Source organism: Somniosus microcephalus, unplaced genomic scaffold (assembly GCF_052327205.1).
Source record: "Somniosus microcephalus isolate GS21.2 unplaced genomic scaffold, FLI_Smic_1.0 scaffold71, whole genome shotgun sequence".
In the NCBI taxonomy this organism is placed as follows: domain Eukaryota; kingdom Metazoa; phylum Chordata; class Chondrichthyes; order Squaliformes; family Somniosidae; genus Somniosus; species Somniosus microcephalus.
The window spans coordinates 252,484-396,662 of NW_028225258.1; the positions used below are offsets into that span (position 1 = coordinate 252,484).

Consider the following 144,179-nt stretch of genomic DNA (forward strand, 5'->3'; position numbering starts at 1 on the left):
TACGTCCTCCTCACGAAGAGAAGCAAGCGTACATGCAACCTATATATCGGTGGTTCCCCGGGACCTTCTGCCGGTCCAACCCCGAAGGTAGTAAGCGACATCTACGAGTTTTACCTTATGATCCTTATAAATGCTCTACGAGATACAAACAAACAAAGAATACCACAAACTTTCGGTTAACTGTGAATTCTCACCTCTCGTCAAACCCCTTTCTTGTTCTTTTGATCAGTCGGTGCTCCGGTGTCACCCGTCTAGCGTCGCTAATTGATGGATGGTCAAAAATTTGACTACTCGCCCGAGATCACCTCTGGGTGCTCCGGCGCCCTCCGAGCTGATCCTGCCGACTACGTCAATTTGTTAGGGTCTAATTGGAGCCTGAGCGGGCCAAGTGATATACCAGGTCGACGCGGTACCCAACTTAGACTTATGTGAATAAACTCACACAACCAAATAGTTTGAGAGAAGTAAAAATGCACAGTTTAATGTACAGAGCGCTCTAGGAGAAGAACAGTAGACCCCGCGGTCTCAGCTGCCAGCTTCTCGGTTTTACAATAGTAGCCGAGCTTCTTTTATACAGTTTAAAAACAGGAAAGGTACCAGATCAGCAGTTATTACATTAATTCCTTGGCCAATCTGGTACTTTAGCATCCTTCAACTTTGGCCAATCCGATACCTTAGCAACCCTTAATCACATTCTGTCAAAAACAAGTTAATTATATTATTATACCGTTAGCTAGCTTCTTTCACAAACAACTTAATTATATTACTGTTAGCTAGCTTCTTTCATGTGACATGTTGGTATTTCGCAACCCTATTCTCACAGTGATACCTGTGTCCTGCCAGTTGCGTAACCCCGCCCTTAAACACCCTTTACCTCCCTTGTTCTTCCTAAACATAATTTTTCGCTCTTACACTTTTACCCCAACAGTTGACTAGCCGTTCCTGTCTTACATCTGTACAAGTGATATCACAAGTTGGTGCAAGCAGATCAAGTCAGCTGTCTGTTATGCCAGTCTCTGCAAAATGTCAATAAATGTCAAGTATTTCAGCAGGCACTACGGTGCCATTTTAAATTTTCCTCCAACAGACACGATGGGCCGAATCACCTCCTTCTGTGCTGTTAGATTCTATGATCAGTGTGAAGTCGCTGGTGTGTCAGCAGGTTGGATGACTGAGTGAATCCCTTCCCGCACACGGAGCAGGTGAACGGTCTCTCCCCAGTGTGAACTCGCTGATGTAACAGCAGGCGGGATGACTGAGTGAATCCCTTCCCACACACGGAGCAGGTGAACGGTCTCTCCCCAGTGTGAAGTCGCTGATGTACCAGCACGTAGGATGACCGAGTGAATCCCTTCCCACACACGGAGCAGGTGAACGGCCTCTCCCCAGTGTGTAGGTGTTGGTGTCTCTTGAGCTCCCGGGAGCTTTTAAAACTATTCCCACACTCAGAACATTTAAAGGGTCTCTCGTTAGTGTGAACTCGCTGGTGCCCCTTCAGCTCCCCGGAGCTTTTAAAGCTCTTCCCACAGTCAGAACATTTAAAGGGCCTCTCGTCAGTGTGAACTCGCTGATGTGTCAGCAGGTTGGGTAACTGAGTGAATCCCTTCCCACACACAGAGCAGGTGAACTGTCTCTCCCCAGTGTGAACTCGCTGGTGTACCCTCAGGTCCCTGGAGCTTTTAAAGCTCTTCCCACAGTCAGAACATTTAAAGGGCCTCTCGTCAGTGTGGACTCGCTGATGTGTCAGCAGGTTGGATAAATGCGTGAATCTCTTCCCACACACAGAGCAGGTGAATGGCGTCTCCCCAGTGTGACCTCGCTGATGTACCAGCAGGTTGGATGAATCAGTGAATCCCTTCCCACACACAGAGCAGCTGAACGGCCTCTCCCCAGTGTGTAGGTGTTGGTGTTTCTTGAGCTCCCTGGAGCTTTTAAAACTCTTCCCACAGTCAGAACATTTAAAGGGCCTCTCGTCAGTGTGAACTCCCTGGTGTCCCTTCAGCTCCCCGGAGCTTTTAAAGCTCTTCCCACAGTCAGAACATTTAAAGGGCCTCTCGTCAGTGTGAACTCGCTGATGATTCAGCAGGTTGGATGACTGAGTGAATCCCTTCCCACACACAGAGCAGGTGAACGGCCTCTCCCCAGTGTGAACTCGCTGATGTTCCAGCAGGTTGGATGACCGAGCAAATCCCTTCCCACACACGGAGCAGGTGAACGGCCTCTCCCCAGTGTGTAGGAACCAGTGTTTCTTCAGCTCCCGGGGGCTTTTAAAGCTCTTCCCACAGTCAGAACATTGAAATGGTCTCTCATCAGTGTGAACAAGCTGGTGTCCCTTCAGATACTGAGTGCTTTTAAAGCTCTTCCCACAGTCAGGACACTGAAATGGTCTCTCCCCAGTGTGAACTCCCTGGTGTGTTTGCAGGTGGGATGAACAAACAAATCCCTTTCCACACACGGAGCAGGTGAACAGACTGTCCCTGGTGTGACTGCGCCGTTGAACTTTCAATGCAGACGGGGAACTGAAGCCCTTCCCGCCGTCCCCACCTTTACCCGGTTTCTCCCCGGTGTGACGGTGCACGTGTCTCACCAGGTCAGGCGATCGGCTGAATCCGCGTCCACACACTGAACACGTGTGCGGTTTGTCTGCGTTGCGATCCCTGCTCTCTCCTTCCATGTGCAAAGGCCGATGATATTCAGGTCCTGATGAATCCAGCGACTCTGTCAGATCTTGACGTGATGTTCGGTCTGAGCTTCCCGCCTGTAACTGCTCCACTTCTATAACCCTGTAAATTGAGATCAGAAAAGGATCAGAGGCAAACTGTTGTTTAATTTTCCCCTTTCCGAACCTAGGGGCAGTGAAGCTGATTTTCAGGCCCCAGCTGCTGCACAGGTTGGTTGAAAGGATCAGCAGTAATGGCGGCTGTAATACCCACAAGCCTCCGCGCTCCAGAAAGCACTCTGTTGACTCTGAGTCCTGCGCATGTGCTCATGGCCCCCGCGTTCGCCCTCCTGCTCTACAATCGCCCGTCCCGATCGGTCCGCAACACGCATGCTCAGCACACAAAACCCCGCATGCGGAGCCGCAACATCTGGTACGCGTGAGCGGCTCAGGTGGGGGTGAGTCGGTGTTTCGCCTCAGCCACCAGGGAGGTGCGCATGTGCAGGACGACCCAACATTCTTCCCGTCAGCAATCACTCCCTCGTTTCTTTAACAAAAACAGAAAATGCTGGAAATACTCAGCAGGTCAGGCAGCATCTGTGGCGAGAGAAACAGAGTTAACGTATCAGGTCGATGACCATTTGTCAGAACTGCTTGCTCTTTAGTGTCAGCCAGTGGCTCAGTGGGCAGCACTCGCACCTCTGAGTCAGAAAGTTGTGGGTTCATAGTCCCACTCCAGAGACTTGAGCACAAAAATCCAGGCTGACACTCCAGTGCAGTGCTGAGGGAGTGCGGCACTGTCGGAGGTGCCGTCTTTCGGATGAGATGTTAAATTGAGGCCCTGTTTGCTCTCTCAGGTGGATGTAAAAGATCCCATGGCATTATTTCAGGAAAGAAAGACTTGCATTTATATAGTGCCACCAGATATCCTAAAGTGCTTTACAGCCAATGAAGTACTACAATGAAGTAGTCACTGTTGTAATGTGGGAAAGAGCAGGGGAATTATCCCCAGTGTCCGAGCCAATGTTTATCCCTCAATCAACATAAAAAAATGATAGATTATCTGGTCATTATCACATTGCTGTTTGTGGGAGCTTGCTGTGCGCTAATTGACTGCCGCATTTCCTACATTACAACAGTGACTACACTGCAAAAGTACTTCATTGGCTGTAAAGTACTTTGGGACGTCCGGTGGTGGTGAAAGGCGCTATATAAATGCAAGTCTTTCTTCCTTCACTGGTCTCAGCAGCGACCTCTTCTGGCGGTTGGTTGATTGACAGACGAGAGCCCGCGCATGCGCACAGGGAGCGGCGGTTTGGGCCGAGTCCGGCACAGCGACACCTCCCGGTCACCAAGGGTAATGACCGCGCATGCCCAGAGGAGACCAGCCCCCCTCCCCCCACTCGGAGCTGCGCCTGCGCACTCGGATTCTGCCGGACGGAGTCGGCGCGGGGCCATTCCAGGGAAAGGCCTTGGTGTCGGTTCCAGAGTCGCGATCGGTGACGCGAATTGAGTTTTCTCCGCTCCGATTGGGTGGAGAATGGCGCGGGGTGGATCGGGAGAGAATCGAGAGAAATAGAAAAACCTCAGAGTCCGCGAGGCCCCGGACCGAGCAGCGGCAGTTGGACGGTTCCCTGATCTCATCGGGGACACGTGACCCGGGCCCGCGACCTGATTGACGGGAGCTTTCGACCAATAGGGTGCGAGCGGGGCGGGGCTGGAGGAGCGAGCCGGCGGCGGGTCCTCCAACCAATCGGGGAGTCCGAGGGGCGGGACTAGCGCCGGCTGATTGTCTGATCCGCAGGGCAGCGAGTTTCTCCAGTCCCTTGTTCAGGGCCCGGGGTGGCTGTGGGCCTTTATACCCCGCATTGGACACAAGGCTCTTTGTCTCAGGCATATGGTGACGTCGCACTGAAACTTTCCTCCCTCCTTTACAAAGATGGCTGCCGGTAACCTGGGCCTGTATATGTTCCGATGTAGTCCTCCCACCACTGGGAGCGACAGTGATCCGTTCGTGCGACATAGCTGTACCGCGCAGGCGTAGTACCGCTCCCTTTCCTCTCTCTCTCTCTCTCTCGCGCAGGCGCAGTGCCGCTCCCTTGCTCCCTCCCGCGCAGGTGCAGTGCCGCTGCCCTGCCGTCCGGCGCAGGCGCAGTGCAGCTCCCTTTCTCCCTCTCCCGCGCAGGCGCAGTGCCGCTCCCCTGCCCTCCGGCGCAGGCGCAGTGCCGCTCCCTTTCTCCCTCCCGCGCAGGTGCAGTGCCGCTCCCCTGCCCTCCGGCGCAGGCGCAGTGCCGCTCCCCTGCCCTCCGGCGCAGGCGCAGTGCCGCTCCCCTGCCCTCCGGCGCAGGCGCAGTGCCGCTCCCCTGCCCTCCGGCGCAGGCGCAGTGCCGCTCCCCTGCCCTCCGGCGCAGGCGCAGTGCTGCTCCCCTGCCCTCCGGCGCAGGCGCAGTGCCGCTCCCCTGCACTCCGGCGCAGGCGCAGTGCCGCTTCCCTGCACTCCGGCGCAGGCGCAGTGCCGCTCCCCTGTACTCCTTCGCATGCGCAGTGCCGCTCCCCAGCACGCAGGCGTAGTGCCGCTCCCCTGCCCTCCGGCGCAGGCGCAGTGCCGCTCCCCTGCTGTGTGCCGGGCCGGGCGGCGCGGGTTGATCGGTGCGTGAGGGTCAGACACAGGCTGGTTGCCCGGGTTACAGGGCCCGTTCTGTGACTGAGGGAACTCGGCCCGACAGCGGCTACTCAGCCCCGAGTTTAGATCACAGTGAGGGAGGGTCATCGCTCCGGGAAGTAACTCCGCACAGAAAATGGCGCATTTCCGCCGAGAGCTGTGAGAATGGGGGAGTCTCAGGAGGCCGGAAATTGACTGTGAGCAAAATCTCCAAACTAAACACACAGCCCCGCAACTGGGGATCTGAGCAAAGGCACAAATTCAAACAAATACTCCGCCTTCACATTGGATTATTAGTAAGCAGATTAAAAGTCTACATTACATTAATTCACGCTTTCAATATTGTTCTTATTTTCTGCTTTGCCACAATTAGATCTCCCGGTGAATGATGGTGTGATTGACGAAGGTGCTCACCTCGAAGTAAACAGGGATTGTCGACTGAGGAACAACAGCCAGTTAACCAGCACAGGATTGTGAGCACCAACCGGAGAGAACCCTTCCGATTCAAAGAGCTTTCAGAGATTGACTGTGGAACAAGGTAAGAGAGAGTCCCATTGACTCAGATACACACTGGTCCTGGAGATGGACTGGGGGGAAAGGTCAGAGAAAGTCCCATTGACTCAGATACACACTGGTCCTGGAGATGGACTGGGGAGAAAGGTCAGAGAGAGTCCCATTGACTCAGATACACACTGGTCCTGGAGATGGACTGGGGAGAAAGGCCAGAGAGAGTCCCATTGACTCAGATACACACTGGTCCTGGAGATGGACTGGGGAGAAAGGTCAGAGAGAGTCCCATTGACTCAGATACACACTGGTCCTGGAGATGGACTGGGGAGAAAGGTCAGAGAGAGACCCATTGACTCAGATACACACTGGTCCTGGAGATGGACTGGGGAGAAAGGTCAGAGAGAATCCCATTGACTCAGATACACACTGGTCCTGGAGATGGACCGGGGAGAAAGGTCAGAGAGAGTCCCATTGACTCAGATACACACTGGTCCTGGAGATGGACTGGGGAGAAAGGTCAGAGAGAGTCCCATTGACTCAGATACACACTGGCCCTGGAGATAGACTGGGGAGAAAGGTCAGAGAGAGTCCCACTGACTCAGATACACACTGGTCCTGGAGATAGACTGGGGAGAAAGGTCAGAGAGAGTCCCATTGACTCAGATACACACTGGTCCTGGAGATGGACTGGGGAGAAAGGTCAGAGAGAGTCCCATTGACTCAGATACACACTGGTCCTGGAGATGGACTGGGGAGAAAGGTCAGAGAGAGTCCCATTGACTCAGATACACACTGGCCCTGGAGATAGACTGGGGAGAAAGGTCAGAGAGAGTCCCACTGACTCAGATACACACTGGTCCTGGAGATAGACTGGGGAGAAAGGTCAGAGAGAGTCCCATTGACTCAGATACACACTGGTCCTGGAGATGGACTGGGGAGAAAGGTCAGAGAGAGTCCCATTGACTCAGATACACACTGGTCCTGGAGATGGACTGGGGAGAAAGGTCAGAGAGTCCCATTGACTCAGATACACACTGGTCCTGGAGATGGACTGGGGAGAAAGGTCAGAGAGAGTCCCATTGACTCAGATACACACTGGTCCTGGAGATGGACTGGGGAGAAAGGTCAGAGAGTCCCATTGACTCAGATACACACTGGTCCTGGAGATGGACTGGGGAGAAAGGTCAGAGAGAGTCCCATTGACTCAGATACACACTGGTCCTGGAGATGGACTGGGGAGAAAGGTCAGAGAGAGTCCCATTGACTCAGATACACACTGGTCCTGGAGATGGACTGGGGAGAAAGGTCAGAGAGTCCCATTGACTGAGATACACACTGGTCCTGGAGATGGACTGGGGAGAAAGGTCAGAGAGTCCCATTGACTCAGATACACACTGGTCCTGGAGATGGACTGGGGAGAAAGGTCAGAGAGTCCCATTGACTCAGATACACACTGGTCCTGGAGATGGACTGGGGAGAAAGGTCAGAGAGAGTCCCATTGACTCAGATACACTCTGGTCCTGGAGATGGACTGGGGAGAAAGGTCAGAGAGAGTCCCATTGACTCAGATACACTCTGGTCCTGGAGATGGACTGGGGAGAAAGGTCAGAGAGAGTCCCATTGACTCAGATACACACTGGTCCTGGAGATGGACTGGGGAGAAAGGTCAGAGAGAGTCCCATTGACTCAGATACACACTGGTCCTGGAGATGGACTGGGGAGAAAGGTCAGAGAGTCCCATTGACTCAGATACACACTGGTCCTGGAGATAGACTGGGGAGAATGGTCAGAGAGAGTCCCACTGACTCGGATACACACTGGTCCTGGAGATGGACTGGGGAGAAAGGTCAGAGAGAGTCCTATTGACTCAGATACACACTGGTCCTGGAGATAGACTGGGGAGAAAGGTCAGAGAGAGTCCCATTGACTCAGATACACACTGGTCCTGGAGATGGACTGGGGAGAAAGGTCAGAGAGAGTCCCATTGACTCAGATACACACTGGTCCTGGAGATGGACTGGGGAGAAAGGTCAGAGAGAGTCCCATTGACTCAGATACACACTGGTCCTGGAGATGGACTGGGGAGAAAGGTCAGAGAGAGTCCCATTGACTCAGATACACACTGGTCCTGGAGATGGACTGGGGAGAAAGGTCAGAGAGGGTCCCATTGACTCAGAAAGACAGTGGTCCTGGAGATGGATTGGGGAGAAAGGTCAGAGAGTCGCATTGACTCAGATACACACTGGTCCTGGAGATGGACTGTGGAGAAAGGTCAGAGAGAGTGCCATTGACTCAGATACACACTGGTCCTGGACATGGACTGGGGAGAAAGGTCAGAGAGAGTCCCATTCACTCAGATACACACTGGTCCTGGAGATGGACTGGGGAGAAAGGTCAGAGAGAGTCCCATTGACTCAGATACACACTGGTCCTGGAGATGGACTGGGGAGGAAGGTCAGAGAGTATCATTGACTCAGATACACACTGACCTGGAGATGGACTGGGGAGAAAGGTCAGAGAGAGTGCCATTGACTCAGATACACACTGGTCCTGGACATGGACTGGGGAGAAAGGTCAGAGAGAGTCCCATTCACTCAGATACACACTGGTCCTGGAGATGGACTGGGGAGAAAGGTCAGAGAGAGTCCCATTGACTCAGATACACACTGGTCCTGGAGATGGACTGGGGAGGAAGGTCAGAGAGTATCATTGACTCAGATACACACTGGTCCTGGAGATGGACTGGGGAGAAAGGTCAGAGAGAGTGCCTTTGACTCAGATACACACTGGTCCTGGAGATGGACTGGGGAGAAAGTTCAGAGAGAGTCCCATTGACTTAGATACACACTAGTCCTGGAGATGGACCGGGGAGAAAGATCAGAGAGAATCCCATTGACTCAGATACACACTGGTGCTGGAGATGGACCGGGGAGAAAGGTCAGAGAGAGTCCCATTGACTCAGATACACACTGGTCCTGGAGATGGACTGGGGAGAAAGGTCAGAGAGTCCCAATGACTCAGATACACACTGGTCCTGGAGATGGACTGGGGAGAAAGGTCAGAGAGAGTCCCATTGACTCAGATACACACTGGTCCTGGAGATGGACTGGGGAGAAAGGTCAGAGAGAGTCCCAATGACTCAGATACACACTGGTCCTGGAGATGGACTGGGGAGAAAGGTCAGAGAGTCCCAATGACTCAGATACGCACTGGTCCTGGAGATGGACTGGGGAAAAAGATCAGAGAGAGTCCCATTGACTCAGATACACACTGGTCCTGGAGATGGACCGGGGAGAAAGGTCAGAGAGAGTCCCATTGACTCAGATACACACTGGTCCTGGAGATGGACTGGGGAGAAAGGTCAGAGAGTCCCATTGACTCAGATACACACTGGTCCTGGAGATGGACTGGGGAGAAAGGTCAGAGAGGGTCCCATTGACTCAGATACACACTGGTCCTGGAGATGGATTGGGGAGAAAGGTCAGAGAGTCCCATTGACTCAGATACACACTGGTCCTGGAGATGGACTGGGGAGAAAGGTCAGAGAGAGTCCCATTGACTCAGATACACACTGGTCCTGGAGATGGACCGGGGAGAAAGGTCAGAGAGAGTCCCATTGACTCAGATACACACTGGTCCTGGAGATGGACTGGGGAAAAAGATCAGAGAGAGTCCCATTGACTGATACACACTGGTCCTGGAGATGGACTGGGGAGAAAGGTCAGAGAGAGTCCCATTGACTCAGATACACACTGGTCCTGGAGATGGACTGGAGAGAAAGGCCAGAGAGAGTCCCATTGACTCAGATACACACTGGTCCTGGAGATGGACTGGGGAGAAAGGTCAGAGAGAGTCCCATTGACTCAGATACACACTGGTCCTGGAGATAGACTGGGGAGAAAGGTCAGAGAGGGTCCCAGTGACTCAGATACACACTGGTCCTGGAGATGGACTGGGGAGAAAGGTCAGAGAGGGTCCCATTGACTCAGATAGACACTGGTCCTGGAGATGGATTGGGGAGAAAGGTCAGAGAGTCGCATTGACTCAGATACACACTGGTCCTGGAGATGGACTGGAGAGAAAGGTGAGAGAGAGTCGCATTGACTCAGATACACACTGGTCCTGGAGATGGATTGGAGAGAAAGGTGAGAGAGTGTCCCATTGACTGAGATACACACTGGTCCTGGAGCTGGACTGGGGAGAAAGGTGAGAGAGTGTCCCATTGACTCAGATACACACTGGTCCTGGAGCTGGACTGGGGAGAAAGGTGAGAGAGTGTCCCATTGACTCAGATACACACTCATCCTGGAGATGGACTTGGGAGAAAGGTCAGAGAGAGTCCCATTGACTCAGATAAGAACATCAGAACATAAGAAATAGGAGCAGGAGTAGGCCAATTGGCCCCTCGAGCCTGCTCCGCCATTCAATTATATCATGGCTGATCTGATCCTAACCGCCAATCCACTATCACAGAACCATCTCCTGAATCTAACAGAATTAGACACACGAAATAGGAGTAGGATCAGGCTACACGGCCCCTGGGCCCGCTCCGCCACCCACAGGGCCATGACCGATCCGAACCTAGACTCATGTCCAAATTCCTGCCCGCTCCCCGAAACCCTTAATTCCCTTTACTTCGAGGAAACTGTCTATTTCTGTTTTAAATTTATGTAATGATGTAGCTTCTACATCTTTTTGGGGCAGCATATTCCATGGACCTACCATCCTCTGAGTGAAGTAGTTCCTCCTCATCTCAGTTTTGAAAGAGCAGCCCCTTATTCTAAGACTATGCCCCCTAGTTCTAGTTTCACCCATCATCGGGAACATCCTCCCCGCATCCACCCGATCCAACCCCTTCACAATCTTGGGACTGGGGAGAAAGCTCAGAGAGAGCCCCATTGACTCAGATACACACTGGTCCTGGAACTGGACTGGGGAGGAAGGTCAGAGAGAGTCCCATTGACCCAGATACACACTGGTCCTGGAAATGGACTAGGGAGAAAGGTCAGAGCGAGTCCCATTGACTCAGATACACACTGGTCCTGGAGATGGACCGGGGAGAAAGGTCAGAGAGAGTCCCATTTACTCAGATACACACTGGTCTTGGAGATGGACTGGGGAGAAAGGTCAGAGAGTCCCATTGACTCAGATACACACTGGTCCTGGAGATGGACTGGGGAGAAAGGTCAGAGAGTCCCATTGACTCAGATACACACTGGTCCTGGAGATAGACTGGGGAGAAAGGTCAGAGAGGCCCATTGACTCAGATACACACTGGTCCTGGAGATGGACTGGGGAGAAAGGTCAGAGAGTCCCATTGACTCAGATACACACTGGTCCTGGAGATGGACTGGGGAGAAAGGTCAGAGAGAGTCCCATTGACTCAGATACACACTGGTCCTGGAGATGGACTGGGGAGAAAGGTCAGAGAGAGTCCCATTGACTCAGATACACACTGGTCCTGGTGATGGACTGGGGAGAAAGGTCAGAGAGAGTCCCATTGACTCAGATACACACTGGTCCTGGAGATGGACTGGGGAGAAAGGTCAGAGAGAGTCCCATTGACTCAGATACACACTGGTCCTGGAGATGGACTGGGGAGAAAGGTCAGAGAGAGTCCCATTGACTCAGATACACACTGGTCCTGGAGATGGACTGGGGAGAAAGGTCAGAGAGAGTCCCATTGACTCAGATACATACTGGTCCTGGAGATAGACTGGGGAGAAAGGTCAGAGAGGGTCCCATTGACTCAGATACACACTGGTCTTGGAGATGGACTGGGGAGAAAGGTCAGAGAGAGTCCCATTGACTCAGATACACACTGGTCCTGGAGATGGACCGGGGAGAAAGGTCAGAGAGAGTCCCATTGACTCAGATACACACTGGTCCTGGAGATCGACTGGGAAGAAAGGTCAGAGAGAGTCCCATTGACTCAGATACACACTGGTCCTGGAGATGGACTGGGGAGAAAGGTCAGAGAGAGTCCCATTGACTCAGATACACACTGGTCCTGGAGATGGACCGGGGAGAAAGGTCAGAGAGAGTGCGATTGACTCAGATACACACTGGTCCTGGAGATGGACTGGGGAGAAAGGTCAGAGAGTCCCATTGACTCAGATACACACTGGTCCTGGAGATGGACTGGGGAGAAAGGTCAGAGAGAGTCCCATTGACTCAGATACACACTGGTCCTGGAGATGGACTGGGGAGAAAGGTCAGAGAGTCCCATTGACTCAGATACACACTGGTCTTGGAGATGGACTGGGGTAGAAAGGTCAGAGAGAGTCCCATTGACTCAGATACACACTGGTCCTGGAGATGGACTGGGGAGAAAGGTCAGAGAGTCCCATTGACTCAGATACACACTGGTCCTGGAGATGGACTGGGGAGAAAGGTCAGAGAGAGTCCCATTGACTCAGATACACACTGGTCCTGGAGATGGACTTGGGAGAAAGGTCAGAGAGAGTCCCATTGACTCAGATAAGAACATCAGAACATAAGAAATAGGAGCAGGAGTAGGCCAATTGGCCCCTCGAGCCTGCTCCGCCATTCAATTATATCATGGCTGATCTGATCCTAACCGCCAATCCACTATCACAGAACCATCTCCTGAATCTAACAGAATTAGACACACGAAATAGGAGTAGGATCAGGCTACACGGCCCCTGGGCCCGCTCCGCCACCCACAGGGCCATGACCGATCCGAACCTAGACTCATGTCCAAATTCCTGCCCGCTCCCCGTAACCCTTAATTCCCTTTACTTCGAGGAAACTGTCTATTTCTGTTTTAAATTTATGTAATGATGTAGCTTCTACATCTTTTTGGGGCAGCATATTCCATGGACCTACCATCCTCTGAGTGAAGTAGTTCCTCCTCATCTCAGTTTTGAAAGAGCAGCCCCTTATTCTAAGACTATGCCCCCTAGTTCTAGTTTCACCCATCATCGGGAACATCCTCCCCGCATCCACCCGATCCAACCCCTTCACAATCTTGGGACTGGGGAGAAAGCTCAGAGAGAGTCCCATTGACTCAGATACACACTGGTCCTGGAGCTGGACTGGGGAGGAAGGTCAGAGAGAGTCCCATTGACCCAGATACACACTGGTCCTGGAAATGGACTAGGGAGAAAGGTCAGAGCGAGTCCCATTGACTCAGATACACACTGGTCGTGGAGATAGACTGGGGAGAAAGGTCAGAGAGGGTCCCATTGACTCAGATACACAGTGGTCCTGGAGATGGACTGGGGAGAAAGGTCAGAGAGAGTCCCATTGACTCAGATACACACTGGTCCTGGAGATGGACTGGGGAGAAAGGTCAGAGAGAGTCCTATTGACTCAGATACACACTGGTCCTGGAGATAGACTGGGGAGAAAGGTCAGAGAGAGTCCCATTGACTCAGATACACACTGGTCCTGGAGATGGACTGGGGAGAAAGGTCAGAGAGAGTCCCATTGACTCAGATACACACTGGTCCTGGAGATGGACTGGGGAGAAAGGTCAGAGAGAGTCCCATTGACTCAGATACACACTGGTCCTGGAGATGGACTGGGGAGAAAGGTCAGAGAGAGTCCCATTGACTCAGATACACACTGGTCCTGGAGATGGACTGGGGAGAAAGGTCAGAGAGGGTCCCATTGACTCAGAAAGACAGTGGTCCTGGAGATGGATTGGGGAGAAAGGTCAGAGAGTCGCATTGACTCAGATACACACTGGTCCTGGAGATGGACTGTGGAGAAAGGTCAGAGAGAGTGCCATTGACTCAGATACACACTGGTCCTGGACATGGACTGGGGAGAAAGGTCAGAGAGAGTCCCATTCACTCAGATACACACTGGTCCTGGAGATGGACTGGGGAGAAAGGTCAGAGAGAGTCCCATTGACTCAGATACACACTGGTCCTGGAGATGGACTGGGGAGGAAGGTCAGAGAGTATCATTGACTCAGATACACACTGACCTGGAGATGGACTGGGGAGAAAGGTCAGAGAGTCCCATTGACTCAGATACCCACTGGTCCTGGAGATGGACTGGGGAGAAAGTTCAGAGAGAGTCCCATTGACTCAGATACACACTGACCTGGAGATGGACTGGGGAGAAAGGTCAGAGAGGGTCCCATTGACTCAGATACACACTGGTCCTGGAGATGGACTGGGGAGAAAGTTCAGAGAGAGTCCCATTGACTCAGATACACACTGGTCCTGGAGATGGACCGGGGAGAAAGGTCAGAGAGTCCCATTGACTCAGATACACACTGGTCCTGGAGATGGACTGGGGAGAAAGGTCAGAGAGTCTCATTGACTCCGATACACACTGGTCCTGGAGATGGACCGGGGAGAAAGGTCAGAGAGAGTCCCATTGACTCAGATACACACTGGTCCTGGAGATGGACTGGGGAGAAAGGTCAGAGAGGGTCCCATTGACTCAGATACACACTGGTCCTGGAGATGGACTGGGGAGAAAGGTCAGAGAGAGTCCCATTGACTCAGATACACACTGGTCCTGGAGATGGACTGTGGAGAAAGGTCAGAGAGAGTCCCATTGACTCAGATACACACTGGTCCTGGAGATGGACTGGGGAGAAAGGTCAGAGAGAGTCCCATTGACTCAGATACACACTGGTCCTGGAGATGGACTGGGGAGAAAGGTCAGAGAGAGTCCCATTGACTCAGATACACTCTGGTCCTGGAGATGGACTGGGGAGAAAGGTCAGAGAGAGTCCCATTGACTCAGATACACACTGGTGCTGGAGATAGACTGGGGAGAAAGGTCAGAGAGGGTCCCAGTGACTCAGATAAACACTGGTCCTGGAGATGGACTGGGGAGAAAGGTCAGAGAGAGTCCCATTGACTCAGATACACACTGGTCCTGGAGATGGACTGGGGAAAAAGATCAGAGAGAGTCCCATTGACTGATACACACTGGTCCTGGAGATGGACTGGGGAGAAAGGTCAGAGAGAGTCCCATTGACTCAGATACACACTGGTCCTGGAGATGGACTGGGGAGAAAGGTCAGAGAGAGTCCCATTGACTCAGATACGCACTGGTCCTGGAGATGGACCGGGGAGAAAGGTCAGAGAGAGTCCCATTGACTCAGATACACACTGGTGCTGGAGATAGACTGGGGAGAAAGGTCAGAGAGGGTCCCAGTGACTCAGATAAACACTGGTCCTGGAGATGGACTGGGGAGAAAGGTCAGAGAGAGTCCCATTGACTCAGATACACACTGGTCCTGGAGATGGACTGGGGAAAAAGATCAGAGAGAGTCCCATTGACTGATACACACTGGTCCTGGAGATGGACTGGGGAGAAAGGTCAGAGAGAGTCCCATTGACTCAGATACACACTGGTCCTGGAGATGGACTGGAGAGAAAGGCCAGAGAGAGTCCCATTGACTCAGATACACACTGGTCCTGGAGATGGACTGGGGAGAAAGGTCTGAGAGAGTCCCATTGACTCAGATACACACTCGTCCTGGACATGGACTGGGGAGAAAGGTCAGAGAGAGTCCCATTGACTCAGATACACACTGGTCCTGGAGATAGACTGGGGAGAAAGGTCAGAGAGGGTCCCAGTGACTCAGATAAACACTGGTCCTGGAGATGGACTGGGGAGAAAGGTCAGAGAGGGTCCCATTGACTCAGATAGACACTGGTCCTGGAGATGGATTGGGGAGAAAGGTCAGAGAGTCGCATTGACTCAGATACACACTGGTCCTGGAGATGGACTGGAGAGAAAGGTGAGAGAGAGTCGCATTGACTCAGATACACACTGGTCCTGGAGATGGATTGGAGAGAAAGGTGAGAGAGTGTCCCATTGACTGAGATACACACTGGTCCTGGAGCTGGACTGGGGAGAAAGGTGAGAGAGTGTCCCATTGACTCAGATACACACTGGTCCTGGAGCTGGACTGGGGAGAAAGGTGAGAGAGTGTCCCATTGACTCAGATACACACTCATCCTGGAGATGGACTTGGGAGAAAGGTCAGAGAGAGTCCCATTGACTCAGATAAGAACATCAGAACATAAGAAATAGGAGCAGGAGTAGGCCAATTGGCCCCTCGAGCCTGCTCCGCCATTCAATTATATCATGGCTGATCTGATCCTAACCGCCAATCCACTATCACAGAACCATCTCCTGAATCTAACAGAATTAGACACACGAAATAGGAGTAGGATCAGGCTACACGGCCCCTGGGCCCGCTCCGCCACCCACAGGGCCATGACCGATCCGAACCTAGACTCATGTCCAAATTCCTGCCCGCTCCCCGAAACCCTTAATTCCCTTTACTTCGAGGAAACTGTCTATTTCTGTTTTAAATTTATGTAATGATGTAGCTTCTACATCTTTTTGGGGCAGCATATTCCATGGACCTACCATCCTCTGAGTGAAGTAGTTCCTCCTCATCTCAGTTTTGAAAGAGCAGCCCCTTATTCTAAGACTATGCCCCCTAGTTCTAGTTTCACCCATCATCGGGAACATCCTCCCCGCATCCACCCGATCCAACCCCTTCACAATCTTGGGACTGGGGAGAAAGCTCAGAGAGAGTCCCATTGACTCAGATACACACTGGTCCTGGAACTGGACTGGGGAGGAAGGTCAGAGAGAGTCCCATTGACCCAGATACACACTGGTCCTGGAAATGGACTAGGGAGAAAGGTCAGAGCGAGTCCCATTGACTCAGATACACACTGGTCCTGGAGATGGACCGGGGAGAAAGGTCAGAGAGAGTCCCATTTACTCAGATACACACTGGTCTTGGAGATGGACTGGGGAGAAAGGTCAGAGAGTCCCATTGACTCAGATACACACTGGTCCTGGAGATGGACTGGGGAGAAAGGTCAGAGAGTCCCATTGACTCAGATACACACTGGTCCTGGAGATAGACTGGGGAGAAAGGTCAGAGAGGCCCATTGACTCAGATACACACTGGTCCTGGAGATGGACTGGGGAGAAAGGTCAGAGAGTCCCATTGACTCAGATACACACTGGTCCTGGAGATGGACTGGGGAGAAAGGTCAGAGAGAGTCCCATTGACTCAGATACACACTGGTCCTGGAGATGGACTGGGGAGAAAGGTCAGAGAGAGTCCCAATGACTCAGATACACACTGGTCCTGGAGATAGACTGGGGAGAAATGTCAGAGAGAGTCCCATTGACTCAGATACACACTGGTCCTGGTGATGGACTGGGGAGAAAGGTCAGAGAGAGTCCCATTGACTCAGATACACACTGGTCCTGGAGATGGACTGGGGAGAAAGGTCAGAGAGAGTCCCATTGACTCAGATACACACTGGTCCTGGTGATGGACTGGGGAGAAAGGTCAGAGAGAGTCCCATTGACTCAGATACACACTGGTCCTGGAGATGGACTGGGGAGAAAGGTCAGAGAGAGTCCCATTGACTCAGATACACACTGGTCCTGGAGATGGACCGGGGAGAAAGGTCAGAGAGTGTCCCATTGACTCAGATACACACTGGTCCTGGAGATGGACTGGGGAGAAAGGTCAGAGTGAGTCCCATTGACTCAGACACACACTGGTCCTGGAGATGGACCGGGGAGAAAGGTCAGAGAGTCCCATTGACTCAGATACACACTGGTCCTGGAGATGGACTGGGGAGAAAGGTCAGAGAGTCCCATTGACTCAGATACACACTGGTCTTGGAGATGGACTGGGGTAGAAAGGTCAGAGAGAGTCCCATTGACTCAGATACACACTGGTCCTGGAGATGGACTGGGGAGAAAGGTCAGAGAGTCCCATTGACTCAGATACACAGTGGTCCTGGAAATGGACTAGGGAGAAAGGTCAGAGCGAGTCCCATTGACTCAGATACACACTGGTCGTGGAGATAGACTGGGGAGAAAGGTCAGAGAGGGTCCCATTGACTCAGATACACAGTGGTCCTGGAGATGGACTGGGGAGAAAGGTCAGAGAGAGTCCCATTGACTCAGATACGCACTGGTCCTGGAGATGGACCGCGGAGAAAGGTCAGAGAGAGTCCCATTGACTCAGATACGCACTGGTCCTGGAGATGGACTGGAGAGAAAGGCCAGAGAGAGTCCCATTGACTCAGATACACACTGGTCCTGGAGATGGACTGGGGAGAAAGGTCAGAGAGAGTCCCATTGAGTCAGATACACACTGGTCCTGGAGATAGACTGGGGAGAAAGGCCAGAGAGAGTCCCATTGACTCAGATACACACCGGTCCTGGAGATGGACTGGGGAGAAAGGTCAGAGAGAGTCCCATTGACTCAGATACACACTGGTCCTGGAGATGGACTGGGGAGAAAGGTCAGAGAGAGTCCCATTGACTCAGATACACACTGGTCCTGGACATGGACTGGGGAGAAAGGTCAGAGAGAGTCCCATTGACTCAGATACACACTGGTCCTGGAGATAGACTGGGGAGAAAGGTCAGAGAGGGTCCCATTGACTCAGATACACACTGGTCCTGGAGATAGACTGGGGAGAAAGGTCAGAGAGGGTCCCATTGACTCAGATACACACTGGTCCTGGAGATGGACTGGGGAGAAAGGTCAGAGAGAGTCCCATTGACTCAGATACACACTGGTCCTGGTGATGGACTGGGGAGAAAGGTCAGAGAGTATCATTGACTCAGATACACACTGGTCTTGGAGATGGACTGGGGTAGAAAGGTCAGAGAGAGTCCCATTGACTCAGATACACACTGGTCCTGGAGATGGACGGGGGAGAAAGGTCAGAGAGAGTCCCATTGACTCAGATACACACTGGTCCTGGAGATGGACTGGGGAGAAAGGTCAGAGAGTATCATTGACTCAGATACACACTGGTCCTGGAGATGGACTGGGGAGAAAGGTCAGAGAGAGTCCCATTGACTCAGATACACACTGGTCCTGGTGATGGACTGGGGAGAAAGGTCAGAGAGTATCATTGACTCAGATACACACTGGTCCTGGAGATGGACTGGGGAGAAAGGTCAGAGAGAGTCCCATTGACTCAGATACACACTGGTCCTGGAGATGGACTGGGGTAGAAAGGTCAGAGAGAGTCCCATTGACTCAGATACACACTGGTCCTGGAGATGGACGGGGGAGAAAGGTCAGAGAGAGTCCCATTGACTCAGATACACACTGGTCCTGGAGATGGACTGGGGAGAAAGGTCAGAGAGTCCCATTGACTCAGATACACACTGGTCCTGGAGATGGACTGGGGAGAAAGGTCAGAGAGAGTCCCATTGACTCAGATACACACTGGTCCTGGAGATGGACTGGGGAGAAAGGTCAGAGAGAGTCCCATTGACTCAGATACACACTGGTCCTGGAGATAGACTGGGGAGAAAGGTCAGAGAGAGTCCCATTGACTCAGATACACACTGGTCCTGGAGATGGACTGGAGAGAAAGGTGAGAGAGTGCCCCATTGACTCAGATACACACTGGTCCTGGAGATGGACCGGGGAGAAAGGTCAGAGAGAGTCCCATTGACTCAGATACACACTGGTCCTGGAGATGGACTGGGGAGAAAGGTCAGAGAGAGTCCCAATGACTCAGATACACACTGGTCCTGGAGATGGACTGGGGAGAAAGGTCAGAGAGAGTCCCATTGACTCAGATACACACTGGTCCTGGACATGGACTGGGGAGAAAGGTCAGAGAGAATCCCATTGACTCAGATACACACTGGTCCTGGAGATAGACTGGGGAGAAAGGTCAGAGAGGGTCCCATTGACTCAGATACACACTGGTCGTGGAGATAGACTGGGGAGAAAGGTCAGAGAGGGTCCCATTGACTCAGATACACAGTGGTCCTGGAGATGGACTGGGGAGAAAGGTCAGAGAGAGTCCCATTGACTCAGATACGCACTGGTCCTGGAGATGGACCGCGGAGAAAGGTCAGAGAGAGTCCCATTGAGTCAGATACACACTGGTCCTGGAGATAGACTGGGGAGAAAGGCCAGAGAGAGTCCCATTGACTCAGATACACACCGGTCCTGGAGATGGACTGGGGAGAAAGGTCAGAGAGAGTCCCATTGACTCAGATACACACTGGTCCTGGAGATGGACTGGGGAGAAAGGTCAGAGAGAGTCCCATTGACTCAGATACACACTGGTCCTGGACATGGACTGGGGAGAAAGGTCAGAGAGAGTCCCATTGACTCAGATACACACTGGTCCTGGAGATAGACTGGGGAGAAAGGTCAGAGAGGGTCCCATTGACTCAGATACACACTGGTCCTGGAGATAGACTGGGGAGAAAGGTCAGAGAGGGTCCCATTGACTCAGATACACACTGGTCCTGGAGATGGACTGGGGAGAAAGATCAGACAGAGGCCCATTGACTGATACACACTGGTCCTGGAGATGGACTGGGGAGAAAGGTCAGAGAGAGTCCCATTGACTCAGATACACACTGGTCCTGGAGATGGACTGGGGAGAAAGGTCAGAGAGAGTCCCATTGACTCAGATACGCACTGGTCCTGGAGATGGACCGCGGAGAAAGGTCAGAGAGAGTCCCATTGACTCAGATACGCACTGGTCCTGGAGATGGACTGGAGAGAAAGGCCAGAGAGAGTCCCATTGACTCAGATACACACTGGTCCTGGAGATGGACTGGGGAGAAAGGTCAGAGAGAGTCCCATTGACTCAGATACACACTGGTCCTGGAGATGGACTGGGGAGAAAAGTCAGAGAGAGTCCCATTGACTCAGATACACACTGGTCCTGGAGATGGACTGGGGAGAAAAGTCAGAGAGAGTCCCATTGACTCAGATACACACTGGTCCTGGAGATGGACTGGGGAGAAAGGTCAGAGAGAGTCCCATTGACTCAGATACACACTGGTCCTGGAGATAGACTGGGGAGAAAGGTCAGAGAGGGTCCCAGTGACTCAGATACACACTGGTCCTGGAGATGGACTGGGGAGAAAGGTCAGAGAGGGTCCCATTGACTCAAATACACACTGGTCCTGGAGATGGACTGGGGAGATAGGTCAGAGAGAGTCCCATTGACTCACATACACACTGGTCCTGGAAATGGACTTGGGAGAAAGGTCAGAGAGAGTCCCATTCACTCAGATACACACTGGTCCTGGAGATGGACTGGGGAGAAAGGTCAGAGAGAGTCCCATTGACTCAGATACACACTGGTCCTGGAGATAGACTGGGGAGAAAGGTCAGAGAGGGTCCCATTGATTCAGATACACACTGGTCCTGGAGATGGACTGGGGAGAAAGGTCAGAGAGAGTCCCATTGACTCAGATACACACTGGTCCTGGAGATGGACTGGGGAGAAAGGTCAGAGAGGGTCCCATTGATTCAGATACACACTGGTCCTGGAGATGGACTGGGGAGAAAGGTCAGAGAGAGTCCCATTGACTCAGATACACACTGGTCCTGGAGATGGACTGGGGAGAAAGGTCAGAGAGAGTCCCATTGACTCAGATACACACTGGTCCTGGAGATGGACTGGGGAGAAAGGTCAGAGAGAGTCCCATTGACTCAGATACACACTGGTCCTGGAGATGGACTGGGGAGAAAGGTCAGAGAGGGTCCCATTGACTCAGAAAGACAGTGGTCCTGGAGATGGATTGGGGAGAAAGGTCAGAGAGTCGCATTGACTCAGATACACACTGGTCCTGGAGATGGACTGTGGAGAAAGGTGAGAGAGAGTGCCATTGACTCAGATACACACTGGTCCTGGACATGGACTGGGGAGAAAGGTCAGAGAGAGTCCCATTCACTCAGATACACTGGTCCTGGAGATGGACTGGGGAGAAAGGTCAGAGAGAGTCCCATTGACTCAGATACACACTGGTCCTGGAGATGGACTGGGGAGGAAGGTCAGAGAGTATCATTGACTCAGATACACACTGACCTGGAGATGGACTGGGGAGAAAGTTCAGAGAGAGTCCCATTGACTCAGATACACACTGGTCCTGGAGATGGACCGGGGAGAAAGGTCAGAGAGAGTCCCATTGACTCAGATACACACTGGTCCTGGAGATGGACTGGGGATAAAGATCAGAGAGAGTCCCATTGACTGATACACACTGGTCCTGGAGATGGACTGGGGAGAAAGGTCAGAGAGAGTCCCATTGACTCAGATACACACTGGTCCTGGAGATGGACTGGAGAGAAAGGCCAGAGAGAGTCCCATTGACTCAGATACACACTGGTCCTGGAGATGGACTGGGGAGAAAGGTCTGAGAGAGTCCCATTGACTCAGATACACACTCGTCCTGGACATGGACTGGGGAGAAAGGTCAGAGAGAGTCCCATTGACTCCGATACACACTGGTCCTGGAGATGGACTGGGGAGAAAGGTCAGAGAGGGTCCCAGTGACTCAGATACACACTGGTCCTGGAGATGGACTGGGGAGAAAGGTCAGAGAGGGTCCCATTGACTCAGATAGACACTGGTCCTGGAGATGGATTGGGGAGAAAGGTCAGAGAGTCGCATTGACTCAGATACACACTGGTCCTGGAGATGGACTGGGGAGAAAGGTCAGAGTGCCATTGACTCAGATACACACTGGTCCTGGACATGGACTGGGGAGAAAGGTCAGAGAGAGTCCCATTCACTCAGATACACACTGGTCCTGGAGATGGACTGGGGAGAAAGGTCAGAGAGTGCCTTTGACTCAGATAAACACTGGTCTTGGGGATGGACTGGGGAGAAAGGTCAGAGAGTCCCATTGACTCAGATACACACTGATCTGGAGATGGACTGGGGAGAAAGGTCAGAGAGAGTCCCATTGACTCAGATACGCACTGGTCCTGGAGATGGACTGGGGAGAAAGGTCAGAGAGAGTCCCATTGACTCAGATACACACTGGTCCTGGAGATGGACTGGGGAGAAAGGTCAGAGAGAATCCCATTGACTCAGATACACACTGGTGCTGGAGATGGAACGGGGAGAAACGTCAGAGAGAGTCCCATTGACTCAGATACACACTGGTCCTGGAGATCGACTGGGGAGAATGGTCAGAGAGAGTCCCATTGACTCAGATACACACTGGTCCTGGAGATCGACTGGGGAGAATGGTCAGAGAGAGTCCCATTGACTCAGATACACACTGGTCCTGGAGATCGACTGGGGAGAAAGGTCAGAGAGAGTCCCATTGACTCAGATACACACTGGTCCTGGAGATCGACTGGGGAGAATGGTCAGAGAGTCCCATTGACTCAGATACACACTGGTCCTGGAGATGGACCGGGGAGAAAGGTCAGAGAGTCCCATTGACTCAGATACACACTGATCCTGGAGATGGACTGGGGAGAAAGGTCAGAGAGAGTCCCATTGACTCAGATACACACTGGTCCTGGAGATGGACGGGGGAGAAAGGTCAGAGAGGGTCCCATTGACTCAGAAACACACTGGTCCTGGAGATGGACTGGGGAGAAAGGTCAGAGAGAGTCCCATTGACTCAGATACACACTGGTCCTGGAGATGGACTGGGGATAAAGATCAGAGAGAGTCCCATTGACTGATACACACTGGTCCTGGAGATGGACTGGGGAGAAAGGTCAGAGAGAGTCCCATTGACTCAGATACACACTGGTCCTGGAGATGGACTGGAGAGAAAGGCCAGAGAGAGTCCCATTGACTCAGATACACACTGGTCCTGGAGATGGACTGGGGAGAAAGGTCTGAGAGAGTCCCATTGATTCAGATACACACTCGTCCTGGACATGGACTGGGGAGAAAGGTCAGAGAGAGTCCCATTGACTCAGATACACACTGGTCCTGGAGATAGACTGGGGAGAAAGGTCAGAGAGGGTCCCAGTGACTCAGATACACACTGGTCCTGGAGATGGACTGGGGAGAAAGGTCAGAGAGGGTCCCATTGACTCAGATAGACACTGGTCCTGGAGATGGATTGGGGAGAAAGGTCAGAGAGTCGCATTGACTCAGATACACACTGGTCCTGGACATGGACTGGGGAGAAAGGTCAGAGAGAGTCCCATTCACTCAGATACACACTGGTCCTGGAGATGGACTGGGGAGAAAGGTCAGAGAGTGCCTTTGACTCAGATAAACACTGGTCTTGGGGATGGACTGGGGAGAAAGGTCAGAGAGTCCCATTGACTCAGATACACACTGACCTGGAGATGGACTGGGGAGAAAGGTCAGAGAGAGTCCCATTGACTCAGATACACACTGGTCCTGGAGATGGACTGGGGAGAAAGGTCAGAGAGAGTCCCATTGACTCAGATACACACTGGTCCTGGAGATGGACTGGGGAGAAAGGTCAGAGAGAGTCCCATTGACTCAGATACACTCTGGTCCTGGAGATGGACCGGGGAGAAAGGTCAGAGAGAATGCCATTGACTCAGATACACACTGGTGCTGGAGATGGAACGGGGAGAAACGTCAGAGAGAGTCCCATTGACTCAGATACACACTGGTCCTGGAGATCGACTGGGGAGAATGGTCAGAGAGAGTCCCATTGACTCAGATACACACTGGTCCTGGAGATCGACTGGGGAGAATGGTCAGAGAGAGTCCCATTGACTCAGATACACACTGGTCCTGGAGATCGACTGGGGAGAATGGTCAGAGAGAGTCCCATTGACTCAGATACACACTGGTCCTGGAGATGGACTGGGGAGAAAGGTCAGAGAGAGTCCCATTGACTCAGATACACACTGGTCCTGGAGATGGACCGGGGAGAAAGGTCAGAGAGTCCCATTGACTCAGATACACACTGATCCTGGAGATGGACTGGGGAGAAAGGTCAGAGAGAGTCCCATTGACTCAGATACACACTGGTCCTGGAGATGGACGGGGGAGAAAGGTCAGAGAGGGTCCCATTGACTCAGAAACACACTGGTCCTGGAGATGGACTGGGGAGAAAAGTCAGAGAGGGTCCCATTGACTCAGATACACACTGGTCCTGGAAATGGACCAGGGAGAAAGGTCAGAGAGAGTCCCATTCAATCAGATACACACTGGTCCTGGAGATGGACTGGGGAGAAAGGTCAGAGAGAGTCCCATTGACTCAGATACACACTGGTCCTGGAGATGGACTGGGGAGAAAGGTCAGAGAGGGTCCCATTGACTCAGATAGACACTGGTCCTGGAGATGGATTGGGGAGGAAGGTCAGAGTGTCGCATTGACTCAGATACACACTGGTCCTGGAGATGGACTGTGGAGAAAGGTCAGAGAGAGTCCCATTCACTCAGATACACACTGGCCCTGGAGATGGACTGGGGAGAAAGGTCAGAGAGTGCCTTTGACTCAGATAAACACTGGTCTTGGAGATGGACTGGGGAGAAAGCTCAGAGAGTCCCTTTGACTCAGATACACACTGGTCCTGGAGATGGACTGGGGAGAAAAGTCAGAGAGAGCCCCATTGACTCAGATACACACTGGTCCTGGAGATGGACTGGAGAGAAAGGTGAAAGAGGGCCCCATTGACTCAGATACACACTGGTCCTGGAGATGGACTGGGGAGAAAGGTCAGAGAGAGTCCCATTGACTCAGATACACACTGGTCCTGGAGATGGACTGGGGAGAAAGGTCAGAGAGAGTCCCATTGACTCAGATACACACTGGTCCTGGACATGGACTGGGGAGAAAGGTCAGAGAGAGTCCCATTGACTCAGATACACACTGGTCCTGGAGATAGACTGGGGAGAAAGGTCAGAGAGGGTACCATTGACTCAGATACACACTGGTCGTGGAGATAGACTTGGGAGAAAGGTCAGAGAGGGTCCCATTGACTAAGATACACACTGGTCCTGGAGATGGACTGGGGATAAAGATCAGACAGAGGCCCATTGACTGATACACACTGGTCCTGGAGATGGACTGGGGAGAAAGGTCAGAGAGAGTCCCATTGACTCAGATACACACTGGTCCTGGAGATGGACTGGAGAGAAAGGCCAGAGAGAGTCCCATTGACTCAGATAGACACTGGTCCTGGAGATGGATTGGGGAGAAAGGTCAGACAGTCGCATTGACTCAGATACACACTGGTCCTGGAGATGGACTGTGGAGAAAGGTCAGAGAGAGTGCCATTGACTCAGATACACACTGGTCCTGGAGATGGACTGGGGATAAAGATCAGACAGAGGCCCATTGACTCAGATACACACTGGTCCTGGAGATGGACTGGAGAGAAAGGTGAAAGAGTGCCCCATTGACTCAGATACACACTGGTCCTGGAGATGGACTGGGGAGAAAGGTCAGAGAGAATCCCATTGACTCAGATACACACTGGTCTTGGAGATGGACCGCGGAGAAAGGTCAGAGAGAGTCCCAATGACTCAGATACGCACTGGTCCTGGAGATGGACCGCGGAGAAAGGTCAGAGAGAGTCCCATTGACTCAGATACACACTGGTCCTGGAGATGGACTGGGGAGAAAGGTCAGAGAGAGTCCCATTGACTCAGATACACACTGGTCCTGGAGATGGACTGGGGAGAAAGGTCAGAGAGAGTCCCATTGACTCAGATACACACTGGTCCTGGACATGGACTGGGGAGAAAGGTCAGAGAGAGTCCCATTGACTCAGATACACACTGGTCCTGGAGATAGACTGGGGAGAAAGGTCAGAGAGGGTACCATTGACTCAGATACACACTGGTCCTGGAGATAGACTTGGGAGAAAGGTCAGAGAGGGTCCCATTGACTCAGATACACACTGATCCTGGAGATGGACTGGGGATAAAGATCAGACAGAGGCCCATTGACTGATACACACTGGTCCTGGAGATGGACTGGGGAGAAAGGTCAGAGAGAGTCCCATTGACTCAGATACACACTGGTCCTGGAGATGGACTGGGGAGAAAGGTCAGACAGAGTCCCATTGACTCAGATACGCACTGGTCCTGGAGATGGACCGCGGAGAAAGGTCAGAGAGAGTCCCATTGACTCAGATACACACTGGTCCTGGAGATGGACTGGGGAGAAAGGTCAGAGAGGGTCCCATTGACTCAGATACACAGTGGTCCTGGAGATAGACTGGGGAGAAAGGTCAGAGAGGGTCCCTTTGACTCAGATACACACTGGTCCTGGAGATGGACTGGGGATAAAGATCAGACAGAGGCCCATTGACTGATACACACTGGTCCTGGAGATGGCCTGGTGAGAAAGGTCTGAGAGAGTCCCATTGACTCAGATACACACTGGTCCTGGACATGGACTGGAGAGAAAGGCCAGAGAGAGTCCCATTGACTCAGATACACACTGGTCCTGGAGCTAGACTGGGGAGAAAGGTCAGAGAGGGTCCCAGTGACTCAGATACACACTGGTCCTGGAGATGGACTGGGGAGAAAGGTCAGAGAGGGTCCCATTGACTCAGATACACACTGGTCCTGGAGATGGATTGGGGAGAAAGGTCAGAGAGTCGCATTGACTCAGATACACACTGGTCCTGGAGATGGACTGTGGAGAAAGGTCAGAGAGAGTGCCATTGACTCAGATACACACTGGTCCTGGAGATGGACTGTGGAGAAAGGTCAGAGAGAGTGCCATTCACTCAGATACACACTGGTCCTGGCGATGGACTGGGGAGAAAGGTCAGAGAGTGCCTTTGACTCAGATAAACACTGGTCTTGGGGATGGACTGGGGAGAAAGATCAGAGAGTCCCTTTGACTCAGATACACACTGGTCCTGGAGATGGATTGGGGAGAAAGGTCAGAGAGAGTCCCATTGACTCAGATACACACTGGTCCTGGAGATGGACTGGGGAGGAAGGTCAGAGAGTATCATTGACTCAGATACACACTGACCTGGAGATGGACTGGGGAGAAAGGTCAGAGAGAGTCCCATTGACTCAGATACACACTGGCCCTGGAGATGGACTGGGGAGAAAGGTCAGAGAGAGTCCCATTGACTCAGACACACACTTGTCCTGGAGATGGACTGGGGAGAAAGGTCAGAGAGAGTCCCATTGACTCAGATACACACTGGTCCTGGAGATGGACTGGGGAGAAAGGTCAGAGAGAATCCCATTGACTCAGATACACACTAGTCCTGGAGATGGACCGGGGAGAAAGGTCAGAGAGAATCCCATTGACTCAGATACGCACTGGTGCTGGAGATGGACTGGGGAGAAAGGTCAGAGAGAGTCCCATTGACTCAGATACACACTGGTCCTGGAGATGGACTGGGGAGAAAGGTCAGAGGGTGCCTTTGACTCAGATACACACTGGTCCTGGAGATGGACTGGGGAGAAAAGTCAGAGAGAGTCCCATTGACTCAGATACACACTGGTCCTGGAGATGGACTGGGGAGAAAGGTGAGAGAGAGTCCCATTGACTCAGATACACACTGGTCCTGGAGATGGACTGGGGAGAAAGGTCAGAGAGAGACCCATTGACTCAGATACACACTGGTCCTGGAGATGGACTGGGGAGAAAGGTCAGAGAGTCCCATTGACTCAGATACACACTGGTCCTGGAGATAGACTGGGGAGAAAGGTCAGAGAGAGTCCCATTGACTCAGATACACACTGGTCCTGGAGATAGACTGGGGAGAAAGGTCAGAGAGTCCCATTGACTCAGATACACACTGGTCCTGGAGATGGACTGGGGAGAAAAGTCAGAGAGTGTCCCATTGACTCAGATACACACTGGTCCTGGAGATGGACTGGGGAGAAAGGTCAGAGAGAGTCCCATTGACTCAGATACACACTGGTCCTGGAGATGGACTGGGGAGAAAGGTCAGAGAGTGTCCCATTGACTCAGATACACACTGGTCCTGGAGATGGACGGGGGAGGAAGGTCTGAGAGTCCCATTGACTCAGATACACACTGACCTGGAGATGGACTGGGGAGAAAGGTCAGAGAGAGTCCCATTGACTCAGATACACACTGGCCCTGGAGATGGACTGGGGAGAAAGGTGAGAGAGAGTCCCATTGACTCAGATACACACTGGTCCTGGAGATGGACTGGGGATAAAGATCAGACAGAGGCCCATTGACTCAGATACACACTGGTCCTGGAGATGGACTGGAGAGAAAGGTGAAAGAGTGCCCCATTGACTCAGATACACACTGGTCCTGGAGATGGACTGGGGAGAAAGGTCAGAGAGAATCCCATTGACTCAGATACACACTGGTCTTGGAGATGGACCGGGGAGAAAGGTCAGAGAGAGTCCCAATGACTCAGATACGCACTGGTCCTGGAGATGGACCGCGGAGAAAGGTCAGAGAGAGTCCCATTGACTCAGATACACACTGGTCCTGGAGATGGACTGGGGAGAAAGGTCAGAGAGAGTCCCATTGACTCAGATACACACTGGTCCTGGAGATGGACTGGGGAGAAAGGTCAGAGAGAGCCCCATTGACTCAGACACACAGTGATCCTGGAGATGGACTGGGGAGAAACGTCAGAGAGGGTCCCATTGACTCAGAAACACACTGGTCCTGGAGATGGACTGGAGAGAAAGGCCAGAGAGGGTCCCATGGACTCAGATACACACTGGTCCTGGAGATAGACTGGGGAGAAGGGTCAGAGAGGGTCCCATTGACTCAGATACACACTGGTCCTGGAGATAGACTGGGGAGAAAGGTCAGAGAGGGTCCCATTGACTCAGATACACACTGGTCCTGGAGATGGACTGGGGATAAAGATCAGACAGAGGCCCATTGACTCAGATACACACTGGTCCTGGAGATGGACTGGAGAGAAAGGCCAGAGAGAGTCCCATTGAGTCAGATACACACTGGTCCTGGAGATGGACTGGGGAGAAAGGTCTGAGAGAGTCCCATTGACTCAGATGCACACTGGTCCTGGACATGGACTGGGGAGGAAGGTCAGAGAGAGTCCCATTGACTCAGATACACACTGGTCCTGGAGATGGATTGGGGAGAAAGGTCAGAGAGTCGCATTGACTCAGATATACACTGGTCCTGGAGATGGACTGTGGAGAAAGGTCAGAGAGAGTGCCATTGACTGAGATACACACTGGTCCTGGACATGGACTGGGGAGAAAGGTCAGAGAGAGTCCCATTCACTCAGATACACACTGGTCCTGGAGATGGACTGGGGAGAAAGGTCAGAGAGAGTCCCATTGACTCAGATACACACTAGTCCTGGAGATGGACCGGGGAGAAAGGTCAGGGAAAATCCCATTGACTCAGATACACACTGGTGCTGGAGATGGACTGGGGAGAAAGGTCAGAGAGAGCCCCATTGACTCAGACACACAGTGATCCTGGAGATGGACTGGGGAGAAAGGTCAGAGAGGGTCCCATTGACTCAAATACACACTGGTCCTGGAGATGGACTGGGGAGATAGGTTCAAGAGAGTCCCATTGACTCAGATACACACTGGTCCTGGAAATGGACTGGGGAGAAAGGTCAGAGAGAGTCCCATTCAATCAGATACACACTGGTCCTGGAGATGGACTGGGGAGAAAGGTCAGAGAGGGTCCCATTGACTCAGATAGACACTGGTCCTGGAGATGGATTGGGGAGAAAGGTCAGAGTGTCGCATTGACTCAGATACACACTGGTCCTGGAGATGGACTGTGGAGAAAGGTCAGAGAGAGTCCCATTCACTCAGAGACACACTGGTCCTGGAGATGGACTGGGGAGAAAGGTCAGAGGGTGCCTTTGACTCAGATACACACTGGTCCTGGAGATGGACTGGGGAGAAAAGTCAGAGAGAGTCCCATTGACTCAGATACACACTGGTCCTGGAGATGGACTGGGGAGAAAGGTGAGAGAGAGTCCCATTGACTCAGATACACACTGGTCCTGGAGATGGACTGGGGAGAAAGGTCAGAGAGAGACCCATTGACTCAGATACACACTGGTCCTGGAGATGGACTGGGGAGAAAGGTCAGAGAGTCCCATTGACTCAGATACACACTGGTCCTGGAGATAGACTGGGGAGAAAGGTCAGAGAGAGTCCCATTGACTCAGATACACACTGGTCCTGGAGATAGACTGGGGAGAAAGGTCAGAGAGTCCCATTGACTCAGATACACACTGGTCCTGGAGATGGACTGGGGAGAAAAGTCAGAGAGTGTCCCATTGACTCAGATACACACTGGTCCTGGAGATGGACTGGGGAGAAAGGTCAGAGAGAGTCCCATTGACTCAGATACACACTGGTCCTGGAGATGGACTGGGGAGAAAGGTCAGAGAGTGTCCCATTGACTCAGATACACACTGGTCCTGGAGATGGACGGGGGAGGAAGGTCTGAGAGTCCCATTGACTCAGATACACACTGACCTGGAGATGGACTGGGGAGAAAGGTCAGAGAGAGTCCCATTGACTCAGATACACACTGGCCCTGGAGATGGACTGGGGAGAAAGGTGAGAGAGAGTCCCATTGACTCAGATACACACTGGTCCTGGAGATGGACTGGGGATAAAGATCAGACAGAGGCCCATTGACTCAGATACACACTGGTCCTGGAGATGGACTGGAGAGAAAGGTGAAAGAGTGCCCCATTGACTCAGATACACACTGGTCCTGGAGATGGACTGCGGAGAAAGGTCAGAGAGAATCCCATTGACTCAGATACACACTGGTCTTGGAGATGGACCGGGGAGAAAGGTCAGAGAGAGTCCCAATGACTCAGATACGCACTGGTCCTGGAGATGGACCGCGGAGAAAGGTCAGAGAGAGTCCCATTGACTCAGATACACACTGGTCCTGGAGATGGACTGGGGAGAAAGGTCAGAGAGAGTCCCATTGACTCAGATACACACTGGTCCTGGACATGGACTGGGGAGAAAGGTCAGAGAGAGTCCCATTGACTCAGATACACACTGGTCCTGGAGATAGACTGGGGAGAAAGGTCAGAGAGGGTACCATTGACTCAGATACACACTGGTCCTGGAGATAGACTTGGGAGAAAGGTCAGAGAGGGTCCCATTGACTCAGATACACACTGATCCTGGAGATGGACTGGGGATAAAGATCAGACAGAGGCCCATTGACTGATACACACTGGTCCTGGAGATGGACTGGGGAGAAAGGTCAGAGAGAGTCCCATTGACTCAGATACACACTGGTCCTGGAGATGGACTGGGGAGAAATGTCAGACAGAGTCCCATTGACTCAGATACGCACTGGTCCTGGAGATGGACCGCGGAGAATGGTCAGAGAGAGTCCCATTGACTCAGATACACACTGGTCCTGGAGATGGACTGGGGAGAAAGGTCAGAGAGGGTCCCATTGACTCAGATAGACACTGGTCCTGGAGATGGATTGGGGAGAAAGGTCAGAGAGTCGCATTGACTCAGATACACACTGGTCCTGGAGATGGACTGTGGAGAAAGGTCAGAGAGAGTGCCATTGACTGAGATACACACTGGTCTTGGACATGGACTGGGGAGAAAGGTCAGAGAGAGTCCCATTCACTCAGATACACACTGGTCCTGGCGGTGGACTGGCGAGAAAGGTCAGAGAGTGCCTTTGACTCAGATAAACACTGGTCTTGGGGATGGTCTGGGGAGAAAGATCAGAGAGTCCCTTTGACTCAGATGCACACTGGTCCTGGAGATGGACTGGGGAGAAAGGTCAGAGAGTCCCATTGACTCAGATACACACTGGTCCTGGAGATGGACTGGGGAGAAAGGTGAGAGAGTCCCATTGACTCAGATACACACTGGTCCTGGAGATGGACTGGGGAGAAAGGTCAGAGAGTATCATTGACTCAGATACACACTGACCTGGAGATGGACTGGGGAGAAAGGTCAGAGAGAGTCCCATTGACTCAGATACACACTGGCCCTGGAGATGGACTGGGGAGAAAGGTCAGAGAGAGTCCTATTGACTCAGATACACACTTGTCCTGGAGATGGACCGGGGAGAAAGGTCAGAGAGTATCATTGACTCAGATACACACTGACCTGGAGATGGACTGGGGAGAAAGGTCAGAGAGAGTCCCATTGACTCAGATACACACTGGCCCTGGAGATGGACTGGGGAGAAAGGTCAGAGAGAGTCCTATTGACTCAGATACACACTAGTCCTGGAGATGGACCGGGGAGAAAGGTCAGAGAGAATCCCATTGACTCAGATACGCACTGGTGCTGGAGATGGACTGGGGAGAAAGGTCAGAGAGAGTCCCATTGACTCAGACACACAGTGATCCTGGAGATGGACTGGGGAGAAACGTCAGAGAGGGTCCCATTGACTCAGAAACACACTGGTCCTGGAGATGGACTGGAGAGAAAGGCCAGAGAGAGTCCCATGGACTCAGATACACACTGGTCCTGGAGATAGACTGGGGAGAAAGGTCAGAGAGGGTCCCATTGACTCAGATACACACTGGTCCTGGAGATGGACTGGGGATAAAGATCAGACAGAGGCCCATTGACTCAGATACACACTGGTCCTGGAGATGGACTGGAGAGAAAGGCCAGAGAGAGTCCCATTGACTCAGATACACACTGGTCCTGGAGATGGACTGGGAAGAAAGGTCTGAGAGAGTCCCATTGACTCAGATACACACTGGTCCTGGAGATGGACTGGGAAGAAAGGTCTGAGAGAGTCCCATTGACTCAGATACACACTGGTCCTGGACATGGACTGGGGAGAAAGGTCAGAGAGAGTCCCATTGACTCAGATACACACTGGTCCTGGAGATAAACTGGGGAGAAAGGTCAGAGAGGGTCCCATTGACTCAGATACACACTGGTCCTGGAGATGGACTGGGGAGAAAGGTCAGAGAGAGTCCCATTGACTCAGATACACACTGGTCCTGGAGATGGACTGGGGAGAAAGGTCAGAGAGTCGCATTGACTCAGATACACACTGGTCCTGGAGATGGACTGTGTAGAAAGGTCAGAGAGAGTGCCATTGACTCAGATACACACTGGTCCTGGACATGGACTGGGGAGAAAGGTCAGAGAGAGTCCCATTCACTCAGATACACACTGGTCCTGGAGATGGACTGGGGAGAAAGGTCAGAGAGAGTCCCATTGACTCAGATACACACTGGTCCTGGAGATGGACTGGGGAGAAAGGTCAGAGAGAGTGCCTTTGACTCAGATAAACACTGGTCTTGGGGATGGACTGGGGAGAAAGGTCAGAGAGAGTCCCATTGACTCAGATACACACTGGTCCTGGAGATGGACTGGGGAGAAAGGTCAGAGAGAGTCCCATTGACTCAGATACACACTTGTCCTGGAGATGGACTGGGGAGAAAGGTCAGAGAGAATCCCATTGACTCAGATACACACTGGTCCTGGAGATGGACCGGGGAGAAAGGTCAGAGAGAGTCCCATTGACTCAGATACACACTGGTCCTGGAGATGGACCGGGGAGAAAGGTCAGAGAGAGTCCCATTGACTCAGATACACACTGGTCCTGGAGATAGACTGGGGAGAAAGGTCAGAGAGTCCCATTGACTCAGATACACACTGGTCCTGCAGATGGACCGGGGAGAAAGGTCAGAGAGAGTCCCATTGACTCAGATACACACTGGTCCTGGAGATGGACTGGGGAGAAAGGTCAGAGAGGGTCCCATTGACTCAGATACACACTGGTCCTGGAGATGGACTGGGGAGAAAGGTCAGAGAGAGTCCCATTGACTCAGATACACACTGGTCCTGGAGATGGACCGGGGAGAAAGGTCAGAGAGAGTCCCATTGACTCAGATACACACTGGTCCTGGAGATAGACTGGGGAGAAAGGTCAGAGAGAGTCCCATTGACTCAGATACACACTGGTCCTGGAGATAGACTGGGGAGAAAGGTCAGAGAGAGTCCCATTGACTCAGATACACACTGGTCCTGGAGATGGACTGGGGAGAAAGGTCAGAGAGAGTCCCATTGACTCAGATACACACTGGTCCTGGAGATGGACCGGGGAGAAAGGTCAGGGAGAATCCCATTGACTCAGATACACACTGGTGCTGGAGATGGACTGGGGAGAAAGGTCAGAGAGAGCCCCATTGACTCAGACACACTGGTCCTGGAGATGGACTGGGGAGATAGGTTCAAGAGAGTCCCATTGACTCAGATACACACTGGTCCTGGAAATGGACTGGGGAGAAAGGTCAGAGAGAGTCCCATTCAATCAGATACACACTGGTCCTGGAGATGGACTGGGGAGAAAGGTCAGAGAGAGTCCCATTGACTCAGATACACACTGGTCCTGGAGATGGACTGGGGAGAAAGGTCAGAGAGGGTCCCATTGACTCAGATAGACACTGGTCCTGGAGATGGATTGGGGAGAAAGGTCAGAGTGTCGCATTGACTCAGATACACACTGGTCCTGGAGATGGACTGTGGAGAAAGGTCAGAGAGAGTCCCATTCACTCAGATACACACTGGTCCTGGAGATGGACTGGGGAGAAAGGTCAGAGGGTGCCTTTGACTCAGATACACACTGGTCCTGGAGATGGACTGGGGAGAAAAGTCAGAGAGAGTCCCATTGACTCAGATACACACTGGTCCTGGAGATGGACTGGGGAGAAAGGTGACAGAGAGTCCCATTGACTCAGATACACACTGGTCCTGGAGATGGACTGGGGAGAAAGGTCAGAGAGAGACCCATTGACTCAGATACACACTGGTCCTGGAGATGGACTGGGGAGAAAGGTCAGAGAGTCCCATTGACTCAGATACACACTGGTCCTGGAGATAGACTGGGGAGAAAGGTCAGAGAGAGTCCCATTGACTCAGATACACACTGGTCCTGGAGATAGACTGGGGAGAAAGGTCAGAGAGTCCCATTGACTCAGATACACACTGGTCCTGGAGATGGACTGGGGAGAAAAGTCAGAGAGAGTCCCATTGACTCAGATACACACTGGTCCTGGAGATGGACTGGGGAGAAAGGTCAGGGAGTGTCCCATTGACTCAGATACACACTGGTCCTGGAGATGGACGGGGGAGGAAGGTCTGAGAGTCCCATTGACTCAGATACACACTGACCTGGAGATGGACTGGGGAGAAAGGTCAGAGAGAGTCCCATTGACTCAGATACACACTGGCCCTGGAGATGGACTGGGGAGAAAGGTGAGAGAGAGTCCCATTGACTCAGATACACACTGGTCCTGGAGATGGACTGGGGATAAAGATCAGACAGAGGCCCATTGACTCAGATACACACTGGTCCTGGAGATGGACTGGAGAGAAAGGTGAAAGAGTGCCCCATTGACTCAGATACACACTGGTCCTGGAGATGGACTGGGGAGAAAGGTCAGAGAGAATCCCATTGACTCAGATACACACTGGTCTTGGAGATGGACCGGGGAGAAAGGTCAGAGAGAGTCCCAATGACTCAGATACGCACTGGTCCTGGAGATGGACCGCGGAGAAAGGTCAGAGAGAGTCCCATTGACTCAGATACACACTGGTCCTGGACATGGACTGGGGAGAAAGGTCAGAGAGAGTCCCATTGACTCAGATACACACTGGTCCTGGAGATAGACTGGGGAGAAAGGTCAGAGAGGGTACCATTGACTCAGATACACACTGGTCCTGGAGATAGACTTGGGAGAAAGGTCAGAGAGGGTCCCATTGACTCAGATACACACTGATCCTGGAGATGGACTGGGGATAAAGATCAGACAGAGGCCCATTGACTGATACACACTGGTCCTGGAGATGGACTGGGGAGAAAGGTCAGAGAGAGTCCCATTGACTCAGATACACACTGGTCCTGGAGATGGACTGGGGAGAAAGGTCAGACAGAGTCCCATTGACTCAGATACGCACTGGTCCTGGAGATGGACCGCGGAGAATGGTCAGAGAGAGTCCCATTGACTCAGATACACACTGGTCCTGGAGATGGACTGGGGAGAAAGGTCAGAGAGGGTCCCATTGACTCAGATAGACACTGGTCCTGGAGATGGACTGGGGAGAAAGGTCAGACAGAGTCCCATTGACTCAGATACGCACTGGTCCTGGAGATGGACCGCGGAGAATGGTCAGAGAGAGTCCCATTGACTCAGATACACACTGGTCCTGGAGATGGACTGGGGAGAAAGGTCAGAGAGGGTCCCATTGACTCAGATACACACTGGTCCTGGAGATGGATTGGGGAGAAAGGTCAGAGAGTCGCATTGACTCAGATACACACTGGTCCTGGAGATGGACTGTGGAGAAAGGTCAGAGAGAGTGCCATTGACTGAGATACACACTGGTCTTGGACATGGACTGGGGAGAAAGGTCAGAGAGAGTCCCATTCACTCAGATACACACTGGTCCTGGCGATGGACTGGGGAGAAAGGTCAGAGAGTGCCTTTGACTCAGATAAACACTGGTCTTGGGGATGGTCTGGGGAGAAAGATCAGAGAGTCCCTTTGACTCAGATACACACTGGTCCTGGAGATGGACTGGGGAGAAAGGTCAGAGAGTCCCATTGACTCAGATACACACTGGTCCTGGAGATGGACTGGGGAGAAAGGTGAGAGAGTCCCATTGACTCAGATACACACTGGTCCTGGAGATGGACTGGGGAGAAAGGTCAGAGAGTATCATTGACTCAGATACACACTGACCTGGAGATGGACTGGGGAGAAAGGTCAGAGAGAGTCCCATTGACTCAGATACACACTGGCCCTGGAGATGGACTGGGGAGAAAGGTCAGAGAGAGTCCTATTGACTCAGATACACACTTGTCCTGGAGATGGACCGGGGAGAAAGGTCAGAGAGAGACCCATTGACTCAGATACACACTGGTCCTGGAGATGGACCGGGGAGAAAGGTCAGAGAGAGTCCCATTGACTCAGATACGCACTGGTGCTGGAGATGGACTGGGGAGAAAGGTCAGAGAGAGTCCCATTGACTCAGATACACACTGGTCCTGGAGATGGACTGGGGAGAAATGTCAGAGAGAGTCCCATTGACTCAGATACACACTGGTCCTGGAGATGGACTGGGGAGAAAGGTCAGAGAGAGCCCCATTGACTCAGACACACAGTGATCCTGGAGATGGACTGGGGAGAAACGTCAGAGAGGGTCCCATTGACTCAGAAACACACTGGTCCTGGAGATGGACTGGGGATAAAGATCAGACAGAGGCCCATTGACTCAGATACACACTGGTCCTGGAGATAAACTGGGGAGAAAGGTCAGAGAGGGACCCAGTGACTCAGATGCACACTGGTCCTGGACATGGACTGGGAAGAAAGGTCTGAGAGAGTCCCATTGACTCAGATACACACTGGTCCTGGAGATGGACTGGGAAGAAAGGTCTGAGAGAGTCCCATTGACTCAGATGCACACTGGTCCTGGACATGGACTGGGGAGAAAGGTCAGAGAGAGTCCCATTGACTCAGATACACACTGGTCCTGGAGATAAACTGGGGAGAAAGGTCAGAGAGGGACCCAGTGACTCAGATACACACTGGTCCTGGAGATGGACTGGGGAGAACGGTCAGAGAGTCGCATTGACTCAGATACACACTGGTCCTGGAGATGGACTGTGGAGAAAGGTCAGAGAGTGCCATTGACTCAGATACACACTGGTCCTGGACATGGACTGGGGAGAAAGGTCAGAGAGAGTCCCATTCACTCAGATACACACTGGTCCTGGAGATGGACTGGGGAGAAAGGTCAGAGAGAGTCCCATTGACTCAGATACACACTGGTCCTGGAGATGGACTGGGGAGAAAGGTCAGAGAGAGTGCCTTTGACTCAGATAAACACTGGTCTTGGGGATGGACTGGGGAGAAAGGTCAGAGAGAGTCCCATTGACTCAGATACACACTGGTCCTGGAGATGGACTGGGGAGAAAGGTCAGAGAGAGTCCCATTGACTCAGATACACACTAGTCCTGGAGATGGACCGGGGAGAAAGGTCAGAGAGTCCCATTGACTCAGATACACACTGGTCCTGGAGATGGACTGGGGAGAAAGGTCAGAGAGAGCCCCATTGACTCAGACACACTGGTCCTGGAGATGGACTGGGGAGATAGGTTCAAGAGAGTCCCATTGACTCAGATACACACTGGTCCTGGAAATGGACTGGGGAGAAAGGTCAGAGAGAGTCCCATTCAATCAGATACACACTGGTCCTGGAGATGGACTGGGGAGAAAGGTCAGAGAGAGTCCCATTGACTCAGATACACACTGGTCCTGGAGATGGACTGGGGAGAAAGGTCAGAGAGGGTCCCATTGACTCAGATAGACACTGGTCCTGGAGATGGATTGGGGAGAAAGGTCAGAGTGTCGCATTGACTCAGATACACACTGGTCCTGGAGATGGACTGTGGAGAAAGGTCAGAGAGAGTCCCATTCACTCAGATACACACTGGTCCTGGAGATGGACTGGGGAGAAAGGTCAGAGGGTGCCTTTGACTCAGATAAACACTGGTCCTGGAGATGGACTGGGGAGAAAAGTCAGAGAGAGTCCCATTGACTCAGATACACACTGGTCCTGTAGATGGACTGGGGAGAAAGGTCAGAGAGAGTCCCATTGACTCAGATACACACTGGTCCTGGAGATGGACTGGGGAGAAAGGTCAGAGAGAGTCCCATTGACTCAGATACACACTGGTCCTGGACATGGACTGGGGAGAAAGGTCAGAGAGAGTCCCATTGACTCAGATACACACTGGTCCTGGAGATAGACTGGGGAGAAAGGTCAGAGAGGGTCCCATTGACTCAGATACACACTGGTCCTGGAGATGGACTGGGGATAAAGATCAGACAGAGGCCCATTGACTGATACACACTGGACCTGGAGATGGACTGGGGAGAAAGGTCAGAGAGAGTCCCATTGACTCAGATACACACTGGTCCTGGAGATGGACTGGGGAGAAAGGTCAGAGAGAGTCCCATTGACTCAGATACGCACTGGTCCTGGAGATGGACCGCGGAGAAAGGTCAGAGAGAGTCCCATTGACTCAGATACACACTGGTCCTGGAGATGGACTGGAGAGAAAGGCCAGAGAGAGTCCCATGGACTCAGATACACACTGGTCCTGGAGATGGACTGGGGAGAAATGTCTGAGAGAGTCCCATTGACTCAGATACACACTGGTCCTGGACATGGACTGGGGAGAAAGGTCAGAGAGAGTCCCATTGACTCAGATACACACTGGTCCTGGAGATAGACTGGGGAGAAAGGTCAGAGAGGGTCCCATTGACTCAGATACACACTGGTCCTGGAGATGGACTGGGGATAAAGATCAGACAGAGGCCCATTGACTCAGATACACACTGGTCCTGGACATGGACTGGGGAGAAAGGTCAGAGAGAGTCCCATTGACTCAGATACACACTGGTCCTGGAGATAAACTGGGGAGAAAGGTCAGAGAGAGTCCCATTGACTCAGATACACACTGGTCCTGGAGATGGACTGGGGAGAAAGGTCAGAGAGAGTCCCATTGACTCAGATACACACTGGTCCTGGAGATGGACCGGGGAGAAAGGTCAGAGAGAGTCCCATTGACTCAGATACACACTGGTCCTGGAGATGGACTGGGGAGAAAGGTCAGAGAGAGTCCCATTGACTCAGATACACACTGGTCCTGGAGATGGACTGGGGAGAAAGGTCAGAGAGGGTACCATTGACTCAGATAGACACTGGTCCTGGAGATGGATTGGGGAGAAAGGTCAGAGAGTCGCATTGACTCAGATACACACTGGTCCTGGAGATGGACTGTGGAGGAAGGTCAGAGAGAGTGCCATTGACTCAGATACACACTGGTCCTGGACATGGACTGGGGAGAAAGGTCAGAGAGAGTCCCATTCACTCAGATACACACTGGTCCTGGAGATGGACTGGGGAGAAAGGTCAGAGAGAGTCCCATTGACTCAGATACACACTGGTCCTGGAGATGGACTGGGGAGAAAGGTCAGAGAGAGTGTCTTTGACTCAGATAAACACTGGTCTTGGGGATGGACTGGGGAGAAAGGTCAGAGAGAGTCCCATTGACTCAGATACACACTTGTCCTGGAGATGGACCGGGGAGAAAGGTCAGAGAGAGTCCCATTGACTCAGATACACACTGGTCCTGGAGATGGACTGGGGAGAAAGGTCAGAGAGAGTCCCATTGACTCAGATACACACTAGTCCTGGAGATGGACCGGGGAGAAAGGTCAGAGAGTCCCATTGACTCAGATACAAACTGGTCCTGGAGATGGACTGGGGAGAAAGGTCAGGGAGAATCCCATTGACTCAGATACACACTGGTGCTGGAGATGGACTGGGGAGAAAGGTCAGAGAGAGCCCCATTGACTCAGACACACTGGTCCTGGAGATGGACTGGGGAGATAGGTTCAAGAGAGTCCCATTGACTCAGATACACACTGGTCCTGGAAATGGACTGGGGAGAAAGGTCAGAGAGAGTCCCATTGACTCAGATACACACTGGTCCTGGAGATGGACTGGGGAGAAAGGTCAGAGAGGGTCCCATTGACTCAGATAGACACTGGTCCTGGAGATGGATTGGGGAGAAAGGTCAGAGTGTCGCATTGACTCAGATACACACTGGTCCTGGAGATGGACTGTGGAGAAAGGTCAGAGAGAGTCCCATTCACTCAGATACACACTGGTCCTGGAGATGGACTGGGGAGAAAGGTCAGAGGGTGCCTTTGACTCAGATAAACACTGGCCTTGGAGATGGACTGGGGAGAAAGCTCAGAGAGTCCCTTTGACTCAGATACACACTGGTCCTGGAGATGGACTGGGGAGAAAAGTCAGAGAGAGTCCCATTGACTCAGATACACACTGGTCCTGGAGATGGACTGGGGAGAAAGGTCAGAGAGCGTCCCATTGACTCAGATACACACTGGTCCTGGAGATGGACTGGGGAGAAAGGTCAGAGAGAGTCCCATTGACTCAGATACACACTGGTCCTGGACATGGACTGGGGAGAAAGGTCAGAGAGAGTCCCATTGACTCAGATACGCACTGGTCCTGGAGATGGACCGCGGAGAAAGGTCAGAGAGAGTCCCATTGACTCAGATACACACTGGTCCTGGAGATGGACTGGAGAGAAAGGCCAGAGAGAGTCCCATGGACTCAGATACACACTGGTCCTGGAGATGGACTGGGGAGAAATGTCTGAGAGAGTCCCATTGACTCAGATACACACTGGTCCTGGACATGGACTGGGGAGAAAGGTCAGAGAGAGTCCCATTGACTCAGATACACACTGGTCCTGGAGATAGACTGGGGAGAAAGGTCAGATAGGGTCCCAGTGACTCAGATACACACTGGTCCTGGAGATGGACTGGGGACAAAGGTCAGAGAGAGTCCCATTGACTCAGATACACACTGGTCCTGGAGATGGACTGGGGAGGAAGGTCAGAGAGTATCATTGACTCAGATACACACTGACCTGGAGATGGACTGGGGAGAAAGGTCAGAGAGAGTCCCATTGACTCAGATACACACTGGCCCTGGAGATGGACTGGGGAGAAAGGTCAGAGAGAGTCCCATTGACTCAGATACACACTTGTCCTGGAGATGGACCGGGGAGAAAGGTCAGAGGGAGACCCATTGACTCAGATACACACTGGTCCTGGAGATGGACCGGGGAGAAAGGTCAGAGAGAGTCCCATTGACTCAGATACACACTAGTCCTGGAGATGGACCGGGGAGAAAGGTCAGAGAGAATCCCATTGACTCAGATACGCACTGGTGCTGGAGATGGACTGGGGAGAATGGTCAGAGAGAGTCCCATTGACTCAGATACACACTGGTCCTGGAGATGGACTGGGGAGAAAGGTCAGAGAGAGCCCCATTGACTCAGACACACAGTGATCCTGGAGATGGACTGGGGAGAAACGTCAGAGAGGGTCCCATTGACTCAGACACACTGGTCCTGGAGATGGACTGGGGAGATAGGTTCAAGAGAGTCCCATTGACTCAGATACACACTGGTCCTGGAAATGGACTGGGGAGAAAGGTCAGAGAGAGTCCCATTCAATCAGATACACACTGGTCCTGGAGATGGACTGGGGAGAAAGGTCAGAGAGAGTCCCATTGACTCAGATACACACTGGTCCTGGAGATGGACTGGGGAGAAAGGTCAGAGAGGGTCCCATTGACTCAGATAGACACTGGTCCTGGAGATGGATTGGGGAGAAAGGTCAGAGTGTCGCATTGACTCAGATACACACTGGTCCTGGAGATGGACTGGGGAGAAAGGTCAGAGGGTGCCTTTGACTCAGATAAACACTGGTCCTGGAGATGGACTGGGGAGAAAAGTCAGAGAGAGTCCCATTGACTCAGATACACACTGGTCCTGTAGATGGACTGGGGAGAAAGGTCAGAGAGAGTCCCATTGACTCAGATACACACTGGTCCTGGAGATGGACTGGGGAGAAAGGTCAGAGAGAGTCCCATTGACTCAGATACACACTGGTCCTGGACATGGACTGGGGAGAAAGGTCAGAGAGAGTCCCATTGACTCAGATACACACTGGTCCTGGAGATAGACTGGGGAGAAAGGTCAGAGAGGGTCCCATTGACTCAGATACACACTGGTCCTGGAGATGGACTGGGGATAAAGATCAGACAGAGGCCCATGGACTGATACACACTGGACCTGGAGATGGACTGGGGAGAAAGGTCAGAGAGAGTCCCATTGACTCAGATACGCACTGGTCCTGGAGATGGACCGCGGAGAAAGGTCAGAGAGAGTCCCATTGACTCAGATACACACTGGTCCTGGAGATGGACTGGAGAGAAAGGCCAGAGAGAGTCCCATGGACTCAGATACACACTGGTCCTGGAGATGGACTGGGGAGAAATGTCTGAGAGAGTCCCATTGACTCAGATACACACTGGTCCTGGACATGGACTGGGGAGAAAGGTCAGAGAGAGTCCCATTGACTCAGATACACACTGGTCCTGGAGATAGACTGGGGAGAAAGGTCAGAGAGGGTCCCATTGACTCAGATACACACTGGTCCTGGAGATGGACTGGAGAGAAAGGCCAGAGAGAGTCCCATTGACTCAGATACACACTGGTCCTGGACATGGACTGGGGAGAAAGGTCAGAGAGAGTCCCATTGACTCAGATACACACTGGTCCTGGAGATAAACTGGGGAGAAAGGTCAGAGAGAGTCCCATTGACTCAGATACACACTGGTCCTGGAGATGGACTGGGGAGAAAGGTCAGAGAGAGTCCCATTGACTCAGATACACACTGGTCCTGGAGATGGACCGGGGAGAAAGGTCAGAGAGGGACCCAGTGACTCAGATACACACTGGTCCTGGAGATGGACTGGGGAGAAAGGTCAGAGAGGGTACCATTGACTCAGATAGACACTGGTCCTGGAGATGGATTGGGGAGAAAGGTCAGAGAGTCGCATTGACTCAGATACACACTGGTCCTGGAGATGGACTGTGGAGAAAGGTCAGAGAGAGTGCCATTGACTCAGATACACACTGGTCCTGGACATGGACTGGGGAGAAAGGTCAGAGAGAGTCCCATTGACTCAGATACACACTGGTCCTGGAGATGGACTGGGGAGAAAGGTCAGAGAGAGTCCCATTGACTCAGATACACACTGGTCCTGGAGATGGACTGGGGAGAAAGGTCAGAGAGAGTCCCATTGACTCAGATACACACTGGTCCTGGAGATGGACTGGGGAGAAAGGTCAGAGAGTCCCATTGACTCAGATACACACTGGTCCTGGAGATGGACTGGGGAGAAAGGTCAGAGAGAGTCCCATTGACTCAGATACACACTGGTCCTGGAGATGGACCGGGGAGAAAGGTCAGAGAGGGACCCAGTGACTCAGATACACACTGGTCCTGGAGATGGACTGGGGAGAAAGGTCAGAGAGGGTACCATTGACTCAGATAGACACTGGTCCTGGAGATGGATTGGGGAGAAAGGTCAGAGAGTCGCATTGACTCAGATACACACTGGTCCTGGAGATGGACTGTGGAGAAAGGTCAGAGAGAGTGCCATTGACTCAGATACACACTGGTCCTGGACATGGACTGGGGAGAAAGGTCAGAGAGAGTCCCATTCACTCAGATACACACTGGTCCTGGAGATGGACTGGGGAGAAAGGTCAGAGAGAGTCCCATTGACTCAGATACACACTGGTCCTGGAGATGGACTGGGGAGAAAGGTCAGAGAGAGTGTCTTTGACTCAGATAAACACTGGTCTTGGGGATGGACTGGGGAGAAAGGTCAGAGAGAGTCCCATTGACTCAGATACACACTTGTCCTGGAGATGGACCGGGGAGAAAGGTCAGAGAGAGTCCCATTGATTCAGATACACACTGGTCCTGGAGATAGACTGGGGAGAAAGGTCAGAGAGTCCCATTGACTCAGATACACACTGGTCCTGGAGATAGACTGGGGAGAAAGGTCAGAGAGTCCCATTGACTCAGATACACACTGGTCCTGGAGATGGACTGGGGATAAAGATCAGACAGAGGCCCATTGACTGATACACACTGGTCCTGGAGATGGACTGGGGAGAAAGGTCAGAGAGAGTCCCATTGACTCAGATACACACTGGTCCTGGAGATGGACTGGGGAGAAAGGTCAGAGAGAGTCCCATTGACTCAGATACGCACTGGTCCTGGAGATGGACCGCGGAGAAAGGTCAGAGAGAGTCCCATTGACTCAGATACACACTGGTCCTGGAGATGGACTGGAGAGAAAGGCCAGAGAGAGTCCCATGGACTCAGATACACACTGGTCCTGGAGATGGACTGGGGAGAAATGTCTGAGAGAGTCCCATTGACTCAGATACACACTGGTCCTGGACATGGACTGGGGAGAAAGGTCAGAGAGAGTCCCATTGACTCAGATACACACTGGTCCTGGAGATAGACTGGGGAGAAAGGTCAGATAGGGTCCCAGTGACTCAGATACACACTGGTCCTGGAGATGGACTGGGGACAAAGGTCAGAGAGAGTCCCATTGACTCAGATACACACTGGTCCTGGAGATGGACTGGGGAGGAAGGTCAGAGAGTATCATTGACTCAGATACACACTGACCTGGAGATGGACTGGGGAGAAAGGTCAGAGAGAGTCCCATTGACTCAGATACACACTGGCCCTGGAGATGGACTGGGGAGAAAGGTCAGAGAGAGTCCCATTGACTCAGATACACACTAGTCCTGGAGATGGACCGGGGAGAAAGGTCAGAGAGAATCCCATTGACTCAGATACGCACTGGTGCTGGAGATGGACTGGGGAGAAAGGTCAGAGAGAGTCCCATTGACTCAGATACACACTGGTCCTGGAGATGGACTGGGGAGAAAGGTCAGAGAGAGCCCCATTGACTCAGACACACAGTGATCCTGGAGATGGACTGGGGAGAAACGTCAGAGAGGGTCCCATTGACTCAGAAACACACTGGTCCTGGAGATGGACTGGAGAGAAAGGCCAGAGAGAGTCCCATGGACTCAGATACACACTGGTCCTGGAGATAGACTGGGGAGAAAGGTCAGAGAGGGTCCCATTGACTCAGATACACACTGGTCCTGGAGATGGACTGGGGATAAAGATCAGACAGAGGCCCATTGACTCAGATACACACTGGTCCTGGAGATGGACTGGAGAGAAAGGCCAGAGAGAGTCCCATTGACTCAGATACACACTGGTCCTGGAGATGGACTGGGGAGAAAGGTCTGAGAGAGTCCCATTGACTCAGATGCACACTGGTCCTGGACATGGACTGGGGAGAAAGGTCAGAGAGAGTCCCATTGACTCAGATACACACTGGTCCTGGAGATAAACTGGGGAGAAAGGTCAGAGAGGGACCCAGTGACTCAGATACACACTGGTCCTGGAGATGGACTGGGGAGAAAGGTCAGAGAGGGTCCCATTGACTCAGATAGACACTGGTCCTGGAGATGGATTGGGGAGAAAGGTCAGAGAGTCGCATTGACTCAGATACACACTGGTCCTGGAGATGGACTGTGGAGAAAGGTCAGAGAGAGTGCCATTGACTCAGATACACACTGGTCCTGGACATGGACTGGGGAGAAAGGTCAGAGAGAGTCCCATTGACTCAGATACACACTTGTCCTGGAGATGGACCGGGGAGAAAGGTCAGAGAGAGACCCATTGACTCAGATACACACTGGTCCTGGAGATAGACTGGGGAGAAAGGTCAGAGAGAGTCCCATTGACTCAGATACACACTGGTCCTGGACATGGACTGGGGAGAAAGGTCAGAGAGTCTGATTGACTCAGATACGCACTGGTGCTGGAGATGGACTGGGGAGAATGGTCAGAGAGAGTCCCATTGACTCAGATACACACTGGTCCTGGAGATGGACTGGGGAGAAAGGTCAGAGAGAGCCCCATTGACTCAGACACACAGTGATCCTGGAGATGGACTGGGGAGAAACGTCAGAGAGGGTCCCATTGACTCAGACACACTGGTCCTGGAGATGGACTGGGGAGATAGGTTCAAGAGAGTCCCATTGACTCAGATACACACTGGTCCTGGAAATGGACTGGGGAGAAAGGTCAGAGAGAGTCCCATTCAATCAGATACACACTGGTCCTGGACATGGACTGGGGATAAAGATCAGACAGAGGCCCATTGACTCAGATACACACTGGTCCTGGAGATGGACTGGAGAGAAAGGCCAGAGAGAGTCCCATTGACTCAGATACACACTGGTCCTGGACATGGACTGGGGAGAAAGGTCAGAGAGAGTCCCATTGACTCAGATACACACTGGTCCTGGAGATAAACTGGGGAGAAAGGTCAGAGGGAGTCCCATTGACTCAGATACACACTGGTCCTGGAGATGGACTGGGGAGAAAGGTCAGAGAGGGACCCAGTGACTCAGATACACACTGGTCCTGGAGATGGACTGGGGAGAAAGGTCAGAGAGGGTACCATTGACTCAGATAGACACTGGTCCTGGAGATGGATTGGGGAGAAAGGTCAGAGAGTCGCATTGACTCAGATACACACTGGTCCTGGAGATGGACTGTGGAGAAAGGTCAGAGAGAGTGCCATTGACTCAGATACACACTGGTCCTGGACATGGACTGGGGAGAAAGGTCAGAGAGGGTCCCATTGACTCAGATAGACACTGGTCCTGGAGATGGATTGGGGAGAAAGGTCAGAGTGTCGCATTGACTCAGATACACACTGGTCCTGGAGATGGACTGTGGAGAAAGGTCAGAGAGAGTCCCATTCACTCAGATACACACTGGTCCTGGAGATGGACTGGGGAGAAAGGTCAGAGGGTGCCTTTGACTCAGATAAACACTGGTCCTGGAGATGGACTGGGGAGAAAAGTCAGAGAGAGTCCCATTGACTCAGATACACACTGGTCCTGTAGATGGACTGGGGAGAAAGGTCAGAGAGAGTCCCATTGACTCAGATACACACTGGTCCTGGAGATGGACTGGGGAGAAAGGTCAGAGAGAGTCCCATTGACTCAGATACACACTGGTCCTGGACATGGACTGGGGAGAAAGGTCAGAGAGAGTCCCATTGACTCAGATACACACTGGTCCTGGAGATAGACTGGGGAGAAAGGTCAGAGAGGGTCCCATTGACTCAGATACACACTGGTCCTGGAGATGGACTGGGGATAAAGATCAGACAGAGGCCCATGGACTGATACACACTGGACCTGGAGATGGACTGGGGAGAAAGGTCAGAGAGAGTCCCATTGACTCAGATACACACTGGTCCTGGAGATGGACTGGGGAGAAAGGTCAGAGAGAGTCCCATTGACTCAGATACGCACTGGTCCTGGAGATGGACCGCGGAGAAAGGTCAGAGAGAGTCCCATTGACTCAGATACACACTGGTCCTGGAGATGGACTGGAGAGAAAGGCCAGAGAGAGTCCCATGGACTCAGATACACACTGGTCCTGGAGATGGACTGGGGAGAAATGTCTGAGAGAGTCCCATTGACTCAGATACACACTGGTCCTGGAGATAGACTGGGGAGAAAGGTCAGAGAGGGTCCCATTGACTCAGATACACACTGGTCCTGGAGATGGACTGGGGATAAAGATCAGACAGAGGCCCATTGACTCAGATACACACTGGTCCTGGAGATGGACTGGAGAGAAAGGCCAGAGAGAGTCCCATTGACTCAGATACACACTGGTCCTGGACATGGACTGGGGAGAAAGGTCAGAGAGAGTCCCATTGACTCAGATACACACTGGTCCTGGAGATAAACTGGGGAGAAAGGTCAGAGAGAGTCCCATTGACTCAGATACACACTGGTCCTGGAGATGGACTGGGGAGAAAGGTCAGAGAGGGACCCAGTGACTCAGATACACACTGGTCCTGGAGATGGACTGGGGAGAAAGGTCAGAGAGGGTACCATTGACTCAGATAGACACTGGTCCTGGAGATGGATTGGGGAGAAAGGTCAGAGAGTCGCATTGACTCAGATACACACTGGTCCTGGAGATGGACTGGGGAGAAAGGTCAGAGAGAGTCCCATTGACTCAGATACACACTGGTCCTGGAGATGGACTGGGGAGAAAGGTCAGAGAGAGTCCCATTGACTCAGATACGCACTGGTCCTGGAGATGGACCGGGGAGAAAGGTCAGAGAGAGTCCCATTGACTCAGATACACACTGGTCCTGGAGATGGACTGGGGAGAAAGGTCAGAGAGAGTGTCTTTGACTCAGATAAACACTGGTCTTGGGGATGGACTGGGGAGAAAGGTCAGAGAGAGTCCCATTGACTCAGATACACACTTGTCCTGGAGATGGACCGGGGAGAAAGGTCAGAGAGAGTCCCATTGACTCAGATACACACTGGTGCTGGAGATGGACTGGGGAGAAAGGTCAGAGAGGGTCCCATTGACTCAGATAGACACTGGTCCTGGAGATGGATTGGGGAGAAAGGTCAGAGTGTCGCATTGACTCAGATACTCACTGGTCCTGGAAATGGACTGTGGAGAAAGGTCAGAGAGAGTCCCAGTCAATCAGATACACACTGGTCCTGGAGATGGACTGGGGTGAAAGGTCAGAGGGTGCCTTTGACTCAGATAAACACTGGCCTTGGAGATGGACTGGGGAGAAAGCTCAGAGAGTCCCTTTGACTCAGATACACACTGGTCCTGGAGATGGACTGGGGAGAAAAGTCAGAGAGAGTCCCATTGACTCAGATACACACTGGTCCTGGAGATGGACTGGGGAGAAAGGTCAGAGAGCGTCCCATTGACTCAGATACACACTGGTCCTGGAGATGGACTGGGGAGAAAGGTCAGAGAGAGTCCCATTGACTCAGATACACACTGGTCCTGGACATGGACTGGGGAGAAAGGTCAGAGAGAGTCCCATTGACTCAGATACACACTGGTCCTGGAGATAGACTGGGGAGAAAGGTCAGAGAGGGTCCCATTGACTCAGATACACACTGGTCCTGGAGATGGACTGGGGATAAAGATCAGACAGAGGCCCATTGACTGATACACACTGGTCCTGGAGATGGACTGGGGAGAAAGGTCAGAGAGAGTCCCATTGACTCAGATACACACTGGTCCTGGAGATGGACTGGGGAGAAAGGTCAGAGAGAGTCCCATTGACTCAGATACGCACTGGTCCTGGAGATGGACCGCGGAGAAAGGTCAGAGAGAGTCCCATTGACTCAGATACACACTGGTCCTGGAGATGGACTGGAGAGAAAGGCCAGAGAGAGTCCCATGGACTCAGATACACACTGGTCCTGGAGATGGACTGGGGAGAAATGTCTGAGAGAGTCCCATTGACTCAGATACACACTGGTCCTGGACATAGACTGGGGAGAAAGGTCAGAGAGAGTCCCATTGACTCAGATACACACTGGTCCTGGAGATAGACTGGGGAGAAAGGTCAGATAGGGTCCCAGTGACTCAGATACACACTGGTCCTGGAGATGGACTGGGGACAAAGGTCAGAGAGAGTCCCATTGACTCAGATACACACTAGTCCTGGAGATGGACCGGGGAGAAAGGTCAGAGAGAATCCCATTGACTCAGATACGCACTGGTGCTGGAGATGGACTGGGGAGAAAGGTCAGAGAGAGTCCCATTGACTCAGATACACACTGGTCCTGGAGATGGACTGGGGAGAAAGGTCAGAGAGAGCCCCATTGACTCAGACACACAGTGATCCTGGAGATGGACTGGGGAGAAACGTCAGAGAGGGTCCCATTGACTCAGAAACACACTGGTCCTGGAGATGGACTGGAGAGAAAGGCCAGAGAGAGTCCCATGGACTCAGATACACACTGGTCCTGGAGATAGACTGGGGAGAAAGGTCAGAGAGGGTCCCATTGACTCAGATACACACTGGTCCTGGAGATGGACTGGGGATAAAGATCAGACAGAGGCCCATTGACTCAGATACACACTGGTCCTGGAGATGGACTGGAGAGAAAGGCCAGAGAGAGTCCCATTGACTCAGATACACACTGGTCCTGGAGATGGACTGGGGAGAAAGGTCTGAGAGAGTCCCATTGACTCAGATGCACACTGGTCCTGGACATGGACTGGGGAGAAAGGTCAGAGAGAGTCCCATTGACTCAGATACACACTGGTCCTGGAGATAAACTGGGGAGAAAGGTCAGAGAGGGACCCAGTGACTCAGATACACACTGGTCCTGGAGATGGACTGGGGAGAAAGGTCAGAGAGGGTCCCATTGACTCAGATAGACACTGGTCCTGGAGATGGATTGGGGAGAAAGGTCAGAGAGTCGCATTGACTCAGATACACACTGGTCCTGGAGATAGACTGGGGAGAAAGGTCAGAGAGTCCCATTGACTCAGATACACACTGGTCCTGGAGATGGACTGGGGAGAAAGGTCAGAGAGTCCCATTGACTCAGATACACACTGGTCCTGGAGATGGACCGCGGAGAAAGGTCAGAGGAAGTCCCATTGACTCAGATACACACTGGTCCTGGAGATGGACTGGGGAGAAAGGTCAGAGAGAGTCCCATTGACTCAGATACACACTGGTCCTGGAGATGGACTGTGGAGAAAGGTCAGAGAGAGTGCCATTGACTCAGATACACACTGGTCCTGGACATGGACTGGGGAGAAAGGTCAGAGAGAGTCCCATTCACTCAGATACACACTGGTCCTGGAGATGGACTGGGGAGAAAGGTCAGAGAGAGTGCCTTTGACTCAGATAAACACTGGTCTTGGGGATGGACTGGGGAGAAAGGTCAGAGAGAGTCCCATTGACTCAGATACACACTTGTCCTGGAGATGGACCGGGGAGAAAGGTCAGGGAGAATCCCATTGACTCAGATACACACTGGTGCTGGAGATGGACTGGGGAGAAAGGTCAGAGAGAGCCCCATTGACTCAGACACACAGTGATCCTGGAGATGGACTGGGGAGAAACGTCAGAGAGGGTCCCATTGACTCAGAAACACACTGGTCCTGGAGATGGACTGTGGAGAAAGGTCAGAGAGAGTCCCATTCACTCAGATACACACTGGTCCTGGAGATGGACTGGGGAGAAAGGTCAGAGCGTGCCTTTGACTCAGATAAACACTGGCCTTGGAGATGGACTGGGGAGAAAGCTCAGAGAGTCCCTTTGACTCAGATACACACTGGTCCTGGAGATGGACTGGGGAGAAAAGTCAGAGAGAGTCCCATTGACTCAGATACACACTGGTCCTGGACATGGACTGGGGAGAAAGGTCAGAGAGAGTCCCATTGACTCAGATACACACTGGTCCTGGAGATAGACTGGCGAGAAAGGTCAGAGAGGGTCCCATTGACTCAGATACACACTGGTCCTGGAGATAGACTTGGGAGAAAGGTCAGAGAGGGTCCCATTGACTCAGATACACACTGGTCCTGGAGATGGACTGGGGATAAAGATCAGACAGAGGCCCATTGACTGATACACACTGGTCCTGGAGATGGACTGGGGAGAAAGGTCAGAGAGAGTCCCATTGACTCAGATACACACTGGTCCTGGAGATGGACTGGGGAGAAAGGTCAGAGAGAGTCCCATTGACTCAGATACGCACTGGTCCTGGAGATGGACCGCGGAGAAAGGTCAGAGAGAGTCCCATTGACTCAGATACACACTGGTCCTGGAGATGGACTGGAGAGAAAGGCCAGAGAGAGTCCCATGGACTCAGATACACACTGGTCCTGGAGATGGACTGGGGAGAAAGGTCAGAGAGAGTCCCATTGACTCAGATACACACTGGTCCTGGAGATAGACTGGGGAGAAAGGTCAGATAGGGTCCCAGTGACTCAGATACACACTGGTCCTGGAGATGGACTGGGGAGAAAGGTCAGAGAGTCCCATTGATTCAGATACTCACTGGTCCTGGAGATGGACTGGGGAGAAAGGTCAGAGAGAGTCCCATTGACTCAGATACACACTGGTCCTGGAGATAGACTGGGGAGAAAGGTCAGAGAGTCCCATTGACTCAAATACACACTGGTCCTGGAGATGGACTGGGGAGAAAGGTCAGAGAGAGTCCCATTGACTCAGATACACACTGGTCCTGGAAATGGACTTGGGAGAAAGGTCAGAGAGAGTCCCATTCACTCAGATACACACTGGTCCTGGAGATGGACTGGGGAGAAAGGTCAGAGAGAGTCCCATTGACTCAGATACTCACTGGTCCTGGAGATGGACTGGGGAGATAGGTCAGAGAGAGTCCCATTGACTCACATACACACTGGTCCTGGAAATGGACTTGGGAGAAAGGTCAGAGAGAGTCCCATTCACTCAGATACACACTGGTCCTGGAGATGGACTGGGGAGAAAGGTCAGAGAGAGTCCCATTGACTCAGACACACACTGGTCCTGGAGATGGACTGGGGAGAAAGGTCAGAGAGAATCCCATTGACTCAGATACACACTGGTCCTGGACATGGACTGGGGAGAAAGGTCAGAGAGAGTCCCATTCACTCAGATACACACTGGTCGTGGAGATGGACTGGGGAGAAAGGTCAGAGAGTGCCTTTGACTCAGATAAACACTGGTCTTGGGGATGGACTGGGGAGAAAGGTCAAAGAGTCCCTTTGACTCAGATACACACTGGTCCTGGAGATGGACTGGGGAGAAAGGTCAGAGAGAGTCCCATTGACTCAGATACACACTGTCCTGGAGATCAACTGGGGAGAATGGTCAGAGATTCCCATTGACTCAGATACACACTGGTCCTGGAGATGGACTGGGGAGAAAGGTCAGAGAGAGTCCCATTGACTCAGATACACACTGGTCCTGGAGATAGACTGGGGAGAAAGGTCAGAGAGGGTCCCATTGACTCAGATACACACTGGTCCTGGAGATGTACTGGGGAGAAAGGTCAGAGAGGGTCCCATTGACTCAAATACACACTGGTCCTGGAGATGGACTGGGGAGATAGGTCAGAGGGAGTCCCATTGACTCAGATACACACTGGTCCTGGAGATGGACTGGGGAGAAAGGTCAGAGAGAGTCCCATTGACTCAGATACACACTGGTCCTGGAGATGGACTGGGAAGAAAAGTCAGAGAGAATGCCATTGACTCAGATACACACTGGTCCTGGAGATGGACTGGGGAGAAAGGTCAGAGAGAGTCCCATTGACTCAGATACACACTGGTCCTGGAGATGGACTGGGAAGAAAAGTCAGAGAGGGTCCCATTGACTCAGATACACACTGGTCCTGGAGATGGACTGGGGAGAAAGGTCAGAGAGTCCCATTGACTCAGATACACACTGCTCCTGGAGATGGACTGGGGAGAAAGGTCAGAGAGAGTCCCATTGACTCAGATACACACTGGTCCTGGAGATGGACTGGGGAGAAAGGTCAGAGGGAGTCCCATTGACTCAGATACACACTGGTCCTGGAGATGGACTGGGGATAAAGATCAGACAGAGGCCCATTGACTGATACACACTGGTCCTGGAGATCGACTGGGGAGAATGGTCAGAGAGTCCCATTGACTCAGATACACACTGGTCCTGGAGATGGACCAGGGAGAAAGGTCAGAGAGATTCCCATTGACTCAGATACACACTGGTCCTGGAGATGGACTAGGGAGAAAGGTCAGGGAGAGCCCCATTGACTCAGATACACACTGGTCCTGGAGATGGACTGGGGAGAAAGGTCAGAGAGAGTCCCATTGACTCAGATACACACTGGTCCTGGAGATGGACTGGGGAGAAAGATCAGAGAGAATCCCATTGACTCAGATACACACTGATCCTGGAGATGGACCAGGGAGAAAGGTCAGAGAGATTCCCATTGACTCAGATACACACTGGTCCTGGAGATGGACTGGGGAGAAAGGTCAGAGAGAGTCCCATTGACTCAGATACACACTGGTCCTGGAGATGGACTGGGGAGAAAGGTCAGAGAGAGTCCCATTGACTCAGATACACACTGGTCCTGGAGATGGACTGGGGAGAAAGGTCAGACAGAGTCCCATTGACTCAGATACACACTGGTCCTGGAGATGGACTGGGGAGAAAGATCAGAGAGAGTCCCATTGACTCAGATACACACTGGTCCTGGAGATGGACTGGGGAGAAAGGTCAGAGAGAGTCCCATTGACTCAGATACACACTGGTCCTGGAGATGGACTGTGGAGAAAGGTCACAGAGAGTGCCATTGACTCAGATACACACTGGTCGTGGAGATGGACTGGGGAGAAAGGTCAGAGAGTGCCTTTGACTCAGATAAACACTGGTCTTGGGGATGGACTGGGGAGAAAGGTCAGAGAGAGTCCCATTGACTCAGATACACACTGGTCCTGGAGATGGACTGGGGAGAAAGGTCAGAGAGTCCCATTGACTCAGATACACACTGGTCCTGGAGATAGACTGGGGAGAAAGGTCAGAGAGAGTCCCATTGACTCAGATACACACTGGTCCTGGAGATGGACTGGAGAGAAAGGTCAGAGAGAGTCCCATTGACTCAGATACACACTGGTCCTGGAGATGGACTGGGGAGGAAGGTCAGAGAGTATCATTGACTCAGATACACACTGACCGTTAGATGGACTGGGGAGAAAGGTCAGAGAGAGTCCCATTGACTCAGATACACACTGGTCCTGGAGATGGGCTGGGGAGAAAGGTCAGAGAGAGTCCCATTGACTCAGATACACACTGTCCTGGAGATCGACTGGGGAGAATGGTCAGAGAGTCCCATTGACTCAGATACACACTGGTCCTGGAGATGGACTGGGGAGAAAGGTCAGAGAGGGTCCCATTGACTCAGATACACACTGGTCCTGCAGATGGACTGGGGAGAAAGGTCAGAGAGGGTCCCATTGACTCAAATACACACTGGTCCTGGAGATGGACAGGGGAGATAGGTCAGAGGGAGTCCCATTGACTCAGATACACACTGGTCCTGGAGATGGACTGGGGAGAAAGGTCAGAGAGAGTCCCATTGACTCAGATACACACTGGTCCTGGAGATGGACTGGGAAGAAAAGTCAGAGAGAATGCCATTGACTCAGATACACACTGGTCCTGGAGATAGACTGGGGAGAAAGGTCAGAGAGAGTCCCATTGACTCAGATACACACTGGTCCTGGAGATGGACTGGGGAGAAAGGTCAGAGAGAGTCCCATTGACTCAGATACACACTGGTCCTGGAGATGGACTGGGAAGAAAAGTCAGAGAGAGTCCCATTGACTCAGATACACACTGGTACTGGAGATGGATTGGGGAGAAAGGTCAGAGAGTCGCATTGACTCAGATACACACTGGTCCTGGAGATGGACTGTGGAGAAAGGTCAGAGAGAGTGCCATTGACTCAGATACACACTGGTCCTGGAGATGGACTGGGGATAAAGATCAGACAGAGGCCCATTGACTGATACACACTGGTCCTGGAGATGGACTGGGGAGAAAGGTCAGAGAGAGTCCCATTGACTCAGATATACACTGGTCCTGGAGATCGACTGGGGAGAATGGTCAGAGAGTCCCATTGACTCAGATACACACTGGTCCTGGAGATGGACCAGGGAGAAAGGTCAGAGAGATTCCCATTGACTCAGATACACACTGGTCCTGGAGATGGACTGGGGAGAAAGGTCAGAGAGAGCCCCATTGACTCAGATACCCACTGGTCCTGGAGATGGACTGGGGAGAAAGGTCAGAGAGAGTCCCATTGACTCAGATACACACTGGTCCTGGAGATGGATTGGGGAGAAAGGTCAGTGAGTCCCATTGACTCAAATACACACTGGTCCTGGAGATGGACTGGGGAGATAGGTCAGAGAGAGTCCCATTGTCTCACATACACACTGGTCCTGGAAATGGACTTGGGAGAACGGTCAGAGAGAGTCCCATTCACTCAGATACACACTGGTCCTGGAGATGGACTGGGGAGAAAGGTCAGAGAGAGTCCCATTGACTCAGATACACTCTGGTCCTGGAGATGGACTGGGGAGAAAGGTCAGAGAGTCCCATTGACTCAGACACACACTGGTCCTGGAGATGGACTGGGGAGAAAGGTCAGAGAGAATCCCATTGACTCAGATACACACTGGTCCTGGACATGGACTGGGGAGAAAGGTCAGAGAGAGTCCCATTCACTCAGATACACACTGGTCGTGGAGATGGACTGGGGAGAAAGGTCAGAGAGTGCCTTTGACTCAGATAAACACTGGTCTTGGGGATGGACTGGGGAGAAAGGTCAAAGAGTCCCTTTGACTCAGATACACACTGGTCCTGGAGATGGACTGGGGAGAAAGGTCAGAGAGAGTCCCATTGACTCAGATACACACTGTGCTGGAGATGGACTGGGGAGGAAGGTCAGAGAGTATCATTGACTCAGATACACACTGACCTGGAGATGGACTGGGGAGAAAGGTCAGAGAGAGTCCCATTGACTCAGATACACACTGGCCCTGGAGATGGACTGGGGAGAAAGGTCAGAGAGAGTCCCATTGACTCAGATACACACTTGTCCTGGAGATGGACCGGGGAGAAAGGTCAGAGAGAGTCCCATTGACTCAGATACACACTGGTCCTGGAGATGGACCGGGGAGAAAGGTCAGAGAGAGTCCCATTGACTCAGATACACACTGGTCCTGGAGATGGACTGGGGAGAAAGGTCAGAGAGAGCCCCATTGACTCAGACACACAGTGATCCTGGAGATGGACTGGGGAGAAACGTCAGAGAGGGTCCCATTGACTCAGAAACACACTGGTCCTGGAGATGGACTGGAGAGAAAGGCCAGAGAGAGTCCCATGGACTCAGATACACACTGGTCCTGGAGATAGACTGGGGAGAAAGGTCAGAGAGGGTCCCATTGACTCAGATACACACTGGTCCTGGAGATGGACTGGGGAGAAAGGTCTGAGAGAGTCCCATTGACTCAGATGCACACTGGTCCTGGACATGGACTGGGGAGAAAGGTCAGAGAGAGTCCCATTGACTCAGATACACACTGGTCCTGGAGATAAACTGGGGAGAAAGGTCAGAGAGGGACCCAGTGACTCAGATACACACTGGTCCTGGAGATGGACTGGGGAGAAAGGTCAGAGAGGGTCCCATTGACTCAGATAGACACTGGTCCTGGAGATGGATTGGGGAGAAAGGTCAGAGAGTCGCATTGACTCAGATACACACTGGTCCTGGAGATGGACTGTGGAGAAAGGTCAGAGAGAGTGCCATTGACTCAGATACACACTGGTCCTGGACATGGACTGGGGAGAAAGGTCAGAGAGAGTCCCATTCACTCAGATACACACTGGTCCTGGAGATGGACTGGGGAGAAAGGTCAGAGAGAGTGCCTTTGACTCAGATAAACACTGGTCTTGGGGATGGACTGGGGAGAAAGGTCAGAGAGAGTCCCATTGACTCAGATACACACTAGTCCTGGAGATGGACCGGGGAGAAAGGTCAGGGAGAATCCCATTGACTCAGATACACACTGGTGCTGGAGATGGACTGGGGAGAAAGGTCAGAGAGAGCCCCATTGACTCAGACACACAGTGATCCTGGAGATGGACTGGGGAGAAACGTCAGAGAGGGTCCCATTGACTCAGAAACACACTGGTCCTGGAGATGGACTGTGGAGAAAGGTCAGAGAGAGTCCCATTCACTCAGATACACACTGGTCCTGGAGATGGACTGGGGAGAAAGGTCAGAGGGTGCCTTTGACTCAGATAAACACTGGCCTTGGAGATGGACTGGGGAGAAAGCTCAGAGAGTCCCTTTGACTCAGATACACACTGGTCCTGGAGATGGACTGGGGAGAAAAGTCAGAGAGAGTCCCATTGACTCAGATACACACTGGTCCTGGACATGGACTGGGGAGAAAGGTCAGAGAGAGTCCCATTGACTCAGATACACACTGGTCCTGGAGATGGACTGGGAAGAAAAGTCAGAGAGAGTCCCATTGACTCAGATACACACTGGTACTGGAGATGGATTGGGGAGAAAGGTCAGAGAGTCGCATTGACTCAGATACACACTGGTCCTGGAGATGGACTGTGGAGAAAGGTCAGAGAGAGTGCCATTGACTCAGATACACACTGGTCCTGGAGATGGACTGGGGATAAAGATCAGACAGAGGCCCATTGACTGATACACACTGGTCCTGGAGATGGACTGGGGAGAAAGGTCAGAGAGAGTCCCATTGACTCAGATATACACTGGTCCTGGAGATCGACTGGGGAGAATGGTCAGAGAGTCCCATTGACTCAGATACACACTGGTCCTGGAGATGGACCAGGGAGAAAGGTCAGAGAGATTCCCATTGACTCAGATACACACTGGTCCTGGAGATGGACTGGGGAGAAAGGTCAGAGAGAGCCCCATTGACTCAGATACCCACTGGTCCTGGAGATGGACTGGGGAGAAAGGTCAGAGAGAGTCCCATTGACTCAGATACACACTGGTCCTGGAGATGGATTGGGGAGAAAGGTCAGTGAGTCCCATTGACTCAAATACACACTGGTCCTGGAGATGGACTGGGGAGATAGGTCAGAGAGAATCCCATTGACTCAGATACACACTGGTCCTGGACATGGACTGGGGAGAAAGGTCAGAGAGAGTCCCATTCACTCAGATACACACTGGTCGTGGAGATGGACTGGGGAGAAAGGTCAGAGAGTGCCTTTGACTCAGATAAACACTGGTCTTGGGGATGGACTGGGGAGAAAGGTCAAAGAGTCCCTTTGACTCAGATACACACTGGTCCTGGAGATGGACTGGGGAGAAAGGTCAGAGAGAGTCCCATTGACTCAGATACACACTGTGCTGGAGATGGACTGGGGAGGAAGGTCAGAGAGTATCATTGACTCAGATACATACTGACCTGGAGATGGACTGGGGAGAAAGGTCAGAGAGAATCCCATTGACTCAGATACGCACTGGCCCTGGAGATGGACTGGGGAGAAAGGTCAGAGAGAGTCCCATTGACTCAGATACACACTGGTCCTGGAGATGGACTGGGGAGAAAGGTCAGAGAGAGCCCCATTGACTCAGACACACAGTGATCCTGGAGATGGACTGGGGAGAAACGTCAGAGAGGGTCCCATTGACTCAGAAACACACTGGTCCTGGAGATGGACTGGAGAGAAAGGCCAGAGAGAGTCCCATGGACTCAGATACACACTGGTCCTGGAGATAGACTGGGGACAAAGGTCAGAGAGGGTCCCATTGACTCAGATACACACTGGTCCTGGAGATGGACTGGGGAGAAAGGTCTGAGAGAGTCCCATTGACTCAGATGCACACTGGTCCTGGACATGGACTGGGGAGAAAGGTCAGAGAGAGTCCCATTGACTCAGATACACACTGGTCCTGGAGATAAACTGGGGAGAAAGGTCAGAGAGGGACCCAGTGACTCAGATACACACTGGTCCTGGAGATGGACTGGGGAGAAAGGTCAGAGAGGGTCCCATTGACTCAGATAGACACTGGTCCTGGAGATGGATTGGGGAGAAAGGTGAGAGAGTCCCATTGACTCAGATACACACTGGTCCTGGAGATAGACTGGGGAGAAAGTTCAGAGAGAGTCCCATTGACTCAGATACACACTGGTCCTGGAGATGGACTGGGGAGAAAGGTCAGAGAGAGTCCCATTGACTCAGATACACACTGGTCCTGGAGATGGACTGGGGAGAATGGTCAGAGAGAGGGTCCCATTGACTCAGATACACACTGGTCCTGGAGATGGACTGTGGAGAAAGGTCAGAGAGAGTGCCATTGACTCAGATACACACTGGTCCTGGACATGGACTGGGGAGAAAGGTCAGAGAGAGTCCCATTCACTCAGATACACACTGGTCCTGGAGATGGACTGGGGAGAAAGGTCAGAGAGAGTCCCATTGACTCAGATACACACTGGTCCTGGAGATGGACTGGGGAGAAAGGTCAGAGAGAGTCCCATTGACTCAGATACACACTGGTCCTGGAGATAGACTGGGGAGAAAGGTCAGAGAGTCGCATTGACTCAGATACACACTGGTCCTGGAGATAGACTGGGGAGAAAGGTCAGAGATAGACCCATTGACTCAGATACACACTGGTCCTGGAGATGGACTGGGGAGAAAGGTCAGAGAGAGTCCCATTGACTCAGATACACACTGGTCCTGGAGATGGACTGGGGAGAAAGGTCAGAGAGAGTCCCATTGACTCAGATACACACTGGTCCTGGAGATGGACCGGGGAGAAAGGTCAGAGAGAGTCCCATTGACTCAGATACACACTGGCCCTGGAGATAGACTGGGGAGAAAGGTCAGAGAGAGTCCCATTGACTCAGATACACACTGGTCCTGGAGATAGACTGGGGAGAAAGGTCAGAGAGAGTCCCATTGACTCAGATACACACTGGCCCTGGAGATGGACTGGGGAGAAAGGTCAGAGAGAGTCCCATTGACTCAGATACACACTGGTCCTGGAGATGGACTGGGGAGAAAGGTCAGAGAGAGTCCCATTGACTCAGATACACACTGGTCCTGGAGATAGACTGGGGAGAAAGGTCAGAGAGAGTCCCATTGACTCAGATACACACTGGTCCTGGAGATGGACTGGGGAGAAAGGTCAGAGAGAATCCCATTGACTCAGATACACACTGGTCCTGGAGATAGACTGGGGAGAAAGGTCAGAGAGAGTCCCATTGACTCAGATACACACTGGTCCTGGAGATGGACTGGGGAGAAAGGTCAGAGAGAGTCCCATTGACTCAGATACACACTGGTCCTGGAGATGGACTGGGGAGAAAGGTCAGAGAGAGTCCCATTGACTCAGATACACACTGGTCCTGGAGATGGACCGGGGAGAAAGGTCAGAGAGAGTCCCATTGACTCAGATACACACTGGTCCTGGAGATGGACTGGGGAGAAAGGTCAGAGAGAGTCCCATTGACTCAGATACACACTGGTCCTGGAGATGGACTGGGGAGAAAGGTCAGAGAGAGTCCCATTGACTCAGATACACACTGGTCCTGGAGATGGACCGGGGAGAAAGGTCAGAGAGAGTCCCATTGACTCAGATACACACTGGTCCTGGAGATGGACTGGGGAGAAAGGTCAGAGAGAGTCCCATTGACTCAGATACACACCGGTCCTGGAGATGGACCGGGGAGAAAGGTCAGAGAGTCCCATTGACTCAGATACACACTGGTCCTGGAGATAGACTGGGGAGAAAGGTCAGAGAGAGTCCCATTGACTCAGATACACACTGGTCCTGGAGATAGACTGGGGAGAAAGGTCAGAGAGAGTCCCATTGACTCAGATACACACTGGTCTTGGAGATGGACTGGGGAGAAAGGTCAGAGAGAGTCCCATTGACTCAGATACACACTGGTCCTGGAGATGGACTGGGGAGAAAGGTCAGAGAGAGTCCCATTGACTCAGATACACACTGGTCCTGGAGATGGACCGGGGAGAAAGGTCAGAGAGAGTCCCATTGACTCAGATACACACTGGTCCTGGAGATGGACTGGGGAGAAAGGTCAGAGAGAGTCCCATTGACTCAGATACACACTGGTCCTGGAGATGGACTGGGGAGAAAGGTCAGAGAGAGTCCCATTGACTCAGATACACACTGGTCCTGGAGATAGACTGGGGAGAAAGGTCAGAGAGAGTCCCATTGACTCAGATACACACTGGTCCTGGAGATAGACTGGGGAGAAAGGTCAGAGAGAGTCCCATTGACTCAGATACACACTGGTCCTGGAGATGGACTGGGGAGAAAGGTCAGAGAGAGTCCCATTGACTCAGATACACACTGGTCCTGGAGATGGAACGGGGAGAAAGGTCAGAGAGAGTCCCATTGACTCAGATATACACTGGTCTTGGAAATAGACTGGGGAGAAAGGTCAGAGAGAGTCCCATTGACTCAGATACACACTGGTCCTGGAGATGGACTGGGGAGAAAGGTCAGAGAGAGTCCCATTGACTCAGATACACACTGGTCCTGGAGATGGACTGGGGAGAAAGGTCAGAGAGAGTCCCATTGACTCAGATACACACTGGTCCTGGAGATGGACTGGGGAGAAAGGTCAGAGAGAGTCCCATTGACTCAGATACACACTGGTCCTGGAGATGGACTGGGGAGAAAGGTCAGAGAGAGTCCCATTGACTCAGATACACACTGGTCCTGGAGATGGACTGGAGAGAAAGGTCAGAGAGAGTCCCATTGACTCAGATACACACTGGTCCTGGAGATGGACCGGGGAGAAAGGTCAGAGAGAGTCCCATTGACTCAGATACACACTGGTCCTGGAGATGGACTGGGGAGAAAGGTCAGAGAGTCCCATTGACTCAGATACACACTGGTCCTGGAGATAGACTGGGGAGAAAGGTCAGAGAGAGTCCCATTGACTCAGATACACACTGGTCCCGGAGATGGACTGGGGAGAAAGGTCAGAGAGAGTCCCATTGACTCAGATACACACTGGTCCTGGAGATAGACTGGGGAGAAAGGTCAGAGAGAGTCCCATTGACTCAGATACACACTGGTCCTGGAGATGGACTGGGGAGAAAGGTCAGAGAGAGTCCCATTGACTCAGATACACACTGGTCCTGGAGATAGACTGGGGAGAAAGGTCAGAGAGAGTCCCATTGACTCAGATACACACTGGTCCTGGAGATGGACTGGGGAGAAAGGTCAGAGAGAGTCCCATTGACTCAGATACACACTGGTCCTGGAGATAGACTGGGGAGAAAGGTCAGAGAGAGTCCCATTGACTCAGATACACACTGGTCCTGGAGATGGACTGGGGAGAAAGGTCAGAGAGTCCCATTGACTCAGATACACACTGGTCCTGGAGATGGACTGGGGAGAAAGGTCAGAGAGAGTCCCATTGACTCAGATACACACTGGTCCTGGAGATAGACTGGGGAGAAAGGTCAGAGAGTCCCATTGACTCAGATACACACTGGTGCTGGAGATGGACTGGGGAGAAAGGTCAGAGAAAGTCCCATTGACTCAGATACACACTGGTCCTGGAGATAGACTGGGGAGAAAGGTCAGAGAGAGTCCCATTGACTCAGATACACACTGGTCCTGGAGATGGACCGGGGAGAAAGGTCAGAGAGAGTCCCATTGACTCAGATACACACTGGTCCTGGAGATAGACTGGGGAGAAAGGTCAGAGAGTCCCATTGACTCAGATACACACTGGTCCTGGAGATAGACTGGGGAGAAAGGTCAGAGAGAGTCCCATTGACTCAGATACACACTGGTCCTGGAGATAGACTGGGGAGAATGGTCAGAGAGAGTCGCATTGACTCAGATACACACTGACCTGGAGATGGACTGGGGAGAAAGGTCAGAGAGAGCCCATTGACTCAGATACACACCGGTCCTGGAGATGGACTGGGGAGAAAGGTCAGAGAAAGTCCCATTGACTCAGATACACACTGGTCCTGGAGATGGACTGGGGAGAATGGTCAGAGAGAGTCCCATTGACTCAGATACACACTGGTCCTGGAGATGGACCGCGGAGATAGGTCAGAGAGAGTCCCATTGACTCAGATACACACTGGTCCTGGAGATGGACTGGGGAGAAAGGTCAGAGAGAGTCCCATTGACTCAGATACACACTGGTCCTGGAGATGGACTGGGGAGAAAGGTCAGAGAGAGTCCCATTGACTCAGATACACACTGGTCCTGGAGATGGACTGGCGAGAAAGGTGAGAGAGAGTCCCATTGACTCAGATACACACTGGTCCTGGAGATAGACTGGGGAGAAAGGTCAGAGAGAGTCCAATTGACTCAGATACACACTGGTCCTGCAGGTGGACTGGGGAGAAAGGTCAGAGAGAGTCCCATTGACTCAGATAGACACTGGTCCTGGAGATAGACTGGGGAGAAAGGTCAGAGAGTCCCAATGACTCAGATACACACTGGTCCTGGAGATAGACTGGGGAGAAAGGTCAGAGAGTCCCAATGACTCAGATACACACTGGTCCTGGAGATGGACTGGGGAGAAAGGTCAGAGAGTCCCATTGACTCAGATACACACTGGTCCTGGAGATGGACTGGGGAGAAAGGTCAGAGAGTCCCAATGACTCAGATACACACTGGTCCTGGAGATGGACTGGGGAGAAAGGTCAGAGAGTCCCAATGACTCAGATACACACTGGTCCTGGAGATGGACTGGGGAGAAAGGTCAGAGAGTCCCAATGACTCAGATACACACTGGTCCTGGAGATGGACTGGGGAGAAAGGTCAGAGAGAGTCCCATTGACTCAGATACACACTGGTCCTGGAGATGGACTGGGGAGAAAGGTCAGAGAGAGTCCCATTGACTCAGATATACACTGGTCCTGGAGATGGACTGGTGAGAAAGGTCAGAGAGAGTCCCATTGACTCAGATACACACTGGTCCTGCAGGTGGACTGGGGAGAAAGGTCAGAGAGTCCCAATGACTCAGATACACACTGGTCCTGGAGATGGACTGGGGAGAAAGGTCAGAGAGTCCCAATGACTCAGATACACACTGGTCCTGGAGATGGACTGGGGAGAAAGGTCAGAGAGAGTCCCATTGACTCAGATACACACTGGTCCTGGAGATGGACTGGGGAGAAAGGTCAGAGAGAGTCCCATTGACTCAGATACACACTGGTCCTGCAGGTGGACTGGGGAGAAAGGTCAGAGAGAGTCCCATTGACTCAGATACACACTGGTCCTGGAGATGGACTGGGGAGAAAGGTCAGAGGGAGTCCCATTGACACAGATAGAGACTGGTCCTGGAGATGGACTGGGGAGAAAGTTCAGAGAGAGTCCCATTGACTCAGATACACACTGGTCCTGGAGATGGACTGGGGAGAGAGGTCAGAGAGAGTCCCATTGACTCAGATACACACTGGTCCTAGAGATGGACCTGGGAGAAAGGTCAGAGAGAGTTCCATTGACTCAGATACACACTGGTCCTGGAGATGGACTGGGGAGAAAGGTGAGAGAGAGTCCCATTGACTCAGATATACACTGGTCCTGGAGATGGACTGGGGAGATAGGTCAGAGAGAGTCCCATTGACTCAGATACACACTGGTCCTGGAGATGGACTGGGGAGAAAGTTCAGAGAGAGTCCCATTGACACAGATAGAGACTGGTCCTGGAGATAGACTGGGGAGAAAGTTCAGAGAGAGTTCCATTGACTCAGATACACACTGGTCCTGGAGATCGACTGGGGAGAGAGGTGAGAGAGTGTTCCATTGACTCAGATACACACTGGTCCTGGAAATGGACTGGGGAGAAAGGTCAGAGAGAGTCCCATTGACTCAGATACACACTGGTCCTGGAGATGGACTGGGGAGAAAGGTCAGAGAGAGTCCCATTGACCCAGATACACACTGGTCCTGGAGATGGACTGGGGAGATAGGTCAGAGGGAGTCCCATTGACTCAGATATGCTCTGGTCCTGTAGATGGACTGGGGAGGATGGTCAGAAAGTCTCATTGAGTCAGATACACACTGGTTCTGGAGTTGGACTGGGGAGAAAGGTCAGAGAGAGTCCCATTGACCCAGATACACACTGGTCCTGGAGATGGACTGGGGAGAACGGTCAGAGAGATTCCCATTTACTCAGATACACACTGGTCCTGTAGATGGACTGGGGAGGATGGTCAGAGAATCTCATTGAGTCAGATACACACTGGTCCTGGAGATGGACTAGGGAGAATGGTCAGAGAGAGTCCCATTGACACAGATACACACTGGTCCTGGAGATGGACTGGGGAGAATGGTCAGAGAGGGTCCCATTGACTCAGATACACACTGATCCTGGAGATGGACTGGGGAGAAAGGTCACAGTGAGTCCCATTGACTCAGATACACACTGGCCCTGGAGATGGATGCTCCCGCACTCGCCCCCTGACCCTCCCGCACTTGCCCCCTGACCTTCCCGCACTTGCCCCCTGACCCTCCCGCTCTCGCCCCCTGACCCTTCTGCACTCGCCCCCTGACCCTCCCGCACTCACCCCCTGACCCTCCCGCACTCACCCCCTGACCCTACCGCACTCGCCCTGATGGGGCTCTTCTCATCCCCTTGACTATAACATGGTTGAATTCCATATTCAATTAGAGGGTGAGAAGGTTGGATCTCAAATAAGCGTGCTGAGCTTGAATAAAGGAGACTATGAAGGTATGAGAGCGGAATTGATTAGAGTGGACTGGGAAAATAGATTAAAGGGTAAGACGGTACGTGATCAGTCGTGTACATTTAAGGAGTTATTTTACAACTTCCAAAAAAAATATATTCCACTGAGGAAAAAAGGGTGTAAAAGAAAAGATAGCCATCCGTGGCAAAGTAAAGTAATTAAGGATAGTATCCGACTAAAAACAAGGGCATATAAGGTAGCCAAATCTAGTGGGAGGATAGAAGATTGGGAAGTCTTTAAAAGACAGCAAAACATAACTAAAAGATTGATTAAGAAAGGGAAGATAGATTATGAAAGTCAATTAGCAAAAAATATAAAAACAGACAGCAAAAGTTTCTATAGTTATATAAAAAGAAAAAGGGTGACTAAAGTAAATGTTGGTCCCTTAGAGGATGAGACCGGGAAATTAATGGTGGGAAACATGGAGATGGCAAAAACGCTGAACAATTATTTTGTATCAGACTTTATGGTAGAGGACACTAAGAATATCCCAACACTGGACAAACAGGGGGCCCTAGCGGGGGAGGAGCTAAATACGATTAAAACCACTAAGGAAGTGGTACTTGGTAAAATAATGGTACTCAAGGCGGATAAATCCCCTGGACCTGATGGCTTGCATCCTAGGGTCTTGAGGGAAGTGGCGGTAGGGATTGTGGATGCATTGGTAATAATTTTCCAAAACTCTCTGGACTCAGCAAAGGTCCCGGCAGATTGGAAAACTGCTAATGTAACACCCTTATTTAAAAAGGGTAGTAGGCAGAAGGCTGGAAACTATAGACCTGTTAGCCTAACATCTGTGGTTGGTAAAATGTTAGAGTCCATTATTAAGGAGACAGTAACGGGACATTTGGATAAACATAATTTAATAGGACAAACTCAGCATTGTTTCATGAAGGGGAAGTCATGTTTGACAAATTTGCTTGAGTTTTTTGAGGAAGTAACATACAGGGTGGATAAAGGGGAACCAGTGGACGTAGTGTATTTAGACTTCCAAAAGGCATTTGACAAGGTGCCACACACAAGATTATTGCTCAAGATAAAAAATCACGGGATTGGGGGTAATATTCTGGCGTGCGTAGCGGTTTGGCTCGCTAACAGAAAGCAGAGAATTGGGATAAATGGTTCGTTCTCAGACTGACAACCAGTAACTAGTGGTGTTCCGCAGGGGTCAGTGCTGGGTCCCCAACTCTTTACAATCTATATTAACGATTTGGAGGAGGGGACCGAGTGTAACATATCAAAGTTTGCAGATGATACAAAGATGGGACGGAAAGTAGTGAGTGAGGAGGACATAAAAAACCTGCAAAGGGACATAGACAGGCTAAGTAAGTGGGCAGAGATTTGGCAGATGGAATACAATACTGGAAAGTGTGAGGTTATGCACTTTGGCAGGAAAAATCATAGAGCAAGTTATTATCTTAATGGCAAGAAACTGGAAAGTACTGTAGTACAAAGGGATCTGGGGGTCCTGGTGCACGAAACTCAAAAAGTTAGTATGCAGGTGCAGCAAGTGATCAAGAAGGCCAATGGAATGTTGGCTTTTATTGCTAGGGGGATAGAATATAAAAACAGGGAGGTATTGCTGCAGTTGTACAAGGTATTGGTGAGACCGCACCTGGAATACTGCATACAGTTTTGGTGTCCATACTTAAGAAAAGACATACTTGCTCTCAAGTCAGTACAAAGAAGGTTCACTCGGTTAATCCCGGGGATGAGGGGATGGTCATATGAGGAGAGGTTGAGTAGATTGGAACTCTACTCATTGGAGTTCAGAAGAATGAGAGGCGATCTTATTGAAACATATAAGATTGTGAAGGGGCTTGATCGGGTGGATGCGGTGAGGATGTTCCCAATGATGGGTGAAACTAGAACTAGGGGGCATAATCTTAGAATAAGGGGCTGCTCTTTCAAAACTGAGATGAGGAGAAACTTCTTCACTCAGAGGGTGGTAGGTTTGTGGAATTTGCTGCCCCAGAAAGCTGTGGAAGCTACATTATTAAATAAATTTAAAACAGAAATAGATAGTTTCCTAGAAGTAAAGGGAATTAAGGGTTACGGGGAGCAGGCAGGAAATTGGACATGAGTCTAGGTTTGGAATGGTCATGGCCCTGTGGGTAGTGGAGTGGGCCCAGGGGCCGTGTAGCCTGGTTCTGCTCCTACTGTGTTCTAATTCTGTGTTAGATTTCAGGAGATGGTTTTATTCCTGTTCCTGGCTGGGGTGGAGATCGCCTTTACAGAAGGTAAGTACTGGAGAATATATAGGGACAGAGTGATCTCCTGGACGAGTTTCGATCGCCTAGATGGGTCGGAGAGGAATTTCCCAGATTTTTTTCTCCCAAATTGGCCATTGGGTCTTTTATCTGGTTTTTCGCCTCTCCCGGGAGATCACATGGGCTCGGGTGGATGGAGAGTGATAGAAGATTTGAGGTTAGGATCAGATCAGCCATGATCTTATTGAATGGTGGAGCAGGCTCGAGGGGCCGATTGGCCTACTCCTGCTCCTATTTCTTCTGTTCTTATGTTCTTATGTTCTTGATTGTGAGGTATTTTTTTGATGCTTCTTCTACCTCCATTTGCAGATACGCCTGGGCCAGATCAATCTTAGTGAAGCGTTTCCCTCCAGATAGCGAGGCGAAAATATCTTCAATCCGCGGAAGTGGATATTGTACGGTGTGAAGGACCGGGTTCACTGTTACCTTAAAGTCCCCACGGATGCGAACCTTCCTTGGTTCCCCAGGCGTGCTGCTCAATGACTTTTTCATCACAGGGACAATGGGTGTAGCCCACTCGCTCCAGCCTACCTTGGACAGTACACCTGAACGTTCCAGACTCTCCAGCTCTGCTTCGACGGCTGGGCGGATCGCATAAGGTACCGCTAGATTGGCCTTAAAAAATTTTGGGCTTGCGTTTTCTTCAATTTTAATCATCGCTGTCATGCCTTTTAGTGTTCCGAGTCCTTGCTGGAACACTTCTTTCACGTCAGTTAGGATCTTTGACAGTCGCCCAGGTGTGACGTCATCATCCTTTTTGTCAGCCACAGTCAGTGCCTGTATGGAATGCCAATCTAGCTGTACCTTCCGGATCCATTCACGTCCTAGTAGTAGTGGTCCTCCATCTGGCAATACATATAGGTCCATTTTTGGTGTTTCCTTGCCGTTATATATAACTTTCACCCTTATTTTTCCTTTGGGGTAGACTTTTTGCCCCGTGTACGTCTTCAAGACAATCTTTGTATCCCTCAAGGGTATATGTGAGAATAGCTGCTTGTAGTCCCTTCGGTTTATGACTGTTATGGCTGATCCTGTGTCCAATTCCATTTTCACTTGGACTCCTGCTATCTTGAGCGTGACCCAGATAGTTTGGTGATCCTCCGTTTTGATCACATTATGTAGTTTCAGACAACCCAGCTCCTTGCTTCCGGAGTCTGTATCACTCTTCTGTTTGTCTGAACTACTCTCCATCACCTTATGTACCTTCTTGTACTTCTCCTGTGGAGATTTCTTGCTGCTGGTTTTCTTTCCCGACCTGCAGACTCTTGCTATGTGTCCTACTTTTCCACACTGTCTGCACACTTTGTCCTTGAACCAGCAATCATTATGGTTGTGTGTTGTTCTGCCGCAGCGATAGCACTTCACTGTTCCGTATGACATTTCATTTGTGCCATATTCTTGCGGTCTCCATTGTATCTCTGCAGCGCCCCATGCTGCTGCTTCGTGTGATACTGCAATGCTGAAAGCCTTGTCCAGCGTAAGATCCTTTTCTGATAGAAGCCATTTCTGGGTTCCTTCACTTTGAAGCCCACACACAAACTTGTCCCTTAAAGTATCTGCTAGTCCCGTTCCAAACTGGCAGTGTTTCGATAGCTTGCGGAGTTCCGTTAAATACTCAGCATTACTTTCATCTTTATGCTGGTTCCTTTTGTGAAACTTAAATCTTTCTGCTATTAGCAGCGGTGTGGGGTTTAAGTGGTCCTGTAGGATTGACACTATGTTTTCAAAATCCTTTTCTACTGGCTTCTCTGGGGTTACTAGGTTTCGTAGTAAGCCGTACGTTTTTGCACCCATTGAATTCAACAATACCAGCGCTTTCTTGTAACCTGGCACTTCCTTCATTCGCCTTGCAGTATATTTCTATGCGTTCGACATATGTCGTCCAATCTTCGACTTCATTGTCGTACGCTGTGATACTGCCACTCTTCGGCATTTTTGGGTGTGGGTAGACTAGCTTAAAATGGTGTCTCCCGCGCTTTCCCTTCTTCCCCGCTGCGGCTTAAAATTGCGTCTCCCGCGCTGCTGCCAATGCCGCTCTCGCCGGTCCTCGTGGCAAATGGTGACGCCCTGTGGGTTTCGTGCGCTGCTCCTGCGCTGCTGCCAACGCCGCTCTCTGTGGTCCTCGTGGCAATGGCAGCGCTTCGCGTTTTCCTACGCGCGCCTCTCCCCCATTGACGCTGCTCGTCCCTTGAACACCGGCTGCGCTCTGCGCATTTTCCTGCACGCCTCTCTCCCCCGTTGACGCTGCTCGGCCCTTGAACACCGGCTGCGCTCTGCTCTCTCTCACCTCTCTCCCCCGTTGACGCCGCTCGGTCCTGAACACCGGCTGCGCCCTGTGCGCTCTGCCCTCTCTCTCTCCCCCGTCAACGCTGCTCGGCCTTTTTCTGTGCCGCTCGGTCGGGCTCTAGCCCGTCGCTGTCCGGAAAGTATCTGCGCAGTACCTGTTGCCAGCCCGTTTTGCTGGACCACCGTGACTGGAAAGCCAAGCCTGGCTCTCGACAGCCTCCCCTGCGATGCTCAAATCTCCGCTGGATGACTGGGCGGTTGCCCGTGGTCGAAGCCCGTGCTTCTGGACTCGATCTTCTTCCACTGTTCTCCAGGAGCGAATCCCTAGGAGGTGATCCGGAGTTGCAGGTAGGTTCGAACTTGCTCGTCGCCACTGTTAGATCCGTGTATCTTAATGTTGTGTCCTTCAATAATCAGACAAAAGACTGCAGAGAACGATTCAACAGGTGTTTACTGAATGAGGGTTACTCTAAAACTAACTGTACAGATCACTACTCAGGGTTTATATACAGGTGTGGTCACTGCCGGTACTTACAGTATACAGGAGCTGTAAAAAGTAGTTCTCCCCTTAAAGGTACATACATTACAGTACTGGACCTAATTCGACAGAATGTAGCAGGGCAAGTGGTAGAAGGGTTAGTAGGAGAGCATTTTGGTGACAGTGACCATAATTTGGTGAGATTTAAAGTAGTTATGGAAAAGGACAAAGATGGACCGGAAATAAAGGTTCTAAATTGGGGGAAGGCCGATTTTAATATGATAAGGCAGGATCTGGCCAAAGTGGACTGGGATCAGCTACTTGTAGGAAAATCCACATCAGAGCAGTGGGAGACTTTCAGAAAGGAAATAGGGAGAGTACAACGCCAACATGTTCCCGTAAAGGTCAAGGGTGGGACCAACAAGCCCAGGGAACCCTGGATGTCGAGGGACATACAAGAATGGTTTCGGAAAAAAAGGAAGGCTTTTGGCAGATACAAAGGACTAAAAACAGTGGAAGTCCTAGAGGAGCATAGAAAGTGCAGGGGGGTACTTAAAAAAGAAATTAGGAGAACGAAGAGGGGTCATGAAAAAACACTGGCAGGCAAAATAAAGGAAAATCGCAAGGTGTTTTATCAGTATATTAAGGGCAAGAGGATAACCAGGGAAAGAGTAGAGCCCATTAGGGACCAAAGTGGCAATCTGTGTGTAGAGCCAGAAGATGTAGGTGAGGTTTTAAATTAATATTTTGCATCTGTGTTCACTATGGAGAAGGACGATGCAGGCATAGAAATCAGGCAGGGGGATTGTGATATACTTGAACAAATTAGTATTGAGAGGGAGGAGGTACTAGTGGTTTTAGCGGGCTTAAAAGTGGATAAACCCCCAGGCCCAGATGAGATATATCCCAGCCTGCTGTGTGAGGCAAGGGAGGAGATTGCAGGGGCTCTGACACAAATTTTCAGAACCTCTCTGACCACAGGGGAGGTGCCAGAGGACTGGAGAACAGCTAACGTAGTACCATTATTCAAGAAGGGTAGTAGTAGGGATAAACCAGGGAATTACAGGCCAGTGAGCCTAACATCAGTGGTAGGGAAATTATTGGAAAAACTTCTGAGGGACAGAATTAGTCTCCACTTGGAGAGGCAAGGATTAATCAAGGATAGTCAGCATGGCTTTGTCAGGGGGAGATCATGTCTAACCAATTTGACTGAATTTTTCGATGGGGGCGACTAGGTGTGTGGATGAGGGCAGTCCAGTTGATGTGGTCTACATGGACTTTAGTAAGGCTTTTGACAAAGTCCCACAAGGGAGACTGGTCAAGAAGGTAAAAGCCCATGGGATCCAGGGCAATTTGGCACATTGGATTCAAAATTGGCTTAGTGGCAGGAGGCAGAGGGTGATGGTTGAAGGTTGTTTTCGTGACTGGAAGCCTGTGTCCACTGGTGTACCACAGGGTCTGGGTCCTTTGCTGTTTGTAGTGTACATTAATGATTAAGATATGAATGTAGGAGGTATGATCAGTAAGTTCGCAAATGACACAAAAATTGGTGGAATGGTAAATAGCGAGGAGGGAAGCCTCAGGCTACAGGAGAATATAGACGGGTTGGTTAGATGGGCAGCAGTGTGGCAAATGGAGTTTAACCCTGAAAAGTGTGAGGAGATGCATTTTGGGAGGACTAACAAGGGAATATACAATGAATGGTAGGACCCTAGGAAGGACAGAGGATCAGAGGGACCTTGGTGTGCATGTACATAGATCCCTGAGGGCAGCAGGACAGCTAGATAGGGTGGTTAAGAAGGCATATGGGATGCTTATATTCTATGCCTCGGCTAATGAAGGCAAGAGCAGGGAGGTTATGATGGAGCTGTACAAAACGCTAGTTAGGCCACAGCTGGAATACTGTGTGCAGTTCTGGTTGCCACACTATAGGAAGGATGTGATTGCATTGGAGAGGGCGCAGAGGAGATTCACCAGGGTGTTACCTGGGCTGGAGCACTTCAGCTATGAAGAGAGACTGGACAGGCTGGGGTTGTTTTCCTTAGAGCAGAGAAGGCTGAGGGGGGACCTGATTGAGGTGTACAAAATTATGAGGGGCATAGATAGGGTAGATAGAAAGGAACTTTTCCCCTTAGTAGAGGGGTCAATAACCAGGGGGCATAGTTTCAAGGTAAGGGGCAGGAGGTTTAGAGGGGATCGGAGGAAAAACTTTTTCACCCAGAGGGTGGTTGGAATCTGGAACTCACTGCCTGAAAGGGTGGTAGAGGCAGGAACCCTCACAACATTCAAGAAGCATTTAGATGAGCACTTGATACGCCATAGCATACAAGGCTACGGACCAAGTGCTGGAAAATGGGATTAGAATAGACGGCTTGATGGCCGGCGCGGACACGATGGGCTGAAGGGCCCCTTTCTGTGCTGTATAAATCTATGACTCTATGGTAGCACTCTTACCTCTGAGGCATAAGGTTGTGGGTTCAAGTCCCACTCCAGAGACTTGAGCACAAAAATTCAGGCGAACACTCCAGTGCAGTACTGAGGCACTGTCAGAGGTGGCGTCTTTCAGATGAGACATTAAAGTGAGGCCCTGTCTGCTCTCTCAGGTGGATGTAAAAGATCCCATGACACTATTTTGAGAAAGAAAGACTTGCATTTATATAGTGCTTTCATGACCAGCAGATGTCTTGAAGTGCTTTACAGCCAATGGAGTACTTTTGAGGTGTAGTCACTGTTGTAATGTGGGAAAGAGCAGGGGAAATATCCCCGGTGTCCTAGCCAATGTTTATCCCTCAATCAATGTAACAAAAGGATAATAGCAAAATACTGCGGATGCTGAAAATCTGAAATAACAACAGGAAATGCTGGAAACACTCAGCAGGCCAGGCAACATCCGTAGAGAGAGAAACAGAGTTAACAATAAGATATATTTTCTGGTCATCATCACATTGCTGTTTGTGGGAGCTTGCTGTGCGCTATTTGACTGCCGCATTTCCTACATTACAACAGTGACTGCACTTCAAAAGTACTTCATTGGCTGTAAAGCACTTTGGGGCGTTCAGTGGTGGTGAAAGGCGCCATAGAAATGCAAGTGTTTCTTTCTTCACTGGTCTCACCAGCGACCTCTTCTGGCTGATGGTTGATTGACAGACGATAGTCCGCGCATGCGCACACGGAGCGGCGGTTTGGGCCGAGTCCGGCACAGCGACCCCTCCCGGTCACCAAGGGTAATAACCGCGCATACCCAGAGGAGACCAACCCCCTCCCCCACTCAGAGCTGCGCCTGCGCACTTGGATCCTGCCGGACGGAGTCGGCGCGGGCCATTCCGGGAAAGGCCTTGGTGTCGGTTCCAGAGTCGCGATCAGTGACGCATAGTGAGTTTTCTCCGCTCCGATTGGGTGGAGAATCACGCGGGGTGGGGGGGAAGTGGTGGATCGGGAGAGAATAAAGAGAAATAGAAAAACCTGAGAGGCCGAGTGGCGGCAGTTGGACGGAGCACGTGATCTCCTCGGGGACACGTGACCCGGGCCCAGGGCCTGATTGACGGGAGCTTCCGACCAATAGGGAGCGAGCGGGACGGGGCTGGAGAAGCGAGCCGGCGGCGGGTCCTCCAACCAATCGGAGAGCCCGAGGGGCGGGACGAGCGGCACACAGTGGGCGGGGCTGGAGGAGCGAGCCAGTGGCGGGCCCTCCAACCAATCGGGGAGCCCGAGGGGCGGGACTAGCGCCGGCTGATTGTCTGATCCGCAGGGCAGCAAGTTTCTCCAGTCCCTTGTTCAGGGCCCGGGGCCAGGGGAGGCTGTGGGCCTTTATTCCCCGCATTGGACACAAGGCTCCTTGGCTCACAACACACGGGCTCAGGTTTTAATAGAGACTTTTTAAATTCATCAATAAAAGCAGATAAACCCCGTGCTTCTGTAGAACAAACTTTCTAATATTTTATAGAATCAGAATGGTTACAGCACAGAAAGAGGCCATTCAGCCCATCGAGCCCGTGCCGGCTCTCTGCAAGACCACTTCAGCTCGTCCCACTCCCCGTAACTCGGCAAATTCCTTTACTTCAGGTACTTATCCAATTCCCTTTTGAAAGCCGTGATTGAATCTGCCTCCACTACCCTTTCAGGCAGTGCATTCCAGATCCTAACCACTCGCTGAGTAAAAAAGTTTTTCCTCATGTCGCCTTTGGTTCTTCTGCCAATCACCTTAAATCTGTGTCCTCTGGTTGTCGACCCTTCCGCCAATGGGAACAGTTTCTCTCTCTCTACTCTGTCCAGAACCCTTGTGATTTTGAACACCTCTATCAAATCTCATCTCAACCTTCTCTGCTCTAAGGAGAACAACCTCAGCTTCTCCAGTCTATCCACCGAACTGAAGTCCCTCATCACTGGAACCATTCTTGTAAATCTTTTCTGCACCCTCTCTGAGGCCTTCACATCCTTCCTAAAATGCGGTGCCCAGAATTGGACACAATACTCCAGTTGAGGCCAAACCAGTGTTTTATAAAGGTTCATCATCACTTCCTTGCTTTTGGACTCTATGCCTCTATTTATGAAGCCCAGGATCCCGTATACTTTTTTAACCACTTTCTCAACCTGCCCTGCCACCTTCAATGATTTGTGCACACATACCCCCAGGTCTCTCTGTTCATGCACACATTTTAGACTTATACCCTTTAGTTTATATTGCCTCTCCTCATTCTTCCTACCAAAATATATCAGTTCGCACTTTTCTGCGTTAAACTTCATCGCCAATGTGTCCGCCCATTCCACCAGCATGTCTATGTCCTCTTGAAGTCTATCACTATCCTCCTCACTGTTCACTATACTTCCAAGTTTTGTGTCATCTGCATATTTTGAAACTGTGCCCTGTACACCCAAGTCTAAGTCATATATATATCAATCAAGAAAAGCAGTGGTCCTAGTACCGACCCCTGGGGAACACCCCTGTATACCGTCCTCCAGTCTGAAAAACAACCGTTCACCACTACTCTCTGTTTCCTGTCACTTTGCCAATTCCGTATCCATGCTGCCACTGTCCCTTTTATTCCATGGGCTTCAACTTTGCTGGCAAGCCTATTATGTGGCACTTGTCGAACGCCTTTTGGAAATCCATGTACAACATGTTAACCGCATTGCCCTCATTAACCCTCTCTGTTTCCTCATCAAAAAACTCAATCAGAATCAGAGCGGCCGGGCCCAGTGGACGTGCGGCCAGGGCCCTGGCACCAGGAAACCCAGGGTGCAGCGCCTCCCCCATCCGAGCCGCCGCTTCCCGGTTTTTTCAGCCGGTTCCACCAAGTCCGACTTGGGGCAAAGGACAGGAGCCAGGATCCCAGAATGGCCCGCGGCCCCGGGGAGCATGCATACTCTCAGCGGGTAAATCAGTGGATAGAGCGGTTTCTGGGGCGCGGTGAATTGTGGGTGCTGCGGCCGCCATTAGGCAGCAGCTGTCGGAAAGAGTTTTATTGCGGGTTGACGGAAGGTAGGTCCCTGGCCGCCTGTGTAGCTCTTCTTGTTGCTTCAGTTTGAGCTGGAGTGGAGATGGAGGAGAAGCTGCTGGGTTTAACCCCCAGTACTTCTGAGCCCAGGAGGACCCACCAATTTCCAATGTGTGACAGTCAAGGGAGGTGGATTCTGGGGGAGATTAGGTTGTTAGACAGACACTGTCCCTACAATGTAAAAGAATATTGTTTTAGGAACAAGTATTTCTGTAGAGGCTTTTAATCCATTTTACATATACAGATTTGTTTTAATTCATTCTTGGGATGTGGGCGTCGCTCGCAAGACCAGAATATGTTGCCAATCCCCATCTTCCCTTTGAGAAGGTGATGGTGGGCCGCCTTCTTGAACCGCTGCAGTCCGTGTGGTGAAGGTACTCCCACAATGCTGTTTAAGGAGTTCCAGGATTTTCACCCAGTGATGATGTGCAACGGCGATATATGTCCAAGTCAGGATGGTGTGTGACTGGGAGAACTTGGAGATGATGGTGCTCCCATGCACCTTCTGCCTTTGTCCTTCTAGGTGCTGGAGGTTGCAGGTTTTGGAGGTTCTGTCAAAGTTCTGGTCGAGTTGCAGATGTATAAAGTCCATCTCCTTTGCCCCCTCCCACTCCCACCTCTCTCTCTCTCTTCCCATAGAGGTCAGAGTCCCAGACCAGGTGGCAGATTCCCTTCACTGAGGGACATTAGTGAACCTGTGGGATTTTATGACAACCCCGCAGCTTTCATGGTCACTTTTTTCTAGTGCCGGCCCCACAAATAACCAGCTTCGTTGAGCTCAATTTCACAACCTGCCTCTTTAGTGGGTTCTCTCTCACGCTTCCTGTTTTAAATTTATTTTACAGGGTGTTAGAAGGGAAGGATTTGCAGATGGGAAACTCAAACCAAACATCACGTCAAGATCTGACAGTCACTCGATTCATCAGGAACTGAATATCATCGGCCTTTGAATATGGAAGCAAAAAGCACCGTTCACACCGGGGAGAGGCCGTTCACCTGCTCTGAGTGTGGGAAGGGATTCACTAATTCATCCAACCTGCTGATACACCAGCGGGTTCACACTGGGGAGAGACCGTTCACCTGCCCCGTGTGTGAGAAGGGATTCACTCAGTCATCCAACCTGCTGATACACCAGCGTGTTCACACTGGGGAGAGACCGTTCACCTGCCCCATGTGTGAGAAGGGATTCACTCAGTCATCTGACCTATCGGGACACCAGCGCACTCACACTGGGGAGAGGCCGTTCACCTGCTCCGTGTGTGGGAAGGGATTCACCAATTCATCCAACCTACTGAGACACCAGCGTGTTCACACCGGGCAGAGGCCGTTCACCTGCTCTGAGTGTGGGAAGGGATTCACTCAGTCATCCCACCTGCTGACACACCACCGAGTTCACACTGGGGAGAGGCCGTTCACGTGCTCTGAGTGTGGGAAGGGATTCACTCAGTCATCTGAGCTTCAGACACACCAGCGAGTTCACACCGGGGAGAGGCCGTTCACCTGCTCTGAGTGTGGGAAGGGATTCACTCAGTCATCCACCCTGCTGACACACCAGCGAGTTCACACTGGGGAGAGGCCGTTCACCTGCGTGTGTGGGAAGGGATTCACTCGCTCATCCAACCTGCTGAGACACCAGCAAGTTCACACTGATGAGAGACCTTTTAAATGCTCGGACTGTGGGAAGTGCTATAAAGGTTCCTGGGAACTGATACGCCATCAATGTGTTCACACTGGGGAGAGACCGTTCAGGTGCTCTCAATGCGGGACTGGGTTCAGGCGGTCATCTGAGCTCACTATACACCTGCGCACTCACACTGGGGAGAGGCCGTTCACCTGCTCTGAGTGTGGGAAGGGATTCACTGAGTCATCCAACCTGCTGACACACCAACAAGTTCACACTGTGGAGAGGCCATTCACCTGCTCTGAGTGCAGGAAGGGATTCACTCGCTCATCCCATCTGCTGACACACCAGCGAGTTCACACTGGGGAGAGGCCGTTCACCTGCCCTGAGTGTGGGAAGGGATTCACTAATTCATCCCACCGGCTGAGACACCAGCGAGTTCACACTGGGGAGAGGCCGTTCAGCTGCTCTCTGTGTGGGAAGGGATTCACTCGCTCATCCCACCTGCTGAGACACCAGCGGGTTCACAAGTGACTGCAGGAGTTGGATTCTGTTGTTGCTGCTGTTAATCACATCCCGGACTGAACCATGTTCATTCTGACAGGTGGGGATTGTTTCTGCTGATGTTAATAACTCTGGGAACTGGGCTGGAGTTTAATATTCTGGATAGATGTCAAATAAATCAACTTTGTTTTAAGCACATTGTTGTAGATTTTTGTCTTTCCCACCTGAGTGTTTAGCATCACCTGGCTGGAGCTCAGAAAGGGCAATCTGGGGGCGGATCGTACGGTGGGAACAGAACTCCAGCCTGGACACAGTCCTTCAGGGCCACACTGAGAGGAGCAAACGGCACATTGGTCTTTCTTGTCTCTCTTCACTGACAGCAAAGTTGCCGTGCGGGTTAATCTCGAGGCGTGTGAGAAAAGTGTCCCAGCCGCTCTCTGCCATGGTTCAGAGCTCCTAGGCACGGAACAGGAGGCTCGTTTACGAATGTAGCCCAGTGCTTTTTTTTAACGGCCTTATTAACCTGTGTTGCTACTTTTAGTGATTTGTGTATCTGTATCCCTGGATCCCTCTGCTCCTCCAGCCCATTTAGACTCTTAGGGAGAAATTTGGTGGCGCCGGGGCTAATTTTAGCACCCCGAAAAAGTTAGCGCCCCTGCGCATTAAATTCAGTGGTAGCGCCCCAGGCAGGAGGCAGGGTGCTACTGGAAGCGCTCTCCTCCCTCTTGAGGCGCTACCAGTGAATTTGATGGCGCTTCGTGTAACAGCGCCACGCCCCTTGGCACATAGCACCGTGTCATAGCAGACCTCCCTCCCTAATTAAAGGGGAGGGGCCTAGCACTGCGCACACCGGGGCCATGCTGGACCACCGGGGAGTGGGGTGTCAGATCAAGAGGAGCGCCGGGCTATGCGATCGCGGCCGACACCCCGAAGAAGAAAGGGGAAGGGGGCAGGTGCTGGCTGTCGGCCAAAACAAAAAGTTGCTGCCCGACACCTGCCCTTTAAGTGGCATCGCCACGGCTGCAGAAACGACCCCTGACCCTGTCGGACATAGCGTCCGGCGATAGGTCAGGGGTCGCAACCCAAGGTTGCAGCCGGGGTGCTGCGCGTGGCGATTACGTCATTGCCGGCGGTGCAGTGCCGCAGGGAGCTACCGACTACCTCCGCCGCTAACCTCCTGCTGAATATTGCAGGAGGCACAAAGCAACCCAATTTCACCCCCTTGTCCAAGTAGTGAGTGGCCTCCTTATTCCCACCAAAACACACCACCTCACACTGATCTATAGTGAAATTCATTAACACACCACCTCACACTGATCTATAGTGAAATTCATTAACACACACCGTTGCACTGATCTACAGTGAAATTCATTAACACACCACCTCACACTGACCTATGGTGAAATTCATTAACACACCCCCTCACACTGATCTATAGTGAAATTCATTAACACACCACCTCACGCTGATCTATAGTGAAATTCATTAACACACCACCTCACACTGATCTACAGTGAAATTCATTAACACACCGCCTCACACTGATCTATAGTGAAATTCATTAACACACCCCCTCACACTGATCTATAGTGAAATTCATTAACACACCACCTGACACTGATCCATAGTGAAATTCATTAACACACCACCTCACACTGATCTACAGTGAAATTCATTTGCCAATTACACGCCCATTCTGAAATTTATTAATGTCTTCTTGCATTTTGTCTTCCTCAGTATTAAATCTACCTCCCAATTTGGTGTTATCGACAAACCTTGAAATTGTTCTTCTGATTCACGTGTCCAAATCGTTTATGTAAATGGTGAACATTAGTGATCCCAGCGCCGATCCCTGTGGAACACCACTTCCCACCTTTTGCCAGTCTGAGTAGCTACTCCCAACCCCTACTCTCTGTTTTCTGTTTTGTGACCAGCTTGCTGTCCATAACAGTATGTAAGATCGACAAGATGACCCAGGTCAGGCCATGTGGAGTGAAGGGCCAGGCAGCAGAATGGATGGAAAGCTGGCTACAAAACAGAAATCAGAGGGTTGGAGTTAAGGGAAGTTTGTAGCGATCTTTCCATCCATTCTGTTGCCTGGCCCTTGACTCCACACGGCCTGACCATGGTCATCTTGTAGACCGTACATACTGCAGACACAGTGCACCAGTGGTGGAGGGGGTGAATATTGAGTCCTGTCGCAGGGGCGCTGATGAAGTGGATTTCTCTGTCCATGAGTTTTGAGGTATCGCTAGTTGCGTTTTTCACCTCTTTCCACCTTTATAAAAAACCTTGCTGCCATTTTATTAAAGCCATTAACAGCCGCTCGGGTGGGACACAGCAATAAATGAGGCCTTGTTTCCCTCAGAATGACAGGCCTGAAACCTGTTAGAATACATTTAGTAATTAAACCAGACTGGGCGGGGCCTGAGGTGCGAGTTAGTAATGGAAAATTGGTGGCCAGCGTACTTCACACCAGGGCTGAGGATCCGGGGACTCGGGTTTCTGTGTCATTTTTTGATTAATTTTGTTTATTGCCCAATCTCAATCAGACTGGCGAGTCATCTTGCTGTCTGACGGAGGCGAGGGTCCCCAGTGGAGGGCTCTCTATGCGGGAGTCCTTCCCAGCACCATTGGGGATCTGGGGTGGAGACTGTTGCAGGGAGCTGTCGTGTGCAACAGTTTAAGCTCCTTTCCGGACTCCAAGATCAGATGTGTTTTCTGCGGCACGGAGGAGTCCACGGGCCGTGTATATATTCAGTGTGAGAGGTTGCAGCCCCTGTATAGTGCCCTGAAGGGGCTGCTCCTCAACTCTTGGTTACACTTTAGCCCCACGCTCCTAATCTTTGGCCGCCCGGTGGGGGTGGGTAAGTGGGAGGATCTTCTCCTGGACCTGCTCTTGCCCCATGGGGGGGTCACTCTGGCTGCCTGCCTCTCTCCCATGGTCTTGTCCCTGCCCGGGTGGCCCTGGAGAGGGAGCAGGTGGTGTCCACCGGTTCACTTGATACCTTCCTCGACTGGTGGACATAGAAGGTATCAAGATGCGATAATCGATCCTCACAGTCACATTGTGATTTAATTATTAATTGTGTGTGTGTCACAAATACATTTCTTCTATTTTGATACAAAAGTTCTACTAGACATGTTAAACTACTAGTTATTTAATCAGGGCTGCAGCTGCTGAAAGGTTGACTGTACTGAGGTTTGTGGCCAGAGCTGGCAGACGTGTTGTTCTGAAGTCTGATGTCTCACACCTGAAGAGTCTGTTTATGTCGTGTTGTAATGACCTTTTTCTGTTGCCTGGTGTCAGAAATAGAAATCAAAGGAAGATGATGCCCCACTCTGTTAATCAACTCTTTGACACATTTCCATTTCTTAATTTACAAAGATCACAACTCCATTAGTGGACAATGGATTGCCAGTCTGCCACTTTTTACTGAGGCTTGAAAGGATACGCTGTGAAGCTACACCTGCCCATCTGTCAGTGTGTCACTGTGTTTGGATTGTGTAAGACAACAGTCCAATATCTCGCCTACATCCATTACAATTTTTGAAATGTTAGATTGTACTTGGAAGAAGTTGAGTTTGAATCTAACAATTCTGAAATTGGGAGCTTTTAATGATTTCTGTTTTTCACGTAACTATATAGTGATGTGATCAGTCAAAGCAAATTAACAGATGGTGCTATTTACTGAACACAACTGAATAATTCTACAAGGATGCTATCGCAGTCTTCCTCAGTATTAACTACACCCCCCAATTTAGTGTCATCAGCAAATTTGGAAATTGTACTTCTGATTCCCAAGTCCAAATCATTCATGTAAATGGTGAACAACAGTGGTCCCAGCACCAATCCCCGTGGTAGAAGGTAATGGTGCATCACAAATAGCTGCTACTCTGTCTGTAGATAATTGGTGAGTGTCACGATACAATTCATGCCCTAAATATTTAACTCATTCTGAAACAAACTGTAGTTTTGCACATGAGACTTTATGTCCTTTTTTTTTTGCCAATGCCTGGAGCATTATCAAAGAGTCAATCTTGCATGCCTCTTGGGTAGGTGATGCAATTAGCAGGTCGTCTACGTACTGTATGAGGGTTGACCCACCAGTTAAGACAATGTCCTGTAAATCATGTTTGAGGCACTGCGAAAAGATAGTTGGGCTTTCTGTATAGCCTTGTGGCAGCCTGGTCCATGTGTATTGGGTTCCTTTGAACGTGAAGGCAAACAGGAACTGGGAATTTTGGTGAATAGGAATGCTGAAGAAGGCTGAGCAGAGATCAATAACCGTATAATACCTTGAATTAGAAGGTATGCTGGTCAGGAACAGACTCGTTAACTGCTCTTAGGTCTTGAACCGATCTCCATTTTCCACTTTCTTTCTTTTGATTAACATACTGTAAGGTTTGAATTCATGTGCCACTGCGAGTGTACAGTGTGGCTTAGAGTCTTTTACCCTGAATAATTCCCATGCTGTTTGGGTCAACAAGATTGGTGACGCTATTCCTTCTTGCCCAATTAAAATTCTTCGGATTTTAAATGAATATTTCTGATGCAGAAAGGGCTTGTAATTAATTGCCACTTCTAGATCTTCTCCCGTTTTGTCATAATAGGCTGTACAGTGCAATTTATCATGCCAGTGTCACAAATTTAACTGCTTCTGGTATTCTGATACTGATCTTGTGACATACTGCAATGCTTCCACAGCCATCAGTAATTGTTTACTGAGGTTGTCATCATGATTAGTCCAACAATACAAAATAGGAGAATTGTGGACCTGCAATGGGTACATCCCACATCTGTCAGTTGGAACATGTACCTTCAGTCCTTTTTCCATACATGATATCACTGCTCTCATTTTACATGACAAATCTCTTACTAATAAGTTGATGGGAACGTCTTCAGATAATAAGAATGCATGCTGTCCATGAAAGTCTTTTATCTGTACATCCAATGGAGTGGACCATACCATAGTCTGGGTTGTTCCTGAAAGTCCTACACACTTGACACTCTGATTGGTACAAGGTGCTCCTACTGCATATTGTTTAGTCAAGACCGAATTAGTTGCTCCAGTGTCTACCAAAAAATGGAACTTGTGTTCTATTCATATTTAAATGTATAAATGGCTCTTCTTTAGAATTTAATGATACTGCAGGCAATTGTACCACAGCTTGTTGTTCCTGGGCAATGTCTGGGGTGGGCTCTAAGTAACGTCATGCTGAACAATTTAGATTTTGTCCAAACTGTTCGTTTGGGCCACTTTGATTTCCCCAGGGATTGCTAGTTGTCCAATTAGTCTGTGGACGAGTGTGAACCTGGGCTTGGGTATTTCTGTTTCCAGATAAATTTTGTTGGCGGGGTGATGCGCTATCGATTCTAATAAAAGGCTGAGTGGAGTTCAGAACAACAGGCTTTTAGTAACTACTGAATGCAACTACAAACAGATCAGGACTATGCCTCTAGTGGACGACCGAATGGCAGAGAGCTGCCGTGCAGCCGTCCTTATACCAGGTAGCCAAGGGCGGAGTCAGCTGAGGCATAGTCAGGTATAACAGTGAAACAAGAGTGAATGACAACAACAACAACAACAATAGTGAACACAGTGAACGACAGTGGTTTACCACATTCACCCCTCGTTTAAAATTAAGTCCGGCGGGGTGAAGTGTATCAAAAGTTCGAGTAGGTGAGTCTGTCGGGCGGCCTCGTTTGCCGTCGAGATCTTCGTGGCGACGGTTGAGATGGTACAGCTTCCAACGACGCGTCTTGAACGGGATCGAGCACCGGTGTATCGTCCCCTTTGGTGTTGGGTGGGCGAGTGGACTCCGGCGGGTCCTGGGGTCGCGGCATGCCGTCTACTGGGGTGGAATGGACAGGGGTGAGAATTGGGTCTACTGAATTTTGGGCCGTGTCGAAGGGGGTCATGGTGGAGGGCAATGGTGACGGGTCAGTGGACCCCGAGGGTGCCAGATCTCTAATGGAGACTGTATCCTCCCGCCCGTTCGAGTATGCCACGTAGGCGTACTGGGGGTTGGCATGGAGGAGGTGAACCTTCTCTACCAGGGGAGCCGTTTTGTGGGACCTTACATGCTTCCTCAGCAGGACGGGCCCTGGGGACGTCAGCCAGTGTGGTAGTGAGGTACCGGATGTGGACCTCCGGGGAAAAACGAACATTCGCTCATGGGGGGTGGCGTTGGTGGCAGTACACAGCAGTGACCGGATGGAGTGGAGCGCATCAGGTAGGACATCCTGCCAATGGGAGGTCGGAAGGCCCCTAGATTTTAAGGCTAGGAGGGCCGCCTTCCAGACCGTCGCGTTCTCTCTTTCAACCTGTCCGTTCCCCTGGGGGTTGTAGCTGGTGGTCCAGCTTGAGGCAATACCTCTCATGAGCAGGTACTGACGGAGTTCGTCGCTCATGAAGGACGAGCCCCGGTCGCTATGAATATAGCTGGGAAAACCGAACAAAGCAAAGAGGTTGTGCAGGCATTTAATGACCGTAGCGGTGGTCATGTCCGGGCAGGGGATGGCGAAAGGGAAACGGGAGTACTCATCAACTATGTTGAGGAAGTACACATTACGGTCAAAGGAGGGGAGGGGCCCTTTAAAGTCGACACCCAGGCGCTCAAAGGGGCGGGTGGCCTTGATCAGGTTTGCTCTGTCAGGCATATAGAAGCGCGGCTTGCACTCTGCACAGACTGGGCAGCTCCTGGTCATGGTCCTGACCTCCTCGATGGAGTAAGGCAGGTTGCAGGCCTTGATGAAGTGGAAGAACCTGGTGACCCCCGGGTGGCAGAGGTCATTGTGGAGGCCCCGTAGTCTATCGATCTGCGCGTTGGCGCATGTGCCTCGCGATAGAGCATCTGAGGGTTCGTTGAGTTTCCCGGGCCGGTACAAGATGTCGTAATTGTAGGTGGAAAGTTCAATTCTCCACCTCAAAATCTTGTCATTTTTGATTTTGCCCCTCTGCTTATTGTTGAACATGAAAGCGACTGAACGCTGGTCAGTAAGCAGGGTAAATCGTTTTCCAGCCAGGTAGTGCCGCCAGTGGCGCACTGCCTCCACAATGGCCTGGGCCTCCTTTTCCACAGAGGAGTGTCTGAGTTCGGAGCCCTGGAGGGTTCGTGAAAAGAAGGCCATGGGTCTTCCCGCCTGGTTAAGGGTAGCGGCCAGGGCAAAGTCGGATGCATCGCTCTCCACCTGGAACGGGATGGACTCGTCCACCGAGTGCATGGTGGCCTTGGCAATGTCATCTTTTATACGGTGAAAGGCTGAGCGGGCCTCCGCCGTCAGGGGAAAGGAAGTGGACTTGATAAGTGGATGGGCTTTGTCCGCATAATGAGGGACCCACTGGGCGTAGTAGGAAAAGAAGCCCAGGCACCTTTTGAGGGCCTTGAGACAGTGGGGCAGGGGAAGTTCCATCAGGGGGCGCATCCGGTCAGGGTCAGGACCGATGACTCCGTGTTCCACCACGCAGCCAAGGATAGTGAGGCGCGTTGTGTGGAATATGCACTTTTCCTTGTTGTACGTGAGGTTTAGGAGTTGGGCCGTGCAAAGGAACTTATCAAGGTTGGCGTCATGGTCCTGCAGGTCATGGCCGCAGATGGTCACGTTGTCCAGGTAGGGAAACGTGGCCTGTAACGCATTCTCGTCGACCATCTGGTCCATCTCCCTCTGGAACACGGAGACACCATTGGTGACGCCGAAAGGAACCCTGATGAAGTGAAAAAGACGGCCGTTTGCCTCGAAAGCTGTGTACTGGCAGTCCTCAGGGCGGATAGGGATTTGGTGGTATGCTGCCTTGAGGTCAATGGTCGAGAAAACGTGATATTGCGCTATCTTATTAGCCACGTCGGCTATGCGGGGGAGAGGGTATGCGTCCAACTGGGTGTACTTGTTGATTGTCTGGCTGTAGTCGATGACCAGGCGCTGCTTGTTGCCGGTCTTAACGACTACCACCTGAGCTCGCCAGGGGCTGGTACTACCCTCAATAATCCCCTCCTTCAGGAGCCGCGTCACCTCAGATCTTATAAAGGATCTGTCCCCGGTGCTGTATCGCCTGCTCTTTGTGGCGATAGGCTTGCAGTCGTGGGTGAGGTTAGCGAACGGGGGGGGGTGTGATTTTGAGGGTGGAGGGACTACAGGTGGGGTGCGGTGGGCAATTTAAAAACTGCTGGTTGCAGACAGTGAGTGGGGGAAAAGGTCCACCGTATGTCAAGGTGACACTCTTAAAGTGACAATGAAAGTCCAACCCCAGCAGAACGGCAGCGCAGAGATGTGGCAGGACGAAGAGCTTTACATTTTTATAAACGGAGCCCCTCACCGAAAGCGTCACTACGCAGTAGCCGCCGACGTCTGCTGAGTGAGATTTTGAGGCCATGGAGATCCGATAGCGCGCTGGCAGGACCGAGAGGGAATAATGCTGCACCGTATCAGGGTGTATGAAGCTCTCCGTGCTCCCGGAATCAAAAAGGCAAGTTGTGGCGCAGCCATTTACCTGGATGTCCATCGTGGACCTGGCTAGCTGATGGGGTCTGGATTGATCCAGCGTAATGGAGGCCGCTGTGGAGTCGGGAGCGTCGCTGTAAAACCCTGGTGAGGCGGTGGGTGAGTCGGGGGCCCGTTGGCAAAATGGCGGACAAAATGGCGGCGTCGGAGAAGAAGGACAAAATGGCAGCGCCCATGACGATCCCGATCCCCACGAGGCTGGAGGAAGGCAAGATGGCCGCTCCCACGAATCGCAAGCGGCGCTGCTGAAGGTAGGGGTCTTCTGACTTCTGCAGACGCCAGCGTAGTGTCCCTTCTTACCGCAGGCAGAGCAGACAGCGTTTTTCGCCGGGCAGCGCGCCCTGGGGTGTTTGGTTTGGCCACAGAAATAACATTTCTGGCTCGGGCGGGACATCGCTGCAGCAGTTGGGGCCGGGGCCCGGGGCCCGGGGCGCCGCCACGTCCCAAGATGGCGGCGGCCGTGACATCCACGAGGCGGCCACGCGGTCCGGGGAGTAGGCCTCCATGTTCCGATGGGCTACGTCCAACGAAAGGGTGAGTGAAATCGCCTTCTTCAGGTCGAGCTCGCTACTTTCCAGCAGTCGCTGCCATGTGTGAGTGGACCTGAGGCCCGCAACGAGGGCGTCCCGGATGAGCTCCTCCGTATGTTCCGTGGCTGATACTTGCTTGCATTCGCAGGCTCGGCCGAGTTCCTTCAGCGCCCGTATGTATGCTTCTGGGGGTTCCCCGGGCTGTTGTTTGCGGGACCCCAGGAGATGTCTTGCGTAAACATAGTTGACCGGGCGTGCATATTCCTTTAAAATGTCGATAGCCCCCTGGTAGCTCGTAGCGTCCCGGATAAGGGCAAAAGCTCGGTGGTTTACTTTCGAATTCAGCACCCTGAGCTTGTCGGCGTCGGTGGCGACGGTCTCGCCGGATGCAGCCAGAAAAGACTCAAAACAGTTCAACCAGTGTGAGAACTTAGCAGGCGAGTCCGGTTCTTGCGGGTCGAGTTCCAGGCACTTGATCTTAAATATCTGCAGCATCGTTATTTTTTTTTTTTTTTTGTCAGTAGTTAATAAAATTGATGCGCTATCGATTCTAATAAAAGGCTGAGTAGAGTTCAGAACAACAGGCTTTTATTAACTACTGAATGCAACTACAAACAGATCAGGACTATGCCTCTAGTGGACGACCGAATGGCAGAGAGCTGCCGTGCAGCCGTCCTTAAAGCAGGCAGCCAAGGGCGGAGTCAGCTGAGGCATAGTCAGGTATAACAGTGAAACAAGAGTGAACGACAACAACAACAACAACAATAGTGAACACAGTGAACGACAGTGGTTTACGACAAGGGGTAATTGTGGGCAATTGGATTTCCAATGGCCTACTTGTCCACAATGAAAACACGTTGAATTTCCTCCTCCATTCCATTTGTTTAACTTTTTGTTGTTTATTCTGTTCCTGATTAATCTCATCCCTCTTTATTATGTTTACTAACTTCTATACTTCGTTCACGTCACCTCTCTGCTTCCTTTTTCCAACCTGAGAAGGCTGACCAATTTACTTCTTTTTTTTCCCTTTTTTAGTTGGGTCCCTTTTTATGAGGCATTCCTCTAGACAGGTAATTCTGCCTTTGTTAAAGGTGCCACCTGGTGAAAATGGGTATTTCCCATTTCAGGTCCATCTGGACCACCTTGGCAGGTCATTGATTGAAACTTGACTGTAGTTTTGAAAAATATAACAAGCAGGGGTGCCTTTCTCTCTGATTTTACTAGATTTGGCACCCATTTTTTTTTTTACTTAATTGGGACTTTCCTGTTGGTTAGTCTCAATTAGGCGTAATTTCTCTGGATCACAATAACCCGTTTCCCCTTTGCGATTTTGCAACCAAGTTGCTGTAAGAGATGAAAAGAAACACGTACTAACAATAACAAGACTAATAATAACTAACGTGACAGACCACACAGGTAAACAAATTAAGTAACTCATTAAAATCTTATACTGTATACTGAACAATAGACAATTCTCAGTCTGTGTTATTCGCCACTGCAGAACTAAGTCCTTATACTTTAATGAAATCTCTGAAGGTCTCCTGCCTTCTGCCGCAAGACTCTCTCTCTGGCTTCTTAATCTCCGGGGGACCCACCCCCTACTGTAGTCTCAACTTAATCTCCGGGGGACCCACCCCCACTGCAGTATCAAACTTCTAGCGCTTTTCCTTTTATCCTTGGTACCTTCCTTAGTCCGGGATCACCCGACTTTACTGTGTCTTATCTGGACGGTCTATTTCAGGGCTCAGTTTCCGAAATCATCTCCTTTTCTGATAAACTGAAAGAGGAAATAATTACAAAAATGACAACTCAACCCTGGAAAATTAGTCTCAACTGATCGCAGTACTGTAGCCGATAGCAAACAGAACACACTAGTTTTCAGACTGAGAGGGAATCCCTTTGGTGGCTAATGCCACTTATAACTGGCCAGTTAGGGTTCGTTCCCAGAAAGATACCGTGTCTTCGTCCGTTTACTCACCGGTACAACAAGCGATCTCGGTGGAACCTCCAAGAAGTACTGTCTAAATCTCGACTCCAAGTAAGACTCTGAAACACGTAAGCACCGTCAGATAAGCAAAGCTTTATTTTACATGCACAAGGGGAGTGAGAGCCCAGTCAATGGCTAGGCTCACAACTCCAGAGAACATCTGTTGATGCAGCATATTTATACATTCAAACAAGCAAGTGTTCCATAAATCACATGTAATGGTATTGTATCGTTTTAAAACAAATTAAGAGTTAAACAAATTAAGAGTTTGGCACAAGGACAATCAAAAGGTCAGCAGGACAGAAATATCTCCAGACAAGGTTAGTTAATCATATATTCTGTCAGGAGGTTCAGTCTGAATCTTGTTACCAAATGATCAGCTCAATTATGTCTGAATCTTGTTACTAAATGATCAGCTTAATTATGTCTGAATCTTGTTACCAAATGATCAGCTTACTTTTACTTGGCCATTTTATTCTACCCAGCATGCTATGTATAATGTCAATTTCCACACTCCTCAGTGTGAACTCGCTGGTGTGTCAGAAGGTGGGATGACTGACTAAATCCCTTCCCACACTTGGAGCAGGTGAATGGCCTCTCCCCGGTGTGACTGCATCGATGAGTTTCCAGCCAGGACAGGGAGCTAAATCCCTTCCCACAGTCCCCACATTCCCACAGTTTCTCCGTGGTGTGGGTGTCCTTGTGTCTCTCCAGGTTGGACAATCAGTTGAAGCCTCATCCACACACACAACACGTGTACGGTTTCTCCCCGCTGTGAACGGTGCGATGTTTTTTCAGACTGTGTAACTGGTTAAAGCTCTTTCCACAGTCAGTGCACTGGAACACTCTCACTCAGGTGTGTGTGTCTCGGTGCTTTTCCAGTCACACCGATCTTTGAAATCTTTTCCCACAGACAGAACAGGCAAACATTTCTCCTTCCACATTCAAAGGCTGATGATATTCCCTGTAAAAGCAGTTTACAAAAGACATCACTGTAAGTTCAGGATTAAAATTCAGAACAGATAATTCTAGTTTCTATGGAACATTCTCTCCTCTCTTATTACATAGAATTACACAGATTGTACAGCACAGAAACAGGCCATTCGGCCCAACTGGTCCATGTGGTGTTTATACTCCACACGAGCCTCCTCCCATCTCTCTTCATCTCACCCTATCAGCATCTCCTTCTATTCCTTTCTCCCATGTGTTTATCCAGCTTCCCTTTAAATACATCCATGCTCTTCACCTCAACTACTCCCTGTGGCAGCAAGTTCCACATTCTCAGCACCCTCTGGGTGAAGGAGTTTAATCTAAATAGGACTTTCCTGGGCAGCCAATGAGCACTGCTGCCTCTTTTGTGCATTTCCTGGCGAGGCGAAACAGTTGATATTTTCTGATCAAAAAGAGCTGAGCTCGGCAGCATTAGTCCTGTTTTGCCTCCTTTGGAGACCAGGTGTACGAGCAGAGTGAGCGCAGCCTTGACAGCAACCGCAATAAAATTGTTGCAGTTGTGAAGGAACTTTGTGTCTGTGCACTGGATCACAAACAAAATGTGTGTGTTGATTGTTCTCTTATTACCCTACTGTAAAGTGCCTTGAGATGTTTTTAAAGCTCTATATAAGGAGACCTACATCAGAATGCTGTTCATAGACTACAGCTCAGCATTCAACACTATCGTCCCCAACAAGCTGGCCACCAAACTCCAAACTCTTGGCCTGAACACTTCCCTCTGCAACTGGACCCTGGACTTCCTAACAAACAGACCCCAGTCTGTCAAATTAGGTAACCACACCTCCCCCCCCCTGACCATGAACACGGGGGCCCCACAAGGATGTGTGCTGAGCCCCCTCCTCTACTCCCTCTTCACCCACGACTGTGTGGCTGTTCATGGTTCCAACACCATCATCAAGTTTGCGGATGATACCACGGTAGTAGGCCAGATCACCAACAACGATGAGTCAGCCTACAGGGAGGAGGTCCAGCATCTCAGGAAGTGGTGCGCCAATAACAACTTGGCCCTTAACATCAAGAAAACCAAAGAAATCATTGTGGACTTCAGGAAGTCTAAAGGCGGAAGTCACACCCCCATCCACATCAATGGGGCTGTGGTGGAAAGGGTGGACAGCTTTAAGTTCCTCGAAGTCCACATCACGGAAGACCTCTCCTGATCCCTCAATACCTCCTCTCTGGTGAAGAAGGCCCAGCAGCGCCTATATTTCCTAAGGAGGCTGAAGGGATGTAACCTGTCACCCCTGATCCTCTCTAACTTTTACCGCTGCACAATAGAGAGCATCCTGACAAACTGTATCACAGTATGGTATGGCAGCTGTAGCTACTATGACCGGAAAGCTCTGCAGCGGGTAGTCAAAACTGCCCAACGCATTACCGGCACCCGGCTACCGACCATAGAGCAGATATACCAGAAACGCTGTCTACGGAGGTCACGGTCCATCATCAAGGACCCTACCCACCCCAGCCACAGTCTGTTTGCCCTCCTGCCATCTGGGAGATGCTACAGATGCATTCGCACCCGTACGACCAGATTTAGGAACAGCTTCTTCCCAAGGGCTGTCATCCTACTGAACTCCACAAATAAACTCTAAAGCCTGCACATCCGCCAATGCACTTTATTATGGTTATGTTTATGTTAATGTATTACAAGCCAAATGTATGTTGAATGTTTAAATGTCTTAATCTAAATGTACACTCTCGGGAGCCGCAAGCCTACATTTCGTTGTACTGCACATGTGCACTAACAATGACAATAAAAGTTGATTTGATTTGATTTGATTTGTAAGTTGTTGTTGGTGTATAGAGAACTCTGTTGAAATTTAGTGAAATGATCAATAACCAAGGAAGATCATTTCTTTGTTTGGTTCTGTTAGTTTTCATAGAATCATGGAAAAGTACAGCACGAAGGAGGCCATTCGGCCCATCGTGCCTGTGCTGGCTCTTAGAAAGAGCACTCGTGCTCAGTCCCACATCCCTGCTTGTTGTCCGTAACCCTGTAAGATCCTCATCCTCAAGTACCCGTCCAACTCCCTTTTAAACTCATTGATGGAATCAGCTCATGACCTTTTCAGGTCGAGCGTTCCCGATCCCCACAACTCTCTGAGTTTTATGCAATTGTTACCACAGTTGCCTTCTGTGAAGGTTTAATAATAAATGCATTTTGCTATGAAAGCAATTAAAACATTCCTAGTAAATAAATAGACAGATGCATCAAAATATTAAAATTGTGGGAGGGAGGGCAGTGCTCGCCCAGGGCCCAATAAACAATGGAATTCTTGTTCCCCAACCCAATGCTCAGAAGATGAAGTCCCAGAGCTGCCTCTGGCTCGGTTCCACCTGCCCTATTCTGATTATGAAAGAAAGGGCAGATAGATTATGAAAGTAAATTAGCAAAAAATATAAAAACAGATAGTAAGAGTTTTTATAGTTATATAAAAAGAAAAAGGGTGGCTAAAGTAAATGTTGGCCCCTTAGAGGATGAGACCGGGAAATTAATGGCGGGAAATATGGAGATGGCAAAATCACTGAATGAATAATTTGTATCAGTCTTTACAGTAGAAGACACTAAGAATATCCCAACACTGGACAAACAGGGGGCTATGGGGGGGAGGAGCTCAACATGATCAAAATCACTAAGGAAGTGGTACTCGGTAAAATAATGGGACTCGAGGCGGATAAATCACCTGGACCTGATGGCTTACATCCTAGGGTCTTGAGGGAAGTGGCGGTAGGGATTGTGGATGCATTAGTAATAATTTTCCAAAACTCCCTGGACTCAGCAAAGGTCCCGGCAGACTGGAAAACTGCTAATGTAACACCCTTATTTAAAAAGAGCAGTAGACAGAAGGCTGGAAACTATAGACCGGTTAGCCTAACATCTGTGGTAGGACAAATTTTGGAGTCCATTATTAAGGAGACAGTAACAGGACATTTGGTTAATCATCATTTAATAGGACAAAGTCAGCATGGTTTTATGAAGGGGAAGTCATGTTTGACAAATTTGCTGGAGTTCTTTGAGGAAGTAACATATAGGGTGGATAAAGGGGAACCAGTGGACATAGTGTATTTAGACTTCCAAAAGGCATTTGACAAGGTGCCACACAAAAGATTATTGCTTAAGATAAAAAATCATGGGATTGGGGTAATATTCTGGCATGGATAGAGGATTGGCTATCTAACAGAAGGCAGAGAGTTGGGGTAAATGGTTCATTCTCAGACTGGCAATCAGTAACTAGTGGTGTTCTGCAGGGGTCAGTGCTGTGTCCCCAACTCTTTACAATCTATATTAATGATTTGGAGGAGGGGACCGAGTGTAACATATCAAAGTTTGCAGATGATACTAAGATGGGAGGGAAAGTAGTGAATGAGGAGGACATAAAAAACCTGCAAGGGGACATCGACAGGCTAAGTAAGTGGGCAGAGATTTGGCAGATGGAATACAATACCGGAAAGTGTGAGGTTATGCACTTTGGCAGGAAAAATCGAAGAGCAAGTTATTATCTTTAAGGCAAGAAACTGGAAAGTACTGAAGTACAAAGGGATCTGGGGGTCCTGGTGCACGAAACTCAAAAGGTTAGTATGCAGGTGCAGCAAGTGATTAAGAAGGCCAATGGAATGTTGGCTTTCATTGCTAGGGGGATAGAATATAAAAATAGGGAAGTATTGCTTCAGTTGTACAAGGTATTGGTGAGACTGCACCTGGGATACTGCATACAGTTTTGGTGTCCATACTTAAGAAAATACATACTTGCTCTCGAGTCAGTACAAAGAAGGTTCACTCAGTTAATCCCGGGGATGAGGGGATGGACATATGAGGAGAGGTTGAGTAGATTGGGACTCTACTCATTGGAGTTCAGAAGAATGAGAGGCGATCTTATTGAAACATATAAGATTGTGAAGGGGTTGGATCGGGTGGATGCGGGGAGGATGTTCCCGATGATGGGTGAAACTAGAACTAGGGGGCATAGTCTTAGAATAAGGGGCTGCTCTTTCAAAACTGAGATGAGGAGGAACTACTTCACTCAGAGGGTGGTAGGTCCATGGAATATGCTGCTCCAAAAAGCTGTAGAAGCTACATCATTACATCAATTTAAAACAGAAATAGACAGTTTCCTAGAAGTAAAGGGAATTAAGGGTTACGGGGAGCGGGCAGGAATTTGGACATGAGTCTAGGTTCGGATCGGTCATGACCCTGTGGGTAGCGGAGCAGGCCCAGGGGCCGTGTAGCCTGATCCTGCTCCTATTTCGTGTGTCTAATTCTGTTAGATTCAGGAGATGGTTCTGTGATAGTAGATTGGTGGTTAGGATCAGATCAGCCATGATCTTATTGAATGGCGGAGCAGGCTCGAGTGGCCGATTGGCCTACTCCTGCTCCTATTTCTTATGTTCTTCTTATGTTCTAAGCTGAGGTGTTGGTCAGTGCACTGTGATTGCCCTGTGGGCAGAAAATAGCAAATCTAGAAATATGACCAAAATAACACATTTTAACCCCAAAGATGTAAATCCCCGTCCCACACCCTCTCCCTCCTCCCTGTGCTGAAATCCAAACCCATCGCACCATCTCCAACATTTCTTTCCTCCACTCCCAGTTTTCTCCCTCCCTCTGCTCTGGCTGTGTGCAGAGTGAGAATAAAATCAATGAGTCAATGATTGCCTTTCCTTGTCACTGGGACCCTGAAACCTTCAGTTCTCCACCCGCTGTGTGCAGAGTGAGAATAAAATCTCCTGGTCACTGGGACCCTGAAACCTTCAGTTCTCTACCCGCTGTGTGCAGAGTGAGAATAAAATCAAAGAGTCAATGATTGTCTCTCCTGGTCACTGGGACCCTGAAACCTTCAGTTCTCCACCCGCTGTGTGCAGAGTGAGAATAAAGTCAATGATAGTCTCTCCTGGTCACTGGGACCCTGAAACCTTCAGTTCTCCACCCGCTGTGTGCAGAGTGAGAATAAAATCAATGTGTCAATGATTGTCTCTCATGGTCATTGGGACCCTGAAGCCCCACCCACTCTCTGTTCCTGTACCAAGATGGCCGCACATGTGCCGTGCTGCAGGTGGAACCGGTCTGTCTTTCCTCCACCAAGATGGCGGCGCCTAACCTGGGCCTGTCACCAAGAAAGAGCCTCACCACTGCCATCCGGCAGAACACATTCGGCCACTGGATCTCATTCGGGCCCGAGACCATTCTCCAACTTTATAAACTCTGCGGTGTGGCCTACCCACAGTTTATTAATCTCCCGACCCCGCTCCCGCTGACCTGCAGCTCCGCCCGGCGACCGCGCGGGGCTTTCTCTGTAAAGTTGGTGAGGGACACGTGACCCGAGCCCAGGGCCTGATTGACGGGAGCTTCCGACCAATAGGGAGCGAGCGGGGCGGGGCTGGAGGAGCGAGCCGGCAGCGGGTCCTCTAACCAATTGGGGAGCCCGAGGGGCGGGACTAGCGGCACCCAGTGGGCGGGGCTGGAGGAGCGAGCCGGTGGCGGGTCCTCCAACCAATCGGGGAGCCCGAGGGGTGGGAGTAGTGGCACCCAGTGGGCGGGGCTGGAGGAGCGAGCCAGCGGCGGGTCCTCCAACCAATTGGGGAGCCCGAGGGGCGGGACTAGCTCTGGCTGATTGTCTGATCCGCAGGGCAGCGAGTTTCTCCAGTCCCTTGTTCAGGGCCCCGGGGAGGCTGTGGGCCTTTATTCCCCTCATTGGACACAAGGCTCTTTGGCTCACAACACACTGGCTCAGATTTTAATAGAGACTTTTTAAATTCTTCAATCAAAGCAGATAAACCCTGTGCTTCTGTAGAACAAACTTTTTAATATTTGGGAGTAAAAGTACAAGTTTTTTTCCCTCTGCGGAATTTATTATTAGTTTCAGGAAACAACAATGCCTTTAATGTCGTAAAACATCCCAAGGCTCTTCACAGGAGTGTTAGAAAACAAAATTTGACACCGAGCCACATAAGGAGATATTCGGGCAGATGACCAAAAGCTTGGTCAAAGAAATAGGTTTTAAGGAGCATCTTAAAGAAGGAGAGAGAGAGATAGAGTGATGGAGAGGTTTAGGGAAGGAATTCCAGAGCTCAGTGCCCAGGCAACTGAAGGCACGGCCGCCAATGGTGGAGCGATTAAAATCGGGGATGCTCAAGAGGCCGGATTTAGAGAAGCGCAAATATCTCTGGGGGGTTGTAGAGGCTGGAAGAGATTACAGAGATAGGGAGGGGCGTGGCCACGGAGGGAATTGAAAACAAGGCTGAGAATTTTAAGGATCAGACACTTGAGGAAAAGCAGGGAGTGGGGGAGGGTCAAACCCTTATGGGACAGGGTCGCTGATTCTGTTCTGCGACAGTTACTGGGACAGACTGTATCTCCCTTCTCCTCCACACAGGGATTTGTGGCAGTTAAAGGGACAGCGATTCATCTTGTTCTGCGAGATTGTAATTAAAGGGACACTACTCTGAGATGGCTATGAATCTTTAGTGTCGCCAGCCTTTCCAAAACATTTTCCTTTTTTTGAAGATCTGTGTGAACTCGCTGGTGACTCAGCAGGTTGGATGAACTCTGAAACCTCTTTGCACAGTCAGAACATTTAAAGGGTCTCTCATCGGTTCTGGGACAGGAGGGATCTGGTTAACAGTGATCACAATATCATTAGGTTTAAAGTAGTTATGGAAAGGGACAAAGAAGAATCAATGGTGAAAATACCCAACTGGAAGAGAGCCAATTGCAGTGATTTGAGAAGGGATCGAGCACAGGTGGACTGGAAACAAAGGTTGTCCAGGAAAACAGTGAATGACCAATGGCAGGTCTTCAAGGCTGAGATAGTTCGGGTACAAACCAAGCATATTCCCATAAGGAGGAAAGATGGGCCATCCAAAGCTAGGGCTCCCGATGACAAAGGACATCGAGGTTAGAATAAAACAGAAAAAGGAGGTTTACGACAAATGTCAGGTACAGAATACAGTCAAAAACCAGGAGAATACAGAGAGTGTGGGGGAAATTGAAACAGGATATAAGGGCAAAGAGAGAATATGAGAAAAGATTAGCGGGTAACATAAAAGAGAACCCCAAAATCTTCTATAAACGTATGAAAAGTAAAAGGATAGTTAAAGGAATGGTCGGGCCAATTAGGGACCAAATAGGAGCTCATCATACAGAGGCAGAGGGCATGGCTGAGGTACTGAATGAGTACTTAACATCTGTCTCCACAAAAGAAGAGGATGAAGTTCATGTTGCAGTAGAGGAGGGGAGAGTAGAGAAATTGGATAAAAATGGATAGAAAGGAGGTGCTAAATATGTTGTCATCACTCATAGTTAACAAGTCACCCAGTCCAGATGTAATGCATCCTAGATTGCAGAGGGAAGCTAGGGTGGAGACAGCAGAAGCTCTGACCACAATCTTTCAATCTCCCTCAGATATATGGGAGTGGTGACAGAGGACTGGAGGATTGCAAATGTTACACCCCTGTCTAAAAAAGGGGAGAGGGATAAACCTGGTAACTACAGGCCAATCAGCCTAATGTCAGTGTGGGTGAACGACTAGAGACCATTGGCAAGGACAAAATTAATTCTCACTTGGAGAAGCATGGGTTAATAAGGGACAGCCAGTATGGATTTGTTAAAGGTAAATCGTGTCTGACTAACCTGATTGAGTTATTTGATGAAGTAACAGAGGGTTGATGAAGGTAGTGCAGTAGATGTTATATATATGGACTTTCAAAAGGCATTTGATAAAATACCACGTAAGAGACTTACTCGGAAAATAGGAGCAGAGGGAAGAAAAGGGCTGATGGTAATTTGGGTATATAATTGGCTAAGGGAGAGGAGGCAGTGAGCAGTGCTGAGGGACAGTTAAACGGCCTCTCATCAGTGTGACCTCACTAGTGCCCCTTCAGTTCCCCGGGGCTTTTAAAGCTCTTCCCACAGTCAGGACACTGAAACGGTCTCTCTCCAGTGTGAACTCCCTGGTGTGTTTGCAGGTGGGATGAACAAACAAATCCCTTTCCACACACGGAGCAGGTGAACGGACCGTCCCTGGTGTGACTGCGCTGTTGAACTTCCAATGCAAACGGGGAACTGAAGCCCTTCCCGCCATCCCCACCTTTACCCGGTTTCTCCCCGGTGTGACGGTGCACGTGTCTCACCAGGTCAGACGATCGGCTGAATCCGCGTCCACACACCGAATACGTGTGCAGTTTGTCTGCGTTGCGATCCCTGCTCTGTCCTTCCATGTGCAAAGGCCGATGATATTCAGGTCCTGATGAATCCAGCGACTCTGTCAGATCTTGATGTGATGTTTGGTCTGAGCTTCTCGCCTGTAACTGCTCCACTTCTATAACCCTGTAAATTGAGATCAGAAAAGGATCAGAGGCAAACTGTTGTTTAATTTTCCCCTTTCCGAACCTAGGGGCAGTGAAGCTGATTTTCAGGCTCCAGCTGCTGCACAGGTTGGTTGAAAGGATCAGCAGTAATGGTGGCTGTAATACCCACAAGCCCCGGTGCTGCAGAAAGCGCTCTGTTGACTGAGTCCCGCGCATGTGCTCATGGCACCCACGCTCTCCCTCCTGCTCTACAATCGCCCATCCTGATCGGTCCGCAACGCTCATGCTCAGCACACAAAACCCCGCGTGTTGTATCCGTGTGTTAATGGAGACACGGAATGCAGGAGTTGGTTTAACAAGTGTTTACTGAACAAAGTCTGGAGGTGAACTAAAAGATACAAGACACTATACAGGCTTATATAGCCCGAGTGGCCACTACCAGTATTACAGTACACAGGGGCTCTTAATGGCACATACACCACAATTCCTCCCCTTTTAGACAACCAGTACATAACATTTTAAGTAATCACTAATTAACATGTTTACAAGAACAATAATCTACACATTTGCTGCAGTTAATCAATTATAAGTCAGTCTCTCTGGAGGCTTCCTGACTCGGTCCGGATAATGCCTCGGTGGTGTAGTAGTTTTCGGTGGTGTAGTAGGTTCTTTTGGCAAGGTCGATTCAGCTTGAATGCCAGTGTCGGGTTCATCTGGTTCCAGTATCACCGGATCGGAGGTAGATACTATGGGTATCTGTGCTTCATCATTAGGCATATGGAGTTGTGGTGTAGGTTGTCCCTTTTCGGATGGCTCTATGATCTGGTCAGCATGGCGCCTTATTATGCTTTCTCCAATGTCCACGGTATACATCAGCGGTCCTAGTCGTGTGCAAATAGTTCCAGGCTGCCATTTCTCGGTACGGTAGTCCCGGGCCAAAACTTGTTGACCTATCTGGAAGGTTCTAGTTGGCCTTTCATTCATGCCTTGAAATTGCCGGTTCTCTACGTCCCTTCTGATGTTTGGCTTGCTCAAATCCAGCCGGCATCTTAGTCTTCTATTGAAAAACATCATGGCGGGAGTTTGGTTTGTAACCACATGTGTTGCATTCCTGTATGCAAACAAGAAGTTATCTACATTATGCTGTAGATTTATGTCTTCATTACTGATGGCCTTTATGGCCTTCTTGAAGGTCTGGACAACCCTTTCAGCCAATCCATTGGTGGCAGGATGGTATGGGGCGGACGTGTAGTGCTTAACCCTATTGTTTTTTAAGAACTTCCTGAATTCTTCGGGCACAAATTGCGGTCCATTATCAGAACAGATCTGTTCAGGCAGCCCATTCCTGGCAAATATGGTCCTTAATACTGTGATGGTTTTTTCCGTGGTGGTGGAGGACATCTTTATTACCTCCGGCCACTTGGAGTGTGCATCAACCGCGATTAAGAACATTGAGTCCATAAATGGACCAGCAAAGTCGATGTGTACCCTTTGCCATGGAGATGAGGGCCACTCCCATAGATGTAGAGGGGCTTGTGGTGGGGCGTTTTGGACCTTCTGGCATCCTAGACAGCCTTGGTCATTTCTTCGATGTCTCCATCGATACCTGGCCACCACACAAAAGCTCTGGCTAGGTTCTTCATTTTCACTCCACCCAGATGCCCCTCGTGAAGCTCCTTTAACACTTTATCCTGGAGTTTGGGTGGAAGCACCACTCTCGATCCACACATCAAGGTTCCTCGGCACACTGACAGCTGGTCTCTTCTTTGCGAGAATGCTGGCAACAGTCATTCGCCATGTGCTGGCCATCCCTTCACCATTAAATCGTAGACTCGTGAGAGAGTCGGGTCATTTCTCGTTTCCTTTTCAATGGTAGAATTTGTTACTGGTAGACATTCCAACATGGTTGAGTGCAACATCTCCACTGGGTCCACTGTAGGTGCCTCTTCTACTGTTGGCAATGGTAAACACGATAAACCGTCAGCATTTCCATGCTGTTTTGATCCTTTGTATTCTATGTCATATTGGTGTGCCCCTAGGAAAAGGGACCACCTCAGTAGCCTTTGCGCTGTCATAATGGGAACGCCCTTTTTAGGGTTGAATATGGAGACGAGGGGTTGATGGTCAGTCAAGAAGGTAACTTTTTGTCCGTGTAGGTAATGGTTGAATTTCTTCACTCCCCATACCAGGCTGAGTGCTTCCCTGTCGATCTGGGCATAGTTACGCTCAGCTGAGTTCAATGAGCGTGACGCAACAGCTATCGGCCGCTCCGAGCCATCAGGGAATCTATGCGATAATACCGCTCCTGCACCATAAGGGGATGCATCGCACGCCAGTCTGATTGGCAGTGATGGGTTATAATGAGCCAAAACTTCCTTGGACGTGATCAAGCCTTTGCATTTATGGAAGGCACGTTTACAGTCTTCGCTCCATTTCCAAATTACTCCCGTTTGTAGCAGTTCGTTAAGAGGGTGCAGAACAGTTGACAAGTTCGGTAAAAATTCATGATAGTAATTTATCAATCCCAGGAACTACCTTAATTGTGAGACATTTTCAGATGCTGGGGCTTATATGACTGCTTCAATTTTTTCAGGTGACTTATGCAACCCTTCTTCGGTAATTATGTGGCCACAATATGATATTTGTTTCTGGAAAAATTTGCACTTGTGGCGATTTGCTCGTAGGCCCCGTTCTCTCAGCCTAGTGAGCACCTGCTCCAAATTGGCAAGGTGCTCGTTGTCATTTTCTCCTGTTACAAGGATGTCATCTAGGTAGCATTGAGTCCCCGGAATCCCTTGCAGGACTTGCTCCATAGCTCTTTGCCAGATAGCTGTAGCTGATGCTACTCCAAAAACCAGTCGATTGTACTGGTACAGGCCTTTGTGTGTGTTTATCGTGAGATACTTTTTAGAGGCCTCCTCAACCTCCATCTGTAGATATGCCTGTGCCAAGTCAATTTTGGTGAAACGTTTCCGTCCGGATAGTGAGGCGAAAATATCTTCTATCCTCGGAAGAGGATACTGTACCATGTGAAGGACCGGGTTTACAGTCACCTTGAAGTCTCCATAGATGCGAATTTTTCTCTGTTCTTCAGATTTATCATTATTCAACGTTTTCTTCATGACCGGGACGATGGGTGTTGCCCACTCGCTCCAATCTATCTTGGATAACACGCCTGCCTTTTCCAAATTCTCCAGCTCTGCCTCGACTGCTGGACGAATTGCGTATGGCACCGGCCTTGCCTTAAAAAACTTGGGAATTGCCGCATCTTCCACTTTTATTGAGGCGGTGACGCCTTTCAAGGTTCCTAGTTCCTGTTGAAACACTTCTTTGGCGTTGGCCAAGATGTCTTTTAATCATTCAGGTATGACGTCATCATCATTTTTTTTCTTACTGGTCACCGTCAGTACCTGAATGGAGTGCCAGTCTAAACGTATCTTCCTGATCCATTCACGTCCCAACAGCGGTGGACCACCATCTTGCAGAATGTATAAATACAACTTCTGTATTTCCTTGCCGTTGTATACAACAGGCACCCTTATTTTCCCTCTGGGGTATACTTTCTGCCCCGTATATGTTTTCAAGATAATGGATGTGTCTTTCAAAGGTATATGTGGAAATAGCCGCTCGTAATCCCGTCGACTTATGACGGTCAGAGCTGATCCTGTATCTAGCTCCATTTTAACTGGGGACCCCGCTATCGTGAGGGTAACCCAAATGGTCTGGTAATCTTCTTTGGCAATTACATTATGTAATTTGAGACAGCTTAGTCTCTTGTTTCCGGAGTTGCTATCGCTCTTCTGGTCTTCGGAGCTACTGTCCGTCATCATTTGTACCTTTCTGTACTTTTCCTTATTGATTTTTTTTCTGTCAGTGGATTTTTTGTTTCCAGATCGGCATACACGTGCAATGTGTCCCATCTTTCCGCATTGCCTGCATGCCTTGTCCTTGAACCAGCAGTCCCTCTGGTCATGGGTGGATCTGCCGCAGCGATAACATCTCTCGAAACCCTGTGTCATTTCATGGGTGCCGAAGTCCTGTGGCTTTTGTTGTATCTCTGCAGCTCCTCTTGCTGCTGCTTCGTATGATACAGACACACTGAAAGCCTTGTCCAGTGTTAAATCTTTCTCAGAAAGTAGCCTTTTCTGTGTTCCTTCACTTAGGAGACCGCAGACAAATTTGTCTCGAAGAGAATCTGCCAGTCCTGCCCCAGATTGGCAGTGCTTTGACAGCTTCCTTAATTCGGTGAGGTAATCAGCATTACTTTCATTCTTGTGCTGATTCCTCCTGAAGAATTTGAATCGTTCCGCTATCAGCAGCAGTGTTGGGTTTAAGTGCTCCTGTAGGGTATCAACAATCTCCTTAAAATTCTTGTCCATCGGTTTGGCTGGAGTGATTAAGTTTCATAACAGCCCGTATGTCCTTGCACCCATTAGATTTAGAAGTACAGATGCCTTTTTATCATCCTCTATTTCATTCGCTGTGCAATATACCTCCACTCTTTCAACATATGTGGTCCAATCCTCTACATCACTATCGAAAGCAGTAATATTGCCAGTCTTAGGCATCCTGAAAAAAAATGGCGCCTCCCGCGCTTTCCTTTCTTCCCTGCCGAGAAAAAATGGCGCCTCCCATGCTTTCCCGCCGCTGCCGCTGCTGACAATGCTGTTCTCCGCGGTTTTTATTCATACAGATATTTTTAATAGTTGGAGACTCATTCCCGCCGGACTCTCTGGGACTTTTCCCTCCCTCTGCTTGGTCCGAACGCCGACCTGCTTTGCAGCGCTGGCCGTCTCCCTAGTGCTCCATCCTCCGTCTCTGTTTGCCTCCGCCTTCACTGCTCGGCCCCGCTGCAGAGCTAGCCGATCGAGCCCCAGCCCGCCGCCCAGGAAGGATTATTGCAGTACCTGCCACCAGCCCGGCTAGCTGGTGAAACCACAGTTTTTTCTTTTTTTCTTCTTCTTCGACCTTCATCTGAGGAATCGATCTCCTTGAGGTGCTGCCGAATTGCAGGTAAGTCCGTTTCCAATTCGTCGCCACTGTTGTATCCGTGTGTTAATGGAGACACGGAATGCAGGAGTTGGTTTAACAGGTGTTTACTGAACAAAGTCTGGAGGTGGACTAAAAGATACAAGACACTATACAGGCTTATATAGCCCGAGTGGCCACTACCGGTATTACAGTAGACAGGGGCTCTTAAAGGCACATACACCACACCGCGGTTGGAACATCGGGCGTGCATGCAGAGCCGCAACATCTGGTATGTGTGACCGGCTCAGGTGGGGGCGAGTCGGTGTTTCACCTCAGCCGCCAGGGAGGTGCGCATGCGCAGGACAACCCAACATTCTTCCTGTCAGCAATCACTCCCTCGTTTCTTTAATAAAAACAGAAAATGCTGGAAATACTCAGCGGGTCAGGCAGCATCTGTGGAGCGAAGGAGAGAGGTAAAGTGTGACGTCACCAGAAATCAGGTAAGTGATTGGTTGGTAAGTATTTACTCTTTCTCCTTCTTTACAGAACTTAAATTCTGTGGTTTATAGTTTCTAGGGTCTCTGTGGTGTAGCGGGGACTGCTGGCAGGCAAGCGCCCTTGAGTATATCATTAAATTGGTGGTATTGTTTTAATTTAAATGAATTAAAGAGTAAGTCATGTCAGGACAGCCCAGCCCCGTGTTATGCTCCTCTTGCTTTATGTGGGAAATCAGGGACGCTGCCTGTGTCCCTGACGACCATGTGTGCCAGAAATGTATCCAGCTGCAGCTACTAGTAGACCGCATTGCGGCGCTGGAGCTGCGGATGGATGAGTTTTGGAGCATTTGCGATGCTGAGAGGGTCGTGGATAACACATTTAGTGAGTTGGTCACACCGCAGGTAAGGGCTGCACAGGCAGAAGGGAAATGGGTTACCATCAGGCAGAGCAGTAGAGGCAGGCAGGTAGTGCAGGGGACCCCTGTGGCCATCCCCCTTTCAAACAGGTATACCGATTTGGATACTGTTGAGGGGGATGACTTACCAGAGGAAGACAGCAGCAGCCAACTTCCTGGCACCAAGGGTGCTTCTGCTGCTCAGGAAGGGAGGAAAAAGACTGGGAGAGCAATAGCGGTAGGGGATTCTATCGTAAGGGGAACAGAAAGACGTTTCTGTGGCCATAGACGTGACTCCAGGATGGTTTGTTGCCTCCCTGGTGCCAGGGTCAAGGATGTAACTGAACGGCTGCAGGGCATTCTGAAGGGGGAGGGTGAACAGTCAGAGGTCGTGGTTCACATTGGGACCAATGACATGGGTAGAAAGAGGGATGAGGTCCTGCAGCAAGAATTTAAGGAGCTAGGTAGCAGATTAAAGAGCAGGACCTCAAAGGTTGTAATCTCTGGATTACTCCCAGTGCCACGTGCTAGTGAGTATAGGAATAGGAGGATAGAGCAGATGAATGCGTGGCTAAAGAGTTGGTGCAGGAAGGAGGGCTTTAGTTTCCTGGATCACTGGGCCTGCTTCTGGGGAAGGTGGGACTTTTACAAGTCGGACGGGTTGCACCTGAACCAGAACGGGACAAATATCCTTGCGGGGAGGTTTGCTAGCACTGTTCGGGGGGGGGTTTAAACTAACTTGGCAGGGGGATGGGATACAGAGTGGAGCTATAATACGGGGTGATGTACAGCCAAATATAGAGGAAAAAACAAGACAGACTGGAAGGCAGAGCAAATATGTAATGGCACAAGGGAGTGGGGCAAGGCTGAATGGCATTTATTTTAATGCAAGGAGTCTTACGAATAAGGTGGATGAACTGAAGTTGTTGATGAACACATGGGAGTATGATATTGTTGCTATCACGAAGACATGTTTGAGGGTGGGGCAAGACTGGCAGCTCAATATTCCGGGGTATAGAATCTTCAGGCGAGACAGAGGAGGGGGTAAAAGAGGAGGGGTTGTCGCAAAATATTAATTAAGGAGTAAATTACTGCTGTAAGGAGGGATGATATATTAACAGGTTCCTCTAATGAGGTCATATGGGTTGAACTTAAAAACAAAAAGGGGGCAAGCACTTTGCTGAGAGTGTACTATAGGCCCCCAAACAGTCAGGGGGAGATAGAGGAATAGATATGTAGGCAAGTCTCAGAGAAATGTGCAAATAATAGGGTAATAATAGTGGGGGATTTCAACTTCCCCAATGTTAACTGGGATAGTCAGAGTGTGAAAGGCTTAGAGGGTGCAGAATTCTTAAAGTGCATCCAGGAGAGCTTTTTGAGCCAGCATATAGAAAGTCCTACAAGAGAGGGGGCGGTACTGGACCTAATTCTAGGGAATGAGGCCGGGCAAGTGGTAGAAGTGTTAGTAGGTGAGCACTTTGGTGACAGTGACCATAATTCGGTGAGATTTAAGGTAGTCATGGATAAGCACAAGGATGGACCAGAAATAAAGGTTCCAAATTGGGGGAAGGCCGATTTTAATATGATAAGGCAGGATCTGGCCAATGTGGACTGGGATCAGCTACTTGAAGGAAAATCCACATCGGAGCAATGGGAGTCTTTCAGAAAGGAAATTGAGAGAGTACAATGGCAACATGTTCCCATAAAGGTCAAGGGTGGGACCAACAAGCCCAGGGAACCTTGGATGTCAAGGAATATACGAGAATGGATTAGGAAAATATGGGGGGCTTTTGGCAGATACAAAGGGCTAAAGACAGAGGAAGCCCTAGAGGAGTATAAAAAGTGCAGGGGGATACTAAAAACGAAATTAGGAGAGCGAGGAGGGGCCATGAAATAACACTGGCGAGCAAAATAAAGGAAAATCCTAAGGTGTTTTATAAGTATATTAAGGGCAAGAGGATAACTAGGGAAAGAGTAGGGCCCATTAGGGACCAAAGTGGCAAGCTGTGTGTAGAGCCAGAAGATGTAGGTGGGGTTTTAAATGATTTTTTTGCATCTGTGTTCACTATGGAGAAGGACGATGTGGACATAGAAATCGGGCAGGGGGACTGTGATATACTTGAACATATTAGCATCGAGAGGAGGTACTAACGGTTTTAGCAGGCTTAAAAGTGGATAAATCCCCAGGCCCGGATGAGATGTATTCCAGGCTACTATGTGAGGCAAAGGAGGAGATTGCAGGGGCTCTGACACAAATTTTCAGAACCTCTCTGGCCACAGGGGATGTGCCAGAGGACTGGAGAACAGCTAACGTAGTACCATTATTCAAGAAGGGTAGTAGGGATAAACCAGGGAATTACAGGCCAGTGAGCCTAACATCAGTGGTAGGGAAATTATTGGAAAAATATTCTGACTGACAGAATTAGTCTCCATTTGGAGAGGCAAGGATTAATTAGGAATAGCCAGCATGGCTTTGTCAAGGGAAGATCATGTCTGACCAATTTGATTGAATATTTCGAGGGGGTGACTAGGTGTGTGGATGAGGGTAGTGCAGTGGATGCGGTTTACATGGATTTCAGTAAGGCTTTTGATAAAGTCCTGCATAGGAGACTGGTCAGGAAGGTAAGAGCCCATGGGATCCAGGGTGCCTTGGCACATTGGATCCAAAACTGGCTTAGTGGCAGAAGGCAGAGGGTGATGGTGGAAGGTTGTTTTTGTGACTGGAAGCCTGTGTCCAGTGGGTTACCAAAGGGATCAGTGCTGGGTCCCTTGCTGTTTTTGGTCTACATTAATGATTTGGATGAGAATGTAAAAGGTATGATCAGTAAGTTCACAGATGACACGAAAATTGGTGGGGTGGTAAATAGCGAGGAGGGACGCCTCAGGCTACAGGATGATATAGATGGGTTGGTCAGATGGGCGGAACAGTGGCAAATGGAATTTAACCCTGAAAAGTGTGAGGTGATGCATTTTGGACGGACTAACAAGGCAAGGGAATACACAATGAATGGTAAGACCCTAGGAAAGACAGAGGATCAGAGGGACCTTGGTGTGCATGTACATAGATCCCTGAAGGCAGCAGAACAGGTGGATAAGGTCGTTAAAAAGGCATATGGGATACTTGCCTTCATTAGCCAAGGCATAGAATATAAGAGCAGGGAGGTTATGATGGAGCTGTACAAAACGCTGGTAAGGCCACAGCTGGAGTACTGTGTGCAGTTCTGGTCGCCACACTATAGGAAGGATGTGATTGCTTTGGAGAGGGTGCAGAGGAGATTTACCAGGATGTTACCTGGGCTGGAGCGCTTCAGCTATGAAGAAAGACTGGACAGGCTGGGGTTGTTTTCCTTGGAGCAGAGAAGGCTGAGGGGGTACCTGATTGAGGTGTACAAAATTATGAGGGGCATAGATAGGGTAGATAGAAAGGAACTTTTCCCCTTAGTAGAGGGGTCAATAACAAGGGGGCATAGATTCAAGGTAAGGGGCAGGAGGTTTAGAGGGGATTGGAGGAAAAACTTTTTCACTCAGAGGGTGGTTGGAATCTGGAACTCACTGCCTGAAAGGATGGTAGAGGCAGGAACCCTCACAACATCCAAGAAGCATTTGGATAAGCACTTGAAATGCCATAGCGTACAAGGCTATGGACCAAATGCTGGAAAATGGGATTAGATTAGACAGGGCTTGATGGCCGGCACGGACACGATGGGCCGAAGGGCCTCTTTCTGTGCTGTTTAACTCTATGACTCTATGACCCAAGGCGGGAGGCCCAGCACGGAGGACCCCAGGTAGGGGGCCCAGCACGGAGGGCCCCAGGTGGGGGGCCCAGGACGGAGGACCCCAGGCAGGGGGCCCAGCACGGAGGGCCCCAGGCGGGGGCCCAGGGCGGAGTGGCTGGTCGACAGAAGCGGAGTCGGGAGATGCTGTGGGTTAGCATGTTGCACGGTTTCTAAAGTTGAAGAACAGTCTCCGGCCCGAATGAGTTCCAGCGGCCCCGCCTGTGTTTCGTCTGGTGGCAGCTGTGAGGCTTTGTTTCGGTGATGGGATCGGGTTTGTGCGCTGCCATTTCGGTGGAGGAAAGACAGACTGTTCCTATCTATAGTATGGTGCTTGAACAGCCATAAGATGGGAAAAGAGAACGGGATAAAAGTGAAAAAGGAAAAAAGGAAAATAAAAGACAAAACAAGGTGTATCGGCAAGGAATAACCAATGTCTTGATGGCTGGGTCCTGAGAGTGATAACAGCAAGAAGAAGGAAATTTGAGTACTTGTTTTCCTCTTTTACAGGATTTGAGAAAGTGGTCGGCTTCTTTTCTGTGGAAAGGTTGAAGACTGTGGATAAGGATTATGACATTATATGGTTGGATAACATCACGTGAAGACGAGGAGTTATTAGATGTGCCAATGGGACTGGCGTTGAACTGGTATTACTTGTTTTTTGAAGAAGTTTCGGGTTCTGGTTAAAAGTAGTTTACTTGAAGTCTTAAGTGATTTTTTGATATGGTTGTAGGACTTTGTATATTGTGGTGTTATTTAGTGTTAAAGCCTTAATCGAACGAACGAACGCTCTAGTGAACGCACGCATGTGGATACAAATATATGCATGCACGCACACATACTCAATGGAAGTTACGTTTGGCCGAATGAAGGGCCCGCTCCCCAGGACGGGGGTCACTCGGTGAGTGTGAGGCCTGCCGGACAGATGAACGAACGCACGCATGCACACAGGTAGACAAATGATACGCACGCATACACAATGGAACTTACGTTCGACCGAATGAAGGGCCCTCGCTCCCCAGGATGAAGGCCTGCTTGGTGAGCGCGAAGCCTGCCGGACAGATGAACGAACGCACGCATGCACGCAGATAGAAATGGCACACATGTACACAGTCATGCACAATGGAATTAACGCTTGAGCGAACAAACGGACGGATGGAGGAATGAATGATTGAACGCTGCCAGTTGGACTGGTGTGTATGGAGTCTTGGTTTATTAAATAGTTGCAGTTTGTACTGTAAATATTATTGATTTACCTGTAAAATTTATTGTTGACCATAATTGGTCAATGAATGCCATGGATTTACGATGTAACTGATGAGTTGTATAAGTACTGTTGTACTTGAATGTTAAAATTTTAAAAAGGACAACAGGTTATACCAAGCAAAAATGAAGAGTTACCAGATTGCCAGTAGGACTGGTATGTATTGTTTTTTACTATGGGTACCTGTATTGTTGACATTGGTTTTGTCTGGAAAAATTTATTATTGTATTTGTACTGTTAATTTTGCTGTTTTTTTTAAAGTCTTAGCCTTATTGTGGTTAACGAATGTAATGGATTTATCATGTAATTGATTAGTTGTAACAAGTACTACCAGATTTAAATAAAAGAGAAAAAATGAACCCCGGGATCCCTGATAGCCAGCCAGGAATCTTCTGCTGCTGTGCCAGAAGAGAGGAGAGGAGAGGACAGATCTCTCTCTCTCTGTGTCCAGGAGGAGGGACCACATCTGTTGCTGCTGCAGTTACTATTGGGGTGCCAGAGGAGAGGAGAGGAGAGACCAGGAGACCAGACCAGAGCTAACAACAAAGGGAAGCCATTCCATCACTGTTTCCCCAACTGGTCTCCATTACAGGAGAGGGAGCGAGGTGAGAAAAACGAACATCCTACATCTGTTCAGAAGGAGAGAGAGCCGTTGGAAAACTTCTACAGGTGGGTGTTTCATGGTGCACTCTCATAAAGACTTTGTATTTAAGTGGGGGGGAGGAAAGAAGAAGGAGAAGAAAACATCTAGGGGTGTGTGTGAGTGTGTGTGGCTCTTGTAAAAACTAGGCCACACACACCACTGGCAAACACCCCTCCCTATTGCTTGACCTGGGACAGCTGGAGCTGCCCAGGTGAAGTCATCATTTAATTATCACATTGTTAAGACCTGGTGGTGGACTGAGCCTGGGCATCTCCAGCTTTATGTTCCCAGGTGAAGACATCTTCTCCCCCCACAAGAAGACCATCAATAGAGACTTATTTTTTGGAGAGTGCACCCCTGCAAGCACCCACCCACCATCTTGAGTGGAGACCCAGCCCCTACGGACTCCCTCCTTCCCACCCCCCTTTCTCTCTCGCTTTGCCTCTCTCTTTGTCTCTCTCTAAAGAGACACCTCATATCCATTAATTGCCCATTGAGCAGAGGGGAGAAGGCCCCTCTCCCAATTTAATCAACAAGGGGAGAGGTGTGCCTTCACTTTGAAAGCTCCCTCTGCTCAGGGAAAACAACCACTGAGGCCATTAACATCACCGGGCCTGTGACTTGGGTGGGTGTAGCCCTTTATAATAAGCGCCCCACGATGGTGACCACATCATCGCCGGTGATGGGGCCAGCAAGGTCATATGCAAGTGTGGCAGCCATGGCCACGGCTGCTCCCACTGCTTCTGCTGCCCCATCACCATTCCGCCTCATCACTAAGAAACACGGGGTGAAGAGTTACACTCACCCCAACATGACTATCGAGGCATCCGTGAAGGCCATGGCTGGGGTCGTCGGCCCTTCAGCCATCGTTGCCACCTCGAAAATGTACGGCAAGGCTGTGTTCTTCCTGGCATCGGAGCAGGCGGTGTCCCTGGCCGTAGCCAAGGGGCTCACCATGGGTGGGACCTTCCTGCCGGTGGATCCTCTCGAGGCCACCGTGCAGAGGATCCTCTTATCAAACGTCCTGCCCTTTGTTTTGGCTGCACTCCTCCTCCCCCCACCTACGTCAACTGGGGGAGGTGAGGTCGGGGATCACACCCATCCCGCTCGGATGCAGGGAGGCCAGCCTCCGGCACGTCTTCTTCTTCCGGCGCCAGCTTTTTGTTCAGCTGGCGTGGGAGGAGGACACCGAGGGCACTTTTATTGTTTGCCACGAGGGGGCTGCCCACTGCGTCTTTTGGACGTCGGACGGTGTGCGGTGCCACTCCTGTAAGGAGGTGCGGCACGTACGAAAGAACTGCCCTGCCTCCAAGGCCCTAGACAGATGGTCGGATCTGGTGCTGCTCATTGGCTCCGTCCGTGCCACTGTCAAATTCATGGGCGTGGATGAGGGCGTGAGGCCATGCGAGCAGCGTTGGATCAACAAGTTCCTCGCTGGGCTGCTGAGGGAGTGGCGGTCGAATAGCGGCCGCTCTCCCTCCTCCCGTTAGGTTAAGTAGAGGTTGCACTATGCTCTTGTCATGAAGATAACCATAGCCAGCCTCAACATCAACGGCAGCAGAGATGCGCGCCATAGATTTAATAACTTCTCTGTCCTCCAGGATGGGAGGTATGCGGTGTGCTTCCTGCAAGAAACCCACACCATTCCGGAGGACGAGGCCACATCGCTCCTGGAGTGGCATGGAGGGGTCAGCATGAGTCATCTCTCCAACTATTCCAGCAAAGTGGCTATCTTGCTGGCCCCGCATTTTCAACCGGAGATCTTGGGGGTCAAGGAGCAAATGCTGGGCCGCTTGCTCCAGGTCACTGTTCACCTGGGGGGCATGCTGCTCCATCTAGTGAACGTGTATGCCCCCGTGGCCGGTGCACAGCAAGTGCACTTCTTTCAAGAAATGTCCGCTCTTCTGGGCTCCATCGACGTCGGCGAGTGCGTCATCCTCGGGGGGGATTTTAATTGCACCCTCGAGGCAACGGACCTTTCGGGTCCCCCGTACAGCCTTGCGGTGATGGAGAAGTTGAGGGACCTGGTCGGGCCCTTCGACTTGGTGGACGTCTGGCGAAATCTCCATCCCGACTCCAGCGCCTTCACTTACGTAAGGTCTGGAGGAGGAAGGTCCAGAATCGACCGCCTTTACATTTCCCAGGCGTACATCTCCTGCATCCCAGCGGCTTCCATGCGGCCAGTGCCATGCATGGACCACCACCTGGTGTGGGCAGAGCTCGCTCCGTTGCGCACGCTGGGGGGGGGGTCCGCGTACTGGCATTTTAACAACCTGCTGCTGGAGGACGAGCAGTTCCTGGATTCGTTTTGTCAGTTCTGGGCCGACTGGAGAAGGAAGCGGGGGGGGCTTCCCCTCCTTGAGGCTATGGTGGGACGTGGGCAAGGCTCACGTCCGTCTCTTGTGTCAGGAGTATGCGAGGGGGTCGACCAAGAGGTGGGAGGTCCGGTTCGGGCGGTTGGAGAGGGAGGTGCTCAACCTGGAGTCCCGTCTCGGTCAAGTTGTCGATGACCCGGCCCTGCGGAAGGTGTACGAAAAGAAGAACCTGCAGCTCGTCGGGTCCTGAGGCACGTACGTGAGGTTGCGGACCCAGATCCTCCGGCTCCCCCTTCTTCTACTCGCTGGAAAAAAGACGGGGGGTCTGTAAGCAGCTCTTGGGGCTGCTGGCCGAAGACGGATCTTGGATCCGGAGGGGATCAGTGCGGAGACCCGGGCCTATTACGGGGCTCTGTTCTCTCCAGATCCGTCCAGCGAGGATGTGCACAGAGTCTTGTGGGAGGACTTGCCAAAGGTCGGCCCGGAGGGCGCTGAAAAATTGGACGCTCCGCTAAGCTTGGCGGAGCTAACCGGCGCCCTCGGCCAGCTCTCGAGGGGAAAGTCCCCGGGGCTGGACGGGCTGACTGTGGAGTTCCACAGGGCATTCTGGGACATCCTGGGGGGTGACTACGTGCGGGTCCTGGGGGAAGGTCTGGCGACTGGGGAGATGCTCCTCTCTTGGTGCAGGGCGGTCATTGTCCTGCTGCCTAAGAGGGGCAATCTCCGCCTTTTACAAACTGGCGCCCGGTCTCCTTTCTCAGCACGGATTATAAAATTTTTGCCAGGGTCATGTCTGCCCGCCTTGGCACCATGCTGGCCCAGATGATCCACCCCGACCAATCCTACACGGTCCCGGGCCGGACTATCCATGATAACATCCATCTGGTCCGGGGCCTGGTCCACCATTCCGAGAGGGCTGGTCTGTCGGTCGCCTTTCTTTCCCTGGATCAGGAGAAGGCCTTCGCCAGGGTGGATCATGAGTATCTCTTCAGAACTCTGCGCACATTCGGGTTCGGGATGCATTTCGTTGCCCGAATCTGACTTCTGTATGCCGCCGCGGAGTGTCTGATAAAAGTTAATGGGTCTTTGACAGCGCCCCTTCGCTTCAGGAGTGGGGTGCGTCAGGGATGCCCCATGTCCTGTCAGTTATATGCCATCTGCGTGGAGCCTTTCCTGCACCTCTTGCGGAAGAGGTTGACGGGACTGGCTCTGCAAGGGCTGGGCATGGAGGGCTTCCTCTTGAGTTACACTGATGACGTGCTCCTCATGGTCACGGATCCCGCTGACTTGCGGAGGATGCGAAAATGCCAGCAGATTTACTCGGACGCATCCTCCACCAGAATCAACTGGGAGAAATGTTCTGAACTCCTGGTGGGCCAGTGGTGGGTGGACTCCCTGCCGGAGGAGTTCAGGCCCTTCGCCTGGAGCACCACGCACCTTCTCTACTTGGGCGTCTACCTCAGCCCCACCGAAGATGCCTGGCCGGCGAACTGGCAAGAGCTGGAGGCCAAAGTCACCGCTCGCCTAGGATGCTGGGCAGGACTGCTCCGAGTGTTGTCCTACAGGGGTTGAACACTGGTCATAAACCAGCTGGTGGCCACCATGTTGTGGTGCCGGTTGGTCACTTTGATCCCGCCCCCTGCGTTTGTCGCCAAGGTGCAGAAGAAGCTCATCGACTTCTTCTGGGACAAAGATAAGCACTGGGTCTCTGCCGCGGTTCTGAGTCTCCCGCTTAGGGAGGGCAGTCAGGTGCTGGTGTGCCTTCACACCCGGGCAGCGACGTTCCATCTTCGGACCCTGCAGAGATACCTGTACGTCGAGAATCCTCCTCGATGGTGTGCGCTGGCGATGTATTTCTTCCACCAGCTACACGGCCTCAACTACGACACGCAGCTCCTGTTTGTGGAATTGGGCCATATGCGTGCCTGCCTGTGGGAGCTGCCTGTCTTCTACCAGGAACTGCTATGGGTCTGGAACAGCGTCGCCTCCAGGTGGAGTTCTCCCCCATCAGGAGTGGTGGCTCTCCTTCAGGAGCCGCTGCTCAGGAATCCGCACCTCCGTGACCACTGGATCGTGCGGCTGGCGGAGGGCATGGCTGTGCCTGGTAAGGTGACCAGGGTCCGGGACCTGCTCGATGGCAGAGGAGCAGGCTGGATGGTGCCGGAGGAGCTGATGCAGCCCCTGTCCTGGGCCAGTGTCCGGCTCGCGGCCAAAGCCATCAAGACACTGAAAGCAGCACTGGGCCTTGACTCCATTCGGTGTATTGAGGAGGCTCAAGCACGTGGGGCGATCCCATCTGAACTGACCCCCATTCGGATAGAATTCCTCATCGGCGCCCAGCCCCGAAACCCCTCTCGGGAACCAGCGCCTCACAACTTGAGCCATCTCGGGGAAACGCCATCCGTGCCTTTTAGTTCTGCACGAAGGGGTTTCCTGTATGGGCTGCTCCTGCACTTTCCACTTTGCCATCTTCACCTGCCGTCCGGACACGACACGCCTTGGTGTGCCATCTTGCCATCCGGCGGAGGTGGAAGTCCCCAATGGGGGGCTCTCTGCTCAGGAGTCCTCCCTTTATCTATTGGGGACTTGGCCTAGAGGGTGTTGCATGGAGCAGTCCCATGCAATAAGATTTTAGATAAGTTCACGGACTCCCAGGCTGCTTGCCATTTTTGTGGCATAGAGGAGTCCGTGTTCCATGTTTATGTGAAATGTGAGAGGTTGCAGCCCCTGTTCCATCATTTGAAGGGGCTGTGTTGTGTATGTACCTTTAAGGGAAGAACTGGTTTTAGACTGCAGTACCGGCAGTGACCACCCCTGTATAAAAGGCCCTAGCAGGCTTCTGTATTCCAGTCTGACGTTGCCCTCCTGTTCAGTAAAGTACCTTGTAAACTGTTCTCCTGAAGTCCGTGTATTATTGAGGCGCGGACTTTACAGTGGCGACGAGTAAGTTCGAACTCACCTGCAGTGTGGCATCATCTCACGGGGATCTCGCCCTGAGAGGAGGTTTCTTGGAGGTCGTAGTCTGAGCAACGGTGTCGACCGCGGGCAACTGCCCAAAGAATTCATCGGTGTTCGGAGAATTGCAGGAGAGACTGTGGAGAGCTGTGCTTGGCTCCCCAGTTCAGGTGTTCCAGCAAATCGTGCTGGTAGCAGGTAGTGCGCTGACCCTTCCGGACTGCGGCGGGCTCAAGCTCGATCGAGCGGCTCGACAAAACAGGCTGTGCAGCGTCGCCGGGAAAAGAAAACAAGAGAGAGAGAGGGTGGAGCGCACAGGGCGCGGTCGGTGCTCAAGAACCGGGCAGCGGAGAGAAAATAAATGAGGGGGAAGGAAAGCAAGATGCGCCGAAGCCGCGGGTCGCCGCCATTACCCCGTAGAATGCTAGGAGCAGCACGGCAGCAAGGGGAAGAAGGAAAAGCGCGGGAGGCACCATTTTATCCCGTTGGGGAAGAAGGAAAAGCGCGGGAGGCACCATTTTATTCCATTGGGGAAGAAGAAAAAACGCGGGAGGCACCATTTAAAATCACCCAAGATGCCGAAAAGTGGCAGTATCACTGCTTTCGACAACGAGGTAGAAGACTGAACCACGTATGTGGAAAGAATTGAAGTGTACTGCAAGGCAAATGAGGTGGCCGATGGAAAGAGGGCATCGGTATTATTGAATTTGATGGGCACGAGTACGTACGGCCTATTGCGGAATTTAATTACCCCAGCTAAACCAATGGAGAAAAGTTTTGAGGAGATTGTTAATACCTTACAGGGACACCTAAACCCTACACCGCTGCTGATAGCAGAAAGATTCAAGTTCCATCAAAGAAACCAGCACAAAGAGGAGAGCAATGCTGACTATCTTATGGAACTACGCAAGTTATCGAAGCACTGCCAGTTCGGAGCAGGACTGGCAGACACCTTGCGGGATAAGTTTGTCTGCGGGCTCCAGTGTGAAGGAACCCAGAAACGAGTACTTTCAAAAAAGGACCTGAAGCTAGAACAGGCTTTCAGCGTGGCAGTATCCTACAAAGCAGAGCACGGGGAGCTGTGGAAATACATCAGAAACCACAAGAATACAGTGCTAACAAAATGGCATATGGAGCAGAAAAGTGGAATCGCTGCGGCAGAACAACCCATGAGCAGAAGGACTGCTGGTTTAAGGACAAAATATGCAGGCAATGTGGAAAAATGGGACATATAGCAAGAGTCTGCAGGTCGGGAAAGAAAACCAACATGACAAGAACTACTAAGGAACAGTACAGGAAAGTAAAGAAACTGACAGACAGTAGTTCGGAAGATCAGGAGAGTGATAAGGACTCCGGGAGCAGGAGACTAAGTTGTCTAAAGTTACACAATGTGATCGCAAAGGAAGATCACCGAACCATTTGGGTCACCCTCATGATAGCAGGGTCCCCAGTAAAGATGGAATTGGACACAGGATCAGCCCTAACTGTCATGAATCGACGAGACTATGAGCGGCTATTCTCACAAATACCCTTAAAGGACATGTCCATTGTATTGAAGACATACACGGGGCAAAAGGTCTACCCCAGAGGTAAAATAAGGGTGCCAGTTAAATATAACGGCAAGGAAACACAGAAACTATATATGTATATACTACGAGATGGAGGACCACCATTATTGGGACGTGAATGGATCCAAAAAATACAATTGGATTGGCATTCCATTCTGGCGCTAACTGTGACTGACAAAAAGGATGATGATGTCGCACCTGGACGTCTGTCACAAATTCTATCTGACGCAGAAGAGGTGTTCCAACAAGGAATTGGGACTCTAAAAGGAGTAAAGGCAACGATAAAGATTGAGGATAACGCAAACCCAAAATTTTTCAAGGCCAGACCGGTGCCATGCGCGATCTGCCCAGCCATTGAAGCTGAACTGGAGAGTCTGGAATGTTCGGGTGTGCTGTCCAAGGTGGACTGGAGCGAGTGGGCCACACCCATCATTCCTGTAATGAAGAAAGCATTGAGCAGCATGCCTGGGGAGCCAAAGAAGGTTTGCATCTGTGGGGACTTCAAGGTGACTGTGAACCCAGTCCTGCACACAGTACAGTATCCACTTCCACAGATAGAAAATATTTTCGCCTCACTATCTGGAGGGAAACATTTTACAAAGATTGATCTGGCCCAAGCGTATCTACAAATGGAGGTGGAAGAAGCATCTAAAAAATACCTCACGATAAACACTCACAAAGGCCTTTACCAGTACAATCGACTGGTATTCGGGGTAGCATCGGCCCCGGCTATTTGGCAGAGGGCAATGGAACAAGTCCTGCAAGGGATCCCGGGGACCCAGTGTTATTTGGACGACATCCTGGTTACGGGCGAAAATGACAATGAACACCTTGCCAACCTGGAGCAGGTGTTCACGAGATTACAGGAATATGGGCTACGAGCCAACCGCCCCAAATGTGAGTTCTTCAGGAGACAAATCTCGTATTGTGGCCACATGATTGATGAGGAAGGGTTGCATAAGTCGCCGGACAAGATTGAGGCTGTGGTCAAGGCTCCAGCACCGGAAAATGTGTCGCAACTGAGGTCGTTCCTCGGGTTGGTGAACTACTACCATAAGTTCTTGCCAAATTTATCTAAAATTCTGCACCCACTGAATGCCCTGCTGCAAACTGGAGTGACATGGAAATGGAGTGATGAGTGTAAGCGTGCCTTTCAGGAATGGAAATGCCTAATCACTTCAAAAGAAGTATTGGCCTACTACAACCCAACACTACCGATTCGGTTGGCATGTGATGCTTCACCCTACGCATTGGAGCGGTACTGTCACACAAATTCCGTGATGGTTCAGAGAGGCCAATAGCCTTTGCGTCGCGCTCGCTAACCTCAGCCGAGTGTAACTACGCCCAGATTGACAGGGAGGCCCTCAGCCTGGTGTGGGGGGTGAAGAAGTTCAATCACTATCTGCACGGGCAGAAATTCACCCTACTGACTGATCATCAGCCCCTGGTCTCCATTTTGAACCCAAAGAAGGGCGTTCCGGTGATGACGGCGCAACGGCTGCAAAGATGGTCACTTTTTCTGGGGGCACATCAGTACGACATAGAGTACAAGGGTATGAAACAGCATGAAAACGCTGATGGCCTGTCGTGCCTACCGTTGCCTATGGTAGAAGAAACACTGGCAGTGGACCCTGTTGAGATATTCCATGCGACCATAGTCGAATGCTTGCCTGTTACAAACTCGAGTATAGAGAAGGAAACCCGAAATGACCCGACACTCTCTTGGGTCTACGATTTGACAGTGAAGGCATATGGCGACTCACTGTTGCCAGCATTCTCGCCAAGGAGAGAACAGCTGTCAGTGTGCCAGGGAACCTTGATGTGTGGATCCTGAGTGGTAATTCCACCCAAGTTGAGAGATAGAGTGCTCAATGAGCTTCATGAGGGTCATCTGGGAGGGGTAAAAATGAAAAGCCTAGCCAGGGCGTTTGTGTGGTGGCCGGGAATGGATAAACAAATCGAGGATATGACCAAGAGATGCACAGGATGCCAGAAGGTCCAAAACGCTCCACCACAGGCCCCGCTACATCCATGGGAGTGGCCCTCATCTCCATGGCAACGGGTACACATTGATTTTGCTAGTCCATTTATGGACTCAATGTTTCTAATCGCTGTGGACGCCCATTTGAAATGGCCAGAGGTCATTAAAATGTCCTCCACCACCACGGAGAACACTATTGCAGTCCTAAGGACCATCTTCGCCAGGAATGGGTTGCCAGAACAGATTTGCTCGGACAATGGGCCACAGTTTGTGTCTGAGGATTTCCGAAGGTTCCTGAAGAATAATGGGGTGAAGCATTACACCTCTGATGCACTATCAATTACTCAAAAGACTGAGGTTAAGCGAGTAACTAACAGGCTTTTATTAACAAGAGAATGAAGGTGTGCCTCGAGTGGTTGACCAGTCCAGAATACAGAAGGAATGTGGAGCAGTCACCTTTATACCTGGACTCATGGGAGGAGTCAGCCGAGGCATGTACAGACATGTACACAGTGGAATACAAACACCCACACAGGCAGGTATAACAGTGGTTTACCACATTCACCCCTTGTTTAAAAATGAGTCCGGCGGGGTGAAGTTTATTAAAAGTTAGTGTATTGGAGTCTCTCCGGAGGTCTTGTCTGCCGCTGTGATCGACGTGGCGATGGCAGGGGTAGTGAAGCTTCCGGCGTTGAGTCCCGCGTAGGCTGGAGCACTGGTGTGTAGTCCTCGTGGGTGTCAAGCGGGTCGCGGGGCCCAGGCGTGCCGTCTGCTGGGGTTGGATATTGGATCGTGGGGGGGGGGTGGTAGTGGGTAGTGGGTTACTGGGGCCCCCGAGGGTGCGAGGTCTCGTATGGAGACTGTGTCCTCCCGCCCGTCCGGGTATGCAATGTAAGCATACTGGGGGTTGGCGTGGAGGAGGGCGACCCTCTCGACCAGGGGGTCCATTTTATGGGTCCTCACGTGTCTTCTCAGTAGGACCGGCCCTGGGGATGTCAGCCATGGCGGTAGCGATGTCCCCGATGTGGACTTCCTTGGGAAGACAAACATTTTCTCATGAGGGGTAGCGTTAGTGGCAGTGCAGAGCAGTGACCGAATAGAGTGGAGCGCATCAGGGAGCACATACTGCCAGCGGTAGGTCGGAAGGCCCCTAGACTTTAAGGCTAGCAGGGCGGCCTTCCAAACTGTCGCATTTTCTCTTTCCACCTGTCCGTTCCCCCGGGGTTTGTAACTGGTGGTCCTGCTTGTGGCAATACCCCTAGCGAGCAGGTACTGGCGGAGTTCGTCGCTCATAAACGATGAGCCCCGGTCGCTATGGATATAGCTGGGGAAACCGAACAGGGTGAAGTGGTCGTTCAGACATTTAATGACCGTGGCACTGGTCATGTCCGGGCAGGGGATGGCGAACGGGAAACGGGAGTACTCATCAATAATGTTGAGGAAGTACACATTGCGGTCAGAGGAGGGGAGAGGCCCTTTAAAATCAACGCTCAGGCGCTCGAAGGGGCGAGTGGCTTTTATCAGGTGAGCCCTGTCTGGTCTATAAAAGTGCGGTTTGCACTCAGCGCAGACTTGGCAGTTCCTGGTCATGGTCCTGACCTCCTCAATGGAGTAAGGCAGGTTGCGGGCCTTGATGAAGTGGAAGAACTTGGTGACCCCCGGGTGGCAGAGGTCATTGTGGAGGGCCCGCAGTCTATCGATCTGCGCGCTGGCGCAGGTGCCACGCGATAGAGCATCCGGGGGTTCATTGAGCTTCCCGGGCCGGTACAAGATCTCATAATTGTAAGTGGAAAGTTCAATTCTCCACCTCAAGATCTTGTCGTTTTTGATTTGGCCCTTCTGCTTGTTGTTAAACATAAAAGCAACTGAACGCTGGTCAGTGAGCAGGGTAAATCGTTTTCCGGCCAGGTAGTGCCTCCAATGACACACAGCCTCCACAATAGCCTGGGCCTCCTTCTCAACAGCGGAGTGTCTGGTCTCCGGGCCCTGGAGGGTTCGTGAAAAGAGGGCCACGGGTCTCCCCGCCTGATTAAGGGTAGCGGCCAGGGCAAAGTCGGACGCGTCGCTTTCCACCTGGAAGGGGATGGATTCGTCCACTGCGTGCATGGTGGCTTTGGCAATGTCTTCCTTGATACGGTGGAAGGCTAAGCGGGCCTCTGCCATCAAGGGAAAAGAGGTGGACTTGATCAGCGGACAGGCCTTGTCCGCATAGTAGGGGACCCACTGGGCGTAATAGGAGAAAAACCCTAGGCACCTCTTCAGGGCCTTGAGGCAGTGGGGCAGTGGGAGTTCCATAAGGGGACGCATCCGGTCGGGGTTGGGACCGATGACTCCGTGTTCCACAACACAGCCAAGGATGGCGAGGCGGGTTGTGCGGATAATGCACTTCTCCTTGTTATACGTCAGGTTCAGGAGTTGGGTGGTGCAGAGGAATTTTTCGAGGTTTGCGTCATGGTCCTGCAAGTCATGGCCGCAGATGGTCACATTGTCCAGATATGGGAAAGTGGCCTGCAACGCATTTTGCTCGACCATCCGGTCCATCTCCCTTTGGAAGACGGAGACCCCGTTGGTGACGCCAAAGTGAACCCTAAGGAAGTGATAGAGGCGGCCGTTTGCCTCAAAGGCAGTATATTGGCGGTCCTCAGGGCGGATAGGGAGCTGGTGGTACGCTGATTTCAGGTCAATGGTCAAGAAGACGCGGTACTGCGCAGTCTGGTTGACCATATCAGCTATGCGGGGGAGTGGGTAAGCGTTCAGCAGGGTGTAGCGATTTATTGTCTGGCTGTAGTCGATGACCAGGCGCTGCTTCTCGCCGGTCTTAACGACCACAACCTGGGCTCGCCAGGGGCTGGTGCTGCCCTCAATAATCCCCTCCTTCAGGAGCCGCTCCACTTCGGTTTTAATGAAAACCCTGTCCCCGGCACTGTATCGCCTGCTCTTTGTGGCGATGGGCTTACAGTCGGGGGTGAGGTTAGCAAACAGTGGGGGGGGGGTGACTCTGAGTGTGGAGAGGTTGCACCTGGTGTGCGGCGGGCAGTTTGGAAGCTGCTGGCTGCGGACTGTGAGTGGGGGGAGGGGTCCACCGTACGCCATCGTAACACTTTTAAGGTGGCACTGAAAATCTAACCCCAGTAGAACGGCAGCGCAGAGGTGGGGCAGGACCAGAAGTTTAAAATTATCATACACAGTCCTGTCTACTAAAAGTGTCACCACGCAGTAGCCGCCAATGTCCGCCGACTGGGACTCAGAGGCCATAGAAATCCGCTGGTGCGCAGGCAGGACTGGGAGAGAGCAACGCCACACCGTGTCGGGGTGGATGAAGCTCTACATGCTCCCAGAGTCAAAAAGGCAGGTTGTTTCGTGACCATTTACCTTAATGTCCATTGTGGACCGGGCCAGTTGGTGCGGTCTCGCTTGGTCCAGCGTAACGGAGGCCAGCATAGGGGTCGGTGTGTCGCTGCGGGTATCAGATGAGGCGGTGTTGGGGGCCTGCTGTGTCCTGGCTGGCGTCCAAGGTGGTGGCGTCCATGATCCCCATGTGGCTGGAGGCATCCAAAATGGCTGCTGTTCCGGTGGTTCGCACATGGCTGGGGAGGCCCAAGATGGCGGCCCGCATGGCCCACACATGGCGCTGCTGGGGTTCGGGGTGGCTTTGGCCCTGCAGACACTGGCGTAGTGTCCCTTCTTCCCGCAGCCCGAGCAGATCGCATTTTTCGCCGGGCAGCGCGCTCTGGGGTGTTTGGCCTGGCCACAGAAGTAGCATTTCTGGCCTTGGGACACTGCTGCGGTAGTTGGGCCGTTGCTGGGATGTGGCTGGGGTGGCACGGTGCTATGAGACGGTCCTACCGTGTCCCAGGCTGTCGTTCCCCGCGGCGTCCACGGTGCAGAGGAATCACAGAAATCACAGAATCACAGAAACCCCACAGTGCAGATAGAGGCCATTTCGGCCCATCGAGCCTGCACCGACACATATCCCACCCAATCCCCGTAACCCCTACACCAACACATATCCCACCCTATCCCTGTAACCCCACGTATTTAATCCCCCTAACACTAAGGGTCAATTTATCATAGCCAATCAACCTAACCCGCACATCTTTGGACTGTGGAGTAGGCATCCATGCCCCGGTAGGCTGCGTCCAATGATAGTGCGAGTTCAGAGGCCTTGTTGAGGTCGAGGTCACTCTGCTCCAACAATCGCTGTCGGGTGTAATTGGACCTGTGGCCCGCTACAAAAGCGTCCCGGATAAGTTCCTCTGTGTACACGGCGGCCTTTACATCCTTACAACCACAGGCCCGGCCAAGCACAGACAGTGCCTGAAGGTATTCCTCGGTCGATTCCCCAGGTTGTTGTTTACGACTCCCCAGGAGGTGCCTGGCATACACCTCGTTCACTGGGCACGTGTACTGGTCCTTGAGGAGCTTGAGAGCAGCCGTGTACGGGGTCGCGTCCTGGATGACCGAGTACGCTCGGTGGTTCACTTTGGAGTTCAGGACATCCAGTTTGTCCTCATCCGATTTGACCGTTGCAGCGGAGGTGATCAGGAATCTTTCAAAGCACCTAAGCCAGTGAGCAAACTTGGTGGATGCATCCGCCTCCCGATGGTCTAAGTCCAGGCATGCTGGTGTGAGGATCTTCTCCATTATAGAAAAATCTTGTTAATAAAATTGATGCGCTATCAATTACTCAAAAGACTGAGGTTAAGCGAGTAACTAACAGGCTTTTATTAACAAGAGAATGAAGGTGTGCCTCGAGTGGTCGACCAGTCCAGAATACAGAGGGACTGTGGAGCAGTCACCTTTATACCTGGACTCGTGGGAGGAGTCAGCCGAGGCATGTACAGACATGTACACAGTGGAATACAAACACCCACACAGGCAGGTATAACAGTGGTTTACCACAACCTCTGCCCCATATCATCCAGCCACAAATGGATTGGCTGAGAGGGAGCAGCAGAGTGGGGCTATAAAAGGCCCCAGAGACCAGGTAAGGCCTCACAGCATCGGCGGGAATCTCGAGCAGCAGAGCGGGGCTATAAAAGTCCCAGAGACCAGGTAAGGCCTCACAGCGTCGGCGGGAATCCTGAGCGGCAGAGCGGGGCTATAAAAGTCCCAGAGACCAGGTAAGGTTTACCAGTCTCCAGTCTGGAAGGAGAGAGGTAAAAAGTAATCCAAGTGTGATGTCACCAGAAAGCGGGTAAGTCATAGGGTCATAGAGTTTTACAGCACAGAAAGAGGCCCTTCGGCCCATCGTGTCTGCGCCGTCCATCAATCCCTGTCCAGTCTAATCCCATTTTCCAGCATTTGGTCCATAGCCTTGTATGCAATGGCATTTCAAGTGCTCATCCAAATGCTTCTTGAATGTTGTGAGGGTTCCTGCCTCTACCACCCTTTCAGGCAGAGAGTTCCAGATTCCAACCACCCTCTGGGTGAAAAAGTTCCTCCTCAAATCCCCTCTAAATCTCCTGCCCCTTACCTTGAATCTATGCCCCCTTGTTATTGACCCCCCTACTAAGGGGAAAAGTTCCTCTTTATCTACCCTATCTATGCCCCTCATCATTTTGTACACCTCAATCAGGTCCCCCCTCAGCCTTCTTTGCTCCAAGGAAAACAACCTCAGCCTGTTTAGCCTTTCTTCATAGCTGAGGCGCTCCATCCCAGGTAACATCCTGGTGAATCTTCTCTGCACCCTCTCTAAAGCAATCATATCCTTCCTATAGTGAGGCGACCAGAACTGCACACAGTACTCCAGCTGTGGCCTCACCAGTGTTTTGTACAGCTCCATCATAACCTCCCTGCTCTTATATTCTATGCCTCGGCTAATGAAGGCAAGTATCCCATATGCCTTTTTAACCACCTTATCTACCTGTTCCACTGCCTTCAGGGATCTATGTACATGCACACCAAGGTCCCTCTGACCCTCTGTACTTCCTAGGGTCCTACCACTCATTGTGTACTCCCTTGCCTTATTTGTCCGTCCAAAATGCATCACCTCGCACTTTTCAGGGTTAAATTCCATTTGCCACTTTTCGGCCCATCTGACCAACTCGTTTATATCTTCCTGTAGCCTGAGGCTTTCCTCCTCACAATTTACCACCCCACCGATTTTCGTGTCATCTGCGAACTTACTGATCATACCTTTTACATTCTCATCCAAATCATTTATGTAGATCACAAACAGCAAGGGACCCAGCACCGATCCCTGAGGTACCCCACTAGACACAGGCTTCCAGTCACAAAAGCAACCTTCGACCATCACCCTCTGCCTCCTGCCACTCAGCCAGTTTAGGATCCAACGCGCCAAGGCACCCTGGATCCCATGGGCTCTTACCTTCTTGACCAGTCTCCTATGCGGGGCTTTGTCAAAAGCTTTACTGAAGTCCATGTAAACCACATCCACAGCATTTCCCTCATCCACACACCTAGTCACCCCCTCGACAAATTCAATCAGATTTGTCAGACATGATTTACCCTTGACAAAGCCATGCTGATTATCTCCTATCCCCGATTAATCCTTGCCTCTCCAAGTGGAGACTAATTTTGTCCCTCAGAATTTTTTCCAATAATTTCCCTACCACAGATGTTAGGCTCACTGACCTGTAATTCCCTGGTTTATCCCTGCTACTGGTTGGTAAGTGATTGGTGTGGTGTATGTGCCTTTAAGTGCAATTGTGGTGTATGTGCCTTTAAGAGCCCCAGGTGTGCGTAATGCCGGTAATTGCCACTTGGGTTATATAAGCCTCCGTATTGTGTATATCCTTTAGAACCCCCCCCCCCCCCAGACTTGCTTAGTAAATACCTATGAACCAACTCCTGTCTTCAGTGTCTTTATCTACACACGGACACTACAGTGGCGACGAAGTGGAAACGGACTTACCTGCAATTCGGCAGCACCTCAAGGACATCGATTCCTCCAGCGTCCAGAAGACTCAAGGAAGTAATAGAAACTGTGGTTTCACCAGCTGGCCAAGCTGGTGGCAGGTACTGCGCTAATCCTTCCTGGGCGTCAGGCTGGGGCTCCAGCGGCGGGCTCTACAGCTGAGACAGTCAGGGAAATCGGAGGCAAGCAATAACGGACTGGGAGGGTGCACTCGGGAGACGGCCGGCGCGGCAAGCAGGTCAGCGTTTAGACCTCCGTCGGGAACGAGTCTCCAACAGTGAATAAACGGAAACCACAGTAAAACAGCGTTGTTATCGGTAGCAGCGGCGGGAAAGCGCAGGAAGCGCCATATCGTTGCTACAGAGAGAGAAAAAAAAGCACGGGAAGCGCCATATCTTTTTTGAAATGCCTAAGTCTGGCAATATTGATGCTTTTGATAACGAAACAGAGCCTAACTTTGGCAATATTGATGTTTTTGATAACAAGATAGAGGATTGGACCACATATGTAGAAAGAGTGGAGGTGTTTTGCACCGCAAATGGAATAGAAGATGAAAAAAAAGCTTCAGTGCTTCTGGATCTAATGGGCGCAGAAACATACAAGCTGTTACGCAACTTAATCACTCCAGCCGAACCGATGGACAAGAATTTTGAGGAGATTGTTGATACCCTACACCGCCAATTCGAGGCAGGACTGGCAGATTCTCTGCAAGACAAATTCATCTGCGATCCCCTAAGTGTAGAAACACAAAAAAAGGTATCTTCTGGAAAAGATTTAACACTGGACAAGGCTTTCAGCGCAATAGGAGCGGCAAAGATACAGCAAAGGCCACAGGACTTCGGCACCCATGAAATGACACGGGGTTTCGAGAGATGTTATCGCTGCGGCAGATCCAACCATGACCAGAGGGATTGTTGGTTCAAAGAAAAAGCATGCAGGCGATGCGGAAAGATGGGACACATTCCACGTGTATGCCGATCTGAAAATAAAAAATCCACTAACGGGAAAAGAATCAATAAGGAAAAGCACAGAAAGGTACAAATGATGACGGACAGTAGCTCCAAAGACCAGAAGAGCGATAGCGACTCCGGAAACAAGAGACTAAGCTCTCTCAAATTACATAATGTAATTGCCAATGAAGATTACCAGACCATTTGGGTTACCCTCATAATAGCAGGGTCCCCAGTTAAAATGGAGCTAGATACAGGATCAGCTCTAACCGTAATAAATTGACGAGATTACGAGAGGCTATTTTCGCATATACCTCTAAAAGACACATCCATTATCTTAAAAACATATACGGGGCAGAAAGTATACCCCAAAGGAAAAATAAAGGTGCCTGTGGTATACAACGGCAAAGTAATACAAAAGTTGTATTTATTCATTCTACAAGATGGTGGTCCACCGTTGTTGGGACGTGAATGGATAAGGAAGATACGTTTAGACTGGCACTCCATTCAGGCACTGACGGTGACCAGTAAGGAAAAAAACAATGATGACATCATACCTGAACGATTAAAAGACATCTTGGCCAACGCCAAAGAAGTGTTTCAAGAGAAACTAGGAACCTTGAAAGGCATCACCGCCTCAATAAAAGTGGAAGATGCAGCAATTCCAAAAAATTTTAAGGCAAGACCGGTGCCATACGCAATACGTCCGGCAGTCGAGGCAGAGCTGGAGAATTTGGAAAAGGCAGGCGTATTATCCAAAATAGATTGGAGCGAATGGGCAACACCCATCGTTCCAGTCATGAAAAAAGCATTGAAAAATAACTCTGAGGAACAGAGAAAAATTCGCATCTGTGGGGACTTTAAGGTGACTGTAAACCCGGTCCTTCACACGGTACAGTATCCTCTTCCGAGGATAGAAGATATTTTCGCCTCACTATCCGGAGGAAAACGTTTCACAAAAATTGACTTGGCACAGGCATATCTACAGATGGAGGTTGAGGAGACCTCTAAAAAGTATCTCACAATAAACACACACAAAGGCCTGTACCAGTACAATCGACTGGTTTTTGGAGTAGCATCAGCTCCAGCTATCTGGCAAAGAGCTATGGAGCAAGTCCTGCAAGGGATTCCGGGGACTCAGTGTTACCTAGACGACATCCTTATAACAGGAGGAAATGACAACGAGCACCTTGCCAATTTGGAGCAGGTGCTCACTAGGCTGAAAGAACGGGGCCTACGAGCAAATCGCCCCAAGTGCGAATTTTTCCAAAATCAGATATCATATTGTGGCCACATAATTAATAAGGAAGGGTTGCATAAGTCACCTGAAAAAATTGAAGCAGTTATAAAAGCCCCAGCACCTGAAAATGTTTCACAATTGAGGTCATTCCTGGGATTAATAAATTACTATCATAAATTTTTACCGAACTTATCAACTATTCTACACCCTCTTAATGATCTTCTACACACAGGAGTGATTTGGAAATGGAACGAAGACTGTAAACGTGCCTTCCATAAATGTAAAGACTTAATCACATCCGAGAAAGTTTTGGCTCATTACAACCCATCACTACCAATCAGACTGGCGTGCGATGCATCCCCTTACGGCATAGGAGCGGTATTGTCCCATAGATTCCCTGATGGCTCGGAACGGCCGATAGCTTTTGCGTCACGCTCATTGAACTCAGCTGAGCGTAACTATTCCCAGATAGACAGGGAAGCACTCAGCCTGGTATGGGGAGTGAAGAAATTCAACCATTACCTACACGGACAAAAATTTACCTTGCTGACTGACCATCAACCCCTCATCTCCATATTCAACCCTAAGAAAGGTGTCCCCATTATGACGGCACAAAGACTACAGAGGTGGTCCCTTTTTCTAGGGGCACACCAATACAACATTGAATACAAAGGGTCAAAACAGCATGGGAATGCTGACGGTTTATCGCGCCTGCCGTTGCCAACGATAGAAGAGGCACCTACAGTAGACCCAGTAGAGATATTCCACTCTACCATTTGGATGAGCATTTGAAATGCCATAGCATACAAGGCTACGGGCCAAATGCTGGAATATGGGATTAGATTAGACAGGGCTTGATGGCCAGCATGGACACGATGGGCCGAAGGGCCTCTATCCGTGCTGTATTACTCTATGACTCTATAGTGGAATGTCTACCGGTGACAAATTCTGCCATTGAAAGGGAGACCAGAAATGACCCTACTCTCTCACGGGTCTACGATTTAACAATAAAGGGATGGCCAGCACATGGCGAACCACTGTTGCCAGCATTCTCGCAAAGAAGAGAACAGCTGTCAGTGTGCCGAGGAACCTTGATGTGTGGATCCAGAGTGGTGATTCCACCCAAACTCCAGGATAAAGTGCTAAAGGAGCTTCACGAGGGGCATCTGGGTGGAGTGAAAATGAAGAACCTAGCTAGGGCGTTTGTATGGTGGCCAGGTATCGATGGAGACATCGAGGACATGACCAAGAGCTGCCTAGGATGCCAGAAGGTCCAAAATGCTCCGCCACAGGCCCCTCTACATCCATGGGAGTGGCCCTCATCTCCCTGGCAAAGGGTGCACATCGACTTTGCTGGTCCATTTATGGACTCAATGTTCTTAATCGCAGTTGATGCACACTCCAAGTGGCCGGAGGTAATAAAGATGTCCTCCACCACCACGGAAAAAACCATCACAGTATTAAGGACCATATTTGCCAGGAATGGGCGGAGACTGGGGCAGAGGGATTAGTTTGGAATTGATGCAGGGCTATTGGGGGAGAGCAGGGCAGTGGGGTTAGTTTGGGATCAAGACAGAGCTATGGGGGGAAAGCGAGGCACTGGGATTAGTTTGGGATTGATACAGGGCTATGGGGAGAGAGCGGGGCAGTGGGATTAGATTGGGGATTGATACAGGGCTATGGGGAGTCAGCAGGGCCGTGGGATTAGTTTGGGGATTGATACAGGGTATGGGGAGAGAGCGGGGCAGTGGGATTAGTTTGGGGATTGATACAGGGCTATGGGGATAGAGCGGGGCAGTGGGATTAGTTTGGGATTGATACAGGGCTGTGGGGAGAGAGCAGGGCAGTGGGATTAGTTTGGGATTGATAAAGGGCTATGGGGAGAGAGCGGGGCAGTGGGATTAGTTTGGGATTGATACAGGGCTATGGGGAGAGAGCGGGGCAGTGGGATTAGTTTGGGGATTGAAACAGGGCTATGGGGAGAGAGCGGGGCATTGGGATTAGTTTGGGATTGATACAGGACTATGGGGAGAGAGTGGGGCTTTGGGATTAGTTTTGGATTGATACAGGGCTATCGGGAGTGAGCGGGGCACTGGGATTAGTTTGGGATTGATACAGGGCTATGGGGAGTGAGCGGGGCAGCGGGATTAGTTTGCGGATTGATACAGGGCTATGGGGAGAGAGCGGGGCAGTGGGATTAGTTTGGGGATTGATACAGGGCTATGGGGAGAGAGCGAGGCATTGGGAATAGTTTGGGATTGATACAGGGCTATTGGGAGAGATCGGGGCAGTGTGATTAGTTTGGGATTGATACAGGGCTATGGGGTTTTGTATATTCCACATGTCCTGTGCTTGAAGTCTCTGACATTGGCCAGACATTGTTTTAGCATTTCATTGTCTTGGGCTGTTTACTATGAACATCTTTACCTGTTTCTGATCTACACAGGATGCAACAGATCAGAAAAACCTCCATTCAACAATGCGAATTCCTGTCTCTGCAAAGACATCATGCTGTTCCACAATGCAGGAATGTCGCAAACAGCTTTTGCTAGCTGAGATCAACTTTAACCATTCAAACCTTTCAGGTAAAGAAGCTTCTAGATTCCGAGCCACAAATTGAATCGTTTAAGACAGAAAGAATGTCACAGAAATGTGATTTATTGCTGTTATTTTACAATTTACAAATATACACACAATTTGTGTCACTGAATTATAAACAAAAAGCAGGCAAAGCTATGACTTAACAGAAATAAACACTTGTTTTTCTTCCTGGACAGCAAAACCAGTCAGACTGACTTGCAAATGTTTACTGATATGTTGACGTAAAGATTTATAATTGACCAATTTCGCTTCTAATGTTTTTCTCTCAAACATTCTCCACAATATTAATCCCTGCTCTTGTCACAAGGAGTGTTGAATTATTTTAGGTACTTCGCAATTAAAAGCAGGAAACAAACTTCATTATACTCACAAATTTTAATCTCCTATTTCAAACATTCAAACCAAATCGAATTGTACGTTATCACTTTAATCAATGTATTTTCTGTGTCTCTCTCAATAAACAAAGAGTGGTTTCTTCTAAAGTAGCATCCTGCAATTTTTATACATCATTACATAACTCTTGCTTCAATTAACACTCCACTAAATGTTTAAGAGGAAATCTATATTTACGTTATTCCTGCGACTTGTTAGGACTATCGAACGAGACATTATAAAATGGTTTGTGTTTTTCCCCTTTCTTGGTTCTCTTCCTAAATGTCTTAATGGTATATTTTTAAAAAGTCATTAAAAAGTAATCTGTAACTCCTACAAATCCTCCCCTACCTTCCCCCTCCACAACACCATGGTTGCAAGTTTGTGTAAAGCTACTCACTTTAGTCAATCACTCAAAATCAAATCTTGAGATATTTCAATTTGAAAACATTTTAACCATTTCAGAGCACTTTAAAAGCGTTTGGACTTCAAGACCTGGTTGAAACTTGTTTAGGTGAGGGGAAAATTGGCTTTTGCTTCAGTCTCTTCCAAAATCATGTTCGAAACTTAGGGGGAAAAAGTGTTTTTTACACTCATTTTTGGTGAAAAGTTCATTAAAAATCGTTAAAATCTTTCAAGTCTCACTGCAGCTTTGACAGAAGAAGTTGCTCCAAGTTTCTCCTTCCCCCTTCAATGCTGTCGTTAAACATCCGACAAAATAAAGTCTAATTCCAAACGGAGCTCCAATCAGAATGTGAATAAAGTGGTTAAACTTCCTAAGAAGGCGGCGAGGTTATCTATCCCCAGCCTTGGCGATGAGCTGGGATCAGTTTTTGGAGATGTTGTTTCCTCTTTTTCTGTTGCCGCTCCCTCCGTCTCTAAGAGTCTGAGGTACAAACGGGGGCACAAACTACTTCCCTTTCTCGCAACATGATTTAAATAACCCTGGCTGATTTCCCTCTCTCTCTAACCCAGGGGTCACTGGACAATGATCAGGAGCAGGAACCCTGGCTGATTTTCCCCTCTCTCTAACCCAGGGGTCACTGGGCAGTGATCAGGAGCAGGAACCCTGCCTGATTTCCCCTCTCTCTAACCCAGGGATCACTGGACAGAGATCAGGAGCACGAACCCTGGCTCATTTCCCCTCTCTCTCTAACCCAGGGTTCACTGGACTGTAATCAGGAGCAGGAACCCTGGCTGCTTTCACCTCTCTCTCTAACCCAAGGGTCGTTGGACAGTGATCAGGAGCACGAACCCTGGCTGATTTCCCCTGTCTCTAACCCAGGGGTCACTGGACTGTGATCAGGAGCAGGAACCCTGGCTGATTTCCCCTCTCTCTCTAACCCAGGGGTCACTGGACAGTGATCAGGAGCAGGAACCCTGGCTGATTTCCCCTCTCTCTCTAACCCAGGGGTCACTGGACAGTGATCAGGAGCAGGAACCCTGGCTGGTTCCCCCTCTCTCTAACTCAGGGGTCACTGGATAGTGATCAGGAGCTGGAACCCGGGCTGGTTTCCCCTCTCTCTGACCCAGGGGTTAATGGACAATGATCAGGAGCAGGAACTCTCGCTGATTTCCCTCTCTCTCGAACCAGGGGTCACTGGATAGTGATCAGGAGCATGAACCCTGGCTGATTTCACCTGTCTCTCTAACCCAGGGGTCACTGGACAATGATCAGGAGCAGGAACCCTGGCTGATTTCCCCTCTCTCTAACCCAGGAGTCACTGGACTGTGATCAGGAGCAGGAACCCTGGCTGATTTCCCCTCTCTCTAACCCATGGGTCACTGGACAATGATCAGGAGCATGAACCCTGGATGGTTCCCCCTCTCTCTAGGTCACTGGATAGTGATCAGGAGCTGGAACCCGGGCTGATTTCCCCTCTCTCTAACCCAGGTGTCACTGGACTGTGATCAGGAGCAGGAACCCTGGCTGATTTCCCTCTCTCTAACCCAGGGGTCACTGGACTGTGATCAGGAGCAGGAATCCTGGCTGATTTCCCCTCTCTCTAACCCAGGGGTCACTGGACAGTGATCAGGAGCAGGAACCCAGGCTGATTTCCCTCTCTCTCTAACCCAGGGGTCACTGGACAGTGATCAGGAGCAGGAACCCTGGCTGATTTCCCTCTCTCTCTCACCCAGGTGTCACTGGACCGTGATCAGGAGCAGGAACCCTGGCTGATTTCCCTCTCTCTCTATCCCAGGGGTCACTGGACTGTGATCAGGAGCAGGAACCCCAGCTGATTTCCTCTCTCTCTAACTCAGGGGTCACTGGGCAGTGATCAGCAGCAGGAACCCAGGCTGATTGCCCTCTCTCTCTAAACCAGGGGTCACTGGACTGTGATCAGGAGCAGGAACCCTGGCTGATTTCCCCTCTCTCTAACCCAGGGGTCACTGGGCAGTGATCAGGAGCAGGAACCCTGGCTGATTTCCCCTCTCTAACCCAGGGGTCACTGGACAGTGATCAGGAGCAGGAACCCTGGCTGAATTCCCCTCTCTCTCTAACCCAGCGTTCACTGGGCAGTGATCAGGAGCAACAACACTGGCTGATTTCCCTCTCTCTCTAACCCAGGGGTCACTGGGCAGTGATCAGGAGCAGGAATCCTGGCTGATTTCACCTCTCTCTAACCCAGGGGTCAGTGGATAGTGATCAGGAGCATGAACCCTGGCTGATTTCCCCTCTCTCTAACCCAGGGTTCACTGGACTGTGATCAGGAGCAGGAATCCTGGCTGATTTCCCTCTCTCTCTAACCCAGGGGTCAGTGGATAGTGATCAGGAGCATGAACCCTGGCTGATTTCCCTCTCTCTCTAACCCAGGGTTCACTGTGCAGTGATCAGGAGCAGGAACCCTGGCTGATTTCCCTCTCTCTCTAACCCAGGGGTCACTGGGCAGTGATCAGGAGCTGGAACCCTGGCTGATTTCCCTCTCTCTCTAACCCAGGGGTCACTGGACTGTGATCAGGAGCATGAACCCCGGCTGATTTTCCCTCTCTCTAACCCAGGGGTCACTGGACTGTGATCAGGAGCATGAACCCTGGCTGATTTCGCTCTCTCTCTAACCCAGGGGTCACTGGACTGTGATCAGGAGCAGGAACCCTGGCTGATTTCCCTCTCTCTCTAACCCAGGGGTCACTGGACTGTGATCAGGAGCAGGAACCCTGGCTGATTTCCCCTCTCTCTAACCCAGGGATCTCTGGATAGTGATCAGGAGCAGGAACCCTGGCTGATTTCCCCTCTCTAACCCAGGAGTCACTGGACAGTGATCAGGAGCATGAACCTTGGCTGATTTCCCCTCTCTCTCTAACCCAGGGGTCACTGGACTGTGATCAGGAGCAGGAACCCAGGCTGATTTCCACTCTCTCAACCCAGGGTTCACTGGACAATGATCAGGAGCAGGAACCCTGGCTGATTTCCCCTCTCTCTAACCCAGGGGTCACTGGGCAGTGATCAGGAGCAGGAACCCTGGCTGATTTCACCTCTCTCTCTAACCCAGGGGTCACTGGACAGTGATCAGGAGCAGGAACCCTGGCTGATTTCCCTCTCTCTCTAACCCAGGGGTCACTGGGCAGTGATCAGGAGCAGGAACCCTGGCTGATTTCACCTCTCTCTCTAACCCAGGGGTCACTGGACAGTGATCAGGAGCAGGAACCCTGGCTGATTTCCCTCTCTCTCTAACCCAGGGGTCACTGGGCAGTGATCAGGAGCAGGAACCCTGGCTGATTTCCCCTCTCTCTAACCCAGGGGTCACTGGGCAGTGATCAGGAGCAGGAACCCTGGCTGATTTCCCCTCTCTCTAACCCAGGGGTCACTGGACAGCAATCAGGAGCAGGAACCCTGGCTGATACCCCCTCTCTCCAAGCCAGTGGTCATTGGGCAGTGATCAGGAGCAGGTACCCTGGCTGATTTCCCCTCTCTCTCTAACCCAGGGGTCACTGGACTGTGATCAGGAGCAGGAACCCTGGCTGATTTCACCTCTCTCTCTAACCCAGGGGTCACTGGACAGTGATCAGGAGCAAGAACCCTGGCTGATTTCCCCTCTCTCTCTAACCCAGGGTTCACTGGACTGTAATCAGGAGCAGGAACCCTGGCTGCTTTCACCTCTCTCTCTAACCCAAGGGTCGTTGGACAGTGATCAGGAGCACGAACCCTGGCTGATTTCCCCTCTCTCTAACCCAGGGGTCACTGGACTGTGATCAGGAGCAGGAACCCTGGCTGATTTCCCCTCTCTCTAACATAGAAACATAGAAACATAGAGATAGGAACAGGAGTAGGCCATTCGGCCCTTCGAGCCTGCTCCGCCATTCAATGAGATCATGGCTGATCTTCGTCTGAGATCTTAGCTGATCTTACCAGTTCAGTACCCCGTCCCCGCCTTTTCTCCGTAACCCTTAATCCCCTTAGCCTTCAGAAATATATCCAATTCTCTCTTGAAAATATTTATTGAATTAGCCTTCACAGCCCTCTGTGGCAGGGAATTCCACAGGCTCACCACTCTTTGAGTGAAGAAATTCTTCCTCATCTCTGTTTTAAATGATTTGCCCGCTATTTTTAGACTGTGGCCCCTGGTTCTGTGCTCCCCTGCCATTGGAAACATTCTCTCTGAATTCAGCCTGTCCAGGCCTGCCATAATTTTATATGTTTCGATGAGATCCCCTCTCAATCTTCTAAACTCCAGTGAGTACAAGCCCAAACTATTCAATCTCTCCTCGTAGGTCATTCCCGCCATTCCAGGTATCAGCCTGGTGAATCGCCGCTGCACTCTTTCCATGGCAAGAACATCCTTCCGCAGATGGGGCGACCAAAACTGTACACAATACTCCAGATGCGGTCTCACCAGCACCTTGTACAGCTGTAGTAAGGTATCCCTATTCCTATACTCGAACCCCCTTGATATGAAGGCCAACATACCATTTGCCTTCTTAATCGCCTGTTGCACCTGCATGCTCTCCTTCAGTGACTGGTGCACAAGAACACCCAGGTCCCTCTGCACTTCCCCATCTCCCAATCTATTGCCATTTAGATAATAATCTACCCTCCTGTTTTTACCCCCAAAGTGGATAACCTCGCATTTATCCACATTATAGTGCATCTGCCACGTATCCGCCCATTCCCCCAACCTGTCCAAATCGCACTGTAGCCTCCTGACATCCTCATCAGAGCCCACCCCTCCTCCTAGTTTAGTGTCGTCAGCGAATTTGGAAAGATTGCATCCAATTCCCTGATCCAGATCATTTATATATATTGTGAACAGCTGGGGTCCCAGGACAGATCCTTGCGGCACCCCGCTGGTCACTGCCTGCCACTCCGAAAACGAGCCGTTTATTCCAACTCTCTGTTTTCTATCCGCCAGCCAGTTCTCTATCCACGTTAATACTTTGCCCCCAATCCCATGAGCCTTAATTTTGCATGATAATCTTTTGTGTGGAACCTTATCGAAGGCTTTCTGGAAGTCAAGGTACACCACATCCACTGGCTCTCCCCCATCTATTTTACCAGTTACTTCCTCAAAAAATTCCAGCAGATTAGTCAAACACGATTTACCCTTTGTAAATCCATGTTGACTCTGTCCGATCCTTTCCCCATTTGTCAAGTGCTCCGCTATTTTATCCTTAATAATGGACTCTAGCATTTTGCCCACAACCGATGTAAGGCTTACTGGTCTATAATTCCCTGCTTTCTCTCTACCCCCCTTTTTAAATATTGGGGTAACATTAGCTACCCTCCAATCCACGGGTACTGTTCCCGAGTCAATGGAGTTCCGGAAGATGATCCTTAGAGCATCTGCTATCTCCAGGGCCACCTCCTTAAGTACCCTAGGATGTAGTTTATCAGGCCCCGGGGATTTGTCGGCCTTCAGTCCCCTCAACTTACCCAACACCATATGATGAATGTTGGTCTGCAGATATCTGGGTACACCTTAGAAAAATGAAGCAAATAAAAGACAATTAAAGTCTGTTCTGGGTATTCTTACTGAGATTTGAATGAATTTTAGGCCGTGAGACTCACTGTCTTATACACAGGAGTGAAGGATTACATCAAACAAAGATAATGGCCCTGAAATCATGGTCTCCGTACCAACGACTTAGGCCTTGGTAGAGGCCCCGCAAGTTCCGTGTTTCCGTCTGCGCTGTGTATGTGCTGAATCCCCGGACTTGCAATCTATCAAGGTTTGCTACAGAATCGATAGAGTAAAGCTCTCTTTAAACCAGCCCATCAAAAACTCCCAGGGCAGGAACAAGACGGGTTAGATACAGAGTGAAGCTCCCTCTACACTGTCCCATCAAACACTCCCAACGCAGGTACTGCACGGGTTAGATACAGAGTAAAGCTCCCTCTACACTGTCCCATGAAACACTCCCAAGGCAGGTACCGCACAGGTTAGATACAGACAAAAAGCTGCCTCTACACTGTCCCATCAAACATTCCCAAGGCAGGTGCTGCACGGGTTAGATATATATAGTAATGCTCCCTCTACACTGTCCCATCAAACACTCCCAGGGCTATGGGGAGAGAACGTAGCAGTGGGGTTAGTTTGGGAATGATGCAGGGCTATGGGCAGAGAGTGGGGCAGAGGGATTAGTTTGGAATTGATGCAGGGCTATTGGGAAAAGTTTGGGATTGAGGCAGGGCTATGGGGAGAGAGTGGGGCAGTGGGATTAGTTTGGGATTGATTCAGGGCTATGGGGGGAGAGCAGGGCAGTGGGATTAGTTTGGGATCAAGACAGAGCTATGGGGGGAAAGCGAGGCAGTGGGATTAGTTTGGGATTGATACAGGGCTATGGTGAGAGAGCGGGGCAGTGGGATTAGTTTGGGGTTGGTACAGGACTATGGGGAGAGAGCGGGGCAGTGGGATTAGTTTGGGGATTGATACAGGGCTATGGGGAGAGAGCGGGGCAGTGGGATTAGTTTGGGGATTGATACAGGGCTATGGGGAGAGAGCGGGGCAGTGGGATTTGTTTGGTGATTGATACAGGGCTATGGGGAGAAAGCGGGGCAGTGGGATTAGTTTCGGGATTGATACAGGGCTATGGGGAGAAAGCGGGGCAGTGGGATTAGTTTGGTGATTGATACAGAGCTATGGGGAGAGAGCGGGGCAGTGGGATTTGTTTGGGATTGATACAGGGCTATGGGGAGAAAGCGGGGCAGTGGGATTAATTTCGGGATTGATACAGGGCTATGGGGAGAAAGCGGGGCAGTGGGATTAGTTTGGTGATTGATACAGGGCTATGGGGAGAGAGCGGGGCAGCGGGATTAGTTTGGGGATTGAAACAGGGCTATGGGGAGAGAGCGGGGCATTGGGATTAGTTTGGGATTGATACAGGACTATGGGGACAGAGTGGGGCAGTGGGATTAGTTTCGGGATTGATACAGGGCTATGGGGAGAAAGCGGGGCAGTGGGATTAGTTTGGTGATTGATACAGGGCTATGGGGAGAGAGCGGGGCAGTGGGAGTAGTTTGGGGATTGAAACAGGGCTATGGGGAGAGAGCGGGGCATTGGGATTAGTTTGGGATTGATACAGGACTATGGGGACAGAGTGGGGCTTTGGGATTAGTTTTGGATTGATACAGGGCTATCGGGAGTGAGCGGGGCACTGGGATTAGTTTGGGATTGATACAGGGCTATGGGGAGTGAGCGGGGCAGTGGGATTAGTTTGCGGATTGATACAGGGCTATGGGGAGAGAGCGGGGCAGTGGGATTAGTTTGGGGATTGATACAGGGCTATGGGGAGAAAGCGGGGCAGTTTGATTAGTTTGGGATTAGTTTGGGAACCCGTTGGGTTAGAGAGAGGGGAAATCAGCCAGGGTTCCTGCTCCTGATCACTGCCCAGTGACCCCTGGGTTAGAGAGAGAGGGGAAATCAGCCAGGGTTCCTGCTCCTGATCACTGGCCAGTGATCCCTGGGTTGGAGAGAGGGGAAAATCAGCCAGGGTTCCTGCTCCTGATCATTGTCCAGTGACCCCTGGGTTAGAGAGAGAGGGAAATCAGCCAGGGTTATTTCAATCATGTTGCGAGAAAGGGAAATAGTTTGTGCCCCCGTTTGTACCTCAGGGTCTTAGAGACGGAGGGAACGGCAACAGAAAAAGAGGAAACAACATCTCCAAAAACTGATCCCAACTCATCGCCAAGGCTGGGGATAGATAACCTCGCCGCCTTCTTAGGAAGTTTAACCACTTTATTCACTTTCTGATTGGAGCTCCGTTTGGAATTAGACTTTATTTTGTCGGATGTTTAACGACAGCATTGAAGGGGGAAGGAGAAACTTGGAGCAACTTCTTCTGTCAAAGCTGCAGTGAGACTTGAAAGAATTTAAACATTTTTAATGAACTTTTCACCAAAAATGAGTGTAAAAAACACTTTTTCCCCCTAAGTTTCGAACATGATTTTGGAAGAGACTGAAGCAAAAGCCAATTTCCCCCTCACCTAAACAAGTTTCAACCAGGTCTTGAAGTCCAAACGCTTTTAAAGAGCTCTGAAATGGTTAAAATGTTTTCAAATTGAAATATCTCAAGGTTTGATTTTGAGTGATTGACTGAAGTGAGTAGCTTTACACAAACATGCAACCATGGTGTTGAGGAGGGGGAAGGTAGGGGAGGATTTGTAGGAGTTACATATTACTTTTTAATGACTTTTTAAAAATATACCATTAAGACATTTTGGAAGAGAACCAAGAAAGGGGAAAAACACAAACCATTTCATAATGTCTGTCGTTCGATAGTCCTAACAAGTCGCAGGAATAACGTAGATATAGATTTCCTCTTAAACATTTAGTGGAGTGTTAATTGAAGCAAGAGTTATGTAATGATGTATAATAATTGCAGGAAGCTACTTTAGAAGAAACCACTCTTTGTTTATTGAGAGAGACACAGAAAATACTTTGATTAAAGTGATAACGTACAATTCGATTTGGTTTGAATGTTTGAAATAGGAGATTAAAATTTGTGAGTATAATGAAGTATGTTTCCTGCTTTTAATTGCGAAGTACCTAAAATAATTCAACACTCCTTGTGACAGGAGCAGGGATTAATATTGTGGAGAATGTTTGAGAGAAAAACATTAGAAGCGAAATTGGTAAATTATAAATCTTTACGTCAACATATCAGTAAACATTTGCAAGTCAGTCTGACTGGTTTTGCTGTCCAGGAAGAAAAACAAGTGTTTATTTCTGTTAAGTCATAGCTTTGCCTGCTTTTTTTGTTTATAATTCAGTGACACAAATTGTGTGTATATTTGTAAATTGTAAAATAACAGCAATAAATCACATTTCTGTGACATTCTTTCTGTCTTAAACGATTCAATTTGTGGCGCGGAATCTAGAAGCTTCTTTACCTGAAAAGTTTGAATGGTTAAAGTTGATCTCAGCTATCAAAAGCTGTTTGCGACATTCCTGCATTGTGGAACAGTATGATGTCTTTGCAGAGACAGGAATTCGCATTGTTGAATGGAGGTTTTTCTGATCTGTACATCAGAAACAGCTAAAGGTGTTCATAGTAAACAGACCAAGACAATGAAATGTTTAAACAATGTCTGGCCAAGGTCAGAGACTTCAAGCACAGGACATGTGGAATATACAAAACCCCATAGCCCTGTATCAATCCCAAACTAATCACACTGCCCCGCTCTCTCCCCATACCCTGTATCAATCCCGAAACTAATCCCACTGCCCCGCTCTCTCCCCATACCCTGTATCAATCCCCAAACTAATCCCACTGCCCTGCTGACTCCCCATAACCATGTATCAATCCCCAATCGAATCCCACTGCCCCGCTCTCTCCCCATAGCCCTGTATCAATCCCCAACGCAAGTCCACTGCCCTGCTTTCTCCCCATAGCCCTGTGTTATATCCAAACAAATCCCACTGCCCCGCTCTCTCCCCATAGCCCTGTATCAGTCCCCAATGTAAGCCCACTGCCCCGCTTTCTCCCCATAGCCCTGTGTTATATCCAAACTAATCCCACTGCACCGCTCTCTCCCCATAGCCCTGTATCAATCCCCAAACTAATCCCACTGCCTCGCTTTCCCCCCATAGCTCTGTCTTGATCCCAAACTAATCCCACTGCCCTGCTCTCCCCCCATAGCCCTTTATCAATCGCCAACCGAATCCCACTGCCCCGTTCTCTCCCCATAGCCCTGTATCAGTCCCCAACCTAATCCCACTGCCCCGCTCTCTCCCCATAGCCCTGTATCTGTCCCCAACCTAATCCCACTGCCGCGCACTCTCCCCATAGCCCGGTATCAATCTCCAAACTAATCCCACTGCCCTGCTTTCTCCCCACAGCCCTGTATCAATCACAAACTATTTCCACTGCCCTGCTCTCTCCACATAGCCCTGTATCAATCCCCAACGCAAGCACACTGCCCGCTTTCTCCCCATAGCCCTGTGTTATATCCAAACTAATCCCACTGCCCCGCTTTCTCCCCATAGCCCTGTATCAATCCCCAAATTAATCCCACTGCCCCGCTTTCTCCCCATAGCCCTGTATCAATCCCAAACAAATCCCACTGCCCCGCTCTCTCCCCATAGCCCTGTATCAATCCCCAACGCAAGTCCACTGCCCTGCTTTCTCCCGATAGCCCTGTATCAATCCCAAACTATTCCCAATGCCTCGCTCGCTCCCGATAACCCTGTATCAATCCCAAACTAATCAGACTGCCCTGCTCTCACCCCATAGCCCTACATCAATCCTAAACTAATCCCACTGCCACGCTCTCTTCCCATAGTCCTGTATCAATCCCCAAAAATAATCCCACTGCCCTGCTCTCCCCATAGCCCTTTATCAATCCCAAACTAATCCAACTGCCCCGCTCTCTCCCCATAGCCCTGTATCAATCCCAAACTAATCCCACTGCCCCGCTCTCTCCCCATAGCCCTGTATCAATCCCAAACTAATCACACTGCCCCGCTCTCTCCCCATAGCCCTGTATCAATCCCCAAACTAATCCCACTGCCCGCTCTCTCCCCATAGCCCTGTATCAATCCCAAACAAATCACACTGCCCCGCTCTCACCCCATAGCCCTGTATCAATTCCCAAACTAATCCCACTGCCCCGCTCTCTCCCCATAGCCCTGTATCAATCTCAAACTAATCCCACTGCCCCGATCTCTCCCGATAGCCCTGTATCAATCCCAAACTAATCCCACTGCCCCGCTCTCTCCATAGCCCTGTATCAATTACCAAACTAATCAAACTGCCCCGCTCTCTCCCCATAGCCCTGTATCAATCCCCAAACTAATCCCACTGCCCCGCTCTCTCCCCATAGCCCTGTATCAATCCGCAAACTAATCCCACTGCCCCGCTCTCTCCCCATAGCCCTGTATCAATCCCAAACTAATCCCAGTGCCCCGCTCACTCCTGATAGCCCTGTATCAATCCAAAACGAATCCCTAAGCCCCACTCTCTCCCCATAGTCCTGTATCAATCCCAAACTAATCCCAATGCCCCGCTCTCTCCCCATAGCCCTGTTTCAATCCCCAAACTAATCCCACTGCCCATCTCTCTCCCCGTAGCCCTGTATTAATCCCACTGCCCCGCTCACTCCCGATAGCCCTGTATCAATCCCAAACTAATCTCACTGCCCTGCTCTCTCCCGATAGCC

General features: G+C 50.7%; 1 protein-coding gene and 1 long non-coding RNA gene across 5 annotated transcripts; one reads left to right on the top strand and one right to left on the bottom strand.

Moving 5' to 3' along the window:
• The first annotated feature begins 5,240 nt into the window (after positions 1-5,240).
• Positions 5,241-80,042, top strand: LOC147083144 (uncharacterized). Of its 4 annotated transcripts, none has more exons than XM_085980228.1 (3): positions 5,241-5,617; positions 5,695-5,859; positions 78,567-80,042. In XM_085980228.1, the coding sequence occupies exon 3, from the start codon at positions 78,674-78,676 to the stop codon at positions 79,874-79,876; it is 1,203 nt and encodes a 400-aa protein (XP_085836354.1). In that variant the 5' UTR covers positions 5,241-5,617; positions 5,695-5,859; positions 78,567-78,673; the 3' UTR covers positions 79,877-80,042. The 4 variants fall into 4 exon arrangements, with proteins under 4 accessions (XP_085836354.1, XP_085836353.1, XP_085836355.1 ...); XM_085980227.1 differs by having other exon boundaries at positions 5,241-5,518; XM_085980229.1 differs by lacking the exons at positions 5,241-5,617; positions 5,695-5,859 and adding an exon at positions 76,102-76,288.
• A 10,897-nt stretch (positions 80,043-90,939) lies between these two features.
• On the bottom strand, positions 90,940-100,882 carry LOC147083145 (uncharacterized). The gene is made up of 2 exons (XR_015075977.1): positions 100,005-100,882; positions 90,940-91,830 (listed from the first exon to the last, which is right to left on the bottom strand). It is a non-coding gene; the product is annotated as an uncharacterized LOC147083145 (long non-coding RNA).
• Between the last annotated feature and the right edge of the window lie 43,297 nt (positions 100,883-144,179).

Excerpts from the sequence above, each read along its gene's own strand:
- LOC147083144 (XM_085980228.1), top strand. The coding sequence starts at position 78,674 with ATGGAAGCAAAAAGCACCGTTCACACCGGGGAGAGGCCGTTCACCTGC.